The sequence below is a fragment of the Culex quinquefasciatus genome, chromosome 3 (genome assembly GCF_015732765.1).
Source record: "Culex quinquefasciatus strain JHB chromosome 3, VPISU_Cqui_1.0_pri_paternal, whole genome shotgun sequence".
NCBI classification, from domain to species: domain Eukaryota; kingdom Metazoa; phylum Arthropoda; class Insecta; order Diptera; family Culicidae; genus Culex; species Culex quinquefasciatus.
This window is the reverse complement of record NC_051863.1, coordinates 113698632-113834443: the sequence shown is the minus strand read 5'-3', so window position 1 is coordinate 113834443 and position 135812 is coordinate 113698632. Positions and strand designations below refer to the sequence as shown.

The 135812-nt window shown below is 39.2% G+C and overlaps 6 protein-coding genes and 1 pseudogene across 9 annotated transcripts; 3 read left to right on the top strand and 4 right to left on the bottom strand.

Moving 5' to 3' along the window:
• Positions 1-3492: 3492 nt before the first annotated feature.
• Positions 3493-13013, bottom strand: LOC6041979. The gene is made up of 6 exons (XM_038260743.1): positions 12834-13013; positions 10839-12747; positions 10586-10782; positions 10367-10504; positions 3616-5450; positions 3493-3574 (listed from the first exon to the last, which is right to left on the bottom strand). The coding sequence occupies exons 1-5, from the start codon at positions 12873-12875 to the stop codon at positions 3630-3632; spliced, it is 4107 nt and encodes a 1368-aa protein (XP_038116671.1). The 5' UTR covers positions 12876-13013; the 3' UTR covers positions 3493-3574; positions 3616-3629.
• An 11013-nt stretch (positions 13014-24026) lies between these two features.
• Positions 24027-25738, top strand: LOC119769204 (annotated as a pseudogene).
• Positions 25739-27972: 2234 nt separating this feature from the next.
• On the bottom strand, positions 27973-35746 carry LOC6041981 (opsin, ultraviolet-sensitive). The gene is made up of 4 exons (XM_001851105.2): positions 35345-35746; positions 35079-35288; positions 34878-35014; positions 27973-28708 (listed from the first exon to the last, which is right to left on the bottom strand). The coding sequence occupies exons 1-4, from the start codon at positions 35587-35589 to the stop codon at positions 28161-28163; spliced, it is 1140 nt and encodes a 379-aa protein (XP_001851157.1). The 5' UTR covers positions 35590-35746; the 3' UTR covers positions 27973-28160.
• On the top strand, positions 30080-31781 carry LOC6041983 (E3 ubiquitin-protein ligase sina). The gene has a single exon (XM_001851104.2). The coding sequence runs from the start codon at positions 30530-30532 to the stop codon at positions 31382-31384; it is 855 nt and encodes a 284-aa protein (XP_001851156.1). The 5' UTR covers positions 30080-30529; the 3' UTR covers positions 31385-31781.
• Positions 35747-40588: 4842 nt separating the features above from the next.
• LOC6041982 lies at positions 40589-41756 on the top strand. Its single transcript, XM_001851106.2, has 2 exons — positions 40589-41410; positions 41468-41756. The coding sequence occupies exons 1-2, from the start codon at positions 40720-40722 to the stop codon at positions 41620-41622; spliced, it is 846 nt and encodes a 281-aa protein (XP_001851158.2). The 5' UTR covers positions 40589-40719; the 3' UTR covers positions 41623-41756.
• LOC6041984 (tRNA (guanine(37)-N1)-methyltransferase) lies at positions 41674-43765 on the bottom strand. 4 transcript variants are annotated; one of them, XM_038258880.1, is made up of 4 exons: positions 43630-43764; positions 42227-43574; positions 41995-42143; positions 41674-41938 (listed from the first exon to the last, which is right to left on the bottom strand). In XM_038258880.1, exons 2-4 carry the CDS (start codon positions 43554-43556, stop codon positions 41765-41767), a joined length of 1653 nt encoding a protein of 550 aa, XP_038114808.1. In that variant the 5' UTR covers positions 43557-43574; positions 43630-43764; the 3' UTR covers positions 41674-41764. The 4 variants fall into 4 exon arrangements, with proteins under 4 accessions (XP_038114808.1, XP_038114805.1, XP_038114807.1 ...); XM_038258877.1 differs by lacking the exon at positions 41674-41938 and having other exon boundaries at positions 42025-42150; positions 42215-43574; positions 43630-43765; XM_038258879.1 differs by lacking the exon at positions 41674-41938 and having other exon boundaries at positions 42025-42150; positions 42215-43526; positions 43630-43761.
• A 6500-nt stretch (positions 43766-50265) lies between these two features.
• On the bottom strand, positions 50266-127232 carry LOC6041987 (potassium voltage-gated channel protein Shab). Its single transcript, XM_038261783.1, is given in 15 exon segments — positions 50266-55889; positions 55955-56133; positions 59053-59326; positions 60664-60860; positions 64302-64416; positions 64418-65155; positions 73616-73729; positions 74842-74868; positions 75186-75356; positions 75493-75638; positions 81788-81919; positions 88230-89073; positions 114312-114846; positions 126756-127154; positions 127156-127232. Coding segments are annotated over 14 exon segments (3945 nt in total). The 3' UTR covers positions 50266-55889; positions 55955-55957.
• Between the last annotated feature and the right edge of the window lie 8580 nt (positions 127233-135812).

The window sequence follows — 135812 nt, the reverse complement described above, 5'->3', positions numbered from 1 at the left end:
TGATACCCATATTGCCCCAAGTCGCATGGTTCGATAAATGTCCTCCCGGGAGAACCTCCCTGAGGGCACCGGCCGCTCCAGGTTGTGGCCAATCCTGTCAAAATGGCTATTTTCATTACCAGTTTCAAAAACCATGAATTTTGATACCCATATTGCCCCAAGTCGCATGGTTCGATAAAAGTCCCCGGTTGAACCTTCCCTCAGGGCAATGGCCACTCCGGGTGTGGCCAATCCTGCCAAAATGTCCATTTTCATTACCAGTATCAAAAACCATGAATTTGGATACCCATATTGCCCCAAGTCGCATGGTTCGATAAATGTCTTCCCGGAAGAACCTCCCTGAGGGCACCGGCCACTCCGGGTGTGGCCATTATCCTACCAGATTGGTCCCAACCCCATTGCCCTAAATCATTCTGGTTTTCGGGTGACCGTCCAACAATCTTTATTAGAACAGAATTCCTCCCAAGTTGGTTCACAACCTGTGTCTATCAATGTGTGGATGTGTGTGTCTGAGCAATAAAATTACCACCGTGGATCCGTCTTTGACGAAACCTCGTAAGGTACTGAAATTTTCTGAGGCTATCTGTTAGCTTAAATAGTTCGCATGAAATGTGGCAACCATGGTGCAACATTCTCGCGTGAAAGTTCCACGACAGCAAGAGAGAAGGCAAAATTTGCACCATGTTGCCACATTTCATGCGAACTATTTAAGCTAACAGATAGCCTCAGAAAATTTCAGTACCTTACGAGGTTTCGTCAAAGACGGATCCACGGTGGTAATTTTATTACTCAGACACACACATCCACACATTGATAGACACAGGTTGTGAACCAACTTGGGAGGAATTCTGTTCTAATAAAGATTGTTGGACGGTCACCCGAAAACCAGAATGATTTAGGGCAATGGGGTTGGGACCATTCTGGTAGGATAATGGCCACACCCGGAGTGGCCAGTGCTCTGGGGAAGGTTCTACCGGGGACTTTTATCGAACCATGCGACTTGGGGCAATATGGGTATCAAAATTCATGGTTTTTGAAACTGGTAATGAAAATGGCAATTCAGAACGGATTTTTCACACCCGGAGTGGCCAGTGCCCTGCGGAAGGTTCTACCGGGGGGGCATTAATCGAACCATGTGACTTGGGATAATATGGGTATCCAAATTCAAGGTTTTTGAAACTGGTAATGAGCTAGTCGTATAGTTCGGTAAATGTCCCCCGGCAGGACCTTCCTCCAAGGCAATGGCCACTCCGGTTGTGGTCAATCCGGTAAAAAAGGTCATTTTCATTACCAGTTTCAAAAACCATGAATTTTGATACCAATATTGCCCCATGTCGTATGGTTCGATTAATGTCCCCCCGGTAGAACCTTCCCCAGGGCACTGGCCACTCCGGGTGTGCCCAATATCCTACCATATTGGTCCCAACCACATTGCCCCAAATCATTCTTGTTGTCCGGTGACCGTCCTAACAATCTTCATTAGAACAGAATTCCTCCCAATGTAGTGCACAAACTGTGTCTTTCAATGTGTGCGTGTGTGTGCGTGTGTGTGTGAGCAATAAAATTACCACCGTGGATCCGTCTTTGATGAAACCACGGAAGGCACTGAAATTTTCTGAGGCTAAGTGCTAGCTTAAATAGTTCGCATGAAATGTGGCAACAGTGGTGCAACATTCTCGCGTGACAGTTCCACGAAAGCAGAAGGCAAGGCAAAATTTGTAATGTGCTCTCAGCCAATCAGCAGCCGGGATTTTTCCTGGATTCATTTTTTATTTTCATTTTAACTTTTGAATACTTTAACAAAGTTTTATCAACTTTGTGAGGTAGTCTACTTGCAATTTAAGACTTCCCCTTTCGTTTGGTGGATAAAGCATGCAGATTGCTTGAATTGGGTGGAAGATATAAGCGTTCAAACAATTACACAAATCGTTACACTTTCGCTTCGTGAAATTTTGGATTGACACCCGTAGACAGTGCCCTTAGGACAAAGTTCTTTGTCAAAACTTCTTTTAATGCATGCACATTAGGATGTAACAAATTTGTCGAATTTTGTGGGTGTACTCAGCCCGATTCCCAAATATGAGCTTGAATGTTTGGTTGCGGCAGGACCCGGCGCATTGACTTGAAAGTTTAAATGGGATTTAACTCATAAAATCGGGTTGGAAGTTGACTTGCTAATGTTTTAAAAAATGTGTGTGTGGTGTGTGGTGCCATTCTATAGCAGAAAATGTGAAGAACAAACAAAAAATGAAAAAGGGACTGTAAAAACGTGAAAAATTAGATACCTAGGCAAAATGTAATCATATCAGGTGGTATAATAGGCCAAATATAAGCGTTCAAAATGTCCCCTTTTTTAACGCTTAAAAGTGACGCTTTGGATCGAATTTCTGAACTGGCCCCCCAATATAGTAAGTAAAGACATAGTCCTATGTCAAAACAAACATAAACTTAACAGGATAAATGCAAATTAAAATTCTAAAAATAAAACAAGAAAAACATAAAACAAGAGAAGTGAAGTTTTTCGTAGAAACAAAGTTGCTCAAAATGACCTCCTGAACAAGCGAAAAATAAAAACTATCGAAAAAAAATTTGCGCAGCAGAGGGTTAATGATTTTCTAAACCTTATTTTAATTGATTTTATATAGGGGCAGAGGCAGAATTGGCCACCCTTGGTTTTGGGCTTTAGAATGGATTTAGATCAACTATAAGGCAAGGGGGTTTTATAAAGGACGTCAAATATCATCACCACACAAAAAGGCGTTTGAATTCATTGTATTTTTCGAATTTATGAGCAAAAATGTAAATTTATTGACAAAACTACGCAAAAGTTGTTTATTTCGAGGTCCTTAAATTAGCTTTCTTAAAACAAGATTGTTTAAAAAAGTTGGTTCAATGCTTATAATGTTACTAGATGGCACTGCCAAGGTAAACAAACAATAACGAACCTTCAAATAAGCTTTGTGGTGGAAGTGTTAAATTAAAATCCACTCGGGGGCAGAACGGACCACCCTTTTCCTGGCCTATAAAAACAATCAAAAATTACTAAACTTTAGCTAAATGGATTATTTCACTCCCGGTAGCTTCACAAATCACGTTTAATGTAACATTAGTTGATTTTTTAGTTGTTTTGATGTTTATTTGTAAAAAAGTGTCTTATTTCAACATACTAACACAAAAAAAAATGTTTTGGTAAGTAACACTTTTTTTTAAATAAAAGTGGTCGTCTAACTTCATGGAAACCATGTTAGAAAGGTCCCTTAAGAGGCTGTATTTGTAGATTTTGCTCGGTTGGCTCTAGAGGTCGTATCGAGGTGCTCCGATTGGGATGAAACTTTCAGCGTTTATTTTTATTCGAATTAAAAAAAATATATTGGGATTCCTCGGGAAATTTCTGAAAACGAGAATTGTTCTGAAAATGGACCCGAGCAGACATCATTTCTTTCAATTTTCTTTGATTTAAAATGCGTTTCTTTCTAATAAATCGAATGAACATTTACAAAATGTGTCTACATCTTTTATTACCAAACAAAGACACATAAAAGCTACCGAAGTGTCTTCTTCAATCTATGTACAAGAAAAACGATCAACCAATTTCCGACGCGCAGACCAACACAACACCCTCAACCCAATCAACTATTGGCCATCTTATTTTTCTTTCTCTTCCGATACAACTTACTCTTCAGAATGCCATGAATCCCCATCAGCGTGCGATAGTTCGCCTTGGACACGTTTCCCTCGCGCGTTTGCTCGTAAATCAGGTCGAACTTGGCCGTGATCGGCTTATTGTCCAGCACCTTCACCATCTGGCGGCAATCGTTCAGCAGAAACTCTACCTTGGACTGTTTGGACGACGGAGCCGCCGACGAACCTGCACCATTGACGGAGATCTCTTCCGCTGCCGCCGGAGGCGTTTCTTGTTTCTCTTCTTCTTCGCGTTTCGGTGGTTCAGCGTCGTCGATCAGTTGATCGGACGTGTTGAGGATCAGGTCGCTTGGGAGTGAGGAGTCGTCGAAGCTGAACTCTTTGGACACGTTGAACGACGAGTCGTCGGGATCGTCGGCTTCTTTGCTGTCTACGAAGGTGAGGAGGTTCAGCTTGGTGGGAAGGGTAAGGTTCAGATCTTCCGGCTTGACTTTGGACAGCTTTTGGGACTTTCGCAGCGCGTCGTACTCTTGCATAATGTCCTCGTAGTCGGCGTGGTCGTACGAGGTGAAGATGTACCGGATGTGCTGGTTGATTTTGTCTCGGGTTTCGAGCGAGACGATCGGGTTTGTGGTGTCCTTCAGCTCTTGGAGGTTGCTCTGCAACTGGTTGAGGTGATCGCGCCCTTGCCGCATGCCGAACTGACCAAACAGAATGATGTTGAGGTTGCGACGGACTTTGTCGCAGGTTTTCGGGTTGGTGCCCTGTTGTTCGCAGTGCTGGTAGCGCCGGAACATGCTTTTAACGTTTTCGTACGAACGCGTAAGCAGCTGCAGATGCTCGACGATGTAACGGATGGTCTTGTCCGTTCCCTTGGGGACGTTGTTGATCTGCTTGATCTGCTCGTTTTGGTGCGATGCGCTGTTGAGGAACTTGACCAGGTCGTTGTGGAAGTTGTCCTGATTTTGGGACAAACCGTTAGCCAGCAGGACGTTTCCAACCGGTTGGAACGCTATGCTGAGCTTGAGGGTGAACTTGGCGGACGCATCTTTCAGGAAGTTGGCCCCATGTGGACCGAGCAGAATTTTGGCGTGCGGTTTGGTGAGGAAAATTTTCGCCTCCGTGTTCTGCTCCACATTGGCTGGAACTGCGAACGCATGATTCGCACTTTCGTCCGGCGATGTCAGCGGGATGAAATCCGGCATCGGTTCGCTCGACAGGGCAGACTGCGGCTGCTGTTTGCCGGCCTTATCTTCGTAAAACTCTGAAAAACTATAATTCGAATCTTCATTCGCTACGGCAGTAGCTGCAGACTTGCTGCCAACACCAGCACCACCAACTTCCTCTTCAGCGATCTTGCCAACCGATTCCTCCTCGGGAACCATTTCAACGACATCCTCATCACCACCCGGCGCCTCCTTCTTACGGCGCTTCGCATCCCGCTTCATCTTCCGAGCCAACCGTTCCTCCTGCTTCTTCTTCTTCTCCAGCAGTCCCACCGACTTGGAGAACCGATGGTAGAAGCTGTTCTCATTCTTCGCGATCGAATCGTCGAAGTTCAGCTGAAAATCACCCACCTCACTAAACAAATTAAACCGCGGCCCCTGCTCGTCCCGATCCTGCTGCTGCCGTTCCGGATAGTACACCGGCTGGTAGTTGATGATCTCCGTCGTCGGAACGCACTGGCCAAAAATGCGCACCGCGGCGTGACACGCGTGCGCCTGGTGGCCCGGCCGGGCGCAAATACAGCAACTGCGCGCGTTCGGATTGCGCTCGTAGTCGCGCGTGAGTGGCCTATCGACTTCGATCTGAACGGTTTTGTCGAACCGAAACGAAGCCATTTTGGGGGATATTTGGAGGGAGGGAGCGGGGGTCAAGGAGGAAGGGAGGAAAACGAACATCCATAAACACGACAAGACAAGGCGGTTCCCCCCCGGGGGGGGAGGGCCCCACGACAAGCTGTAACCAACGAGAACGCAGGGTCAGATAACGTGTGCACGGGGCGCGTGACGGTCGTGCGTGATACTTACCCTTCGGGGTGGCCACTGTAAATTTATTTTGGAATAATTCACTCTGTTTGGTTTTCGAGTTTGCAGAAAATCTAATGAAAATCACAAAATAGTTTTGTCATTAGTCTAACTTGTACCAACGCATTTATTATTATATTTTTCAAACTATTTAAAAATTGAAATTCGCATCCAGAAAAATTTTCTTTTCAAAACCTGAAGCTCAACGAATAAACAAAAATCTCAAAAAACTAGCCTAACTTTGAAAAGGTCGTATGAAACTTTTTTTAAAAAATGCCGTTTTCACGGTGTCTGGACCAAAGCCAAAGAGCATATGTCTGAAAATGTTCAAAAATGGGAGTTCATTACCAGGATTCCGGCATTTGATTTTTTGAAAACACCTCGGTTTTCGACGCGCTGCGAACACAGAAAAATATTCGTTTCGTTTTCGTTTTACGGAGCAAGGTGGGGGACGCGGCCTCAAGTCAGTCCAAGTCCGGTTTCTTGTGGAAAAAAGGGTAGTGGCCGAACTAGTATTGCATACCAAATGAACACCACCGGAAGATATAGGGGATCGGGAGGGGGGAGGTGAAAGAAAATTAGTGTTGGTGTGAGTAGTAAGAACTTGGATGATTTGAGCAGTTACGGTAATCTAAGTTTAACACTGAATAAAGAAAATCTGAAATTGTGATTCAAAGTAAGAAGGCCCGGAATAAATTAAATTATTAGTTAATTAAATAAGAAAAAGTAACTAATCGGAGATCTATACAAAAGAAACCTATGATGTATTCCAAATTTAAAGGAAATAAAAAATACTAGAGAAAAAAAGATGAAAACTAACTGCCGACCTGTCACGTCCGTCAATAGTTTTGTCGTACATTACAACTAGAAACAGATCTGCCAATGAAATGTTACACTTCGTTCAAATCAACTAATCATTTAAGTCCAATTATTCATCTACGGAAAACTATCTAACTTTAATCAACAACCTAAACTAAACTGTCTGAAAGTAAATTTAATCTCAAATCCCCGAATGTTTTAATATAACGCCAAATAAGGTAAAGGATCTTGTTTTTAAACCAGTCTTGCCGCTTCCAAAAACCAATAAACATAAATGAACAGTTCATAAGTTGAACACTAGTAATTAAGACAACTATTTCATGCCATTCATTTCATTAGGGCATAGAGCTTTGCAAACAAGAGTGCATCTCTATTATACCTTATGTAAACTGTCATTTGAGTGAAGGAGACACACTCCTGTTCACAAAACCCATGCGCCCTTTTGAAATGTTAGGCTCCATTTGATCGTCAAGGCTCCAGTAGACCCTCGATTCGCAACAATGGTCGATACAACCATAATCCGAAAACCGTTAGTTCAACAGATTAACGAATTTTGTCCGATATCATCGCACTATTGATTGACCGAGACTCTATGGAAATTTTGACATATCAAAATGCTACGTAATAATATTTTTTTTTAAATAAATTTCAAAATCTATTCTATCCTACAATGCCTAGAAGAGGCCTCTGTTTCTGTTGTGAGTAAGCGCTGGTTTCAGAGTTCATTTTTCAATTTAAAAGGGGTGGGAGACGACTAATTTGCTTCATGAACTCCTACTCGGCCTTGGGACCACCTCTTAAGACACTGATGGCTCCTAGCTAGGAATTAAACCTAGACACAGCGTCGAGGCCCGCTTCGCATGGCAAAAATGTTGGCTGGGGGGAAGTGATATTATCACGAAATTTTATTTTAAAGCCAACATTGCTAACGGCGTCGAGGTCCTTACTCATGCCCAAGGCTGCGAACACAGAAAAATATTGAAAGAATTTCAAAAATTTTAAAAATTAAACTATAAGAAAACGAGAAAAAAAATAATACAAAAAAATAAAAAAATTAAAACTCCAAAATAAACAAAAAAAAAATTCTAAAATTCTAAAAAAAACATCTAAATTCTTAACGTAAAATAATCTTAAAATAAAAAAACTGCAAAAATAAAAAAAATCTGAATTTTTGTGATTTTGAATTGTTTTATTTTTAAACGAAGGGATTTTTGAATTTTGTTTTTTTTTTAATTTGGAAAGTTTTAATTTCTGAACTAGAGTTTAAAAAAATGTGTGATTTTTACATTTTGAATTTTCTAGCCTAATTTTTTTGGATATTTAATTTATTTTCCATTCAGTATCTCAAGCACACATGCTCAAAGCGAAATTTCAACTCTTGTGATGACAGTAACGGAAAGAATGCGCAACTTTTCTTGACCACGTTCCTTCCGAAGTCCGTACTTGTCTATAAAAAGATCAATCAAATTTGAGTATGAGTTTCTGACAATTTCGTAGGAGGTTCGTTTTTAAATACAGGGTTGTTACGGAAAAGTCGAGAAAAAATCTGCGCCAGATCGGCGCCGACCCCAAAACCCAATCCGCGCCATATAAAAAAAACGCGACAAACATAGAAGAGAGTAACAAAATTTGATCAGTTGTGGATTCATATCCCACCTGTACCAAATGGAACCTATTTTGCCATTTCTGAAACAATATTAGCATTTTTTTGCAACACTTTAAATATCGTTGCATTAAAAACAAATTCAAAAAAAAAATTAAATTCGAAAATTTAAAAAATTTAAAACCATAAAATAAATCACCAAATTATAAAATCTAGGGATTTAGTACTTGATAATTCTCGTCAAATCTTTACTCTGAAAAATCGAAACACGAAATTTCTATTATTTTCGTCTCTAAATTTCTCTAATCTAAAATATGACTCCGAAAATGATCCGAACTAATAAAAAGGCAAAAAAATAATATAATAATTTAAAAATTCATGGTTTAATAATTCAATAATTTGATAATTTAATAATTTAATCATTTAATAATTTAATAATTTAATAATTTAATAATTTAATAATTTAATAATTTAATAATTTGATAATTTATTAATTTAATAATTTAATAATTTAATGATTTAATAATTTAATAATTAAATAATTTAATAATTTATTAATTTGGTAATTTAATAATTTAATAATTAAATAATTTAATAAATTAATAATTCAATAATTTAATAATTTTATAATTTAAAAATTAGATAATTTAGTCATCTACTAATTATTTTAATAATTCAATAATCAAATAATTTACAAATTTAATACTTTAACAATTTGATAACTTAAGAACTTTCTTAAAAAAATAAAATTAACAAAAAAAATCAATTGTAATATTTTCGTAATTTTTCCATTTAATAATTCGTACTTTTTTACGTTTTTTAAGTCTGTGTGTTTTGACAATTTCAAATTATGAATTCTATTTGAATTGTTATGCAGATGTTTTAAAAATAATGAGTTGTAATGTTATGTTAAATTTATATAACAAATCTCAATACATTAAAAAAATCGCTCCTTGAAGATTATTTCAAAGTTTCGTATTGAGCAATTCCAGCTCAAATCAGGAATTTTTCTGTTACTTTTGTACCCGACCCTCTCCGATTTCAATGAAACTTTGTAAACATGTTATCCTAGGCCTATATAAGCCATTTTTGTGCATATGGAGCAAATAGTACTCGAGAATAACATTTGAGCAGGGCGTAAGATATTTAAATATTTTTGTATTCTGTAATTTAAAAATTACTGTATCTCGAAGCCGTTGCGTCGTATCAAAAAGTGGTCAAAGACAAACTTGTAGGAAATTGGACGGGCACACTGAAACAAAAATACACGCCACTTTTATATCATTTTTCAATTTTTAAGTTTAAAAATTAAATTAAATATTAAAATATTAAGAAAAAAAACAATCAATAATTTTTAAAGAAAATTTTCTTCATTAACAACTTCTTAGAAATTGATGTTTTCGCACTCAACGAAAAAGATTGAATTTATTTAATTCCTAATAATATTTTCCTTTGTAATTTGAAAGAAATTCTATCGTTCTCAATTATTTTGTTTACCAAAATTGCTATCCGCGCGAAATCCGCGCCTGAGCAAAATTAGCCAGCAAATCCGCGCCAGATCCGCGCCATCCGCGCGATCCGCGCCGTCCGTAACAACCCTATAAATATTAAAGACTATCATATTCATTCCTTTGTTTTTAGAATTTTCAAACTTTAGATTTTATAATTTTCTTTAAATATTTAGAAAACTGATTTTTATCGGCTTGAAAAAATATAATAAACCATTATTAATTTTTTTAGAGATCTTTGTTCCAAAAATTTAGATAGTCAATCTTAATATTTATATCGACGATTTAAATATTTCGATCGTAACATTTTGGACTACGCTCAAAATCAAACGATCTCTTGTAATAGTAAGGTTAGTAGCTATTCTTTATTTATCATTGTTTGAAAGCTGGTTAACTCTTTATATATAAAAAAAGATCACATTAATTCAGTGAAAAAAAGACATTTTGTAATAAATGGTAGAGTCAATTGTTTCAAGCAAAATGGTTGATCCAGAATAAGTTTCAAAGCTTTTTCCAGAGTTTGAAGCGTTTTATGATTTTCACATTTACAATCTCAAGTGGCCACCCTGTTCTACCATCGCCCGCGCTGCACGCCTACCGTCACCGCGTAAGTTATCCTCACGCCCTGTCGTTGCTATCGTCAGTCACAACCACGCGCCGGGATCCCGAAACCCACCCCCGGGGGACAATCAATCAATTCACAACAGAATCTAGGATTTTTTTTCTATCCAGTTTGAACGCGACCATCACGCAGTCAGCCAACTTACCGTGGAGTGGTAGCGGCGCCACTTGTCCGGGCAGTTCCGCTGAGCGTGTCCGCGGATTCCGCACAGGTGACACGTCATGTGCTGCTCGCGGGAACACGCGTGACATCCGCGCAGGAAGTTGTTCGTCTTTTCTCCACACTGTCCGAGATGAGTGGGGAGAGGGGGATTGGAAATTAATACAGAACTTTATGGGTTGGAGTGGCGAAGAAGTGGTCATACCCTAAGGCACAGCGTGTTGGGGCAGCGCGTCTCCTGGTGACCGGTAAGGCCGCACATGTAACAGGTCGGTGGTTTCGGCGGCCGGCGGCACTTGTACTTCATGTGGCCCGGTTGTTGGCAGTTGTTGCAGATGATCTCCTTTTTCGGCGGGTCCGGAAATTTGTCCTTGTGTACGATGGGCCAGTGTTTGGTTTGACCTGAGGGTAAGATAATTTACAATAAACGTTTTCAACTAGCTTGCAATGATACTCACGTGGCATGTTGAACAGCACGGTCGACACGTTAAAGTCTTCGCAGTTCCACGAATCATTGTAAAACTTTTTCATCTCTTCGTTCCAGCAGCACTCCGGATCGTCGTCGATGCGACGCAGCCCGGGAATGCGCTCGTATTCCGCTCTTTCCCCCGAAACGTCCCGCGTGTCTTCGTCGGCCAGATTGATCATTGGCGGTGGGGGCGGTTCAATGGCCACCACGTCGTTGCTGTCGTCCAGCTCTTCTGGCGAGGGAGCTTTGACAAAGTTTTCCCGCGGCTCAACCTGAGGTAGACTGATTGTGTTTGGTTCCTGGTCTTTGATTTCAAGGATGTCACTGTCTGTGATGTTCTCCACCGTTTCGGTGATTACTTCCGGCTCTACTGGTGGCTCATCTGGCTGCTCGTCGGAACTCTCGCCTTCGTTTTCCGAAATCGCCTGCACGATGTCGGTCAGAATCGACGCAAAGTCCTCATCGGAGTAGTGTTCGGAGTCCTTCTTGCGGCGTTTTTTGTTGCGCTGCTTTTTGGAACTTTTGGTGCTGCTTGCGTCCGAGTGGTAGGACTTGGACCGTTTGGAGCGCGACTCGCCGTCGTCACACTCGTCCGAAGAGTCGCCTCCGCTGCTGCTGCGCTTCTCGGCGGGCTTGGACTTTTTCGCGGACGTCGCCGAGTAGATGCTGTCATCTTCTGGCTGTTCGCGGGACTTTGCACTGGCCCTTCGGACGTGCAGCGTTTGCTTGGGCGTTGAGCAGAACGTGGGCTTGGCCGCACCGGTTTGCGACTTGTTGAGACGTTTGTCCTGGTCGGTCGTATCGCTGCTCGTAGCTACGGTGCCTTCGGAAGAAATAGAAGGGGCGCGATCCGCACGAGACGTAGGAGGGTGGTCACTTGCGAAGATTGCGCTTCCGGACGGAACGTCCTGGCATTCCAGTTCTAAATCGTTGGTGATTCCCTCGATGAAACTATCGTTCAGCCTGGTTCGATCGTTGTGGCCAATGAAATCATCCGACATTATGGAGCTGTTCGAAGGACTCAAGCAACGTGGCGAGTTGACCTTTTTGTTGGCCTTCTTCTTCTTCGACTTTGGATGGGTGAACTTATCTTTGGTTCCGTCTTCGTCGCTGCTATCGATGCACACCAGCGGAGGCGGGGCACTTGGCACCAGCACAACCTCGTCCGGGTCAGAATCCTCCAAATCTTGATGCTCAATTCCCTCCTGCTCCTGCTTGATCGGATCCGGCGAACAATCTTCTCCATCTTGATCATCCGAAGATTCCAGCTCGATTGTCGCCACCAAACGCTGCTGGCCAACCTGGGCCTTCTGGCGACTCTTGCTGGCTTTAGCCTTCTTGGCCTTAATCTTCTGCAGCTGTTCCATCTTTTTGCCCCGCAAACTGCTCGGATTCAGCACCTTCCTACCTTCCCCAACCTTTTTCTTCTTCTGCTTGCTTGGCATTCCTTCCATCAGCAAGAATTCCCCTCGCGGACTGCTGGACCCACTTCCACCTATCCCGGACGGTCCCAGAATCGACTGGTACGGAGTGAAGGTCGCCTTCTTCACAACGCTATCCTCTCCGTCTCCGCCCTCAACACGACTCGCTTCAACCGCCGGCGCGTTGTTGTTCCGTGGCCTGTTCGGCCGCCTAATCCCTGTATAGTTCTCCATTGAGCTCCAGTACCGCTTCATCTTGGACGCGTTCACGATGGCCTTGTCGGTGACGATGCGAACCGTCGATCCGGAACCCGGCGTAGGTTCCGAAGAGGTTGACTTGTCTGCTGCTGTTGCGGACAAACCGGGAGTGGCAGACGAGGGTTCCGCCGCAGCCGGACCAACGCCAGAATCGGCCGCATGGTGAATGCTGGAGTAAAGCCGTTCCTCCAGCTCCGCCAGCTCGTGCTCGTTCAAGTCCTGCAAAAAAGGTGAAATTTACCATTGTCAACACACTTTTCGAGGAGGCTGCAAAAAAAAAAACACATTTTTCAAGTTTAACTTACCATTTTTGGTTGCAATTTTTCGACTATTGCATCGGCTACCATGCAAACTTCAATTCTACCAACTTAACCGCATTTTGTAACGAAACAATCCAAATTTTAGCTTACAAAACCATCCGAAAACCACGAGGATTACCAAATTCTTCGGAAAATCATCATGCGCGAACAGAACGAAACGTCACGCACGCGAGAAAAGAAACGTCAAAAAGCACAGGGTGTACCCGCCTGAACGCCATACACGCTTACCAAAAAGAACCAAAAAAATGGTAATTATCATGATTTTTGAAGTTCAACTCGGATAACACTTTTTTTGGTAAAGTGGGTCGAACTGGCAAAATCATGATTTTCGTGATTTCGAGCCAAACATTTCATTAGGGCACAAAACCAAAACGTAAACATTCAGGATTATTCCACTATTCCATTCATTAGTACACTCCCTTCATGCCCTCCAAGAATCAGATTGATAACAAACAATTTCCTATTGAAAAAATCAAAAACACAAAAGGGCACATAACCATGTTCAGTGCAAACCAAAAAAAAAAGGTTCAAATGTGCCCTTTTATTTTTCGTTAGGTTCTCGTACTTGAGGAACTTTGTGTGTTATAAAATGAACTTTTCATACATTCTTAACACTAATTCACTTCAAAAAAAAGTTTGGTTTACTTTTCACCAAAGATTTCTGCAGAGAAAAACTTCGTCAAAAAACAATATTTAATACGGTCCCGCGGCTGCTGTTCAGTACACTTTTGAAGAATTTTTATGTTTCACATACCTTATCTACTCTATTCAGTCACAAAACTTCACCAATAATCAAATTTTCTACTGAATTCCTCATTATTTCTAACTAAACAAAAGGGCCCGTAAACATCATTCAAAACAACAATCCGGTGACAGCACTTTAGTGCCCTTTCAGCTCTCTTCGAAATTGCATTTAGAAAGGGCCCATTATGAACAACAGTTGGAAAGTTAAAAGGGCCCAATAACGATTTTTTTTAAATTATGAGTTTTATTGCGAAAATTAACAAAAATTAGGAAGCATTTAAGCAGAGTTGAAGATAATGATGTGTTTTATCGTATCATCAGTAAAAATACCATCAGTCAAACTTCTTTTTTAAATAGGAATTGAAACAAGTTGTCCACTTTTTGCAAGCGATTTTCTCAAATCGCGGTTTTTGGTTTTGTGCCCTAATGAAATGTTTGGCTCGATTTGTCGAGTTCGAGCGTGGGGAAATATTTCACCGGTTGAGAGGTTGCCTACTTAAGGGCGTTTTCAGGGGTTTTCTTTGAATTAGTAATTAAACTAATTGCAGTTAATAATTGATGAACAACCAAACGGCATTTTTATTGAATTATTTGATAAGAATTACAAAAATATAATGACAGGACATATTTTATAAAATAAAGCTTCGTGCAAGATAGTTTGTCACGGTATTCAATGTTGGTTCTTTGGGGAAAATGGTCACGATCTTTCCTGGTTCCGGCAGACTGCTTCGCGTTGGGTGGTGCAGCTATATCGAGGTCAAGGATTACGTTCCAGGACCAAAAGTTACACGGGCCGCAGGTCCATGACGTTGTTCACTTTTCTCCAGCTTCGTGTATTCATCGATCCGGTCAGACAGACCTACGTCTCGGAAAACTTGTGCAGCGACTAAGTGCTGGCCTCCTCGTCGTCGTAGAGCTGCAACTTGCACATAAGCGTGTCGTTGGACGCCGGCCGCCGGGAAGCCGGTGGAGAAGTTGATCGTTGCCGCCGCCGTCTGCCGAGATCGGTGACATTGATAGAACCCGTTTCTAACGAGTAGGATGGCCGTTCGTACCACATTTGCCTGCAGCTCGGTTCTTGCTTGGTTCTTGCTGGATTTCGTCGTTTCGTATAAGTTGGTTGTCTGAAAAAGGTCGAGTTAGAACAGATTTAGATGTTGTGCAATACTGATGGGACACACCTTCGTCACCTGATGGACAACGTCGAGTCGGACTGCCAGAAGAACGAGGAACGACTCAGCAACGGGTCATATCCGTCCGTGTCCAACATGATCGAGATTTGAATGTTCTCATCCTGTGGTCAAACGTGTAGAACAGAATCGAATTCAACACGAACGTGTCACAAGATGCAGCGAAGTCCCACCTGGGCTTTAGGCGCTAGCGGAAGACAGAAATCGCATTAAAACAGTTCAGAATCTGTTTGAGAAGATTAAGGACTCAAGACCTAGCTCAAGACACTTACCTGTGGCTGATTCACCGCACTCGTCGGCAGCATTCTGGCCCGGTTCTGGCCTTGTTGGTCATTGTTGGTATTCTTTTCTTGACAACCGTTACTCGCTGTCGGGACATGAACGGGTATGGTGATGGGTCGTATGGCTTTTGGTCGCCCAAGTTTAAAGATCGTGGTTGTTTTTCACTGTCCCCATTCGAACCGGTCGTCTTGGAAAATTTCGCTTTCTCAACCAAACCATTTCCCGCAGCATCCGATGCTCCTCGAAACCGACCGCCAGATTAGCGTCCCGATAATGTTTTGCAGACACTGGCCCCTAATTCCGGATCCCTTCCATTCCGGTTCCACACTGGACATGGCCACTTTGTTCTATGGTTCTGCCGGAAAAAGTAAACAAAATATTATAATTTCAAAACTGTCCATAGTTGGTCCGGTTCGTACTGCCAACTTTTGCAGACAATCCGTTATCCAGGGGACGGAACATTGTCAAGAAATTCGTCCACCGGTGGACCAAATCATTCATCAACTCTTGCAGGCAATCCGTCCTTCGGGGGACCGATTTTATTGCCAACTCTTGCAGGAAATCCGTCTTCCGGGGGACGGGAAATTGTCATAATCCGTCAAAATTGTCATAGAATCCGTCCACCGGTGGTCCGATTCTATTGCCAATCCTTCCTCCGGGAGACGGGAAATTGTCATAAAATCCGTCCACTGGTGGACAAAATCATTCACCAACTCTTGCAGGCAATCCGTCCCCCGGGGGACGAATTCCTGTTGCAAAAAATTGTCCACAAATCCGTCCACCGGTGGACCGATTCTTTTGCCAACTCTTGCAGGCAATCCGTCTTCCGGGGGACGAATTCCTTTTGCAAAATATTGCTCACAAATCCGTCCACCGGTGGACCGATTCTTTTGCCAACTCTTGCAGGCAATCCGTCCTCCGGGGACGAATTCCTTTGCAAAATATTGCTCACAAATCCGTCCACCGGTGGACCGATTCTTCTGCCAACTCTTGCAGGCAATCCGTCCTCCGGGGACGAATTCCTTTGCAAAATATTGCCCACAAATCCGTCCACCGGTGGACCGATTCTTCTGCCAACTCTTGCAGGCAATCCGTCCTCCGGGGGACGAATTCTTTTTGCAAAATATTGCTCACAAATCCGTCCACCGGTGGACCGATTCTTCTGCCAACTCTTGCAGGCAATCCGTCCTCCGGGGGACGAATTCCTGTTGCAAAAGATTGTCCACAAATCCGTCCACCGGTGGGCCGATTCTTCTGCCAACTCTTGCAGGCAATCCGTCCTCCGGGGACGAATTCCTTTTGCAAAATATTGCTTACAAATCCGTCCACCGGTGGACCGATTCTTCTGCCAACTCTTGCAGGCAATCCGTCCTCCGGGGGACGAATTCCTGTTGCAAATGATTGTCCACAAATCCGTCCACCGGTGGACCGACTCTTATGCCTACTTTCTACTTTTGCAGGCAATTCGTCCACCGGGGGACGGAACATTGCTCAGAAAAACGTTCACCGTGTGACCTAATCCTTTTGCCAATTTTGGCAAAATCCAAGGCAAAATCCGTCCAACGGTGGACCACTTTTTATTGACCCACTCCGGTTTCCTTACCAATCCTCCGGAGCACAAACTTAACTCCAACAAAACCAAACAACGAATGACAAAACTTTGGACGAAACGTTTCAACAAAATTTCAAAAATTTCGCTAAGTCCAAAATCACACTTTTGGGAGTTCGCTTAACTGAACTTGGTTTTTGGTGATTTTTACCATTTCTTGAGTTCGCGATTTCGCACTTTTTTGAGTTCGTTTAAGCGAACTGTCAAAAGTGCGATTTCTGAACTCTCAAAAGTGCGATTTTTAGTAACCGTGTATATGGAATCGGCGAGGAATGTCGACCTGGAAAAGAAGTCGACAAATCGACGGTAACATTTCAAAAGGCATCATGTACATTTTGACACTTTCTGGGTTATTGTATATTCTGAAAGTACTTCTAATAAGCTACCCAAAAATGAGCAAAAGTTATTCAGTAAAGTCTGTTTAATCATGATTTTAAATAAAGTAATATAAACAAAATCTCTGCCATCAGCAGTCCCTGTTTATATAGCCCTGTCAACCTGTCAAACAAAAGGCTACATAAACCTCGTGACGAAAAAAAGCAACATTAAAAAAGCGCCATGTACATTCGGCGAAGAAAAACGGGGGTGACCACTAAAATTCCATTTTCAAATTCCCGACTTTTTCCCGACTTTTTTCCAGACTTTTCAAACAAAAAACTTTCTATAAGAAAAGTCAATATTAACCACCAAAAAAAATCTCTATGAATTTAAAAAAAATGCAAATGAAGGCATTTTTTGTAAATACAGAAACTAAACAACAAATAAAGAAAACTTCAAAAATGTAATTTCATTATTATGATTCAGAGTAGAAACACAAACAATTAGTCTATGAAAAAATAATCGAAAGTTCAAAAATACTTATAACTTCCATGGTATTTTCTAAATTGACAAACGTAAAGTTTCTGATATTTTTGTTTAAGACTGTTTAAAACATAATTGCTGTTATTATTCATTCAAAGGATTTAAAAAAAAAGTTTCGGAATTCATAAAAGAAAATGTTTTTGCCAAGTTCCCTTTTTAATTTTGTAATTTTTGATATTGAATTTTTTAATCAATGTTAATTTACCTAGTGGTCAGTATTTAACTGTTCTTTTTATCAATGAAAATTCAGCTTTATATGATTTTATGTTTTCCCACTTATTTTAAGCAAAATGTTTGAAAGACAATTTAAAAAAAAAAATTGCAATAACTCAAAATTTCTTGGATTATTTTTTTTTGCAATTTCAATATTTTCTTTATGTTTTCAAAACGTAAAAAGGTTTTTCAATTTTGGATTTTATTCGATATTTAAGTTTTCCGCAAACTGAAAATCAAGCTTTATCTATAGTAGGTAATTTACCCATACTCACAAAAAAAAGTTCAAGGGCAACATTTGGAAAAAATAACATACTTAATGAATTTAGTTAAACAATTACAAATATTTACCAAAAAAAAAAAAAAACCATTGCCAAACTCAATTTCGAATCCTGTTTCAAATATTCAATTGTGTGACAAAATGAAATAGAATTGTAATTTTATTTTTATATTAGTTTTTCATTAAATTTACCTCTGGTTTTATGAACAAAAAATAATAGCGATCATTTGATTCATAAAAAATATTATGAAAATCATATTCATAAAGATTTTGAAGGTCTTAAACAGCTTTTCCATACTCAAATATATTGAAATAGTGAAAAGATCCTTAAATTTAAAGTAAGTTACTAAAGCAGAAATGAGTGAATTCAATTTGAAAATTGTACAAAATACTACAAAATAATTCATGAGTTAAAAAATAATTTTCAAACAAGTATGCTCAGAATTCCCGACTTTTTGACAAAAAATCATAAATTCCCGACTTTTTCCCGATTTGTGGCGGATATTGGCGAATTCCCAACTTTTTCCCGACATTCCCGATTTCCCGACTTTAGTGGCCACCCTGTAACAAAGCGCCCCCTCCCCCCCCCCAGTGACAGCAGGGTGATATCGACGTTGGTGATTTCAAAAGAAGTTATGTTTGTTTTTATCAAATAAAATTACGGAAATAATGTTTTATTGAATATGGATGATCAAGTATCAACAAAAGTAACGTTTTTCATCGTTTGTTATCATTAGAACATCTTATTTTGCTTTTATATAAAAATGGTAATTGAAAATGGATGCTCAACATTCAAATGCGTTTTTCTCAAAACGCATGGTTTGTACATGATGCTTTTTGAAATGTTGGCATCGAAATAAAAATGTTGCCAACTTCCATTTAAGTCCTAAAATCAAGCTTAGATTGCGGTTTTTATTTCACACAACCAACCAATGAAACAACAAACAAACAAACAAGCAATAAAGCTTAATTTTCTGAGCACAATGAAATTTTCAACTCAACTCAACCCCTGGTGGTTGGTCATTTTTTCGTTTGACCAAAAAGTCAAACTTAAAAGTGACGAACCATAGACTAATTCGAGGACTAATTATTATTAGTCTATCTACTTTTTCTCGGTTTTCATTCCGATAAGTTTTTGTTTCCTTCAACTTAATTCTACACAGAAAAAAAAAATCCGGTAAATTTACATCATTTATGATGTACCAAAAGTGCACGTCATTAATGATGCGAATTTACATCACTTTCAACTGAAATTTAAATGCCATCCAATGTAAACGTTCCGAACAAAAAGTGTCATGAAAACATGTAAATTTCCGATGAAATGCACGTAAATTTACTCAAGCCACAATTTTTTTTACCCCGTTGAATCTAGAATCTGATGTAATTTTCAACTACTTTTTTTGCGAATGGCAAAAAACGGTTGAAAATTTGTATCTGATTCTAAATTCAACGGAGTAACAAATTCGATGAAAAACACTGTGAGGCCACACATTTAGACTCACTTATGACTTTAGCTTGGCTCTAACTGGACTCACAACGGCGAACGACACGGCGTTTTGGTACTCTTTTGTGTCGCGGCGCGTCAAAAAAAATGTTGTCGGAATCACTGGCCCAGGAGTTGTTGCGCGAGGCGGAAAAGTTGATCGAGCAAAAACTGCAACCGCAGACGATCTTCTAGGGTTGTAGAGTGCCCAAGTCGGCCTCGATTGTCAAGGCACGAGACAACTCAAAGGATGCAGAAAAGTTGAATGAGCACCTGATAAACATCGCACTGGCTACGCTCAGCTCAAAGATTTTGTTCCAGCACAAGGCTAAGCTAGCAGTTGAAGCCGTACTGCAGCGTAAACTGACCGCGGTTTGCTGCTGGATAAGAATCCCGGAGTGCATGAGCCAAGTGTTGACCATTGTACATGTCGATTCCGATTTTATCGAACGGTTGGAGCTGGCCGCAGAAACCCTTGGTACGGAATTTAGGGCCATGCAGACCTTTGTCCAGCTACGAAAGCCGATAACGGGAGATCTCATCGGTGGACTCCTTTACCGGCAACTGGTCGAAGATGCGTAGACACAATCTGCCGTCAACCATTGCTTACTTGGTTGCCTTTTTGTTCTCCACCAAGAAAAACAGAAAAGCAACGCCGAATTACTGAAAAGATGCAACAGATTAGAACAATGTTACATATTTTGATATTAGCATAAACAGCATAATATTTTGATATCAGCATATACAGCAGTCGCTTCCTAATGCGCAGGTTATCCCCAATCGGTGGCACAATCACCCGAGCCGAAATATTCGTCAGCGTCGAAACCGATAGGAAGAACGCAACCTCGGTCTTGTTGAAATCCATACTGACGAGGAAAAACGGCGTCACCATTTTAAAGTTCATCTCCACATCGTAGAAAATCGACAGCCCTAACAGAATGTTCAGATAGAGCATGTCCCGCAGCAGACCCACGTCCATGAGCGCGGCGAAGCGCTGCAAGAGGACACATTCGGCTTGACCATCTCCAGCCCCAGCTCGGACTTGAAGGTTTCAATGCGTTTGGGCGTTTTCGGGATGCACACGAACAAGTTCATCGTCGAGACGCCCGCGTGGGTGTTCACCCGCTGGTTGATCTGTTAGTTAGTCTCCAAGCTCAAGCTAGCCGTGGAAATGATTCTCGGAAACGATGGCCACGTCCACATTCCAAACCCATCTCATTCTGAACGCTAACGCCAGTTGATACTCGGAGAGGTGGGCTTCATCGGCAACCCATTCGGCTGTGGCAACGGACAGTTTCCAATTCCTCCGCGGAAACAGCAACGTCTTAATCTACGGCAAACTGTCGTTTCCGCCGTCGTCTTCCTGCTCCAGAATAATTCCCATTGGGGGCACCTCCACCAGCTCGATGTCCACTTCCTCCTCCACCAAATGCCATATGAGCTGTAGCAGCGTTGCTCCGACGGCGGCATTCAACGCAAGCCCACTAATACGGCGCCCCGGAAGTCGTGGCCTGGGCCGGGCTGGAGAATTGTGATTGCTGCTGCTATTGCTGTGGACTCGATGAAATCGCGACACTTTCGATGTCCGTCCTGCTGTCGTGGGTGGAACTTTTTCCAAACAAACAAACACTACTCTGGAAAAATCAAAGCAAATATAAATAAATACACGTTGTGAGGGAAACAGGTGACTCCGAGCACGGTTACTCATTTTAAAAGGATAAACACCAAATTCAATGTCTCGTTTGTCATTAGAGTGTAGTTTTTTGGATTGTTTCTAGGAAATGACTGATCTCATAGCTACGTGCAAAGTTATTTTCCAATCATTTTGACAGATGAATTTGTTTTCAAAAATATTCTCAATGACAAAAAAAACAAGCGGCTGCTTGTAAACGAAAAGTTTATTTGGATTTCAATCGTGAAAAAAGTTCAATTTTCGTGACGATTCCAACCAAATATACGCATGTACATACTCGTAAAAATGCAACGGAACATCACGGAATCGAAAAAGGCTCTGCTCAAGTCGTGCAACACCCGGTTAAAGGAGGACGTCCGCAGCATGCTCGAGAATTGTCCGCCTGGCCAAGGGCGAAAACGAAACGCAACGCGGGTTTCCAACCTTGTTCGCGCCGGAGAATCGCTGATGATGATTAAATTTTGTACGGTTTGGAGGAGGAGTACTAAACCAACATGTACAAGTAAGACGGGGAGGTGTAATGGATTGGGTTATTTATCATTTAAAAAAAATCTACATTTTCTCAAAGATTAGTTTTTGAAATTCATTGAAAAATGCGGTCGCAGTCGCCATCGGTGCCTAATTTAGCTTGTGTACCATCGAGATTAAATTGAGAAAAGCCAGTTGAAAAACATATCATGATCGGACTAGAAAACGCTGAAAAGCGCTGTCCAATTCTTGTTTGCCGCCATCACCTAGGGTTGTGCGTACAAATCGAACAGCTTATGGTCCGTGATGTGACCATGTTCCGCTTGCAACCTCGACGTTCTTTGGAGATCCATAAGAAAAGGAACTAAAACCGAATGCCACAAACCGAAGCATCTTCAGGGATTACTATTCCCGCTGGAATGATTAAGCGTTGCGTTCCCCGGATAGCAGGAACTTATTCATCACTTAAGTCCAGCAGGTGCTTCCGTAAAATGTTCCTTCCTTGACAGCAGCAAAGGTAAACTGATTTAAGTTGGTGGTATTACGAAATCTGTTTGTTTGAGCGAGTAAACTTACCTGTTCTGTTTAATTTAACGTAATACAGCCGGAATGTTTTCGAAACATTTCTGGGAAACCTCCAAATCATCGGCAGTTTCGGTTTCCTGCATAGATTTCCCGCAAAAATGCAAAAACCCTGCAGCTGGTGTCATTAACCATCATTTTAAAACATTGAAGCGAATTTTCACATGTTGTTTACCTTTCAGCAGTCAAATTAATCATAAATATTAGCAAAACACTTCCGCTTCTCACCCGAGACACGACAATAATAATGAGCTGTCATTGACAACAACGAGCGTAATTGTAAATTGTAAATTTACGTGTCGCAATCTTTGTTATTTTACATCGTTTCAAAATTACATGTTTTTTATACTTTCAAATTTGAGAGCCGTCAACAAAATAATTTTCATTTACATGAGAATCAAGCGTTACGTGCTATTTCAATTTACACGAACCCTCTTTAAATGAAATACAACGATTTACATCGGTTTTCAAATTTACATCGAGCATGTTTACGTTTGAATCATGCATTCAGTGTCGTGTAAATTCACACTTTTTTTTTCTGTGTAAGATTACAGTGCAAACGAGCAATTTTCCCCGCACGGGAACCGGCCGCGGCCAATTGCGCTGAAGGAGACTGTCTTCTCCGAAGATCTTTCCGGAGAAACCGGACATCAGTGTGTGCCGATGACCGACGAGGCGGGGGAGGAAGTGGTATACAAACGTTAGTTAGAAACACAACATTGTTTCAAATATTGAAAGAAAATTAAAACAGGAATTTAACATTAGTAATACAAAATAAAAGTAAAAATCGAGGTAAAAATCATTATTATTAAAAAGCAAATGAGAAATATAAAAAAGAGTTATGAATTTTACACATACATACATATTATAAGTTGGTACATATACAAATCTGTGAGCATTGCATATCGAGAAATTAAAAGTGAGAGTGTGTGCGTGCAACATGGAGTTAAACTTTTCAAAGTACCATGGTAATCTTCACAGCAACTTCACAGAAAGTTTAACTCCATGTTGCACACACTCTCACTTTTAATTTCTCGATACCGTTCATGTGTCGTGCATACATTTTAGGTATATGCGTAAGCTTTCTTCAAGTTCGTATCCATGTATGTATAGTGTGCTCATACAGTTTATATGCAAGGCACACGCCGTTTATGAACAGAGGCATTCTGCAAAAATCTATATGTGAAACTAATAGCGACAATCACGATTTTTATTTCAGTGTAGAGCGAATGATTTGATTTGATTTTTTTTCAGAGGCATTAGGTACACGCAGAAAAATAAAGCATATTTGAATCAACAAAATGTTTTGTTGATTTGAAAATCATGATTTTTGTTAAATCAACCCGAAACGTCAAAGCAGCTTTTTCAAAACAACAAAAGATTTTTGTGGAATTGAGAAAATTCAAGCAAAACATTGTAAAAGGTCCTAAGTCGAAAATGTAAACAAATCGGATTATTGTATGAAATACATAAGAATAACTTACTTTACACATAAAAAATACAACATCCCTCAAAACTTCACAAAATTGGCATGATATTAAATTTTTTGATAAGGGCCAAATTCGTTGTTGGTTTGTTGTTGTTTATTACTCCGTGTTAGTCTTCCACCACAAGAGGCCGAAAACGTAAATAAACATCATCATTAGGTCAACTGAGTTAGGGCTTTGTGTTCTGAGGACCTATATGGAAAATGAAACGGCTGCTGTCAAAAAAGTTTTTTGCCTCGTGTTGTTAGCTCGCTGCCTTTTTTGTAGAAAAAAAATTGAAGTAAAACGTACAAAAATTTTTCGAACCAGTTAGCAATTTTGATTTATTACTAGGTAAGATTACCAACAGGTATGTTTCTGTCGGATAGCAGTCTAGTCTGTTACAAAAATCAAAAGAAACCGATCACCATAAAATGGAATGATAACTTAACCGATATTTTATGTTTTATTTCCAGAAGCAGCTCAAATGATGCTGGACGCTTCTGTAGCCACCGTCTGATCGGGAGCCGCAACTTGACCAACAGCTGCCGGGTGCGACACTTCACGGCGAAGGAACTGGTCAAGCCGGAGGCCAAGGACTGGTGCAATTTAGTGAAGGTTATTTGTACGCAGCCGTTCAATAGTCGGGTTCAGTACGGGGTTGCTTTTGTGATGCTGCACTTGGTTGGGGGCAAGAAGAAGGACAAACCGCTGGTTCCGGCCGCGTTTCAGAAGCAGATTCAGGAGAAGGTTCAGAAGAAGGAGCCTCCGAAGATGCTTCAACTTGGGATGTTTAAGCTCCGGGAGGAATTTCCCGGTTCGGTCGAGGGAAGCTCGGCGGGGTTATTTGCGCGCTGGAAAGCGTCGCGATCCGGTGCGGACTCGCAACTCGTCGCGAGTTAACCCAAAACGACTCCGGTCAGGGCAGCGACGTCTATGGCGGCACGATTCGGGACGCGTCGACACCGGCGGGCATCCGGAATACGTTGGCCTCTCCACAACCAGCCAAAATGATGACCAAAATCACGTAAAAGCCGAAGCCACGACTCTTTGACGACAATGGCGAGAAGGAAGAAGCCTCGGAACCGCAACCAGGACGCCCTGCTGTACGACAAGCCAAACGAAAAGCTGGAGCACAAGCTGGCCGAAGATTGTGTCCGGAAGCACCGTGAAAAGGACGCCATGGAGGAACGCGAGCAACGTCGGCGACCAAGTTCAAGAACATTTTCTTTGACGAACCGGACGTCGGAGAAGAACTCTGCCCGTCGGGACAGAACATCCGACATCAAGAAGCCAAAGTTGGACAAGGATCAAGATCGGGAAGAAGATGAAGAGCGGAAGCGAAAGCCGGTGACGTACAAGTCATTAAACAATTTGTTTGAAAAGGTGGTGCTCGTGATTAGCGGGATTCAAAATCCGGAACGGGCCAACCTGCGGAATCAGGCGCTGGCCATGGGAGCCAAGTACAAGTCCGATTGGGATTCAAGCTGTACCTACGAATTTGATTTGCGTCTTCAAAAATACCCACAAGTACAACCAGGTCTACGGCTACGGTAAGATCGTACGCAAGGGGTGAATCGAACGGTGCCACGCACTGCGCAAGCGCCTTTCGTGGCGCAAGTTCGCCCTAATGACCAATTAATGACCATTTCGAGGCAGACCTAGATCCGTTGGAAGAGTGTTGGTAGTAGGAAGGTTGATTATTGATCAAATGCGGTCCTAAATAAAGCTGTTTATATAGCAATAACAATAACTGTTTGTTTTTTATTCAGAAAAAGCTAGGAATCTCCGATTTACTGTCCCGGTTTACGGCTGTCCAGGTCGAAAACCTTAAGCAGACATTCCTGCTTGCTATCCGGCCGCATAACTGACGAATGCTACCCGTCGTTGTTCCGTAAGACATCTCTAAACTTCAACTCAAACGTGACCATCACCCACGAATCGACGAGCTTGTCTAAATATTTCAAGCACTCAGCAAAATCCATTTAGAATGGAACTAGATCCACTTCTGGTTCACTTGAGTCTACGGCCGGTTCCTGCTTCTTGCAAACACCCGTTCCCAAATGATGAATTAACAAAGATTTTCTCTAAATAAAAATTATTTCAGTATTTCTGGTAAATTCTAAATATTGATGAAAATGTTAATTAATTTATTAGGCAAACCATCACCATCTTAAATGCTCAGGTGCGATTCTCAGATATGCTATTTCGTGCCGTACTGTTCCGTCTCAACTATCTCGGTTACAATCCGCCCGTTGATTGAGCACTTCCGATCCGAAGGTACACTGGTCAATAATGTCCCCGCTTCTTCAACTATTTCACGGAGGAAAACCTGCGGCCGCACTCACCGGCGGACGTCTACCGCTAACCCGGCAGCAACAATGTAAATCAGGTGAACCAACCCCGCAAAGTTTAGCCCAGCCGATGATGTCCAAAACCACCAGGCAAAATGTCGAGTGCTGATGACGATTGCGGAAGTGGCCTGACAAGCAAGGTCGACTACACGAGTGGCAACACTTGTTTGCCTGAGCATCGATCCGGATAATTGATGATTTAGTTGTTTCAAAAGATCACAATTTATTTCATGTTATCCTCTAGAATAGATACAACGTTTGCCGCGAGGCCTTCTCGGATAGTACCGACTGTAGTCGGGGAAGTGGTCAACTCGTGTGTTTTCTCAATCCTCTTTGTCGGGCTCGTGTAACACTCTGACCATTTTTTGAAACGGCACAAACATCTGTCGGCACGTTGTTCGGAGCTGATTCCAAACTTTCTATTTCCTCTTCTGGACTCGTCGGACAATTCACCTTGACTGGTTCGTCCAGCTTGAGCCAAATGGACCTTTGCTTCGCTACAAGTGTCGTTTTGGTCTCCACCGAGATTTCGATTGTTTCTGAAACGCGATTTTTCAGCAAAGTTAAAACAGCATTCAGCAGGATATTAAATTCAACAAGACTTACCTTCAGTTGTTCCGACGGTTGCGAACCACTAATATTTCACCCATCTAAGGTGAAATCCAACACAAAAATCAGTCAAAAGACTGTTTAAAACGTTAAAAAAATAAGTTTACTGCAAAAGGCCAAAAAGGAGACTGAAATTTGTTTTGGTTTGGCCTGTTTTGCCACGGGCTGAAAAAACAAAGCATAAACAAAAACAATCTGAAATCGTGTTAGGCCAGGGGCCAAAATGGAAAGTGAAACTTCCACTGTTTTCAAAAGACCAAAAATGCAAAGGGCCAACTCTCTCTCCACGGTGCAAAATATTTTTGTCAGGGTCTATGTTGCTTTTATAGCCATTTTCTCGAATAAAATAAATTTTTTGATAATTCTAAGTACAAGACATTGTAGTCGTGATAGTTTTCCATCATTTTAGTGAATAATGTTTTATATAATCTTTATTCTCTTGAATTAGGATTTAAAATATGTTCGCCAAACTTCATCCTCAATTTTCTCAATGTTTTGAAAATGGACTTAGAACCTTTTACAATGTTTTGCTTGAATTAAGGTTTGTTTCAACGCAATGTTTTTGTTGATTATATTCAACAAAAAAATTGTTGACTCAAACCTCGTACAGGCTGATTCTACAAAACATTTCGTGCTTTTCATTTCATTAGGGCACAAAACTTTTGTAAACAAATGTGTATCCCTCTCACACCTTATGCAAACTATCATTTGAGTGAAAGGGATGCACTATTGTTAACAATAGTTTTGTGCCCTTTTGAAATGTTAGGCTCCATTTTTCAGTGTGTAGAAAAAGAGCAAAAGGACTTTTAAAAAGACGTCAATCTTAATCGAACTCTCAAAATCAAACCATCCACATTAACGACCCCCGGGTCTTTTGTGGTCTCTATTGCAAGTTGCTGCTCGAACCTAGGAGTCCGAAGGCTTGAATGGGGAGAACACCCAAACCTCTTTTACTCCAAGGAACCTTCCACCCCAGTGTTTGAACTGACGACCTTTGGATTGCGAGTCCAACCGCCGCCAGCGATTCCACCGGAGTAGGCTTGGTTTGGTGTGTTGTTTGTACTTCTGGCATGGATACGACTCCTACACGTGGATTGACTTAACGGCCTAACAACCAAGGCCGGGACCGACATTTTACTTCCTCATCCGATGGAAGGTTGCAGCAGATGGGAATCGAACCCAGAAACATCCGCTTACAAAGCGGACAGCGTAACCACTCTACTCTACTCTACGTGACCTAAAAAAAACCTTGATGTTTTGTGGCAGTGATAATGAATCAAAACATGATAATTTTCTTCATCAATTGCTTTATAATTATTCAATTAATTCCGGTTGTTCAACATTTTTTGTGAAAAACTAAAACAAAAACATTGGTGAGATTTCCTGTATCGAGTCCGGTATTTCGTAGCAATGGTTTTCATTGGATAGATTTATATTCCGTTTACTTTATCAATACTTATTAAGCTACAGATCAACACTTAGGACGATGCCGTGGCGTTCGTCGTGGTAGCTTCCGTCGTGGTAGATGCCGTATCCGACGGCAACGTTTCCGTAATGGCCAACCACGGTAGTCGCTTCTGCAGCTCCACCCTGTACCTGGGATGGCTGATGGCGTACACGTACGGGTCCAGACAGGCAACGAACTTGCATGCACACGCCGGAAACATGGTCACTCCCGGAGTCAGCAAGCTCTTGTCACCGAAGGCGCCAATCAGCGCCAGTACGGCGTACGGGGTCCACGAAGCCACAAACAGGAAACAGACGGTGATGGCTGCCTTTGCGATGCGCACCTCGACCGACGAGTTGGCCTGGTTCTGGTTCGAGCGCAGCGAATCAACGTTCATCTTTTTGGCCTGCTCGCGAAGTGCCTTCTCGTGGTTTACGACGTGGCTTACGATTTGGCTGTAATAGTAGATGATGAGGCTCATCGGGAGGACGTAGCTAAAGGTGAAGATGGTGCCCACAAACATGCGGTTGTCGAACGTGTTGGTCAGGTAGTCGAAGGTGCAGGACGTGAGGTAACCCTCTGGAAATAAAAGGGTTTTTTTTTTATATTAGGTCAATTCGTGCTTTCCATTTAATTAGGGCACAAAACTTTGATAACAAGAGTGTATCCCTCTCACACCTTATGCAAACTGTCATTCGAGTGAAAGGGATACACTATTGTTTACAAAAGTTTTGTGCCCTTTTGAAATGTTAGGCTCCAATTTTGGTTTCACACATTGATTCCGACCCTGTTGGACTGAAGTCCCGCGGTCGTGCGATTCGAAGCGTTATCTACTCGAAATCGATCTTGTCCTGCCATTTTCGAGCGTTTGTCCTGCGTTTAATCGGCGTATAGAAATTTAGCAGGCGGTGATAAAATTTATGACAGATCAACTTTGACTTTGGTTTTCATTCCGATAAGATTGATTTCCTTCAATTTAATTCTAAGATTACAGTGCGAACGAGTAATTCCCCCGCACGGGAACCGGCCGCGGCCAATTGCGCTAAAAGAGGCTGTCGTCGCCGAAGGAACCGGTCCGGAGGTCCGGAGGAACCGCGACGATACGTGGATTCGGATCTCCGATCAAGAGGACAACTGTCTGTGCCGATGACCATCAGGTCATCTGAGACGAGGCGGTGGAAGAAGTGGTAAATATGTTCAGATTACATTTGTTCGTTATGATAACATATGAAACATCCTTTCTTTTAGACGAAGGCAAACTGTACCTGCTACTATGTATCAACCATGGCAAGCAAAAGTAAGCCGAAGACGACAACAAAACTGTTAAGAACAGTATTTATCCTGAAAAAATAAAAAGTATGCTTGTTTGCAATTGAAATCTCTTGTATTTACATGTAATTAACCCAAAAATCCGAAATATAAGCGTCAAACAATGGCAGGACAATCTGAATAACAAAGTCGCCCGAAAACGGCCCGACATCGGCCCGTCAACGTCGATTTTCTCAAACGTCGATTTCGACGATCGTCGGACAAAGTGTTGCATATACGCACGAAAAGGGTCCGAATTCCGTCGGACAAACCGTCGGAATTCGGGCCGTTTTGTCGAGCCGTCGGACGGATTTCGGGCCGTTGTCGGCCCCGTCCGTCAGTCAGGGGAGAGATGCCTACAAAATGTCTTGTTGTTACTGATTACTGCACTTTACTGTTCTGAAATTTACTCACCATAATATTCAACTGAAATTTAACGGCAAATTTCAGCAAAAAAATCATGTCATGTCCATGTATCGATTATCCCACCACAGAGTAACTCTTACTCTGTGATCCCACTGTCCTTCCCGCTGGCAGCCCAGAGTCGACATAACGGAGAAACTTTTTTCTGCTCGGGTCGCTGCTCGCGAAGATGGCGAACGTTAGCGTTAGCGCAGGCGTTAGCCATCCTTCAAAGTGCGAGGAGAAAAAAAACAATTACACACAAAAGCATCAAAAACATCACTTTCGATCGTCGTCGTCGTGCGAGAGTGTGAAAATTCTGCGAATTTCGCGTGAAAATCCCGTTTTTTATTCTCGCGAGTGATCCCAGACCAGCAGCAGATTTTGCATCCGGCGGAAGTGATGGAAACGCGATAGGTTCCGCAGGCAGTGGGACAGACACAGTGACCAAAAAGGAGGAACCCATTTCGCCTTGCAGAGCAGAAAAGTGACAGCCAGCAAAAAAAGGGGGTGGTGGCGGAGCACCAGCAGCTGAAAAGTAATTAGCTTTTCTAATCAAAATCAATTTCGATTACGACGACGACTTCAACGGCGGAACTTTCCTGCGACGACGAGAGTCTGGTTGGTTTCGGGGAGACGACGACACGCACTGCCATTCGATCGCGGCCAGCGGAGCAGGAGGAGGAAAACATGTCCGGGAAAATCAACAATCCGAAACGGCGAGAGGTCACTGGTTCGTCGTCGTCAAATTCCTCCATCTCGTCGGTGGGCGCAGGGGACAATGGAATTTCGGCAGACCTGGCATCGCTGTTCGAGTGTCCCGTGTGTTTTGATTACGTGCTGCCGCCGATTCTGCAGTGCCAGAGTGGCCACTTGGTGTGCACCAGTTGCCGTTCGAAGCTGACCTGTTGTCCCACATGCCGCGGCTCGCTTGGCAACATCCGAAACCTGGCAATGGAGAAGGTGGCCTCGAACGTGAAATTTCCCTGTAAACATTCGAACCACGGCTGTACCGTTTCCCTGGTGTACACCGAAAAGGCCGAACACGAGGAGGCTTGCGAGTTCCGGCCGTATCTTTGTCCCTGCCCGGGTGCCTCCTGCAAGTGGCAGGGCTCACTTGACTACGTTATGCCGCATCTGATGATGTCCCACAAGAGCATAACTACACTCCAGGGCGAGGACATTGTCTTTCTCGCCACCGACATCAACCTGCCGGGGGCCGTCGATTGGGTCATGATGCAGTCCTGCTTCGGGCACCACTTTATGCTGGTGCTGGAAAAGCAGGAAAAGTACGACGGCCACCAGCAGTTCTACGCCATCGTCCAGCTGATCGGATCTCGCAAGGAGGCGGAAAACTTTGCCTACCGGCTCGAACTCAACGGGAACCGGCGTCGCCTCACCTGGGAAGCGATGCCCCGGTCCATCCACGAGGGCGTCGCCAGCGCCATCCTCAACTCGGACTGCCTCGTGTTCGATACCTCAATCGCACAGCTGTTTGCCGACAACGGGAACCTCGGAATCAACGTAACTATCTCCGTTGTTTAAATAGTGAGGACATCCCGACCCCATCTTCGTTGATTTTCATTACTATAATCTTAATACAAAACAAGAAAAAAAAACACTTTAAATTAATTTATCGTCATGTACATCACCCAAAACTAGCAAACACCATCGACATAAAGAAATGCATCAATTTAAAGGAAAAAGATTGTGCTGTTCCGTGATTGGATTATTCCCCATTTAACCATAATTAAACAAACAAACATGATAAACTACAATCAACTAATTATTGAAGCTGAATGAATTGGTAGGAGATGCAATTTTGCGGTGTTTTCGTCCCCTCCCTCAAAACACACCCACACATACACACAACATTTAGTCGGTAGTGATCAGGATGTATAAAATATTTCATTCAATAAACAAATTTTATTGAGAAAAAAAAGTGTTGAACGTGTTTGGCTTTACAAGTACCAATTTGTCCCGTTTGCAGAAAACCCGCAAATTTCAACTAATTTCTGGGGTCTTTGTTTAAAGAAACCAGATTTCTTGAAGTATTCGTTCCCTCCCAACACAAGCTATGGTAGTATTTATCAGGAAATGATGACAGATTCTGTGTACGAAAAATGTGTGATATTACATCAGGAATGGTGAATTTTTATCCGTTGTTGGTGAATATTTTTCAGGTTTGTTTTTAAGTAAAATAAACAAAAAATAGGTAATTAAATTTTGTGTCTGTGTAACATGTTTAAAAAATTATGCTTTATTACTATTTTTTTGTGGCAGGGTTGTCAGCTTCATTTTTTAAAATGATAATAGATCCATACAAAGTTTTCATCAAAATATTTGAGATATTTCCGGCCTCAAAAAGTGTATAATGGACATTTAAGTGCCTATAACTTTTGATAGATTTGGCAGATCTTCATTCTTTTGGACTCTTTGGAAAGGCTTTTTGAATACCTTTCCTATAAATTCCATTCACTAAGAGTTTAGTTTTAATTTTAAAAAATAATACATTCAAAAATTCAAAATACAAAAAAATGCTACCTTACTTCAAAGTATCGAGAAATTAAAAGTGAGTTAAGCTTAGATAAGCTAAAAAGAGAATCAGCCAAGGAATCAGCCAATTTTAATTGATCGAGAATTTAATCAGAACAAGCCTTTTTAATTATCAAACTTTAAAAAAATACTAAGCTGAAAACATTAGATGAGTACATGCCCCTTTTTCGTGATGAAATTAGGGACCTATACATAGGGAAATGAAATGTTCTAGGAGAAATTTCAAACACCCAAAGTCATTCAAATTTAAGGTTGAAAAACTTGTAGTTTTTCTTTGGTGTTGGCTCTTTTCTTGTACCGAACAAGCACAAACATAATAAAAACTAACTGATTATTATCAACAACAGTTTTACAATACTTGTAATTGTTATAAGTCACGTTTTTTGCCAAAATTATTTTAAATTGATTTCAACCTTGTTCTTGCATGATCTTTTTGCTCGATTGGAACCCCGATTTGACAGTTCGATTGGAACACTGAGAGTGACATTTCGCCTCTCCATATCCAGGATTTTAAGCGAAGATGGCGTTCGAATAGTGAACGTTCGAAATGTCAAAATCGCGCAGTGGCACCAACATTAGAAAAATAATGTGGCGGTCATGCACACTTTGTTCGCAATGTTGGTACCACTGTACGAATTTGACATTTCGGGCGTTCACCATTCGAACGCCATCTTCGCTTAAAAACCTGGATAGGCTCTCTAGATGAAATTATCTCAAAAATGGCAATTCGATTGGCCTGTGCGAGATTCATCAACAACACTAAAAACACAGAGTAACCCAGAGGGAGCACTGGCATTTAATTTATGGTTGCGTTACGCGGTACATCGTGGTACATCCCCCCTTTAGCAACACTTTTGATTGTCGTGAGCCTCAGAGTGAACTGACGTTTAAGTGTTACTTTTTTATCGAAGCAACCAGGTGCAATCTTTAGTTGTCAAAATTTTCCAAAAGCTCTAAATCAACAAAAGAAATTTACTGATGGCTATCGTGGATATTGTCCCCACATCCGGTACGTCCGAAGTTTGCTGGAAAAGTTGGAAAAAGGACTTGGAACCACCGCCTTTCAACGGGTGAGCCAATGCCCGCCAAAGAATTGTACCAGCTGTGGCTCGAACTGACCAGGTTTTCACTGGAGATGTGGCTTCGCGTAATTAGTTGCAAGTTGCAATTCTAACAGAATTCCAGTGATATTTTCAGAAAACTAAACTTTCTTCAAAGTGAAAATTTGTGCAAAATTGTTTGGGACAGTTTCCGTGGCCTTAACATTTGTGACCGAATGATTAGTCAGAACAATTTCTCTGGCCAGTTTTTGAGGGAACGACGAAACATACCACTAGAAAAATATGTTTAGCATATGGAATCTTATTGATTATATGTTTAATATTCATTTATAATCTTTATCCTAGTCTGATTTGATAAACAGACTTTTCGATTTTTTAATACCCTCTCTTTCCTTGACAATAGCTCACCACACATTTATTTGTATGGACCGTGGACAATCGCAAACTAGTAATAAAACCATAGTTGGACTTACTTCGTAAGATAGCGCTTATGGATCACCTGGACGTTAGGCAAACTGCCTTGGTTAGGCAAAAGATCTTGCCTAATCCACGGGCAGCAATTTTGACTCTGCAGCATATTCATTATCCATTTGAGAGCGAAACAAAAACCCGGAAGGAAGCAAACCTCAACGGATGCTTTTGTCCCACCGCCAAATCTAAGTATTTGGGTGGTCCTGGTGGACATTGCAGGCTTAGACTGGATTTTGCTGCTCCTCAAGGTCTTTTTCCCCCAAGGTCTTTTAAATTACAGATCTTGAACTGAGAGAAATACAAAATCGAAACCTTGATGGCTGGCACTTGTCAAAACAAACAAATCTTAAATATCCTAAGCTTACTATGATGAATAATTTTCTTCATCCAACCCGTAACGCTCAAAACATAACGTCGAGAGCCGCTACCTTCCCAAAGGGTATACTCGTAACGGAGCCACAAAATTTGCTGACAACTGTTCGGACTGTTCTCTCTGGATTACTCTGTGCTAAAAATCTACCTACTTTGCTGATGAGTGCTCATTGAGCACGAGAGCATGCGATGAGCTACCTGTTAAGTCCGCATGCTCATGAATCAGCAAACACGGCTTCTGGCTCGCTCGCTCATTCGCAACCCTGGTTTAAATATAGGTTTTGTTCCATGTTTGATTCATATTCATGTAATACTGACTGATGGGGATTTGTCCACGCTCAATATAAATAATGATTCTGAGTCGATATGTATACGTGAAGGTATATCTAGGAGGTGTTTTTAAGAAGTTCAATTTTCGAGTGATTTTATAGCCTTTCCTTGGTGAGGAAGGCAAAACGGAAGATGAAAGTAATAGTTTTTCAAATATTCTGTCGCTCGATTCTGATTGTGAAGTCGAGGAAAGGGACGAAAGAAGCGTGAGCATTGAACAATTTCTGCAAGCAAAGTATCTTACTTACCCGGTACAAAACGACCCCAAATCTCCATCAACGGCAGGAGGCCCCACGGAATGGTGTACGCCCAAACCAGACACGTGATGAAGATGGCCTTGGTGTGGGTCAGCTTTCCCTCGAATGGCCGCGCAATCGTATTATACCTGAGGAGACCAGGACCAGGAGCGTGAATTTTTCAAAATCAATCATTTCTTGCGAATTTCTCACCTGTCGTACGCAATGCAAGCATTGGTAGCACCGGCACCGATTCCCGACAGCGATCCGATAAAGGCAAAGATCTGGCAGCCCAGATATCCCGTGGTGAATCCCCTCGTGAACGAGTTGTAGATGAAAATGGGCGTTTTGACCATCATCAGGAAGTCGCAGATCGCCAGGTTAACGATGAACACGTTGGACGGCGTGCGTAACGATTTGGCGCTGTAATTGTGAGGTTAAAAGTTGATTCCAACGGACGCGGCACCGGCCACACTTACGAGGAGAATATCCAGATGACGAGTCCATTTCCGACAAGGGCGAAAATTGTGAACGCAATGTACAGCAAACCGAGCAGATAGTGCAGCGAAGCTTCCGGTTCCGGGTACTTGAGCCAATGTTCCGGAATGTGTGGGAGATCTTCGGGGGCCACGTTCCAGCCCAGGTAGCGAGTTTCGGCCGATAGTCGCGCCTCGGGCCGCAACACGGCCGTGTAGTTGTCGCTGAGATGCTCGAGGAAGGGCATTTTCTTTTTTTTTTTTGCTAAACTTAACGAAACTTAAAATCCTAGGAACTTTGCACTGCACTGCACTATCACACAAAACCAGCTTCCACGTTTTTGTTCCGAATCTGTGGGGGACACCGTCCTAGACACTTGGCTGTGCCTACTGACAAAATCGTGCCAGGTTCAACGGACTTTTATATCCGCGCTCCAAATTGTTTCCGATTTGCATGGCTCGAAGAATTAAACCAAATACAATTAGCTGCTTTGATAGCCAGATTAGTGTGTTCTTTTTAGAACTGATTTTTATTGAGTTTCGAGAGTGTATTTTAATTCAATTAAGGTGGATTTTCCACTCGGCGACGATCTATTGAACAACGCAACATATGTTGGGACAGGTCGTGATTGCTGCCCCATGGCCGATGTCCAGGTAGGACATCGCAATCGACTTCAATTGCGATGGGGAGTGTTTTATTGAAACGGAATCCTTAAAAGTGATCAATCCGCCGCAACATCCAGCACTTTTGCCTAGACCACGTGCGCTGTAGAATCGTCTTTCATGGGTAATAATAATGAATCGTGATTTTTCAATCCACGTATGAAGTTTGTCGATCCAAATCTAAAAATGTCCCTTATTAGTAGACTGGCATCGGGCTCAAAATGGTTAAACGCAGATGTTTCATGGGTCACATCTTGGTTGGTCCTCTCGAAATAAAAACATAAAAATTTACCATAAAATAGCGAATTTAATCGGGTGGGAGTAGAACTCGCACTTTAGGATCATTCTGGCGCTTGATGCTATGTTTAGGTGTACAATGACCTCGGAATTGATTGGAAGCAGCTGGTAAGCTGTTGATTATAAGATTAAGATTATTCGATCATAATTTATCAATCTACCATCAAATTTCCAAGATTTCCAAAATTCGCAATTCGCAATTTTCAGTGTAAGAACGGGCCTTGACCGATCTTATGAACCAGGTTCCCGACGAAAACGCACTGCCCTTACACCTACATCTCACCCTTGCTCTGAGTCAGTACGAGCAACACGCTAGAACACGCTTTGAGTGTTCGTGCCAGGCATGCACACCTTCTTTTCCGGTTACGCATTTCAACTCGGCCGGGGGTGGTACATTACGTAGGGTTTGATGTAAGTATAAGCGCCTAACCATTTGTAGTGTGCCTATCAATTTTCATTAAAGCAAGTACTGTTTTATTTTTAGTTTGAATTCAAAAACTAGTTGTTATTCTACTGTGTACTGTTTTCTCCTGAAATCTTCCCTAATGTTGAGTCGTGTTAATCTGTTTCTATTTCTTCTGTCGTAATATTTGTGTTAATCCTTTAATCATTCCATAAATTGAGTAAGGGCTCGAACCTCACTTGTTTGAAAAAAGGGTGAAGATTGAAAAAAAGACAGTAAAAATCAAGAATCAATAGTAAGAGAATGATGAGCGTATTTTAAAGAATAAAAATGAGAAGCTAGATGTATTAGATGTAAAATTAGACGATAGTTAATAAATAGAGATACAAAACAAGCTTAGATTATAGTAATGATAATTTATAGGACAGATAAAGAATTATTCAAATAAATAAATTCGCAATAAAATCAAAAACGATTAGGCAAATGATAAATAGACTTGATATTACTAGTACATTAGGGAAAAGTATATTTTTAAGGAAAAAAAAAACAAAACAAAGTTTGTTACAGCAGTATTAATTGGTAAAAAAAAGAGTGGAAAAGCTTTGAGAGATAAGAGAATCAAAAGTTAGTAAAATCAAAATCAAATGATGGATATTAAATAGAAGAATCAGTGAAGAATTGAGAATCAATAGAGCAAAATAAAAATAACAACAGTTTACTCAACATACTGCGAATCAAAACAATACCGTCTACAATCACAAATTACTTCTCTTTCCCACATTGTCGCGCCCCTTTCTTTTAGCCGTCTCGACTCTGACCCGCGGTGGTCAAAGGTTTACGATCCGTTTCCACAGGCCACCAGCTAGGTCATCATGAAAACCAAACCAACGTGGAGGTAAGAAAATAGGACACTCGCAAGGAGCCAGAGCTACACTGTTCTGATCAAGATAATTCGGATGATCTAACAGAGCTACGGATGTAGTTAGTTACGCTCCTTCCAGGATGTTCCTTACGTGGACGTCAACCGAAGAGCACGCAACAAGGTCAGTGCCATTGCATGCTCTTAGGTATCAATCCTTGGCCTGCGGAATCCAATCAGAATCGTATACAAATTCCGTTTCAAACGCAACAACCGGTTCAAACACGGAACCGGTTGTTGCGCTAGAAACGGGATTTGTATACGATTCTAATTAGATTCCGTTTCAGAATTCGGATTGATTTGACTGGGTTGCGGATGACACTGCATACTTGGCATCGGACAAGGACCCGATGATCGTCGTCACTCACCCCCAAGCGGTACAGAACAATCTCGAGGAGTTTCAGCGTAAGTGGCGCATCAAGCTGAACGCTGGGAAAACCCAGTCCATCTTCTTCACCAGGAGGCGTGCTGCTCGGCACCTTCCCCGCAGATCGATCAGCGCCAACGGCCTTCTTCTAACTTTGAAAAATATTTGCAACGGCCTAACGATCGTTATATCGGTTATATATGCACCAGGGTTGACGAATAGACACACACGAATTTTCTAAGTGTACTTTGATTTGGCTCTGCACATGACAAATTGCTGAGCAGTGCGCGTGCTTATGTTAAGCACGCAGTGCTTATGATTTCGCGTGCTTATATTTAAATTACAGTTTTAAACACAGCCACATCCTTTTTAATCAACGAACTCGATGAGAGTTGGTCCAAGCTCAAACTGGTGTGATAAAATGGCCTTATTAGTAAACGGTTCTCAAAACCCCAGTACTTCAAAAACATGAAATATGTTTTCGGTTAAATTTGTAGAGCGCAGATTATAAAAAAAAGCTATCGCTTTGCCATCGTTGGAACCAAGAGGTCAGTCACAGAGCATCCACCTTGCCACTGATTTGTCGGACTAAGTAGCATGAATCAGTAAAAGGACTACAATCCGTAGTTTAGTGGTCGACCACCCTCAGGCCTTACCTTCAAAGTAGGGTTACTCGCATAAGCAAGTGCTGGGGCCGCCACTGAGCTATGACGAATAGCCAAGACGCCTACCTGTTGGAACTAGCAAAGTCCGCTGGTCATCCATAAACCCGGAACCGGCATGAAGTTCAAAAACGAAACCATCCGCGCAAATCAGCGATGGAAACTGCATCCGGCAACTTAAGACAGGATTATCGCAACCAACAACAGGCCTCAGAACCGGCAAATAACACTCCCGGCTAGATTGTAAAGTCGATTTGATTTGCCGTCGAATTTTCCATTAATTTATGTGTTTTATTCTCAATCTAAAACATAAAAGAGCTTTTTAATGTTAAAAATTATTATTTTACAAACCTTATTTAATGTAGTTTCAAAAAAATCCGCTTGAAATAAGCACACGTGCAGTTATGTGCTTGTCAAGTGACGTGCTTACCAGAAAAGTAAGCACGAGAAAAGAAAAAAGTGACGTGCATCACCATAGGCACTGAAAAACATGCGTGCTTGGTGACGACTTGATACCCGTCTCCTATGATTCAAGCACGACACCGTGCATATCAATCAACCCTGATATGCACTGAAAGAAACCAGCATAGTAATCTCAAGTGAATTTTCACGTGAGAGTCTCAAAAAATCAACACGATAAATTCACGTGCTTTTCCCATGGCTCTCACATGTTTTACATTTTAAATGGATGTGAAAATAATTTAAAACCAGCTGATCGTTAGCGAGAAAACTTCCACTCTTTTTTCGCATGAATTTCACTACAGGTTCAAATGAATTTCACATCGATTGGCCCCATTCGACATTTCCTTTGATTTCGAAGTGAAAATCACGTTACAATGAAATGCTTTGGTTTTAGAATGTGTTTGGCGAAAAATTCTTCATTAGTAAGATGGCCACGGACGATGGTGGTTCAAAATTTGCGTTCGGTATTTAAAATTTTAATCAGGAATCAAATTTCCTGAGTTAGTTTAAGTATTGTGGTTTAAACTTGAGCTTTAACGCTGGTGGTAAGAAAAAAGAAAGGAAACAGTTAGGTTTTTCGAAATTAATGCAGGTTAAATTTTTTTTGCAGAAGAGCAAATTCCGGCTAGCGGTCATCTTTGGAATCTGCTCCTAATATGGAGCTACAAGGTTGCAAGTGGAGCTCGTTTACGATGGTGTTATACGGATCGACCACAAGTGGCGCAAGTTTTGGCCATACATTGTCATCGAGGCGCTCAAATATTATGCCCTGCTGGACCGGTGAACCACTACGGTCAAGTCGTTTCCAGAGGGCTCAACCTGACCGAGCAAAAATGATCCAAGATGATCAAATACTTCTCGATCCACCAGCAGGCTGATCCGTTGCCCGTCCTTCATGTTCATTTTGAATCTAGAGAAGCTCCTCTTTCAACCTTTTAATCGGGCCTAACGTTTAATTTCTTCCGTGGTATAATATCAGTGAAGCGAAATGTGTTCTGTTATGTGATACAAAAATTTAAAAAAATAAAATTGGTAATAAAAGTTGTATTTAAATGAATTCGTGAAATAATTTTATTTGAAGAAATTTCCTCTTATTTTTAAGACACCTAAAAACCCATACAAAACCATTTGTTTTCCACTACAAAATCATATCAAATTTATGAGAAAATCTTTCCAAATTCATGTGCGTCGTCACATGAAGCTAACGTGTTTTTCATTTGAATTTACCATTTGGTGCTATGAAAATTTTGTATGTGATTTACACATGACATTCACATGCGAAGTCGAATGGGGTGGATTCATGTGCAAAACATGTGATGTTACTATGTGCCTTTCTTTCAGTGTGGTTATATTTCGATCGAGAAATTTTGATCATGAGTCGAGAAATCACCAAGTTTCTCTTCGAGTAAATTATTTCCTTTGTTTGTCTAGTTGTTTGGAAGCGTGTACGGCACAGTTTGACCAGTTTGACAACTTCTAAAATGTGACATCTTTCGTTATCATCTTGTTTGCTAAACAAACATTTTTGAATTTTCTGTTGTCAAAGCCGTGAACTTAAACAAAGTTTCTTTATTTAAAACCTTGTTGCACACTTCATTCCAACAAATGGAGTCAATAGAAACTCTTCTAGCCAAACAAGCGGATGTAATCAATCGAATAGAGACATTCTTCGATTTGCAGGCAAGCCGATCCCAGGTCGTTGGGCAGCTGAACAGTCTGCAACACAATGCGCGCCAATGTTCCGACGCAGTCCAGCAAGCAAAAAACTGCCTCAGGCGGTTTTGTACCGATCTGGGCCCACGTTACGCGGAGGTCATCAGGAAGATGCGTCTGAATGAGCTGTTGATTCTGCACCTCTTGGAACAACTCGATCGGACCGATGGCGGCGGCGGCGACGGCAGGAAGGTTCTACAAGCGGTTCAGAACGGCAACGTTGGTGAACAGACTGTGAAGCAAGAACCCGTGTCCTCGTTGAAACCGGCAGCCTCGCTGGCAACGGATAGGAAAATGACCCTGCTGGATTATCAGAACTCGCCGTTTGTTTCGAAAATGAAGCCGCGGTGTTTGTCGTTTTTGGACTTTAACGTTGTCATCAGCCAGGAGGATTTCGAGCAGATTCCAAAGTACATGCGAGGGCGCGAAAGTGTGGATGAGCTGGTGACTTTCCTGCAGACGGTGGTGGTGGCGTGTTTTGAGGAGAAATACACCCTGCTGTACAAGAACAAAAAGGCCATCACGAATCAGCAGGATTTGGCACTGTGGAAGGCGTTCAATCTGCAGCAGGCCGCATTTCCCAGTAAGTTTTAGTGTAGAAGTGGCGAAAAGGTAAAATTTAATCCCGTTCTTATTGCAGATCACAAATTTGTCACGCAAGGGGACATCGCCCGGAAGATGGGACGGCTGATTGACAAAAAGGTCAACGGGAAAATTCAGATGCTGCGCCATTTGCACATTATGCAGGAAACTCGGCACGAAGGAACCGTTTACTACTTCTGGATTCGCGAATGAAAGCCGGCAGGGAAGTCATCGTTGACCCGCAAACCAACAAAACAGATCTGATTGTACTAAGAAGAAGCGAAACTTGTTCTTACCAGGAGAAGGGAGAAAATATACAGTTTTTTTGAAGATTGTCGCTAGTTGAAGTCCTGCGCTACATTTGCATCTTGTCCAGATCGGCCTCCATCTGCTTCGTGTTGGGTTGGGATTTGTTCTTCGCGGGAAGTGGCTTCGGTGTTGGCTTGTTGTTCTGCTTTTTCGACACAATTTGCGCGTGCAGGTCCTGGAAGTTCTTGTCGGCTTTCTCTCGTTTGGCGTTGACGTTGATCTGCAAGTTTGCTCAATTAGTTACTTCAGTTTTGAATGTATGTTAAGGTAATTTACCTTTTTCAACTTCGTCGACACTTCTTTTGCTTTTTTCGTGTTATTTTTCTTGCCTTGTGTAACGGCAAAGACATTTTTCGCCTTCTTAGCTACTTGTTTCACCTGTTGACGATTTTTTGTGCTCCTCTTGGCCATTTTGCGCAGTCTGGTCCAAACCTGAAACGAAGGAGACAAATAATACAATCAATTTCGACATTGAAATAGCAAAAATCTTATTTACATTGTCTTTTAGGTGAATGTTCGTTTTCTGCTTCACGATTACGTTTGAGTTCACGTTTGGAAAACAAAATTTCATTCGTCAAATAGAACGAAACTCGCATCATATCTTTGTTCGGAGAAACGTTTCGAACAAAGGCAATCTCTTTGAGATTTTCCCCGAGTTCGATTCCCATGTTGTCTTTCACCATCTGCCGGGCAATGTCCTTCTTATCCTCGACTCCTTTGGCGAAGCAATACACGTGAACCAGGGGAAAGTGTACAATCGTAACAGTTTCATTACTTAGCAGACCAACGAAATGCTCCAGATGTTCTACCGCCAACGCTGGCAGATTCATCGTGATGTTGATCGTTCCTTTGAAATCGTCTTTCTTGTTTATTTCCACAATAAACGTCTTTACCTCCTCTCGAATGAAATCGATCCCATTGCGATTGAAACATTTTACTCTGCCTTCGACTTTGTTCTTTTTGCAGTTGTGAACGAGTGCCTTGTACGACTCGGGGTTGAGATCATTCGCCAGCACGGAGCACCCCTTCTTCGCCACTGGAATACTAAACGGACCGACACCGGCGTAAATGTCCAGCAGGACATCTTCCTTGCGCAACATTTTGGCCACCTTCTCATGTTCCGTACTCAGCCTCGGATTCCAGTACACCTTCGAGAAGTCAAACTCGTAAACGGTTCCATTCTCTTTCACCGACACCTGATAGTCTTCTTCACCGGCCAGAAGCTCCATGGCAAAGTTCCGATAGGTGTTGTCGATCGTGTCCAGCTTGTTCACAACGGTTCGGCACGTGGCGATTTTGTCCTTGATGACTTCCCCAATCAGCGCTTTGTACGGCATCAGGTGATCTTTCAAGTTCAAATGAATTACGTGGCCAACCTTCGAAAAGGACGACAATCCTTCTTTGTCCTCCGGCAGCACGGCGCGGAAGATTTCGTCGTATCTCCAGTTGTCGAAACCGATTTGAATCTCTTCCCACCCCAAGCAGTCACTGTCCAGCCCATCCAGCTTCAACTCCTTCAGATCATCCCAACTATTTACCCCCGCCGGATGTAGTATTATTTTAGCTTCCTCCGTTCGAACCGGCTTGTAGCGTTCCATCTTCAGAAGCAATTTTTTAACCGCCATACAAACGGTATTGAAATTTAGCTCACCAGGAACCTTCAAGTAAGGAACCTTGGCTTGCTTGTTGAAGGCTTCCCTCTCCAGTACGGTCATGCCGCGCACTGCGGCCGGTGGTCTCAGATCCGGACAGTCCATGTTGCGAAAGTAATGCCGCCAGCGGCTAGGAATCGAAACTAATCGCGAGAACTTGTTGGTAAACAAATTGGGAATCCGCATCGGCGGTTAGATTAAGAACTAAAAATTGATTTTCGAAATATCACTATGGGTTAACGAAAAGCTTATTACTTACTTTAACAGTAAACAATATTATTAAAAAGCAGTTTCGATACTTTTAGAATTGTTTTTTGATGAATCTGCGACTGCGACAGTAAACCACGTTGGATTCGTTTTAGTTTATTTTGAAATGCTAGGCAACTGTCACTGTCATGCACACGATACACTTTTCACTGATTTCACTCACTTTTCTAGAAGGTTCAGTGTCATTCAGGGCGGCATGCACCACTAACAAATGTCTGCTTGCCATAGGGAAAAAGTACCCAAATTTGATTAAGCTCGTGATCGATATTATACCAGGCCTACCCTAAGATGACAGTTTTCGTGAGTTGCGCGTATCCACCGACAGTTGGTCATTGTTATCCGAGCATTCGTTAGTGAAGGTTGTCTGAATCAACATGACTCGTCGCGTCCCGGCGCAAAACGCCGGCAATATTGCCCTACCTGCGGCTCAAGCAGGCAAAAAAGTGGGAATTTCCAAAAGGAAGGTTGAGGCCTCAACTGATGGCCAAAAACCGGGATTTCCAAAAGGAAGGTGCTTTTGGAAGTGACATCGAACAGCAAAAAGACGAAAAAGAGCGACGGTACTGTACCGATGGATGAGGAGGAGGAGAACTCTTCGTCGCACGAGGAGCAGCTATTGAAGAACAACAAGTTTGCTGGACTGCCTGACGAGGACCAGGTAGCGGAAGCAAAGGAGAATGAAGTGAAACAGCGAAAGGAGAAACTGCCTCCTTTTTATGTGCGGCAATCAGCAGCAACGATCGACTTTCGAGCGGGGCTGGTTGAACTCATCAAGTCTGGGAAAGTCCTAGGCAACATTCGTCTGTGTCAGGACGGATTTAAGGTGCTGGTGCAATCCAGGCAGCACTATCAACTGGTCAAGGATTACTTGACCGAAAACGAGGCGGAGTACTTTACCCATGATGTCGTCATGGATAAGCCGTACAAAATCGTCGTCAGAGGTCTGTACGACATGCCAGTGGAGGAATTAGCTGCCGAGCTAAAAGTTTTGAAACTGGATGTGTTGGCCGTGCACAAAATGAGCCGACGCAACAAAGACATCAAGTACCGTGACCAGCTCTACCTGCTGCATTTGGCTAAGGGATCGACGACGCTTCCTGAGCTGAAGGCAATCCGAGCGGTTTTCAACATTATCGTGTCGTGGGAGCGATACCGACCAGTGCATCGTGACGTCACACAATGCTTCAACTGCCTGGGCTTCGGGCACGGAGGTAAGAACTGCCACCTGAAGCGTCGTTGCGCCAAATGTGGTACCGATGCGCACATCACATCCCAGTGCATCCAAGATTCGCTGGTGAAGTGCCTCAACTGCAACGGTGAGCACTCGTCAACCGACCGAAAGTGCCCCAAGAGAGCTGAGTTCGTGAAAATTCGGCAGCAAGCATCGACGAAGAATCAGCCTCAGCGTCGTAGAACTCCTCCAGCCCTGGTGGAGCAAAATTTTCCACCTCTTCAACCGCGACGCCAGGTCCCGAACTTGGCACCGTTGCCGTTGGATCCCAGGAAGAGAGCTGAGATGAATCATCCACGGCCGGGTTCCAGCCAGGAGCCGAGACCGCCACCACCGGGCTTCAGCCAGGAGCCAAGACCAACCCAAGAACCAGCAGTTGAGGAAAATGGTAATGATCTTTACACCTCAACCGAACTCCTCAATATTTTCAAACAGATGTCCGCTGCACTGCGTGGATGCAAAACCAAGACCCAGCAGATTGAAGTGCTGACCTCGTTCGTCATCCAGTATGGATCGTAGGTCCCTCAAGCTGCTGAATTGGAACGCTTGCTCCATTAGGAGGAAGAACTTAGAGCTGGTGGATTTTCTTCGCGAGAAGGAGATCGACGTAGCTGCCATCACGGAAACTCATCTGAAGCCCGGTGAAAAAGTTTATCTGCAAAACTACAAGATCGCGACGCAGCTCGATAGGACCACCTCTGGAGGAGGAGGTGTGCTTGTCGCTGTTCATCGTGATCTCAAGCCACGCCGGCTGCCACACTTCAAGCTGGACATCATCGAGGCCGTTGGAGTGGAAATTCCCACTTCGGTTGGCCCAGTACTCTTCATTGCTGCATACTGTCCACGTCAGGTGAATGCCAGAGATGGTTCAGCAGCAAAACTGAAGAGCGATATCCAGAAGCTGACACGGCGGAGCGCAAAGTACATCATCGCTGGTGACCTCAACGCGAAGCATGAAGTTTCAGGAGGAATCGGAACGGAGATTCTGAACGATCTGCGGAGGAGACGTAGGAGACGGAAGGTGATCAACGAACGCATCTGGGCAACAGAGGAATCTGAACGGACGATTCTGCACACGATCTGCAAAACGGATACTACAACGTTGTGAGTCCGGATCGTCCAACGAGGGTGGCTCGGTCTGGGAATCACTCAATCATCGACTTCTTCATTACCAATATGGCTGAGAACGTGGCTCATCCTGAGGTGTTTGAAGAGTTGAGTTCTGATCACTATCCGGTGGTTGTGGAGGTTGGAGCTTCCGTTACTCCGCAGCGGCAACCAACCCGGAAAGATTACCACAACGTTGACTGGCAGCAGTTTCAGCAAGTGGTCGACAGCAACATCGACTATGATCAACACCCGGAAACTTCTGCCGATATTGATCGTTCGCTGGAGGTGATCCAGCAGGCTATCAACCAAGCAGAGGCTGCCAACGTTCGGGAGGTTCCTGTTAATTTTAAGGTAACTGATATTGACGTAGATACTAAACACTTGATTAGACTTAGGAATGTTTATAGGAGACAATATCAACGGACTGGGGACTATGACAAAAGATTTCAGTGAACAATTTGAACAAAATCATACAAGACCGACTTGACAATATCAGAAATCAAGAATTTTCAAAACATGTAAGCCAGCTTGGGAATTATTCAAAACCATTTTGGAAACTTTCAAAAGTTCTTAAAAACAAACCAAAGCCTATTCCTCCTCTTATTGTTGAGGATTCTCCTTTGATTACATCCGAGGAAAAGGCAAATGCACTTGGGCTTCATTTTGTTAGTTCACATAATCTTGGCGCTTCCATGACCAGCCGTAAAGAAACATCAGTTGCCAATAGTATTTCAACAATCAATGACTCTACCTTTGAATTTCCTGCAGATTCCCATGTTTCTGGTGAGGAAGTCAAAGTTGCAGTTAAACAAATGAAAAATATGAAAGCTCCAGGCTTTGATAACATTTTAATCTGGTGTTGAAAAAACAGAGTGATCAGTTCTTTCAACATCTAGCCAATATTTTCAATAAATGTTTGCAACTTGGTTACTTCCCCACCAATTGGAAGCTGGGCAAAGTCATACCAATTTTGAAGCCTCAAAAGATCCAACATCGCCAACAAGTTATCGTCCCATTAGTCTTTTGAGTAGTCTGTCCAAACTCTTTGAGAAGGTCATCTATTCAAGGCTTTTGGATTTTACCAACGATAATAATATAATTTTGAACGAGCAGTTTGGCTTCCGAAAGGGACATAATACTGCTCATCAGCTTACGAGAGTAACTAAAATCATCAAGCAGAACAAGCTTGAGTCTAAATCAACTGCTATGGCTTTGTTGGATGTTGAGAAGGCTTTTGACAATGTTTGGCATGATGGTTTGATACATAAACTGTATTTATACGGTTTTCCAATGTATCTTATCAAAATTATCCAGCACTATCTTTCGGAGAGATCGTTCAAGGTTTTTCTGAATGGGATTGCTTCTGGATTATTCAACATTGATGCTGGGGTTCCTCAAGGAAGTATTCTTGGCCCACTTCTGTACAATATTTTTACATCTGATTTGCCTACTCTTCCTGGTAATGGTGTGTTGTCACTTTTGCTGATGACACTGCCGTTATTTATAAGGGTAAAATAACCAGATATTTAGTTGGCCGTCTTCAGAAGGGTCTTGACGTTCTTTCCGAATACTTTGGCGACTGGAAAATTCGCATAAATGCAGCCAAAACTCAAACCATCATTTTTCCACTTTCCAAATCGGCCAGATTTGTCCCAAAGGATGATGTTTTGATTAAAATGAATGATGTTTCGATACCCTGGTCAAAGGAAGTTGTCTATTTAGGTCTCATACTTGACTCGAAACTTTTGTTTCGGCAGCATGTAGATAAAATATTGAACAAGTGCAGCATTCTCATCAGGTGTTTGTATCCTTTAATTAACAGAAAATCAAAGCTATCTTTGAAAAATAAGTTAGCAGTTTACAAACAAATAATTTACCCCGTTATTGAGTATGCAGTACCTGTTTGGGAGTGTTGCGCTAGAACTCATAAATTGAAGCTCCAGCGTGTCCAAAACAAGGTACTCAAAATGGTTTTGAATGTTCCTGGCTGGACAAGATCAAGTGAGGTTCATGAATTAGCAGAAGTTAAAATGTTGGATCAGAAGATTCAAGAAAAATGTTTGAAATTCAGGGAAAAATGTGCTATATCTGAATACCCCTTGATTCAAGGATTGGTTTAGTTTATGGTAAGATTAAGTTAGTTTTAGGTTAGGTTATGTTTTCTTATCATTTTTTTTTTCCTCATTGTACCTAGTGTTACAAAAATGATAAATCATATACTTTTAAAGTTATAAAAATGAACAGTGTTTAAATCACGAAAAGCAAACTAAAGCTGAAGAGCCACAGCTGACCACTTATTATGTAAACCAAATGTAATTATTATAAGAAAGATTCAATAAAGTATATTTAATTCAAAAAAAAAAAAACCGACAGTTGGAAAGTGGGCCTCGTCGGAGATCGTCCGTTAAAAACGCAACTCAAAATTTGTATGGTCGCTTCGGTCGTTCCACTCGATGTACGAGAGCCCGCGTATCGGAAGTTGACTCTTCGGTAACCTGCCGGACCTCAGTTCACCGCCGCGGAACCGGTCAACGCACTGGTAATGTCCGTGATATCAAAAGAAATCGTAGGCCGCTTCTTCCTGGAGCACACCATTAGCAATCCGCACGAACTGGTCGTCAGCGACGATGGCGGCCAGGTTTACGTCGCCGAACTGAACCTTCGCAAGGTGCACAAGTTCAACTGGGAATCCCCCGCCGGATCCAAGGTATCCGTTGTACAAACCGGTGCTGTACACCGTGTCCGTGTGTTTGGACGGTTCCAGGTAGCGTCTTTGGCCAACGTTGCCACTTAATCCGTTCCGGAACCAAAATACCAGCAAAAAAAAAAAAAAAAAAAAACAACTTGAACAAAGCGACAAAAAGCCGTAGCGAAAATCACACAACAGAGCTAACATATGGCAACGTCAAAAGCAGAAGAGTTGCCCAATTTTACCATTTTTCCAAGGAAATATCAGTTTGGCCGGTTTAACGTTTCGAGTTCCAAAGGAACCGGAGGGGTAAGCCGATTTGGGGCCCACTTTTTGGAAGCGAGTGGCTTGTCGTGTCGTCGGTATGGTGCTAGCTTGCCCCTAAAAAGATACAGCGTGTTTTGTTTTATTCCGGGTTCAAATGGTTGAATAAAATCAAATTTTGTTCCCCGTTCTTAAACCGCGTGTTTATTTATTTTCAAACTTTCTGTTTTATGACAGTTCACTTTTCCCCTCGCGTTGGTATTGGTTTAGCACGTTAAATTCTGTTCAACCAGAATACCACACAGCGTGTTCAAGACTCGTCTAAAACGTGTTTTTTGCTCTAAAAAAAATGAATCGCTTTGCGCAAAGTGAGGACTAAACCAATTGTTCCCAAACTTTGGGGAGTTGTTTAGGACCCCAAAAGGAACTGAAAAAATGCTGTTCTAGAAAATCGATTTTGATATTACACCCTAATACCCCACGGTTCGATTCTTTAGGCAATAATAAGTAACTGTGCCAATTTTTAGCCAAATCGGTTAAGGTCAAAGGGTCGCTTTTTATCGTTAAAATTTATATGGGTAAAATTACGAAAATGTATCCAGGTTTTTAAGCGAAGATGGCGCTCGAATGGCGAACATCCGAAATGTCAAAATCGCGCAGTAGTATCAACATAAAAAAACAAATGTGGCTGTCATGCCATGGCACACCTTTTTCGGAATATTGGTACCACTGCGTGATTTTGACATTTCGGACGTTCACCATTCAAACGCCATCTTTCCTTAAAAACCAGGATGGGGAAAAACATCCCTTCAGAATTTTGGCGCAGGTCCCAAATTGGTTCAAATGTGAGATTCTTGTAGGAAATTTAATTTCCTACAACATTGTCGAAGGGAGCAAGAAGATCCGAGTTAATCCTGATGAGTTATTAGCAATACGTTGAAAAGAAATCGGCATATATACTTGAAAGTATATAAGGAGTATATAAGACGTACATAAGAAAATACTTTTTAATAAAAAATTTCCGAAAACCAGAATCAACTCGGATCGTTTTGCCCAATTTTGGGTGAGACCCGCGCCACCTGGGAGAAAAATACTGAAAGGATGTTTTTATGCATACATTTTTTGCGATTTTCCCCATATAAACTTCATCGATAAAAAGCGACCCTTAAACCTTAACCAATTTGGCTCAAAATTGGCACAGATACTTATTTTTGCCTAAGGAATCGAGTCAGAGGAAATCCCTGATGTCAATTTTTTTTTAATGTCGCCCTACTCTACAGCCTTGGGTTAGTTTCACAGTGTAAATAATTTCGGATCAAAAATTATAATTGCTATTTATTATCAATAAAAATGTTTTCTGTTTATTTTTCATCTAAATTTTGTATAGACTTTTCACAGTTTTCCCATTTGTTGTTTGTCGTTTAAAAATGGCGTTTGAATGAGAAAAATAACATATTACAAAACCATAAATGTAATTTTCTATTTTACAAATTGCATTTTAATTGTTTTGCTCGAAGGATAAATTGCAAATATTGTATTCCATTACTTGCATTCACTTTGTCTCAAACTGTAGCAGCTCTCATCCTGTTTGAATGCATCCTTTCCATGATTCGTGATTCCATGTAATTATCAAATTAATGTATTTTTGATTAAATATGAACAAAGTGACGTGTTTACAAACTAGATTTTCACATTTGGCGGGTGATAACGTGAATCTTATTTAATTGTCACTTGGTTTACTCTACACGGGTGGGGAAAATATTGTTTTTTTTAACTCCATAGCATCATTTGTGGACAAACAATCCAAATAACAATTCGAGTTTCCTTTTTAAAAATTACACTTAAAAGTAGTTGGAAATTCATGGTTTTTATTCAAATTATCTTTTGAATGATTTTTTTAAATGAAATTTTTTGAATGCTTCTATTATCTCGATAAGTGCATTAAAGACCTCGGGTATACTTTTAACTGAACATTTATCAAGACGAAACCGGAATTGTTATTTGGGAGGAACGTAGTTCTTAGGGTTATTTCTTCATATTTTCAAAATCGGCGAAATGCGTTTTGTTTTAACTATTTTTTACATTTAATTTGAATACGTATTGTAAAATTAGATGATGACTTTCACATTCTCTCTACACGATAACCATGCTTTTAAAAATAACTATCCGTTTTAATTCATATCAGAGTATAACAATTATTCTAAACCGTACATCTCACTTGCTCAATAAAAAATGCGCCTGTAATTAATAAGTTACTTGTTGCATAATAAAATACTCTCTTTTAGCTTTTTATGTGTTGTCGAAGCGAAAAAGCCAGAGATATCATTCGAGTAACCCATGCTCACAATCATTTCACATTTGCGTACAAAATATAAATTCCTTTGATAAAAAGTAAAAGTGCAAGATTCTGAAACGGAAATAACAAGGTACCACAGTAAACCAATTATTGCATTTTTACATACTGACGCGCTCGTTCAAAATTTTGTGTGTGTATAAACATTTGCCTAAATTGTATGGTTTGTTTGTTCAATACATGCCTTAGTTTAAATTTTCGTGTATTCGCTGAATTTTGATAAGTTTTTACTTTTTAGCATTCTTTTTGTGCTGAGAATTTTGTTCATTGATTATCTCGCCTAAATGTTTGCATTTTTGTAGAAATTAGGACGTTACTAAACCGCGCTCGTTTTTTGTTTGTTTTCAGTGGTTCCTAAATTTAGTGTTTAGTTGTACATGTAAAATTATCAGAACGCAAACGAAAATGCTTGAATTAGCAGACAACTTAAATAAAGTTTTTGCTCAGACAAAGGAGTTTTTAATGTAATGCAATCATTTTATCAATTTGAAAAACAGTATTGAAAATGACCACAAACTATTTTTTGATAGTGATTGATACATTATGTGTTCTGAATTATGAAAATTTAATCTTTTTAAAGTAGATTAAAACCACAAATGATTTATAAGTAAAAAATTACAAATGAAGGAAAAACTATCATGAAAAAAAAGTTAGAAAAAGGAAAACATATAAAAAAATGATTCAAGTGGCATTTATGAAACTCATTCTTTATTCATAATAATAAGTTTGACGTAAACCATTAACAAAAACATAACCCTACACATAAGCATGATAAATTTATTCTTAAAGTAATGACTAGAATAAGTTGCTCAACTTTCAGTAATGGTGACTAGCTCGTAACAGTCCTGGTGACCAGCTCATAACAAAAACAACGTGAACAAATAAACAAAGAAAACAAATTTAAAGGTCTTTTAGAAGTAAACTGCGTTGTAAAGTTTTGCTTAAAGTTATACTTTTGCGACTTAAATTGTGTGTACCTGGTTTGCTTAACCTAAATTTCTTATAATTATCATCATTCGCAGTTTTGCTTAGATTCAGTTATTTTTTACACATACATATATAGTTTCAATATAATGTATTTATATTCCTTTTGTTGGTTTAGTTTTCCTGGTTTGTTATAATCTAGACATTTTCGACTGTCTATTTTATTTATAGTTGTTCTTTCCCACAAGTGATTTTGTATATATAATGTCTTCATATCGAAAATATTTAAAAAGCACATGTTTTGTTTTACTTTAATGTTAACATAGTTTTAAATTTATTTGTAATATACACGGTTTTACTAACATTTTTTAACTTTTACTCTTTTTAATTAAATCACAGATAAAAGCCATCATTTTTATGTTCTTTTTCATTGTATTTATATCGTGTTGTTTTTCATCTATTTTTTTTTCTGTCAGCGGTCGCATTATTTGTAGTTTTGTGTTTTTTTTTTGTTATCGAGAGAAGAAGCTTACAATTCTCCATTGTTTTCCTTAATTCTAAACAACCCCGTTGCGAACCTTTTTATTTCTCTCTCTTTACTATTATGTGTTTTGCTTGTATGCTTGCCGTTTTAAACGCGTGTTTGTTTTTGTTAGCTTGCATGCTTGATTTAGTAGTCAACATTCAATTGAAAAGAGGTCAATTCTCCGCTTTGTAAGACTTTGGTTTGGGTTTGTTGCCTGTTAGGTATGATAGATAAGCAGTTTGTCTTTTTTTGTATTTTTCTTGGATGTGGACTTTGGAATTAAGCAGTGTTGGCTGTTTGCTGGGTGGAGTGTGGTATAAAGTGTATAAAAATTTCTCGTACGCAGAAATGAGATTTCAATTTACATTAGAGATTGTATTGCTTTCGATTAATGTAATTTCTTTTAGAGTCAATTAATCGTAATTCTATTCGTTTGCTGCAGCGATTTGATCATGATTTTTGCAGTAAGACAGTTACTCAATCTTATGCAAGAAGATTGATTGACAAAAAAAAGTGTGATTGTTTTTTTTAAACTTTTAAGTATAAGTGGTTATTGAAAAGATTTTTTTACAGTATAAAGTGGGTCAAAACTGCTGGTGAAGTTCGGTTGTTAGCCATTTTAATTTTTGTACAGCTGCTAAAATGGTTTGTTTACAGTCTGTTTCGATTTGATAGTACGTTGCTGTAAATAAATTGATTGTCTAGGACTGTTTTTTTTTCTGAGTGATTTCCAACGTTATAGAAAAAAGTGTAGGGAAAGATTTTTCGAAAAGTACATTGTATAGGTTTATTTTTAAAACAAAATTAAATAGACAGACATTGAAATTTGTCATATCTTTTCGAATTTTAGAGAAAATTTGATAAACTGTTCTGTTGAAGTTCATCTCAAAAATGCATATTATTTCAAAAATCTCTTTGTATATAGCAAAATAAATTCAATTAGCATTGAAAATGTCTTCAACCAACAGACAATTAAAAACAATTTTTAAAGGTAGTAAACTAAGCAATAAAATATACAAAAGAGTTTTCAAAGTTATGGGTTCAAAAATCATAATATTATGCTGAAAAAAATAGGATGCATTATCAACTCCTTATTGAAGATGTAGATAGAAAACATTATTTTTATCAGCCCGAATTCCAAATATGAGTTTGAATGGTTTAGATAGGACCTTGCGCGTTGACTTTGAAGTTTACTAAAATAGTTTTGAATTTATAAGGTTATGTAAAGTGACCTAAGTTTTTTTTCCATGTCGAATATATCAAAAACAATATTCAAAGTTTTTGTAAAAGCCTTTTAAAACGAACATTTAATAGTTTCAATCTTTCATATGAAAATATGGTATCTCGTTGCAAAAAAAAAAAGCATTGATAAATTAGCATTACAGTAAAATTTCATTTGTAAATCCCATTTTCTCGTTCATTTCATGTCCATTTCGGTTTATACACAGCTCGTTGATTTAAATTTTCAAACAAAGGCTTTAGTAATAAAAAAACATAAAATATGGATTCTTATTCAATCGTTTGTTCGAATTTCCTTTTCTCTAAATTCTCGTTTGCACAGGTATACTTTTCATCATTTTGTTTCGCATTTTTACGTAATAAAATTCGTATAATGTATATTTACAAGTAGCGTGTTTTTTTTTTGCAAAACTTTCAGCCCAGAGCGTGCGCATTTTTGTGGTTTTCAAAATATGGACAATTATCCCACCTCCTGGTTTTCCTAGTTTTTAAGAGATTGTTTTTCGAAAATTTTCCTGGACTTGGAAGAAACTTAAACGATTGTTTGTCTATACATATTAGCTTACATGATTTAGCTAAAATGAAACAATTAATTTGCCCTTTTGACAAACTTGATCTGATTCAGTTTTGTTAGAAATGTTTTTTGTTTTGCACTTTGAAGCGGATCTGTTTTTTTAAGTTCTTCATAAAAACTTTTTCAAATTCAAAGTCAAATATATTGATTAAGAAAATCCTAATATTTTCAGGAACAGCTTTAACATTCAATCAGACATTGCATGAGTAAAAAGTTGTCATAGAGGTTAATGGTACTTCCAGGAGAATAATGCCTTAGCACGCACTCCAACAAATAAATGCGTTTCTTTGTTTATTGAAACAGATAATATCCCATGAGTTTTCAGCTTATGACCTTTCGTACTTTCGACTTGGTCCTGGCTTTTATTGCAAGATTCCTACTCGACTAGGAGTTCGAAGCTAAGCTTGAATGGAGAGGCAATTCAAACCTTTTTTACAACCTGTCCCCCTTCCACTCCGGGATTCGAACAGACGACCTTCAGGTTGCATGTTCAACTGCCGACCATCGTTTAAATCATATTAAGATAGAGTTCTCAAGCAAGGACAAACAAACGCTGAAAGTTTATTTTAAATCGAGGTTTATCTTAAACAAAAACCATCTCTTAAGTACATTTCGGGGGGGTGGCGATTTTTGGACGAATTGCAAAGATTCGTTGCAGTCTCCGTGAGGAGTGTTTGTGTGTAGTACAAATATGTGTGATGCTTCGGTCAAGCTTCGCTGAAGCTAATAAGTGCGTGCAATGCTGCTGTTTGATCGTTGCATTTACTACAGAGCATGTTTTTTTTGTTTATTTCGGCGCGCGATCTTTTACGATGACAGATTGTGAGTTTTCGAGTCTTCTTTCGCTTTAAGCTATAATCTGTTTGTCTCTAGCCTAGAAGAGTGCGATTGACGATTTAATCGATGCATTTGAAGATTAGTATTGGCGACTAATATCATTTTATTTGTGAACATTAATGTTATTTGCTGTTGCTTGAAGTAATGAAATGGTTCTCTTTTGCTTCGTTTATGCTGCTGTATTGAATCATGTTTACCTAAATTTATTTTTTGTTTGCTCTACTCGACTGTCTTTAAAAGATTTTTGACCGGTTTTAAATAATGTACTCATTTGGTTTCTCTTTTTGGTTACTGTTTTTGTCGGCACATACTTTAATTGTTGATTGCATTTTAGAAGATCATCTCCTCGTTTCTAGGTTGCTCGCTTTGGTATAGGTTGTGGTTGTTGTTGTAGTGATTTGCTAGTTTCTTGTTCGCCTGAAGTTGATATATTGTTCCACGAACTTACAGTACTTTTACGTGACAACTAGGTTTAGTATTTTTCGTTGAGGTTTGGTTTTTGAAGCTTCTAAAACAAATAGGAACTATCAGAATATAAGAATATCAAACAAGTGCCACTGCCATAACTACCTGCTACGATGATGATGCTCCATAGCCGCTACTTCCGCCGTGGTTCTCCACTGAGTTTCCTCTGCTGGTGGTGGTCTTACTTTCATCGCTCGATGTCAAGCTGCTGCCAGCGAAAGACGCTTTGTCCTTATTACTATTATTACTAGCTGCAAGATATGTTGAGAATGCTGTTTCCGATTCTGGTATTAGAAAAAAATATATATCATAGCAAATGTGATATTAATTTAAAAGGTCCTTGATTATATGCTTCTATCGGATGGGGAAGTAAAACGTCGGGTCATTTGCGTAAAAGAGGTTTTGGGTGACTCACCACACATAACCTTCGGACGCCTAGAAATGAGCAAAAACTTGCAACAGAGCCCACAAAAGACCCGGGGGTAGTTAAAGTGGATTGCTTTACTTTTTTTTGATTATATGTGCAGTAAACATATTCAACCTCCAAAGTGTTCTATTTGGTAATATTTTTTATTTTTTCCAATTGGTAAGGTTTGTCTCAAGATAATCATTTAAAAAAATGTTGTGGGGTTGGCCAAACTATTTAAAAAAAAAGTTTTTTCAATTGTTCTTACCAATAAATGGGTAAATTTGGTCCATATCTCTTTGGCTTAACTTTGGCTTTCCACAAACATTGAATCCATGCAACATTTTAAAATTTGGTGTGATGCACCAGTGCTCCACCAGGGAGATAAGAAACTGTTTTTCTGTAGCGGTAAAAAATCTATCTTTACTAAAACAAAATTTCATGGTAAATATTTATGTTAAAATTTCTTACAATTTATGATTTGATAAACCTTTAGTAAAACTAGTTTAACGCCTTTCAATAAGGCCGATGCAAATATTTAAAAAAAGTTTTTGTCCCTCGGCCAAGGTCAAGGGGGGGGGGCAAAAAATATAAAATTTAAATAACAAGCCATAATCTTCACATTTAAATGAAAAAAGTGTTTTAAAATGCATTTTACACTAGTTCAGTTGTTTTGCAATCATTAGTTTTCAAAAAATCTAAGATCTCATAAAAACAAAAAATGTATCGAAAAAAAAGATTTTGCATCGAAAATTTTCCAAATATCTTGAGATTTTTTAATAAACCCAAACATGCTAAAAATGATTTTAAACGCAGGAGAATGTATTTTAATTTGATTTCAGCTGGTTGCACTTGAATTTTCATTGAAATTTTGAAGTTTATTGTAAAAATATTTTTTTTGCCCCCTGATTTTTCGGGCCAATTTTGAAGAGGGGGGGGGGGGGTGACAAAAACTTTTAAAAATATTTGTACCAGCCTAATTGAAATTTCCATACAGGTACAATAATAACTAAAATATTGAAAAAATATGTTATAAAAGGTTTATTGGTCGCATAAATTTCAATCAACTCGCTTTTCTATAGTTTTGACTGTTTCAAACTTGTTTGTCACAAAACTATTGATTTTACGGCACTTTAAAGATTCAACTTTCAAGAACTTTTGCTCTCCCCATGCCCAATGGTGCTTTTGTGTACCGTTTTGAAAATTTTAAAAAAGGGACGAATCTTTTCGCACTCTTCGGCAAAGTTGTTCCCTGGAACACGGGCTATGACAAAACTGACAAAAAGCAAAACGTACCGATTTTACGGGTTAAATCCCATTTAAACTTCAAGTCAAAGCGCCAGGTCCTGTCGCAACCAATCATGCTCATATTTGGGATTCGGGCTCAGTACCCCCAGCGAATCATGCCCTGTAATGCCAGCAAAAATGACCCGTTTTGTTACATCCTAGTACCCAAACATGTAGTCTAGAGTTTTTTTTGAAAAGGTCCAATAAACCAAATTTTTACAAAAACTGAAAATTTGATTTATTGGACCCCTTAAAAAACTCCAGAAGTCATCGTTGAAATTTTAAAGCTATCACAGTTTAAGTGAAAAAGTTGATTTTTCCTGTTTTCGTAATTTACTTGATTTTGCGCGCGGCACGTCGAAAAACACGGATTTAATTTTATTTTATGAACATCTCCAGCTTTTGAGTATGTTACGTAAAATTTTCCGAAGAAACCGATAAAAATATTTTCAGACATAGGCTCATTGGTCCAGACACGGTGAAAACACTATTTTGAGTTTTCATACGACTTTTCAAATGTTTGGCTAGTTTTTTCGGAATTTTTTTCGGTTTGTGCCCTTTTCAAATGGATATGCTTTCTAGGTAAAAATGGTAAAAAGTAAGTAGTTTGCCTGAAGTTTTTTAAAACTTGTTTTGTTTATAAAAATATCGATCTATATTGCATTTTTTCTATATTGCATATAAATTGGACAATTTTTCGAATTGTATTTCAAAACACATACAATTTATTATTCAGAATTCAATTTTATCTTCTCTAAATGAAAAATTGTCCAACGAAAAGCGTTTCGGTTTGAAAGGAGGGGGAGCGATATGAACGTGGAAAAATATTTTCAACGACCTAACTAACTTTTAAACACTTCTCTACCAAGCCCAATATGATTCTATACCATTAAAAAATGGTGCGAGTCGAAACACATGGGTTTTAAGGGGGACAGCTATTTTTGTTCAATATTTTGATTTTTTATGATCTAGGTTAGAAAAGATCCTGAACTCATAAATGTATACCGTAAGTTGGGGCGAATCGAGACTACAGTCTGAAAAGGGACAGCAGTTTTTAGAACTTCAAATTTGGAAATTGATGAATTAATTGTACTGCTCTGTATCTATTCTAACCATAACCTTTTAAAACAATGCGGTGATCGTTTCCCACTCGATTGCTTAGTTAAGGGAAGGTAGTGTATCGTCACAAGCTGGACCTTAGTAATACAACCTATGGAATGCTATCGTTTATATTAAAAATGTTAACATTAGTTTATTAATAAACTGTCACTAAATGCATCTTATTTGCCCCAGTTCGCTACAGAAGACGTTCATTGATATTTAATTATGTTTTATTTACAAATTATAACAAAAATATTCATTCAAAAATTACGTCAACGATAATGGGAAAGCTCGTGTTAAAGGAAAGGTGAGAGGAGCAGTTGGTTTATTTGCAATCCCGAAAATGTATGAACGTAATTTGTCAATGGGCTTTGGAATAATGAAGTGAACATTGACGTACTTGACTCACCTGTGCTACTTTCCCTAGTCCCTGTATCTAGCCGCCGGTCACCGGTAAGATGATCGACGTAGGCGCCGATGCCCACGCCCCGGGTCAGCTGCGGTTTGCCCTGGCGGGCCGCTTCCTCCTGCGAGAAGCGGGGCTGCTGAAACTTGGCCGGTGTTTTGCTGCCTAACGAGGCCGGTGTCGAACGCTGGTGTATCAGCCGATGTCGTTGTGCTATCGGGGTGATCGAGGTGGCGATCATTGTGCTTCCGGAGTAGTCAGTATTTGAGTCGCTCCCCTGTTGATCCGTGTCGTGTCGAGTCGTGTCCCAGGTGGGAAGAAATCGAGAACAATTAGCTCACCTTTTAGTGGGGGAGGGTAGGGGGAGGTCACGTGCACACGTGGCTTATATAGGACAACAACTCAACAAACAGCAAGTTTGCGGCACTAGTTACGGTTAGTAGGTCCACACACACAGCAGAGGTGTTAGTAAGGGGTGTTAGCCATCGAATTAGGATATTTGAAAACAGACAACAGCCGTGCAATGAAACAAGACATGGGGGCAGCTCGACAAAACACACAGATTGTGGGTGAAAGAAAAGACATTTAAGCGAAATAAACGGTTTGTAGCCAGTGGTAATTCTGAAACTGAAACATCAAGATATATAGTACAAAACTGTTGGAAAAGCAACGAGATTGCCTTTCCTCACGAAAACTATTCTGAGCTTCGAAAAAGTGCTAGATTAGGAATACGCAAAAACGTACAAACTTAGAAACTATGGCTGTCTAGAGACAACGGTATGCATCATCATTTGGGATGAGTAGTAAATTGAGTTTACTCAAAATCAATGCACATTTATATTTCCGATGAAAATTCTACAAAACTGATTTGATAGAACATCTACAGTGACTTTGCACCATGCGCCCCCATGAGTTCAACTTGGTCTTAACCATGGTCAGACATTTTGATGGAGACGCTTGGTTAATTAGTTTTCGAGTTCATATGGTAACAAGTACGTCGTGGGAATAGACATGTACCACTTTTGTTGACTAAGATCTCTATTCCCGGTTACACTCAAACCCCGATGGTTTGACACCAACTGTTGTCAAACGATCGGGATCGCTTTTTAGTTTGACACCCTCTTTACACAGAGGTCACACACACTACCAAACGTTTGTTTTAATAGTGTGCGTGAGCGCCGAGTAAAAAGTGAAGGTTCGTCACTTTTTAGTTTGACTTTGACCAACCATCGGGTAACAAACTTAAAAAGAGTCAAACGATAAAGTGACCAACCACCGGGGGTCGAGTGTATTTTGTTGACTCAGAATTTCTGAAAGTTGGTCACAGAGTTCATAGGGTAACTAAAAGGATGTGAAAACATTTCTGATTCTAAATCTTGGATGAAGTATGTAGTATCAAGCATATTCTGTAATGTTTGTTCTTATACAACCGATTTCAGTATGAGTTTTTACTCAATCCCAAGCAACGATGCATCTCGCCATAGATCTTAAAAATCAAAACTATCGTAAAAAGTGGCACACAGTTAAACAAAAGGGGTTTTGTTTTCAGTAACAAAAAAGTAAACGAAAAAGTAAGATATGCTCATTCAAACGACATTCAATAATCAAATTTACCATATTGGCACCATTGTCGGAGACTCCGGATCCAGACATATTGTCAGCCAATAGTCTTTCGCTTTCTGGATCGGACAAAAGTCTCGACGCTTCAGATTTATTTTTGAGGATCGATTTCGATCGTCGATGAGTTTCTAACTGAGGTGACGTTTCTATCGAATCTATGGATAGTGATAACTTTTTAGTATCGTCTTTACCTGCGTGGATGTGGTTTCGAATGAAATTTTGGAAGAAGGGCGATCGATTTGCAACGACGACGGGGTGAAACATTTTTTTCGATAGTTTGCGATTCGCGCGCAATGGTTTGATGGGAATAGAGTTGAATGTTTGCAAACGGGATTGATAGAACAAATTTTATCGATTGATTGATGATTTGGACGATTTTTTTGACGGGATGCGCAAAGAGAGAAAAAAAGTGAAAAGAGAGACAACACAAATGAAATGTTAATGAATTGATAGTTTAAACGTTTTTCTAGAAATATTGTTGACAAATATGGATTTTTGTTCTACAACTACTACTTGAGAAGCAATCTTCGAGATATAGCAGCTCATTTGAATTATTCTTATTGTGAATTTATTAACCGTGTTTATCATGTTTTGATAAGATAATCCAATTAAATAACAACTCTATTGTTTTATTTTTGTAATACTAATTCGACCTTTATGGAATTTGTGTAAAAATGTATTTCAGAGTGAGTCCACGAACAGGGCATACCTCTTTGTATGGGACATCGTTTGGACCTCACCAATCTGAAATTTTCAGGGATTGTTTGTACATATAAAACTAGCATCTGACCAAAATATGAGCACTCTAGGTCAACGAGAAGTGGTGCAAATCGGGACACAAAGTTTGAAGGTTCAAATACGTCAAAAATCTTAAAAAGTCTATTACTTAGGAAAAAAAAAAATCATTTAATTTCTATTGTGAAATTGTCTCAGGAACACGAATATCATAAAATTATCACCAGAAAATGGGATCTAAGGGGTCCCCCGAGCAAAAATTTACAAACAAAAAATTCACTTAAAGTACTTAAAAGTGTCTATTTAATAGACAAAACGTTCTCAGTCTCAGATGGTAGTCCCAAATGTCCCCTACAAGCTGCAGGTCGAACCGAGTTGATATCTGGATGGAACATTTTATTTGAGTTTCAAAATTATGCTATTTTTCCACTTAAATGCCAATCCCTAGTAACATTTTTAAACTTACAGGTTTTATCATGGTTCTGAAAACCCTGATACGGCCTAAATAGGCTTTTATGGCCTACTTAAAACCTAAAATGTTGCTTGGGAATAACTCCCTTTAGATTTAACCAATTAGGATGCTTCGCCCTGCATTTTGTTGCATTTTTTAATCCATTTCAGATGCATTTTGAATTTTGAAAGTAAATTGAATTTTACCTAAGTTATAGCTTTTTAAAGATTTTTGACGTATTTGAACCTTCAAACTTTGTTTGTCCCGATTTGCCCCACTTCCCGTTGACCTAGAGTGCTCATATTTTGGTCAGATGCTAGTTTTATATGTGAGCAATTCTCGCTGAAACCGTCCCACTAGATGCACATGTTCTCAAATCGTTACGGCAATGTACTCATTCGATTCAGCGCACCAAAAAACCATTAAAACAACCTTCGAACCAATGAAAATGTCAGCCGTTAGCCACCTGTAAATAAAAACTTGTATTGAACTATGATTTTTTTTCTAAAAAATGCCCTAATTTGGAGAAATGATATCTCCCAAAATACATTACCAAACATCAAAAAGTTATACATCGTTGAAAAGGTAATCGCGAGGGCTTTCTATCGCACTTTAAAAAACATTTCAAAAATTATTTTTTCAAGTGTAATTTTAAGGGTTTTTGAGAACCTTACTCTTAATTTTGAATTTTGACCGTGTGCGAACACGGTAAAAGGAACTAGTCCGATTTGGATGAAAATCGAGTTTTTTGCATGTTTTTAAGGTATCAACAGCCCCATACAATTTTAACTTGATCAAAAAATATTGATTTCAACTTTGCACTTTTTTGTGCACGATTGAGGTTATACAAATAAAGCAGATCTTCCCAAAACAAATTCTGTACATAAAATATTACTTCAGTGAAATGTGGCGAATCGAGACTACAGTCTAAGTAAGGACATTAGCTTTCAGAGTACTTAAAAGCTTAAAATTTAGAAACTTGTTTGTTTATGTATGTTTTTACATAAACAATTTAAAAATATGATCTGGTGAGTGAAAGTATAGTTGAAATAGGTGTCCCTATTCATCCTATATGTCCAGATTTGCCTCATATAACTGTACATTCGGCTCAAATACAATCCTGCTTTGTTTTGACTGTAAATTAGGCTCATTTCTGAAGTCTGAGCTTTGGTTATTTTTAACTGAAATTTTACCAATTTCTTTCATCCGTTCATAACTATACGAAAACTATTTCATTACACTACTTTTCTCAAGTTGATTTTATGCAAAATCTTCCAATCTTTCGAATGAAAATGGTTGCGTAATGATAAGTGGTTGCGAACACGGTCAAAATTCAAAATTAAGAGTAAGGTTCTCAAAAACCCTTAAAATTACACTTGAAAAAATAATTTTTGAAATGTTTTTCAAAGTGCGATAGAAAGCCCTCGCGATTACCTTTTCAACGATATATAACTTTTTGATGTTTGGTAATGTATTTTGGGAGATGTCATTTCTCCAAATTAGGGCATTTTTTAGAAAAAATCCATAGTTCAATACAAGTTTTTATTTACAGGTGGCTAACGGCTGACATTTTCATTGGTTCGAAGGTTGTTTTAATGGTTTTTTGTTGCGCTGAATCGAATGAGAAAATTGCCGTAACGATTTGAGAACATGTGCATCTAGTGGGACGGTTTCAGCGAGAATTGCTCATGTACAAACAATCCCTGAAAATTTCAGGCAGATTGCTGCTCGTGGACTCGCTCTTAATGTAAAAAAACTCAATTTATCAAATCCATCAGCACCAAAACTATAATTTCTCCTTATCATATCAAATTGTTTGTGTATATGAGTTTTTCAATCAGTCGACCAATCGAAAATCGAACATAAATCGGCGATGGGGCCGTTGAAATCGTGTTTAAATTATAACTAATGTGTGTAAATAAAGAGTTTCAGTGTTTGTAGATTAAGTTGATATGATAAAAAAAAACACCGCAAAACATTCAAACATATCACTGATGGTGTTGGTGTATGTTAAAACAGTGTCTGTGTGGCGTGTACATAACATAAACATTTCCGGTGGAATAGTAACAATGGTGACGACATATGGCGTGTGGAGAAAAGTACAAACATGTTCAAGTGTGTATGCGCGTGTGCGTGTGTGTTGATAATGATAGTATGACAGAGTTACAGTGTTAGGCATAAGTATGTGGTGTTGCAGTCAAGTGATGGAAACAATTTGATTGATTTTGGTTACACAGCAATAGCAGCTCAGCTCTGTTTGGAGTCTTTGAGTAATGCGTAATTTTGAGTGTGAATTCGTAGCCGAATTTTTGAATAAGGCGGTATTTTCCAATAATTTTCATAAATTTGAGTAATACTTTGGAAAAGAGAGAGTGTATGTGGAGTATGTTTTGAGGCGAACAATGGTGGTGATGCGTTCGTGGGCACAACGTGGCACAACACTTACCTTTTGGCGCCGGATTTTGGATGCCAAACAGGTGCTGGTTGATGAGCTTGGTCGCCGAGGCTATACTCCTACTGCCAGGCATGAAGGAAGATCTACGTGTCTTTTTTGCTCGTCCCACTACTGCTGCTCGCCGCCGCTTGGCCATTTCCAGCCGCCTCGTCGAGACTTTCGATGGACGATTTGAGGTTCTCGAAGCGGGTCTTAGGTCTCGCGGCTGCAGCGGCCATTGCGGCCGAGGCAGCACCCTGCTGGAACCGGGTCTTGCGATGCTTTGGCACCGGGGTCTCGTTCAAACTGACACGACTTCCTCGGTCCGACGTGTCGAACGACGTCTGGAACTGCTTGTACTCATCGTCCATCGGACTCATGCCCAAACTTCGCAGGCCAGTGTCTCCGGAAGCACTTTTCTTTACTTGGCCTCTACCTACGGAACGCTGCTGTTGAGTATCTTTCTCCAGTGGATTTATGTACAGATTGTTCGTATCTAGCGTGTCTAAGTCGAATGACATATCTACAATATCGGATGTTAGATCACCTTGTGACAGGAATGGATGCGTTTGACAACTAGCGTACGTATCGGAGCTATCGACACTAGCTAAATCACCATTGTTACTATTACTATTGTTATTACTAACGCTAGCGTTATTATTATTACAGTTATTAGAATGTTTGATTGGTGTATCCATATACGGATATGGATATGATATTGTACTTGGACCAAATTGTGCTGGTGGGGCTATACAATTATTATTCATATTATTCTTTAGCATACGCATCTCTAAGCAGACCGTCGTGTGGAAGTCGGAAGTTGGAAGTGGCATTAAACCTTCAGCATCGATGAACTCTTTGTACTCCTGGACGTTAGCGATACGGGTGCGGGGAAGAGAATAGATGATACAGACATTATCTACATTAGTAAACCAGTTTAAACTAGAACCAATTAAGGCATGCAACACATGATACTACTAAAATAAAGCTAAAAACATCTACTCTACTCTTTGAAATCTTACTTCACACTAGGTCAACGCTGAGTCAAAATTTGCGTAACTATAACATGTGACAAATGTTTAAAACAAGATCGAGGGATTAGGGACAGTATGGTTTTGTATGCTTTTTTGCAAAAATATTAAGCAACATACAACAAAACTACTACCCTTAATCACTCCAGTTTACTTAACGGTACAAATAAACAACATTTCTAAGCAACGAAAGACTATAGTTCTAGGTATAGGTTCTGTTTCAAGATTTTAAATTATTGAACTTTACTATTATACTAGCAGACACACAAGAGAATGTTTGAAAAAGTTACGTGAAAAAGGTAACTGACACACAACAGTGGAAAACTTGTAGCACTTTGGTAAAAGAAAATAATGTAGTTTATAATGAACTGAACAAACTTCAACTTAAAAAGCGTTGGCGGAATGGAAAGTTCCAACAAGGACTGGACAGAACTGTTTGGAAAGCGATTGATTTCTTAGAGGTATTTCCTCGTAAGCAGTGAAATTACGCAAACAAATTTGACGTAGAAGACAGACAAAGTATGCTATAACCAGAAGATATTAATTAAATATAGGTTTTGAAAGGTTATTGAAGGGCTTGAACATTTTTCATTTTTGTTATAAACCTTTATTTTCCCTAACATTTCAGCGCTTGAGTTGAAAATGATAAGAAATAGTGGCAGAAAAGGCCATTTATGACCAAACCAAACTGAGAGGTTTGACCGGGATATTCCAGTGGATCACGGAGTTGAATCGAGTTAACAGTTTTAAATTTTGGAATCCCACATTATTTTTTATAAGACAATCTATGTTTTTAATATGATGAACGTTTTTTTAGCTACAAACAGCTATAATCCTGAATTTGACGGTACAGGTTCAGGTGAAGAAATGTGTTTTAATAAAAAAAAACCCTTTTATAAACTTCAACAGTTTAGCAAATTTAAAAAAATCGAATTGGCTTACTCGAGACAATGATTTGAAAATTATAACGATTGTAATTCATTTGCAACATGTCAATTTATTCATAAACATAGTTTTTTTTTCCTGAAATTGTATTTCCGATTTGTGGTCCCAAAATTCATCATTTGTACTCTCTAATGCTAACTTTATAGGAAAATCAACAAATTTAGTACAAAGAGAACAGATGCATTGATTTATAAAAAAGCAATGAAATGTATGTGTTTACATTCAATTGAACAAGTTTTACAAACAAAATTAATATTTTAAGAAATAGATGCACTCTGATTTTTTGGGATTTTTTTTTAAACTTTTAGATACAATTTGCATTTGCCTAACTCAAAATTGGCTCCAACGACGATGTCGATGGGTGTAAAATTGATTAAAGTTTAAAAGATCAACTTTTTTTTTCTTAGAATATGTATTACAGTGATTCCACGTCAATCAAAATCCAAAGGGCTCCGATTTGGCTCAGATTAGGCCTGGAAGGTCCTTGGCCAAAATAATTAGACCTGAATTGTTTGTTTGGTGTTTAAAGTAGCCAAATAATGGCGTTTTTAATGATTTCGCAAAAACTTTTTTTTTTCAAAATTATGTTTTGGATTTCAGCAGTATAGATATATCTTTTCAGTACTTTTTGATGGAGACGCTTTGTGCTTTAAGTTCAAGCGTTGTAGTTGTTAATTCATTTATTTCTGGCAGCTTTTACCTTCTTGATAATTCGCTGTCCTCAAGCTACATCAGTTAAACCCATGTCCATGTCCCAAGTCATTTTTTGACGATTTTGACTTTTTGTCATTTTTAATCTAGTTTGACGTATACTTTCAGTAAAACACATAAAATTTGGTACTTTGTTCGGAAATTCTTCAATAACAACACCAAGTCTCTTTGTCCCATCGTTGCAATTCTGCGCATAATTGTCCCACCAAGTATTTTCTATCACGGAATGCATAGTTTTACGAATCATTATGTCATGTTTACCAGTTGTTTAGCAAGAAAATTACAAATAAGGGTGATAAACTGCTAACTGGGCGATTAGGGACAATGAAAAGGGATCCCTGGAACAATTATGCGTAGAAACCAGCCGCCCCCTAACATGACAGTTTTCGTGAGTTGCGCGTATCCACCGACAGATGGCATGTGGACCTCGTCGGAGTCCGCCCATTAATAACGCAACTCAAAATTTGCATGGGAAACTTTTTTTTCGTGACGGCTTTCGCGGCACGCTCCCTCCAACTGTTCGAGACTAATATTTTAACGTGGCGTATCTTAAAACAAGTTTTTCAAGAAAATGATTCCAAAATGCTTATTTTGCCGTTTTAAACCGAAACAAGAAAAAAACTATATTAATTTAAACTATTCGCCATTTTTAAATGTTTGGCTAGATGATAGCAAAGGCCGCCATCTTAGGCCCACTGGGCCCACAAAAAGGGGTACGCTCAGTTTGTATGGGAGCTGTCAACATGCTCCCGGGCTGGTAGAAACACAGAAATCGGTTGAAAAATTTCAATCGCGCTTTTTTCAGTTGCACTTTTTCGAACATTGGACAATTATGCGTAAAACGGCTGTAAATCCCAATGAGCTCCCAGGCCAAATTTGAGCCAAATCAGAGCATTTAGGATGATTTTGATCAATATATATTTTCGATTTATTTGAGTGTGTTAATTACACACAATCGTTTTTTTTTCAAATTATTCGTAAGGGATCTAATTTTAAGATTTTTCTGTAAATTTCTAAAAATGTGTTGCAATCATTCCACATGTTTGAAACATCCACAAATTGGAACACTTTTGTGGAATGCCTAAGGCAACTCCTATTTTTACCGTACTATTTTTACTTTTTCCATAACTTTGGTACCTCCCACAATTACAAGATATCTCAAATGAACAGAATATTTCATAAAATAATATGAGATGGTTTACAAAACCATAATTAAGCTTTTGAAGTATTTATTTTGGCAAAATATGCATTTCCGTATAGAATCCAGAATTAGTTACACCTATTACGAAAGTGTTCCCAGCCAGTGGATTTCAGTAGTCAATGTTTTTATTAAAGAAATTCACATAAAACTTTAGAATTCAAGAGGATTAGGTGTATTAAACTTGTTAATTTATAGATTTTATATGATTTAATGAACACTGGCCGATCAGAAAACGGTTCCAGATTTGCGGGATGATTGTATTTTAAAAATTGACATGGTTAGTCGCAACGTTAAGAGCATTGCAATGGATTGGTTAGTAAAAGCGAAGAAAAACGAAATAACATTAATTTTAGTGGACGTCTCAAAATGAACTGTCACACTGAAACACACATACGCACACACACACACAAACAAGAAAAGGAAAGTGAGCCACGGAGGGAAGCAGTTTTTTTTTTGTAATTTACAGATTAGCGTGAATAAAATTAAGGTTTCATAGAAGATGAAATTTCAGAGCGAGCCAATTCTGGTACAGCGCTGGTCAGGGAGCAGCAGAAAGGTGTGCCCCTTAACCTTGAGGACCCTTCTCTTGTGAGTGGGGTTTTGTGGGTGGAAGAGGGGGGGGGGGGGGTGTGGTTTGTTTCTCCGTTCAACGCTCGTAGACTCACCTTCACGTGCAAAACCGAAGCCGACATCGCTGCTCAGAGTAGCAAGCAAAAAGTTTGTTCATCTTGTTTTCGATTTTGGTTGTTGTCGTTTTGTTGTGGTTTCTCAAAGGTACGGTCAAAAGTGTGTGCCAACAGAAACAGAGCGCAATGTTACCCCACAGTACGGTTCTCCAAGTAAAACAACCAATTCGCAGTCCTCTGCACTTAACGCTAATGATATGTATTTAATGCGTGTTCGTTCCAAGCTTTTCATTCTTTTCCTTCTTGTTCGATAATTAGCCTTGGTGTGACTAGCACTGTATAAAATTACAGGTTGAAAAATTCACTTTCTTCTTGTTCGTTTTCCTCTCGCCCCACGTGGTCACAATGGCCATGGCCATGATCCTGGGGCAGCCGCCGCCGGTCGATCGGAACGGCTTCAGCAGGTGTCATACACTTTTGGACCGCAACGGAATACATTCATCGTTCGAGTCCTGCTCCGGCTGAGGTGGAGTCTGCAAAAAGGTAATGTTCGTGTTCGGCTGGTCTCTCGGGAAGGGAAAAGTCTGTGGGGCCGATCGAAAGGGGCTGGAAAATTTGTTCTGTGGACAGACGAGTAATACAACAGACGAAGGGCGTGTTTGAGTTTGGTGTGGTGGTGTGTGAACGTGAGAGTGGAGTGGTGTGAATATTTGGTGAAATAATGTGTTGGTGGAGTGTGGGTGGAAAACGTTGGAAAATAAAAATTAAAAGTGTTGACAATAGCAGTTCTCACACAGGCAACAGAAAGGTGTTAGAAACACTCACACTTTAGTTATGCATGTACATGATGATGTAGTTAGAAAAATATTGGCTGTCTGTGTACATCACTGGAAACTCTTCTATTACTATGACTTTTCCTTTTTTCAAATGTCAATTCCATGCAATCAGAATACACCTGAAGGTGAAGATTACAAGACGTGTACGTGACGACTTCCATCCTTGATATGATTTTTCGTTCAAAAATATAATTTTTTCATCCCTGCCGTTATTCTGACAAAATTCCTTCTACAAGTTGTTTAGAATAAACCTTAACGGTACACATCAACCATAGCTTTTGCACCCAGATTTATGTTACAGACATTTTAGTATTTAGTAATTTTTGATTCATTCCCTAAATTACTGTCTTCGTAGTTATTTACAACAAAGTTTGACTATTTTTACAATCAGATTCTTGCAGGATTGGGTCCGTAAGTTTGACAATTTTGGAATAAGAAGACAACAACTTCCTTGGTTGCTATGCTCCCTTAAACGTTGATGATGGCTTTACTTTAATCTGTTTCAGGATTTTATAGAATTCCAATATTAGTTGGAAAAAACATATCTGATCTAAAATCTCCAAATGTTAGATGCTTAAATTAAATACACAAAATTATAGCAAGTCGCTGCAACATCGAACAACGATAATTTTTGCTATTTTGGTGTTACTGACCAAAGAGGCTATTTCGTTGCAACGTCACGGAGTGATCGATGTGGCAAATGAAAAATTCAAATTAACATTTGTTTTCCATAATAACTACTTGTGGAAAATTTAATTTACGAATCTGTAATAATATTTTAGTTTTGGACAGGTTTTGAAATCACACAAGAATTATTTCGAGAAAAGTCAAAAATTTCGTGACGTTGCAAAGTCGGAATGTGTCATCCACACTTTTTTTCTGTGAAAATTTTAAAAATGATAATTTCTAGAGTTTTTTTTTAGAAAAGGTCCTATATGCTATTGAGCTATCCTCTACGAAATCGTTTTTTTTTTAATTTTTTGTATTTTTCAATCCGGCTGAAAATTTTTTGGTGCCTTCGGTATGCCCAAAGAAGCCATTTTGCATCATAAGTTTGTCCATATAATTTTCCATACTTGGCAGCTGTCCATACAAAAATGATATATGAAAATTAAAAAATCTGTATCTTTCAATGGAATTTTTTGATCGATTTGATTTCTTCGGCAAAGTTGTAATTACAACTTTGCCGAAGACATCAAATCGATCAAAAAAAATCCATACTTAAGTATGGATAAGGACTCAAGCGAAAAAAGTGATACACGGTAAAATTTTTTTTGATGATTTTTTATTTCACTTTTTGTCACTAGAACTTTATATGGACAAACTAATGATGAAAAATTGCTTCTTTGGGCATACCAAAGGCACCAAAAAAGTTTCAGCCGGATTGAAAAATATTTAAAAAATCGAATGACCGAAATCTCAGAGAATTGCTCTTTTGTGTTTCATATGTTTCTAGGACCTTTTCTAATAAATATAGATTTTCGGACTTTTTTTTAAGAGTGTAACTATTCTGCTTGATTTTATCTCATATACCTACAATTTTGTCGAAGACACCGAATCGACCAGAAAAGCCGTTCTTATGAGATCGAGTATTAGGGTTCGTATAGAAGAACTGATGTTTCTTTTGGTACTCACAAAGTTTCAGCCAAATAATAAGTATAAATACAGCAATTCCATTTGAAAAGAAGCTAAACCGAAAAAAGTTCTCCGATCGGGCTAAAAATTTTTCTGGGGGTTCCTTGGCCAAAATAATTAGACCCGTATTTTTTTGTTTGGCCATTAGGGTGAGCTACATCGTGCTTTCGTCATTTTTCGCAAACACCACTTTTTCAAAAAAAAAAAAATCGTATCACCGTGTCATTTTATCCGATTTTAGCTGTCTTCGACGCAAAAGTAAGGGTGTTAGTTTGGCTATTTCGGAAAAATAGAAAGAAGTTTCAAAAATCCTGCTTAACATTTGAAAAAGTCTTATGAAAACTTTAAATGGCGTTTTGATCGTGTCTGGACCAAAGAGCCTATGTCTGAAAATATTTTTATCGGATTCCTCTCAAAATTTCACATATAATACCAAAAAAATGGCAGTGTGGGTCTCGTGGCGCAGGGGTAGCGGCTTCGGCTGCCGATCCCGATGATGCTATGAGACGCGGGTTCGATTCCCGCCTTATCCACTGAGCTTCTATCGGATGGTGAAGTAAAACGTCGGTCCCGGTTTCTCCTGTCTCGTCAGAGGCGCTGGAGCAGAAATCCCACGTTAGAGGAAGGCCATGCCCCGGGGGGCGTAGTGCCAATAGTTTCGCTTTTTTTTACCAAAAAAATGGCGATGTCGAACCGTATGTTTCCGAGATAAGATTTTTTGAAACTGAGTTTTTTGACGCGCCACGCGCAAAGACAGAAAAATGAAGAAATCGGCAAAAAACAACTTTTTTCACTAAAACTACGATACCGTAATCTGGGGCGAATCGGGACTTCAGTCTGAATAGGGACAGCAGTTTTTAGAACACTTAAAGCTTTTAAATTTGGAAATGGATGTACACATTTTGTTAGTCTGATTCTGTTCTAACCGAAACCAACCAGAAAAATCAAAATATTTTGCTCCAACATGGTTAGAACTGCTGTCCCAATTCGCCCCATGTGTCCCGATTGACCCCAGTTTACGGTAACTTAAAAATTTCAGCGATGGCCTATACATGTTTGGGTACCATTTTTTTGTAATTAAAATACGCAACTTTTGGTACTCGAGCTACGGAAATTGCTTTCCGCATAATTGATCGACGCAACCAACATCATCAGCACAGCTGACAACAGTTATCCAAACTGCGAACAAAGCTAAACTTCGTTTAACTCGCCGCGATTAAAGTAAGTGTTTTGGCCAAGGAACCCCCAGAAACATTTTGAGCCCGATCGGAGAACTTTTTTTTCGGTTTAGGCTCTTTTCAAATGGAATTGCTGTATAAGAAATTGATAATTCTTGAGAGAATTGCCCTTTATGCCTTTATGTTAGTTTGAATGAAAATGAGTTGGATAAATATCGACATGTCTGAAAATATGTGATGAATGGTAAATTGTTTTTTGTGTGTCTTTTGTTTTTAAACATGTGCTTTTTGTTGATGTTAGGAAAATGCTGTTTGGAGCCTAACATTTCAAAAGGGCACATAACTTTTGTAAACAAGAGTGCGTCCCTTTCACTCAAATGACAGTTTATAAAGTGTGAGAGAATGAAATAGATGGCACGATTTTGATCACGCATAAGTCGCAAACACACCCACTCATAAAACAACCATACACAAAGAGTTAAATCCTAGTTGTCTCGCTTTCAAAGTTTTCAATAAAATTATGGACTTCAAGACTTGCATTTGGACTTGAAATCATTGTGGTATTTTAATAAATTTATTCCTATGGGATGGATTCAGAAAATATCGTGAAATATATGGTAAAAATCTATTTAATAATAGATTATTGCTTTTAAAAACTGCGTTCTATGGAAGTTAATGATAACCATGCCTCAAATAAACAAAAATCTGCTACAAATTTTCCTTGTGTGCTGTCTGTATATCATCAAAAGATTTGTTGCAATACTTCAGAATAGTTCTTTACAAAAAAAAAAAAAATAATTTGATGTCATTTCATAAGTATTTCATTGTGTCGTCTTCAACGCTAACTTATTTGGTTTAACATTGAGGTGCGTCATCTAAACCAATTGCTAAACTTATTAATATAGATAAGTTAGTAAATCCATACAAAATATATAAATTGAAAACTAGCACATTCCTTACGCAGATGCTATTCGCTACCAACAACAAAATTATATTAAATTATATCGATTTACAACTTTGAATATGCAACAGTAGTAAGATACATCTCAAATGTACAGCAAATACAGCAAGTTCAAAGTATATGTAGGAGATAATAGTGGGCTAGAGAGTACTAATAACGAGCCGACAACAGCGAGCTAGGAGTCAATGATTGAAAACTGTACCTTCGACGTGCAAAAACAACACTCAAACTCGGATGGCAGTTCAGTATCGGACTTGTCCCGTTTACTGGTGGAAGATGTTTCTAAAGCAACTTGTCGTCGAAGTTCTTCTACTTCCTAGAACGAGTGGGTGGTTATTTTGAAAAAAAGGAAGGACAATAGAACGGAGCAGGGACAACGAAGAGAGAAAGAGAGAGGGAGAGAGAGAGAGAGAGAGAGAACGAGATCAAAACAAAAAAGGGAGGAACAGTGAACCGAGTTAGAAGGTGTGATGGGGGAGGAGATCGGAGGTTTCGTACGAAGGCATCGGTGGAAAGCAGAAAAACAGAGCAAATAGGTTGACAACAAGTAGAACGAAGTAAGTAAGTAGAATGTGGATGAAGAGGGTGAGACTAATGAATTAGTGAAGGTTTGAAACGTGCAGAGTAGGTGAACAGTTTAAAGGAAAATGTCAAATTTAGTCTACATTGTGTTTATGATGATGTTCCAGAAACTTTCGGATTGATTACTCTTTTCTTACTACACAACTCTGAATGGCTGGATCTTGAATGAAGAAATTGTACAAAATTTATATGTTTATCATTGAAATCTTATCTTTATTGTGATAATTATATTTTGCTTAGTAATGCGTAGTGCATAGGTTAGATAAATCATGCAGTTTCTGGAACATCAATGAGGTCAAAGAAAGTTTATATTGAAGTTTAATGTCAGTGAAAATGTCATCATTCTTGAAAAATGGTCTTTCAAAATGACCACTTTGATATTTAAAAAAATATTTATCTACTGTTTTTGAGAAAATTTTATACTGGTTTTGTTTGTTTTAAAAATAAACTGCACGTGATTCGATGAATACTCAAAATTTAAACTGCAAGTGTTTTGCAATCAAAAAGCTGCGATTAGACAAAAATCTGTGATACGCACATTTGGTATTTCTTATACGTGATTAAAAGTCGTTCAGTGTCCAATTTCAACGCTAGTACAATTTTCAGAAAACTTCTTTTAATCATTTTGCTGAGCTTAAAAAAGTTGGCAAAAAAAAGATCGCATCACAGAGTGGCAAAAAAGCAAAAAACATACGTAATTTGAAAGCATTTTTTGGGAGGTGTTTGAAAAAAAAAGGGAACAAATTTTCCAACTTGGATTGCTTTCAGGTTGTTTGGGAATTAAGAACCAACCAAGTACGCGCATTTTTGCTGTTAAGTTAGTAAAGGTAAGAAGTTGGGAAATACCTCGGTGCTCCATTGATTGTTGTAGTACTATAGAGAGTTGGTTTAGGGAAATTCAATGTATACGTTATATTTACAATTACTGTTCGGTAATTAGTTTGGAAATGCATGTGATTGAAAATTAGAGTCGTTGAAAATGTGTTACTTTAGAGGGCAAGCTTTGAGAGGTCAGATTAGGAGTTTTGGTCGAGTTCTACATGTACGCCGATTAGATGGTTAGATAGATTAGGACAATAGCAGGCAAAACCAATTTAGAATGAGTATGAGATTGAGTATAGTTGTGTGTTGAAACAAAAAGGTCATAAAAATGGTAACATGAGGAAGGTGGCTATTCTATCGATACATACCGCCCTCGAACATGACATTGGTTCGTGCTGCGGCGTGTCTTGCATGATGAGTTGCTGATCCTCGGTTGCGTCCATGTCGATCATCATGTTGTGGTGTTGCATCGACGGACTGTACGGTGGAGCCGCCTCAGCATCCATTGGCCCCGTTGAGTTTTGTGGGTAATTTTCGGACTAAGTTGGCACGGGATGAAAGTCAACGAAAAATGTTATTAGAATATTAACAAGTAAGAAATCAAACACAAATCACAGTACAACAAATGTTCAGAGTCCCTTCACCTACTGGTTGAGAACCATCGCTAAAGTATACCTGTGAATTGATACTCTTCCTCAATCCAGCAGCGGAATGTTTGTAGTTTTTATAACACCCGATTCCGGTCATGGCAGGATTACGGCCACCACCAACCGAATCGCCCTCCTCCGTACTGTTGCCGTCCCCGGTTGAGAGATTGTGTCCTAGGTCAGAATAAATGAATAATCAAATTGAAAATAAACTGTCAAATTGAACAAGTTGCTGGCCTGGTACTAAGAAAGCACACTCAAACACGTTGGTTATTCTAGAGAGCAAACCGATTACAATTGAAACCAAAATTTATTGGTTTGAATTTGCCAAAAAGTTTGAATTTGATCAAATATGGCATAAACTACCGCAGTTATGTTTGACCAGGTCATCTTTACCATATGGGTGATGCAAATTTGAAAATTACCATCTCCGATTCTGCTCAAATTTGGCAGAGCTGTTGAGGCTATCAAAACATGTAAAAATCCCGAATTTCATCCAAATCGGACCACCCCCTCCTTTTTTGTACCCTCCCAAAAATCGACTTTTTGGCGATTTTTGAGCGAAACCCCTATTTTCAAACGACGATGACTCAGGAACCACACATCTTAGAGGGTCGGTCTTGGACTCAATTTTGAAGGAAATTGAACGTAGAATCCATTTCCGTGATCAAAATTGAAATTAAGATAAGTTTTCTACCTGTATTGCGCAATTGAAAACTTTAAATGGCCGTATCTCAAAACAGCCCTATTAATTTTTCAAATTTGACCTCACCATCGTATTCCCCGGCCAATTTTACATAAGAATCACCTATCGACAGAAAGGAATATGTTTCGTTCCAGAGATATCGAATTTTAAAGTTTTAGGTATTTGAGATTACCTAAATTACCTTTATTCGCCACATCTGCTAGAAGCACTCGGGCGCGCTGATCAATAACTGCTACCTGGTTATTTATTGAAATAAGATTTCATCCCAAATAATCATTAGCAAATTAGGCAAAAATTTAATGTACACCACTGTAGGAAACTGCTGTATAATCCTAAATTTGAAAAATAGTATACGGTGAACTTGTGTGCTAGCCCACAGGACAGAGCAAGAACGACACGCAATACAGGGCAGAATGGAATTCCCGCAGATCTAGCAGGAAATTGCAATTGATCTGGTAGGTTATACTTAAGAAAAAGTGTAGGATACATTATCGTGTTAAAAATTAAGAATTAACATAAATAAAACTCTCGTTAAGCATGATTAAGGGGTTACATACATGTAGAAAATCACCAAATTTCAAAATTCAGCAAATTTATTGGATCCACTAAATAGATGATTTTCAATCACTCCTGAAAGTTTCATGAAGTTATTACATGATTAACTGAGTTAGAGACGATTTTAGGCTCAAAATTTTGCAGTACGCAAAGCGGACTGTCAAACTTTGTGAGCGTTTTTCTCAGAACACCGAGTTGATTTACGGGTGCCACGATATCTCGAGATGGGATGGACCAAATTGGCTGAAATTTGGGGTGAAGACTCCCAAGGCATATCCCGTGTGCATGACGAAGCCCGATTTTGAAATTTTGCTTTTAAAAAATACAAAAATCAAATACTGAGGTTTTTATATGAAAAACCATAAAAGTATTTTTATCTCTTTTGAAAATTAAGTTTTTGAAAATCAGCCTTCGTCATGCACACAGGACCGGTTTAACGAGTCTTCACCAAAATTTTGAGCTGATTTGGTCAAAGCAGTGTTGAGATATCGTGGTACCCGTTTTTTGAAACTGCTAACTTAAAATAGCTATATCTCGGCAATGGTACATCCAAATGTCTTCATATTTATTTTGTTAATAGATGAAAATGTACAATTAAATGCCCTGCAAAAAAATCATAAAAAAGTTTGAATGTGTGGTCACACCAACCTCTGACATTTTTGACGATTTACATGTATGTAACCCCTTAAGGAGGAGGATTTCTGGAATGTATAAAACTGAAAAATGTAAGAAAATCGCAAAGAATAATCTGATTTACAATATAAAAAATCGGTTTAATATGATCAATCTTTCATACCGTACGGCAGATTTTGGGGTTTTTGCTGAATGACACTATTTCGCTACCACACATGGCAAAAGCTCTAGAACCCATGAAAATTATTTCATCTACTACAGCCAGCTTCAATTAAAAAATAAAAAATAAAAATAATTTGATAAAATGGGATGAAATGAGGAATTAGGAAAAATATAAAAATAATAGAAAAATAATGATAAATTTTTGAAAATTGTATTGTAAAAACTCTATAGCATTTGCAAATAAATATTAAAAGTTCAAATATTACTTAGGGGAAATTCTCGTATGTTTGGCAGGTTAAGACCTCGCTCCTAACTCCATCCAATTTGCTGATTTTCACTATTTAAACAACAAATTTTGCAAAACTTTTGATAAAAACTTGCTTGCTCACTTCTTATTGAGCTATTTATCACTTGATTTTAGTTGAAAACGCTTTCAATAAGCTTTAATTGAATGTCAAAGTTCTGACCTGCCAACATTAGAGGCACGCTGGAATTAGATGCTGTTCCCCTAATATGGTTCAATGACACTGAGATCAGGCAAAACAGCACATTAAAAATCACCCAATAAATATTCCTTAAACAAAAATTAGATTATTCAAGGTATTGATTATCTTAAAATCGTATAAAATTTTAAAAATAATTCATCTTACAGAACACCAGGTAGTAATTATTGATCAGCACGACTGAGTGCTTCTAGCAGATGCGGCGAGTGTAGCTAATTTAGGTAATCTCAAATACTCAAAACTTTAAAATTCGATATCTCTGGAACGAAACATATTCCTTTCTGTCGATAGGTGATTCTTATGTAAAATTGGACGGGGAATACGATGGTGAGGTAAAATTTAAAAAAATAATAGGGATGTTTTGAGATACGCTCATTTAAAGTTTTCAATTGCGCAATACAGGTAGAAAAAATATTTTGATCTAAATTTTGATCACGGAAATGGATTCTACGTTCAATTTCCTTCAAAATTGAGTCCAAGACCGACCCTCAAAGATGTGTGGTTCCTGAGTTATCGTCGTTTGAAAATAGGGGTTTCGCTCAAAAATCGCCAAAAAGTCGATTTTTTGGGAGGGTCCAAAAATGGAGGGGGTGGTCCGATTTGGATGAAATTCGGGATTTTTGCATGTTTTGATAGTCTCAACAGCTCTGCCAAATTTGAGCAGAATCGGAGATTCTGTAATTTTCAAATGCTGTTCCGCTTCAGGTGGAATGACCCATATTTGCAAAACTCTAGCGACAATCTAACTGGGATTACCACTTTGGTGTTGGCTAGCTCTAGAATTTATCACTCCGCTCATTGATCTATGTAGCTAAAAATCGTGTTCAAAATTGTAATGCTAAATTGTAGCTAGAAGACTGACAATGTTTTATACTATTTTGTAGTTCGTATGTATGCACTTTGCCTCATTTCACAAGCTATTTTCTTAACACTAGTAGAATAAACAAGTCAACAGTTAACGAAAAACAAAACACACGCAAAGTTCAAAAACTAAAGGAAGTAAGTAAGAAGGAACGATAAAGTTGTGGACAGCAGTTTAGATTCGAAAGGTAACAGATAAGTTAAAAAGCTACAGAATCAATCACATAAACTCAGAACGCAAAGGTGGTTGAACGGAAAGCGAAAAACACAAATCAATTCGAATGCAATAATTTTTGTTTGTTTGAATTTCGCTATTTCTCTAGTAGAGGGATCAAAGAAAACATCCAAGTGCCAACTGAAAATAACACCGAAACAGTTTGTTTTGTCCAAAAATGTATCTCATTTATTTTGAAGGCCCAAGCCTCTCTAATCAGCTAATTAAACATAACGAGTGGTACAATAATATCATAATTTAAATACCGGTAGAATTTTTAGATTTTATGAGTTTCATTGTTTCTCATTCGCTTTTTCTGGTTAAATTAGGAGTTATATATTGAAAGCAGTATGCTAGATTGACATGAATGTAAAGCTCAGATTGGTTGCATTTCTGTACGATAAATACTAGTTGTAGTGGTTTGTGTTGCCCTAGAGCTAATTACTGTTTTGTTGAAAGTTTTGTTTTATCTTGTACAGTATTTTAAAAGCAGTCGCAAGCATTATGATAAATGTACTGGTCTTTTAAAAGTGTGTTTAAATTTTTTTGTAGGTATGTGCGTAGAAAGTTCGTTAGAAGAATCGCGAGAGTTCAATAGTGGTTGAAAAGTGTCAGAAGCCGTTTGATCTGTAAATGTCAGCAATTATCTGTTTTTGTTCTACTTGTTTCGCTTTAGATTTTTCCCTAATCTATGCTTTTCTACTTACGATGTTATTTAGAATGGTTTTAGTTTTAAACTCGTGGACGGCAATTGTCATCGATGCAATCGTTTGATGATTTATTAAAATTTCAAGTTTTCAATGTGGAAGTAGCTAGTAAAGTTGTTACAATTGTGGAAAAATGTTTAAAAATATTAAAGATAATAGAATATTTCCCAAAGATATTTTTTTGCCTTATCAGTCTTTATTGCAAGATTACGAAAATATGGAAATCAGACGTTTCTTATCACTTTTGAAAACACATTCAAATTCATTCGAAAAAGAGTTTATTGAAATATTGTAACATGATGGATTTAAAGGCAATCCCAAAAATTTAAACTGTCTTGATCGCAGTTTATCATAGATGGAAAAATCAAATTAACTTTTCGAAGAGCTTTAGATGTGACGAAAAAATCACAAACAAACGTTAGTCGAATGTACAGAGAGTGATACTTTTAATTGAAGCGCATTACAATTTAATCAGTATTGCATTCATTACCCTGAATTGTTCCAGGCGTTTTTAACGAACTTCTAAAAATAAAAATGGGGAGAGTTGATTCCTTTGATGTTTTAAAAAGATGTGCGAAATTAAACGGAATTTACTGCACAAAACAAATGAACATAATCTAAAAATATGTGTAGATAGGTACCTAAACATATTAACAATAGATAACACCGACCAACAAATTTTCTGCGCAGACTCAACTCGAGGTGAAAGCATTAAGTTTGGGGTCCCCAGAAACACGTGCACTTTGAATTTTTTAAAAATATTTGGACACGGCCGGATGGCTTTTCTCCAGTGTTTGTATGGAGAATTAGTGCTGTTCGCTACTCCCACATATTGCATGCAATTTTTTGGTTGTATGCAAGAGTAACGAACCGCCCTAATTCTCCATACAAACTTTGGAGAAAAACCATTCGGCCCTGTCCAAATATTTTTGAAAAATCCAAGGTGCACGTGTTTCTGGGGACCCCAAACTTCATGTTTCGTCTCGAGTTGAGCCTGCGCATTCATTTTTGTCATTTTTTGTTGGTCAGTGTAAGTAGTCTAAAACAGTGAATTTGGAGGGACTTGAGATTTTGGCAGTCTCGAAACTCCATTGAGGATTTTAATAATGGATTTTAAACAATTGGCATAGCGAATAAATCATTTTATTCAAAAATGCTTTTTAGACGTAGTAATTAGATGAATTAAGCTCCCATATCCCAAATGATGCATACAATTCAAAGTTTTCTTGGGAGAGATCTGAGTGAAAATACGGCAATCAAGTCTCCCCACTCTTACGAAATGAAAGGATCAAATGTTGACCAAAATTAGTAAACCAAACCAACTCTGATTATTCAGTAAAGTCTTGCAGCTGCATGGTAGCGATTGATAGATTAAGTGCCGTATTGAATATTGACGATCTATAAGACGATGCTATTGCTGTTGTTAGCGTTGAAAATGTAGAGTTGAAATCGTAGGTCTCCACTTGGTCGCGTCTTCTCGCTTTCTGCTCTGGGTTATTTAAACCCGATGGTTGCAATTTGTTTTTAGATCCATTTAACTTTTATTTTAGTCCTCGGATATTTGCGTCTCTAAAACGAGTCCTAACTATCCTGGAGCCTGTTGCTCGAGATATCATCTTGTACATAATAGGTAAGTTTTTAGCTTAATAAGGACGACATTTTTTTTCTTCTAATTTACAGCCTTCCGGTATGGTTGGTTTTGGGTGTGCAAGCTTGTAGCCTACAACAGAGTTGATATGAGTGCGTACAACAAAGTGTAATTTATGTGACAATTCGGAATAGTTTACACATATACATTAACGAGTACAGAACGGGTACAGTTCACTTGACTAGTGGTGTGTCTACTCAGGGTAGTGTAATGAAATTGGGGTTTATGCAGCTCGGCAACCAACACCAGGTAACGGTGCCGGAAGTTACTTTGCTCATCGGATTGGCATAAATAATTAGCTATCTAATGTAATCACTTAAATTATTGCTCATACTCGGTGATTCGGCACGCAGTTCTTCGTTCAACTCGGCCAGTCGGGAGGATAGCGGCGGCTGCCTTCGTCTGGGGGCCAGCGGCGTGGCCAGAATCGATTCTTCCGGCGATTCCATCAGATCACTTTGTTCACCTGGACGGGACGGGAGGTATCAATTTGTTGCAGCAAGGGTTAACCGGATTTGCAATAGCTTTCGATAATTTTCTAAGTACAACGCATGAAAAGTCTAAATTCGTGTGAAACACTTCTAAATATCTGGACTTGGCATAAATCCAGTCATGAACAACGACCAGCAATATTTTTCTCTGCTCAAAAGTGCTTGCGATACCAATTTTGTTTGCTGATGGAGAAAAGTTGCTAAATTTGTAAACAAATATTAACGGCCATGTTTTGTGCTCCCAAATGTCGGAAATATATTGCTAATCATTTTGGATGCAAGGGAAGCGGGTCCTTGACGGACAATTTAGATACTGTGCAATGGTTCTGAAGAGTCTTGAAATGCTACAAATGTTTAATGTGACAACTTATCTTACATGGATGCAGCAGCTAATGGAACCGTAGAACGTGTTCTGAACGGTTGTTTTTTGTTTGATGAATGCTACTCATTCTAGTTAAAATATTTCTAAAATAAGGTTTGAAACTAAGCTTTGCTAAACTTTGGTCGGGAGATTGCATGTTCAAAAAGGTGAAATTTAATTTTAAAATGAAATGAACTAAAATAAATCAAACAATACTTAGAAAATATTGCTGGTGTTTTTTTCTGGCTTAGCATAATCTACATAAACTTGGTGTTTTTTTATTGGGCATGTTATGTGAAGTGTATGTAGTATTTAGTATATCATCTTCATCATCTACCACAATTTCATCTACTTTATCGTTAGAAACTTACAGACTACCCTTAAATTAAACTTCAGCTTCCATTGAACCATACATCTGGTTGAATTGTAAGTTTTTGTGCACGTGTTCGAGAAGGCGATTGATTGTTGCCACATCGCTCCTGCCGCAGTCATAAACCAACCCGACCCACTAACCAGTTCGATATGAGGAAAACCATGCAAGCTTAAATTATTCAGGCAACTTTTTGTTGTTTCTGTCGTTGGTTTTGGTACTAGTGTGCCAGCTGGACATTGCCTGAACATAGCTTCGAACTTGGTCTAAGTGAAGCAGCAGCAGCATGAAGTAGCTTTTTCTTGGCTTTTAGGGGTGGTAAGAACTTGAGCAGAGCAGCATCATCGTGCAGCAGCTCGTTGACGATGGTGTCAGATTTTCGTGGGCGGAGGAGCTGCAACAGATGTTGGTGGCATAAAATTGCTGATTCTTCCTGTACCAATAACTATAAATGTCGAGTAAAATTGGTCTTCACTAGCAAAAGGTTAAGATGGGTGCCATTTACTGGATATACAAGTGTTGATACATCGGGTTCTGAAGTAGTTTGCTTTTTTATTAACAAATTATTAATGTGGGCACTATCTGGAGAATAAGTCTACAAACTTCTCAAATGTATCATCAGAGAGACCTCGGAAGATTTACAAATTTTGATGCGGTTGTGAAAAACCTTGCTCAACTTATTCCTACACAACCAATTGCCAAGCCATTATTGAATAGTTTGAATTTTCATTCAAAATTAAAATCAAAAACTTCACTACAGTTATGCATTTTTTTTTTTGCGAAAGTTTACATGTTATAAAGGGTTGTTTTTGAAAGGAATCATATCATGTTGTAAATTTTCAACGATATTGATGAGCTATTAATTTTGAAGATCTGACAGCCCTATAAAAGTATCAGTTTTTGAAGTTAAATTTATAATATAATTTAGAACCTTTAACTAAATTGGAAAATAAAAATATGTAAGGCAACCACCTGAAGTTGGATTAAGATGATGGTTTGTTATTTTTATTACACAGAAAAAAATCGATTCTCGTAATCGTGAATTAAGTTCACGAATGTGAGAACCACGACGGAATTTGCTCATAAGTATGCATAAGTATGCATTTGCACTATAAACGTGAATATATTCCTTCGTGGTTCTCGCATTCGTGAATTTAATTCACGATTTTGAGAATTGATTTTTTCCGTTTAATAGGCCTTTCAGCTATAAACCTTATTTCGGCTCGGACTGGGTTAAGATCAAGTGAGTTTTATGTTTTAATTTATATTCAAAAGTATACTTTTTATGGGAAAGATCTCAAGAATTTGCTTAATTATAGTTTAGGTAATTAATTTGAAATTTGTTTAACAATAAGGCCGTTGCAAATATTTTGAAAGTTTATGTCGCACCCTCCCCTTAAAATTTTTTTCCGAATAATCAGGGGGCAAAAAAATATTTGTTCAAAAAACTTCAACATTTTAGTGAAAATAGAAGTTAAATCAACTGAAAACAATCCGAAATGCTTTTTTTGCATTGATAATCATATTTAGGATGTTTGGGCTGGATTAAAAAAAAATCGTCAATGCTTGGAAACTAATGTTTGCAAAACAACTGGACAGCTGTTTAATGCATTTTAACACACTTTTTTCATTCGAGTGTTGAAACCATGGCTCGTAAATTCAATTTTTAAACTTTTTTTTATTTTTTTGCCCCCTCCCCCTCGACGAACATCCTGACGGTTAACTTTAGGCAGTTGGCTTCACCAGTGATTGAATCATGTAGTACAACATCGAATCTTTTCCGTCGTTTTCTTTTCTTGGCATGATAAAGATCGTACAACAACAAAGTTTACATCAATCGGAGTTAGGTTTGAAAAACTTTGTCGATGTTACTACAAAAGAGCTGAAATTATTCACATGGCATTACCAATTTAACAATGAAGGGTGAAGGTGTGCCAAAAAACTGCTCAGGATTTGCCACTCCATTCGAATAAGCCATAAACTGTCTGCTCGAAAACTTTTCATTACTTGCAAGTTATGAATTCGTACCACGTCCGATTCTCTCTACCAAACAAGGCCAGGCCAGGGCAGGAGTATTAGCATATGCTGGAATTAGCCATAATTTACTCCTGATACACGTGTGGACCCAGCTATAGGTCAGTTCATATATGTAGATTGGGGGAGTGCCAGCAGCAGCAGTGGCCGACTTCTGTCTGGTTGGTATTTGGCACAGTTTAGCTGCGGTTGTTGACGTTCCGAATCAGGATGCACTCTCTAACTAGAGCCCGGCTAGTAGTACTAGAACGTGACTGCCGGCTGTAAAATGTGAGGACATATTTCAGCTGTAAATGCAAATTGCCTGTTGAAATTAACAGCATGTCCCCGTCGCCCTCGTCGTTTGTCGCCATCGCGGGACGGCCCATTGGGCCGAGTGGAACGAACGCGCCGGAAGTGGACCGCATTGTGGACTTTGAAGCAGGTCCCCACGGCGATGGAGACAATAACTCAGCCCACGTGGGTTGCATGTTCCGATTAAGCGCAAACCCTTTTCGAAATAAATCAACCCCACGGGGGTGTTTTTTGGTACCGGTCGTCGTCGCCGCAAGGGGACGCAAATGAAAAGGTCATTCGTGGGGAAGATTTGTGCCAGTTTTCAACGCAATGTAACCCACATGCTCGGTCGGTCAGATTTCGTTTGCGAGCTGTGAATTATGTGTATGGGTATTTTTTGCTTGAAGAATATGTCACTGGAAAGCCTTGTTTTAATTTAAATTGATTGTAGCAATAGATAACCGTCTTCATTATTCTTTCAGGCTTATTATTTTGTAATAATATTTGCGATCGATAATTATTATGAGTAGCCTTTGCGAAAAAATTTCAGTTTATTACACGGAAGTCATGTACAATAGAATTACGTTTTTGAATCAAAAACATGAACGATTTGAAACATGTAAGTTTACATCCAAGTTTTACAAAGTGCAAGCTAGACGAGCTAACACAACGAAGCTGGTTTGATAGGTTTAATACATTGAGTATGCCATCAAATATGCATTCGATTCTTGCTTTGCTGCGCTAAGTGATGCTGTATGGCAGTACAATGATGCAGGTGTTGATTTATGCTTTCAATGCATAACGGCGCATAATATATTTATGACATGCGAATAATTTTTTAGCGCATTCGAAACATGCACTTCCTCAACGCTGTTACGTTGACGAGCTTTTTTGGGTTACAAATGTTGCAACCAATATTAAATTTTGATTATTTTTTAAAGCAGGAACTAGTCAATGTTGTTGCCCTTCTTTATTAAGGATGCTTGATCGAAATCTTTGTTATTGTTCACCAAATTTCTTGAAATAGCGCAGGCCCGAGAAGAACTGAGACAACTTGACTCTTATCGGCATTGTCCAACAGAGGTACAATTATGGTAATGGATCCTTTCTTATTGGAAGATAAAAAAGACAAAAGGAGAGGTGAAATCTGGAGCAATATTTGTAAGGGGCGGTACGACATTGCTCTCACGGCTTTCATTACACGCGCTTAAATTAGAGAGCCTGGAGCTTATTATAGAACTGTCATCTCAAACCAAAAGTACCAATCGAAGCACGAGAACTGTCAAACGGAGGTACCAATCGAGCAAAATCCTTTGTCTTAAGCCCAATTGGTACCTCCGTTTGACAGTTCTCGTGCTTCGATTGGTACTTTTGGTTTGAGATGACAGTTCTCTAATAAGCTCCAGGCTCTCTAGTTTAAATGGGACGAAAGGCCGTAAGAGCAATGTCGCACCGCCCCTTTCAAATGTTGCTCCAGAAATATAGCAACGTGGATTCAGCATTCACGAACTTATCATTGTTAATGTTACTCTAAATATATTTAAACTAATGAGCCAAGAAATGATAACGATTTTTTTTTGATTATTTTGGAGCTGGTTAAAAAAATTGTTGTACCAGTTTCTTCGATGAAACTGGCAATTGTCGTCATTTATGTTTCTCTGTTTAGGAAGATTTGTTTTGATTCGATGGAAATTAGATTGATTTTGAAATTAATCCCGGCTTTAGGTGGGCTTTGGTTGTTGAGGGAAAATCTTACAGAGGTTTTTTCTTACAGAATACTCAATGTTTTTTTTTTTATTGTTGACCAAGTTAATGAGAAAACAGTTAGCTGAAGCATTTTTTTTGTGCGTGTCCAACATTTCTCCAACAATTTTTGGTTGCATTATACTAGCAAATTAATCAATATATAAAAATCAATTATTGCATATAAGAATAGTTATAATTTGACAGACTATGAGCGTGTTTGAATGGAAACTCGAGCAACTCAAACCATGCACATTTTCTATGCCTTTTTATGGCGAGGTCACTTTTCACGTATAGAAATTTTTGAGCACATGAACTAATTTTGCGATGATTGTCAACGTTTATTCATATGATAAAGTGATGATTTTTTTTGTTTTTCTCGTGACTTTCTACAGAAAAAATCGTAAACAAAATGTACTTGGTTTGGGATGCTGGGGTTTGCATCCAATTGAACTCATATTTAGGATTAAAGCTCAGTGCACCCTAGGGCGACAAAAATTTGTTTTTTTTTTGAAAATCTTAAGAGATACCTTCTGGTTTGATTTTTAGGTTAAAATAAGTAACTGTGCTTATTTTGAGCCAATTCGGCTAATGTTTAAGGGTCACTACACATATTGCACATTATTGCTTATTTCTTCTGGTGTAGAAGAAATAAGAAATAATGTGCAATATGTGTAGCGACCCTTAAACATTAGCCGAATTGGCTCAAAATAAGCACAGTTACTTATTTTAACCTACAAAATCAAGCGAGAGAGTAAGGTGAGGGAAAGGTGTTTTCGGTTTCAGTAAGAGTTTGTGTTTTGTGTAACACCCTTGAAGTTGAGTTTTTTGAGTAACTGTTTTTAGCTTCACCTAATGTTCACCTAATCGATGTTTATTCTTATTGTTAATGTTGCCTATAGCTAATCAACGCTGATTGATTGTTAGGTTTATGAACGTATGCGTATTGTAATGTTCACTTAAGTTTTCGCACTCTATCTTATTGTACAATTATTGTTTTTACTTGAAGCTGAAAAAAGTGTTTGTATTTTTGCATTTGCTCGAACAAAACAAGATTTCTTACAATAGACAAAAACGTCAACAGCGAGGGTACAACGGAAAAAAATGCTGAAAATAAACACACGTGTGAAGTTTTACACCAGCAACAAAATATAACATAAATTAAAAATCAATTGAACTTTACATTTAAAGAAGGAAAGCATTGAACTACACCGTGCATCACAGTTGTTGTGAAACATTCCAAACTCTTGAGGTATGCGTTTGGAGTGCTTACAAACATTGTCTCATCGAGATGGGCGGTGATATGTTATCTTTTTGGATAATATATAGTAGGATAGTAGTATTTGAAGGAAAGCTACATTATGAAAGTGCACTTCGATGAAGTGATTAGTGAAAGAAGGAAACATGCATTCAGGTCACTTTGTCACAGCACAAAATACGGGAAGAAAAAGAGTTGGAGGTAAAAAAGGTAGGAACTGGGCACAGCTCTCGAGGTACTCACCAGTGTCGACGATGACGTCGATGAGGTCCATGCTCTTGGCGAAGGCATCGCGTAAGTTGATATGGTGAAAGCTGACGATGCTTCCTTCGCGCTTGGCACGATCGAGTGCCTCGCGCCGCTTGAGGGCCTTCTCACGCCGCATCTGATTCTTGTAAAACTCAGCGAAATTGTTAACGATGATAGGAATGGGCAATGCGATTACCAGTACGCCGCATATGCAACACACGGTACCAATCACTTTTCCAAGCGGAGTAGTGGGGTAGATGTCCCCGTAGCCAACCGTGGTCATGGTGATTCCCGCCCACCAAAATGTTTCGGGTATAGATATAAACTTGGTCTGAGGCTCGTCTTTTTCAGCAAAATATGCCAGGGACGAAAAGATGAGAACGCCCATTGCCAGGAACAACATTAGCAGACCCAGCTCCTTGTAGGAATTTCTCAGTGTGAAGCCTAGCGACTGCAGGCCCGTTGAATGTCGGGCCAGCTTAAGGATTCGCAGGATGCGCATGATGCGGAAGACTTGCACCACCCGGCGCACATCCTGGAACTGGTCCGTGGCGTTCTTGTTGGTCTCCAACAGGAACAGGGACACAAAATAGGGCAAAATTGCAAACAGATCGATAATATTGAGGCCGCCTTTGAAAAATTTCCACTTGTCCGGCGATGCGCTAAAACGCAGGACGTACTCGAGCGTGAACCAGGTGATGCACACCGCTTCAACCATCGCTAGCTCGGGATTGTCCTGGGAGGTGCCATTATGTTCGGATTGCAGGGACGGTAATGTATTGAGTGTCAAAGCTATCGTTGATAATACTATGAAGAGAATAGATATCACGGCAATTACCTGCAATTAAAGATAGGCAACAAGAACGGAAAAACTAGAGAGAGCGGTTCGACTTTTTCTTCTTTTTTTGGGTATTTTTTTTTTTAAATAACGATCATCAATTGGATAATTTGCTTACTTCTTTCGAGGATGTTTTAATTTTATAAAATTAGCTTGACGCTTTTAGTTCTGGTTAAATATCGAAAACGATAATAAAACAATGAAATTATAATGACATTTGGGGTAGCGGAATTGCATCGGTTTTATTATCATTCGGGGTCAGTTTAGATTTGCCAATTTTTAGTTCAACCAAAACCTTCAGTCGGTCAGTGTTGGTCATCATGTATGTATTGGATATCAACAGTTTTAATTTCATTTTTATATCGAATGAATTTCGACTCAATTGCATTAATGATCTAAACATCTAAACGATTGGAATTTTGAGTTCAATAATATTTGCTCTTTTCAAATTTGAACTGAGGTTATCTTGAAGAAAAAGGTAGCAAATGGCATTTTTTTGTTAATCTTGGTATCTATCTCGCTGAACATCACGAAGCGAACGATGTCTTTCAGATACAGGTTTTGTTGAGTATGTTTTCGGGAAAAAGAATTAAGATAACTTGAAACGCCTATTTATTTCTTTGTCAAAACACAGTTTGCGTGAAAGTGCTCAGCAATAAACGCAAAATAACGTGATAAGTAGGTGTATCGTCTCATATTTTATCTATATCAGACAGCATGCTTTAAAAATCAACCTGTATTTTAACGGATTGCTTCGCGATGTACTGCGATGTTGTTATCCAAAACTGAAACCTTTCACAGCGTTGAACTTGGAAATTTGGCTCGACATATTTTGTCAAAGTTTTTGTAACAGGTTAAATAGATAGTATATATTAATAAAACTAATATGTTTTCTTTATATGTTGATAAAAAATATTTGTTATTTTTGAAGGGGACCATCCATAAACCACGTGGACACTTTTTTGGGATTCTGTTACCCCCCCCCCCTCGTGGACAATTGTCCATACAAAAATAAACTTTTTTGTATGGATCGTGGACAATCACCATACCCCCTCCCTTAAGTGTCCACGTGGTTTATGGATGGTCCCAAGACTTGAATGTTCCATAAACTTTGACAAAAATAAGTAATAAAAACAAACATTTCAAAAGACATTAACCATGGATGTGAATAAACAGTTTACCCCGCTCTCTCTAGTGATTTTAAATATCGAGTGTGAGTGGGATGAGATGAATGTTTACATCCTTGGATAGGTCCTATTGAACGGTTATTATAGATTTTTCACAATCGACCAACAAATTTTACTCGAGCTGACAAAAAGTTTTGGTTGAAAAAAGATACAATGTTTTGTAAAATCAAACACATTGTATTCAAAATTCCCGATAATATGCAAACGCTGTTCTAGCCCAGTACTTTTGGAATTAGACCGTATGGGAACAAAATCCAAGCGCCCGGACTTTGAAGCTGAAATCGGACATCGGTTTCGATTGTACAAGAGCCTTGCAGCTCCTCCGATAAGAACAAAAAAAAAACTAACAATTTGTTATGTTTCTAGTTTGGACGAACGAGAAACATTCCGATTTCGAGCGGCGGCCCGGAGTTTGCTCCCAAACGAGTCCGACCCAAAACTTCAGTGATTTGTATTAATACAGGAGAAAAGCAGTGATAACTGTGCTCAGATTCATATTATTATATTGCGGGGAAATACCAAGGAAACGTTGAGCGTGACAAAGATCCCAACCAAACGGAGAATAACTATCCACATGGAGATGAATGAAGAATGCACAGTGGATGTGTCGATCCAGTCTGACCAACCCGGGGAAGGAACCTAGGTAGGGTCAACACGTACGCAGGAGTTCGTTCTCTGCACCATCGTCCGGAGAGGGTTTTTTTTGGTAGATTTTCGGTTCCAAGTGGTTTCCATGTGTTGGACGCAGAGTCATTCGGCTCTGCTTCAAACGCACCATTGTGTTCCAGGCTTTAGAGTTAGTTTGAATCCATGAAATGTTCCATCGTCGTAACTACGATTTACGAGTTTCGATTTTGCGACTTTCCTGTATTTTTTTTTATAATTCACTCAGTTATTTCAGATTGGTTTCATGACTAAAACAGATTTTACTTAGGAATGAGTTTTGGTATTTACTTATTTTTTGGTGAACTTCTTTCAAATTTGGGAGAATTTTACTAGAGTCTTTTAATGTTACATACGCAAATTTAAATTATCATCCAAATTTGAATGAAATTAACCCATACTGAATTGAAAAGAATGTTTTTAAAATTCGTTCCTGAGTAATTGAAATAACTCAAAAGTGAGTTTTTATTTTCATATCCAGATATGCACGTTTTTGTTGTTTTGCTTGATTTTAAATTAATTTGATCAAATAAATAAAATGAATAATATAAATTTGCAATAATCTACAGATTTGCTCAGATAAAGAATTTTAGAAATCGATTGATAAAAAAATTTATCAAAAATTCATCAAATTTGGTCGGATTTGCAATATGGTTCACATATATTGTCAAAAATACTTCAATACAGACAAGAGTCGTATTGTTATTTAACCATTTGATGGACTTTGATGAAATGTTTCATCAATCATTTTTGACAACACCGACAGAAATTTGCGAAAACTTTCCGACAGTCGCCATACGTTTGACCGATATGGACTGTCAATGTTGATTGATGGAAATCAAATAAAATTTTCAATTTAACCTAGCGTCTCCATTGAATCTCCATCTCTTAGAAAGAATTCAAGGTGGTGCCTGTTTTTGAAAATGATTCCAAAACATTTATACCCGATATGTGTTATGTCTAGTACTGTCCTGAATTCGCTTTAAAAAAATCTAGAAATGTATTTTTGTCAATTTCTACAGAACGTGGCTAGAAAGAAATTTTTGGGGTATGTATTTAGAGGCAAAACGAAGGCAGATTTTGGAATGACGTGGGTTTAAATTAAGTAGTGTAATCTTTTACATGAAAAATCACCAAAACGTTTCGAATATGGTTTGTGTAAAAATGTAAATTTCTTGAAATGTTTCTACTGCAAGCTGTCACATGCTAAGTCGGTAAAATGTTTTGAGAGATATCGACTTTGTTGTGTCAAATATTAGGCTGTCAGTCCATAATTTTTATAGTCAAAATAGCCAGATGAAACGTTTCATGGAAATTCGTCAAAATTGTTGGATTCACAGTTCGACTTTGATTTTTGGTAAAAAAGAGGAAGTGGTGAGGTCACATGGAACCCACTGGAACCGATCGGCTCGGTTCAAGGCAGAGAACGACTTCCCGAGTAGTCGTCGACGCGCTGGAAAATAACTTTATAAAATTAAAACGTGCGAACGTGGTAGTGGAGGTAGTGGGGTTGGGGTGGAGATGATACGGAGGTCGTCGAGGTTCGCGCCCCTTCGAAAGAAGAAATTAAATTTTCCAATCGGGCGCGCTGTCAGTTTCAAATAATTTCCCATCATTTCGGGCTTGGTGTGTGTGTGTGTGCGAGCGTGCGGGTTTGTGTGATTTTCACACGCACACTCGCACACACACAATCTCTCTCTGTGCCTGACTTTGCACACGTCGCCTAGCGAGGCCAGGGGACGAAGTTTTTCCTGTTTTGGTGCGCTCTTGCAGGGGGGTCAGAAGAAGTAGAAGAAGAAGAAGAAGGAGGAAAATTTGGTGGCAGCGGAAGTGTGAGTTTGATGGGGGCAAAAGGGGGAGGGGGTTGGGGGACGAGATGAAGACTAAGAAAAAGAGGATAAAAAGAAGAATGATAGACGGCGAGAGAGCGACGGATTAGCGATAGAGCTTTTTTTATCCCTGTCTTCTTTCTGTTTTTTGTTTTACACGCATCGCGCGCACACAGCAAACTCACACAGACACACACATCAGTTTGTTAGAAAGGTTTCGATGTGGAGGTGTGTTGAGTGAAAAAAGAGAGAGAGCATTGTCATTGTTAGTAACGGAAGTGGAGAGAGTGAAAGTAGTAGTATTTCCAGAGTGTGTTTGGAAGCTTTTGATGGTTCGGGAACGGTTGTTGTCTACATTGAGGCGCCGGAAGGAGGAAAAAACAACAGAGGGAGCTACTTTGGGGCATTCGGAAGGCGCCAAATTGGTTCTCCTGTTGGTTAGGCGTTACGTAGCAGTTTTAGGGAGAGGGAAAGATTAGGAAATGGGAAATGAAAGCACACACTGATTTCCGGTTCTTGGAAAGGACGACGACGAGGGCAACATTTGAATTATTTGCTCACATTGATTTATTACGATGGGCCATTTATTGTAGACAAAAAAAGGGGACAAGTCGTGGAAGTAGAAATACAACGAGCTGCTCTTCGGCGGGGTTACATTATAAATTAGGATTGTGTTATTACTAAATGGATCTAGTTGTCAACCGTCAAGAATTTGTTTTTTTACCACTGGGGTCTGCAGTCGTGCTTATCGAATTAACGGGTTTATGAAAACGAAAAGTTTATCATCTTCTTATCGATTGCATAAATGTTATTATTTTTGTATGCGAATGTGGTTGTGGTTTACAGTTAGTTGCAAATGATGTAGCGGTTTTTCCCTTTCATTTAGAGGTGGGGATTGGCGCGCATAGATATGCTCACAGACACAGTTACAAAAATAATAGACACACATGGAACAGAAAGATGCAAACACGTTCACTTGGCATGGATTTATTTATGTTAGTTGTTTTTTTGGCTTGGGTTACGCAGATTCTGCATAGTTGCTGTTTGCAGACAATGGACGTCACAAGAGAGAGAAGAGGATTATTTGCGGTTCGAATTAACTTTAAATCTTATGTGCAAAACTCAAAACTCTTGGAAGAGTATCAAACCAAAAGTAATACAAAACGAAACAACCAAAATGACCAAAGGAGTAAAAAGTAATATCGAAATTTGCGTTATACGAGAGCAGTTGAATCTAAATTAACGTGTGTTTTCTATTAAACTAAAACTACTTTATAGCAAATAAAGTGTTTTTATTTAACTAAAAATCTAGAAAACCTATAAAAATCGTAGCCCAAAAAAATTACAAGGCAACAAATAAGTAAACTTTAGTAGAATAAATTTCCTCCAATCATTATTTATGTGTATGTGAATATTTTTTAATTGCGTTGACATTATTTTTTACACAATGAGTATTAACATCAATCCCTTAATTTATTTTCTCTCTTTCCGTTTTCTGTTGTAAAAAGAAAAAAACTAATAATTGAAATTTAAGGTTTTGTTGAAGTCTTACAATGCTGTTTATTGTTTTTTTTTGTGATTTGGATTGTGTTGTGTGACTTTTTAGAATGTTTCAAAATTCAGATACATTGCTTTAAAGGCGTTAATTACGAATCTCAGTTATTTTGAATCAATTAAAAAAGTCCAAAATTTAATTTAGTGTAAGTAAAATACTATGGACATTTCAATCAATTTTGTTCAAAACATTTTTAAATACAAACACGAAAAAAACTTTGTTTTGCAACTTGATCAAAATTATTCATAGATTATACATTCAAGGTTTTAAACGTATTTTTCTCTTGCCTTCAGTTGTTTTTTTTTTCGTAAAAAATATTTAATAATGTTTTCAATTTTAATTTTTAATTTGTAAAACGATTCTAGTCCAAAATTGGATATTTATTGATATTTTTCATCGCTGGTTTTATATGGTAACGTCACCATCGATTGTGGAATTTTATGAATGTAAAAATGATTTGATTAAAAACTGATGTTGCTAGTGATTCTTAATAATTTTGATCAAAATTTAACTTAGGCACCGAATCAAAAAAATAAAAATAAAATATGAATAAGTTCTCAACAATACATACAATCATTTAATACAAATATATTGAGCATACGGGCAATCTGACAAACGACTTCCATCAAAATTGTTCATTTTTTTGGAATACCACGCGTCTCCATCAAACATCTCAAATTTTTATTGCTGTTTGGAGATGGGATAGGGGGTAGGGTGAACTGTCATTTATGTATCAATGTAACATTTCTTGGAAAAAGATTATTTCAGCAGTCCAAAATATTTATTATTTTACCGCAGTCATGTAAAAACTATAAAACGCGTTTATTTTTTCGAAATACCTACTTGATATGGCTAAAATAGCTTATTTTTCATTATGTACTACAACACATCTTGATGATATTTTTGAACTTATGTTTTTACAGAACTCTAAAGGTTGAAAAAACAAAAACCGTATGGATTATCTTCAACAATATTATTGAACCATAGAAGCCAGTTAAATCAAATGATCAGTGAAGTTGACCGATCAACTTTTTTTTTTTAATTTAATTTAGTATTTTGAATAATTTAAGAAATTTATAAAAGTGAGGAAAATGGTTGGTAAGAGCCATGATTCTAAAGAATCGTTTTAACAGTTTCTAATAAAGCTAGAAGGATCGCCGATTCAAATGTGATGGATCGCATGTTTGATTCATGCCAAAGTAGTTAATTCATTCTTAAAAGCCACTCAACACAAACCACAGAGCTCACGTGTCACCGTAGTATGTCGCACTTGGTGTTGTGGAACGTTAAAAAGGTTCCTCCGTTCAGCACGAGTAAAAGGTGGAGAGAGAGTTTGAAACTGCTCGCTACGCGAAAGGATCATAATAAAGAAAATTTATTCGTTTGTGGCATAAACTAAGAGAGAGGCAGAGAGAGAGAGAGAGAGCCAACAGAAACAGATGTGTACAGTTAAACCTCGTATAAGAGCACCTCGCATATGCAACTTTGCATATACGAGTCATTCCACCTGATTCGGTTTTGTCGCATGAGTTGCATATGCGAGGTACAGGGCTTATGGGATTTTGGCTATATGGGAGACATGGGCTATATTTTTATAAAAAATCAACTAAACTATACAAATTTATAGTGTTTTGGAATCGTTATGAAGTCAGCTATACAGCTACACCAAATTTACATGGTTTACGATGTTCTAGATCATCCGAAACTTCGTCAAGTTAAGGCCTATGTGTTCAACGCCGTACAAGTATGAGGTAGGCGATTTGACTGTGGTTTTTGATCACAGATCATATCCGGATAGCCTCAGGGAGGTTCAGGGACTAGTCTACCGATATGTATTGATGTTCTGGGTCTTCTGTAGAGTCCCGGGAGGTACGTCCGATGGGTCTACCGCCCTAACACGGCAGAGGTCGGTAGTTTTAGAACTCAGATCATATCCGGATAGCCTCAGGGAGGTTGAGGGACTAGTCTACTGGTATGTGGTGATGTTCTGGGTCTTCTGTAGAGTCCCGGGAGGTACGACCGATGGGTCTACCGCCGTAACACGGCAGAGGTCGGTGTTTTTTGACCTCAGATCATATCCAGATAGCCTCAGGGAGGTTCAGGGACTAGTCTACCGATATGTGGAAATGTTCTGGGTCTTCTGTGGAGTCCCGAGAGCTACGCCTGAAGGGTCTACCGCCGTAATAAGGCAGAGGTCGATGGTTTTTGGCCTTAGATTATATCCAGATAGACTCAGGGAGGTTCAGGGACAAGTCTACCGATATGTGGAGATGTTCTGGGTCTTCTATAGAGTCCCGGGAGTTACGACCGACGGGTCTACTGCCGTAACAAAGCAGAGGTCGATGGTTCTTGACCTTAGATAATATCCAGATAGCCTCAGGGAGGTTCAGGGACTAGTCTACCGGTATGTGGTGATGTTCTGAGTCTTCTGTAGAGTCCCGGGAGGTACGACCGATGGGTCTACCGCCGTAACACGGCAGAGGTCGGTGTTTTTTGACCTCAGATCATATCCAGATAGCTTCAGGGAGGTTCAGGGACTAGTCTACCGATATGTGGAAATGTTCTGGGTCTTCTGTGGAGTCCCGAGAGCTACGCCTGAAGGGTCTACCGCCGTAATAAGGCAGAGGTCGATGGTTTTTGGCCTTAGATTATATTCAGATAGACTCAGGGAGGTTCAGGGACTAGTCTACCGATATGTGGAGATGTTCTGGGTCTTCTATAGAGTCCCGGGAGTTACGACCGACGGGTCTACCGCCGTAACAAAGCAGAGGTCGATGGTTTTTGACCTTAGATAATATCCAGATAGACTTTGGGAGGTTCAGGGACTAGTCTACCGATATGTGGAGATGTTCTGGGTCTTCTATAGAGTCCCGGGAGTTACGACCGACGAGTTTACCGCCGTAACAAAGCAGAGGTCGATGGTTTTTGACCTTAGATAATATCCAGATAGCCTCAGGGAGGTTCAGGGACTAGTCTACCGGTATGTGGTGATGTTCTGGGTCTCCTGTAGAGTCCCGGGAGGTACGACCGATAGGTCTACCGCCGTAATACGGCAGAGGTCGGTGTTTTTTGGCCTTAGATTTTATCCAGATAGACTCAGGGAGGTTCAGGGACTAGTCTACCGATGTTTGGTATTATTCTGGGTCTTCTGTAGAGTCCCGGGAGTAACGGTCAATGGGTCTACAGCCGTAACTAGTCTACCGATATGTGGTGATGTTCTGGGTGTTTTGTAAAATTTCGGGAGCTACGGCCGTTGGGTCTACCACCGTAACAAGATAGAGGTCGGAGGTTTTTGACCTCAGATCATATCCGGAACGCCTCAGGAAGTTATACCGAAAGGTGGTCCCGGGGGGACAAGGGCACGGCGTTCAAGGACTGGTTTAGTGGGTCGGGAAAACTCTTTATTGTTTTCCCAACCCCACACTACCTGAGAAATGAATTCTCAGGTGTCTGGTAGTAGATTCCGACCTTGTAAAAAAAAGGAGGTTCTGGGGCTAGTCTACCGATATGATAGGTCTTTTGCAAGATCCCGGGAGTTACGGCCGATGGGTCTACCGCCGTAACAAGATATAGGTTTGTGGTTTTTGATCTCAGATCGCATCCGAATAGCCTCAGGGCCGTTTCTTCCGGGACTCTACAGAAGACCCAGAAGATCATAACACATCGGTAGACTAGTCCCTGAACCGTCCTGAGGCTATCCGGATATGATCTAAGATCAAAATCCAGTGACCTCTGCCTTATTTCGGCGGTAAACCCATTGACCGTAACTCCTGGGACTCTACAGAAGACCCAGAACATCACCACACATCTGTAGACTAGTCCCTTAATCTCCCTGAGGCTATCTGGATATGATCTTAGGTCAAAATCCACCGACCTCTGCCATGCTACGGCGGTAGACCCATTGACCGTAATTCCCGGGACTCTACAGAAGACCCAGAACATCACCACATATCGGTAGACTAGTCCATGAACCTTCCTGAGGCTATCCGGATATGATCTGAGGTCAAAAACCTCCGAGGCTATCCGGATATGATCTAAGATCAAAATCCAGTGACCTCTGCCTTATTTCGGCGGTAAACCCATTGACCGTAACTCCTGGGACTCTACAGAAGACCCAGAACATCACCACACATCTGTAGACTAGTCCCCTAATCTCCCTGAGGCTATCTGGATATGATCTTAGGTCAAAATCCACCGACTTCTGCCTTGTTACGGCGGTAGACCCATTGACCGTAGCTCCCAGGACTTTACAGAAGACCCAGCACATTACCAGAAGTCGGTAGACTAGTCCCTGAACCACCCTGAGGTTATCTGGATATGATCTGGAGTCAAAAACCTCCGACCTCTGCCTTGTTACGGCAGTAGATCCATTGACCGTAGCTCTAGGGACTTTACAGAAGACCCAGCACATTACCAGAAATCGGTAGACTAGTCCCTGAACCTCCTTTTTTTTCGGCTATCCGGATATGAACTGAGGTCGAAAACCTCCGACCTCTATCTTGTTGCGGTGGTAGAGCCATCGGCCGTTACTCCTGGGACTCTACAGAAGACCCAAAAAATGACCACACATCGGTAGACTAGTCCCTGAACCACCCTGAGGCTATCCGAATATGATCTGAGGTCAAAAACTTCTGACCTGTATCTTGTTACGGTGGTAGACCCATCGGTCGTTACTCCGGGACTCTACAGGAGACCCAGAACATCACCACATATCGGTAGACTAGTCCTTGAACCTCCTGAGGCTATCCGGATATGATCTGAGGTCAAAAACCACCGACCTCTGCCGTGTTACGTCAGTAGACCCATCGGACACAGCTCCCGGGACTCTACAGAAGACCCAGAACATCACCACATATCGGTAGACTAGTCCCTGAACCTCCTTGAGGCTATCTGGATATTATCTAAGGTCAAAAACCATCGACCTCTGCTTTGTTACGGCGGTAGACCCGTCGGTCGTAACTCCCGGGGCTCTATAGAAGACCCAGAACATCTCCACATATCGGTAGACTAGTCCCTGAACCTCCCTGAGTCTATCTGGATATAATCTAAGGTCAAAAACCATCGACCTCTGCCTTTTTACGGCGGTAGACACTTCAGGCGTAGCTCCCGGGACTCCACAGAAGACCCAGAACATTTCCAAATTTCGGTAGACTAGTCCCTGAACCTCCCTGAGGCTATCTGGATATAATCTGAGGTCAAAAACATCTGACCTCTATCTTCTTACGGTGGTAGACCCATCGGCCGTAACTCCCGGGACTCTACAGAAGACCCAGAACATCACCCTATATCGGTAGACTAGTCCCTGAACCTCCCTGAGGCTATCCGGATATGATCTGAGGTAAAAAACCACCGACCTCTACCGTGTTTCGGCAGTAGACCCTTCAGAGTACCTCCCGGGACTCTACAGACGACCCAGAACATCACCACATACCGGTAGACTAGTCCCCGAACCTCCCTGAGGCTATCCGGATATGATCTGAGGTCTAAAACTACCGACCTCTGCCGTGTTACGGCGGTAGACCCATCGGTCGTAACTACCGGGACTCTACAGAAGACCCAGAACATCACCACATATCGGTAGACTAGTCCCTGAACCTCCCTGAGGTTATCCGGATATGACCTGTGGTCAAAAACCACAGTCAAATCGCCTACCTCATACTTGTACTGCGTTGAACACATAGGCCTTAACTTGACGAAGTTTCGGATGACCTAGAACATCGTAAACCATGTCAATTTGGTGTAGCTGTAAAGCTGACTTCATAACGATTCCAAAACACTATAAATTTGTATAGTTTAGTTGATTTTTTATAAAAATATAGCCCATGTCTCCCATATAGCCAAAATCCCATAAGCCCTGTACCTCGCATATGCGTGCTTCGCATAAGAAACCCCCATATGAGGTGCATATGCGAGGTTTAACTGTATATAAATCTGAATATATATGAAAATAATGTGAAAATAAAACAAAGTCATAAGCTTGCCTGGAAAATTAGCAGCCAGTATTTTTCACTATAGTTTTCAGAGTTCATTCTATCACGACTACGGGTGCAGAGAAATAAAAAATAAAGAAAAAAAAACGAGCACAAGGCCGCTAGTAGTATACTAAACCGAGCTTAGGATGAATTTAAAATTTGATTTCTAATTCACTAATTAACCTACAAAACAAAACACAAAACTGAAAATATGCATAACGCGGGGCGCGCGCGCTCGGCAACGAGGGAATATGAAGCAAAGTTCAGAAGACAACACTCGTTTTTGAGTGCCTGGCTGGCAGGCTTGAGAGAAAATTTCAGGAAAAATGTGGGAGGGGGTTGGATGCTAATGCAACTGTATGCAAATCAGAGGGTTGAAGTAAATGGGTTTGGTTAACGGGACTTGAGAGAAAACGAAACAGACTGAGGGGGGCTGTTTTGAGGAAAAGCTTTTGGAAGAAGGGGCACTAATTGGGTTACTGCTTTTAAAGTGGCTCTATCAGCACTGCTGTCAACTGGTTGAAAATAATCTACTCAATCACGAAAGAGAATGGCTGGAGAGGTTGTATCTGTTGGATCAATAGCAGACGGCTTAGCAGGAGCAGCAAGTTATTGGGATTAACCCGTTGAACCTTAAACGTTCTACCTCGGGCTAAAGAGAGACTTTTGTGAGGAGGAAAAATAAATGCAATGTACTGCAGTTGAGATGTGAGTTGTTTGTGAAAATTCAATTAAACTTTGGCTGTTTTGAGGCAGCTACAAACTTGAGCCAATATTATCGGGTATTGTGTGAAAAGCAGTTTTCCAGACAGTCTGAAGGTTCGATAGGGAAGGAAGCCCGCTAGACAGGTGTAAAGTGGGGGTTTCAGGTACGCTTGATTCAAAAATGATTGATTGAAAGTTTGAAACATGCAAACGAGTTCAGAATCAAATTATTTAGAAGTTCACTTTTAAGTTTAGCTGGATATAATTTGTTTGTGTACTGAGGTGTATTGTGTTTGTATTTCAATCATTATTTTATGTTTCGATTTAATTACAGTCTAGAGCAATTCTCTGAGATTTCGGTCATTCGATTATTTCTGTATTTTTTAATCCGGCTGAAACTTTTTTGGTGCCTTCGGTATGCCCAAAGAAGTCATTTTGCATCATTAGTTTGTCCATATAATTTTCCATACAAATTTGGCAGCTGTCCATACAAAAATGATATGTGAAAATTCAAAAATCTGTATCTTTTGAAGGAATTTTTTGATCGATTTGGTGTCTTCGGCAAAGTTGGAGGTATGGATATGGACTACACTGAAAAAAAATTATACACGGTAAAAAAAAATTTGGTGATTTTTAATTTAACTTTTTGTCACTAAAACTTGATTTGCAAAAAAACACTATTTTTAATTTTTTTTATTTTTTGATATGTTTTAGAGGACATAAAATGCCAACTTTTCAGAAATTTCCAGAATGGGCAAAAAATCTTTGACCGAGTTATGATTTTTTGAATCAATACAGATTTTTTCAAAAAATCGAAATATTGATCGCAAAAATTTTTCAACTTCAATATTCGATGTAAAATTGAATTTGGAATCATAAAGTACTTTAGTGAATTTTTTATAAAGTGCACCGTTTTCAAGTTATAACCAATTTTAGGTAACTTTTTTTAGTCGCAGTCAGTTTTTAAATTTGTGCCCATGTTTGCCCATCTTTGAAAAAATATTTTGAAAAGCTGAGAAAATTCTCTATATTTTGCTTTATTGAACTTTGTTGATACGACCCATATTTGCTGAGATATTGCCATGCAAAGGTTAAAAAACAGGAAAATTGATGTTTTCTAAGTCTCACCCAAATAACCCACCATTTTCTAATGTCGATATCTAAGCAACTATAGGTCCGATTTACAATGTTAATATATGAAACATTCGTGAAATTTTCCGATCTTTTCGAAAAAAATATTTTCAAAAATTTTAAATCAAGACTAACATTTCAAACGGGCCAAACATTCAATATAACGCCCATTTGAATTGTTAGTCGTGATTTTAAATTTTCGAAAAGATCGGAAAATTTCACGAATGTTTCATATATTAACATTGTAAATCGGACCTATAGTTGCTGAGATATCGACATTAGAAAATGGTGGGTTATTTGGGTGAGACTTAGAAAACATCAATTTTCCTGTTTTTTAACCTTTGCATGGCAATATCTCAGCAAATATGGGTCGTATCAACAAAGTTCAATAAAGCAAAATATAGAGAATTTTCTCAGCTTTTCAAAAATATTTTTTTCAAAGATGGGCAAACATGGGCACTAATTTTAAAAAATGAAAAACTGCGACTATTTTCAAAAAAGTTACCTAAAATTGGTTATAACTTGAAACAGTGCACTTTATCAAAAATTCACTGAAGAACTTTTTGATTGCAAATTCAATTTTACATCGAAAAATGACGTTGAAAAATTTTTGCGATCAATATTTCGATTTTTTGAAAAAAAAACTGTATTGATTCAAAAAATTATAACTCGGTCAAAGATTTTTTGCCCATTCTGGAAATTTCGGAAAAGTTGGCATTTTATGTCCTCTAAAACATATAAAAAAATAAAAAAAATTAAAAATAGTGTTTTTTGCAAATCAAGTTTTAGTGACAAAAAGTTAAATTAAAAATCACCAAATTTTTTTTTACCGTGTATAATTTTTTTTCAGTGTAGTCCATATCCATACCTACAACTTTGCCGAAGACACCAAATCGATCAAAAAATTCCTTCAAAAGATACTGATTTTTGAATTTTCACATATCATTTTTGTATGGACAGCTGCCAAATTTGTATGGAAAATTATATGGACAAACTAATGATGCAAAATGACTTCTTTGGGCATACCGAAGGCACCAAAAAAGTTTCGGCCGGATTAAAAAATACAAAAATTAAAATTAAAGAAAAAAGACCGATTCCGTAGAGAACTGCTCTCTACTCGAATAACTGAACATTTGAACAAAGGCCAATACCAACAAAAAATCCCAACAAATTTTGAGCTCTCATGTCTCGCATCAAAATATAAAATATAATGCTTTTCTTGTGGATTTTTTCTCAAAAAGTCATTGAACAGCTGTCAACCTTATCTGATTCCGTTTTATTTAAGTGCATTTATAAATTCCCTCAAAAATTTTGCCGCTCAACGATTCTTTGCAATCAATATTCTTCGTTCACGTCGAAATAATATTTATTTGCCAAATGTTAGTTTATTCTCCGTATCATACCACAGGTGTCGACGTTCGCTGAATTATCAATAAACAATCCACTTAATAGATCACATCCAGTTTTACGCACAGGCCTCCTGTATTAAGATCCACTCGGAGCAGCACGATCGTACCATATCGTTTCCGATTTCCTCGAGCTTGAATTGTCCATTTCTAAACAAAGATTGTTAGCCCTCGACTAAAATTATTTTTTCTGTTAAATTTTATGTTTTTCTTTTACTTTTTTGTTTAAGTAGAACTAAAACCCATAAAAAAGATTGATAGATAAAAATTGAAATTATTTAATGATATGAAACCTACAATAATTGAAAATTAGATTTCCAAAAATTTTAAAAATAATTGACAGCAGAGGGTTAACGGAATTTGTTCAGCAAAAAACCGAAAGAAATTAAACCGCTTGAGAATGGCTCAGCTAGGGATCGATTTGTGTTGGCCGCGCCACCGCCCTGGGGGCCGTTAGTGTCGGCAGATAAAATAAATAATTATTGTTGTCCGTGATGGCGGGGGAGCAGAAAGGAACCCGCTAATGGGTCGATGAAATTGTTTACAAATACTGGCGGACTGGAAGTGTTTCAATGTCTTCCAAATGGTGCTAGATTGCGGGATGGGGCGAGGATTGTTTGTTTACGCGCATTTTGCTGAAAAAAAAGTTTGGTTTGTTGATATTTGGAACGAGCTGAAGATTGTGCCGCTAACAATTCGCTCAATTGATTGCTAATTAAAGTAAATTACATTGTAATCGGATATCAAAACTAAAAGTGCAATTAAATTTCTATAACCTATTTTTAACTGGTGCGAAAAAAAGATCCTAACGAGCACAACAAGAGTATAAAAATACGACAAACAATTCTTTTCATTCCTGAGAATTGCATTGCTTGTACTTAAGCAAGCATGTCGTTCTAAGTTACAGTCGTTGTGCGGCTTCCTGTGGTTTCCAAGTTGTCACCTTAATGCTCTTTTAACGCAATTGTTATTGGGTAATTCTCTACCAACCTGAAACGGTCTGAAACGGTGCTGAGATAGAAGTTTGGTGTCAAAGGGACTTTTATAAACAATTTGATGGCGTACTCAGAATTCCGAAAAAAGTATTTTTCATCGAAATAAACACTAAAAAAGTTTTAAAAATTCTCCCATTTTCCGTTACTAGACTATAAAAATTTTTGGAACATTTCATTTTATGGGAAATTTAATGTTCTTTTCGAATCTCTATTGACCCAGAAGGGTCATTTTTTTCATGTAGAACAAAATTTTTTATTTTAAAATTTCGTGATTTTTCTAACTTTGCAGGGTTATGTTTTAGAGTGTGACAATGTTCTACAAAGTTGTAGAGCAGACAATTACAATAATTTTGATGTATAGACATAAGGGGTTTGCATAAAAACATCACGAGTTATTGCGATTATACGAAAAAAAGTTTTGAAAAAGTTACTTTTTTCGTTTCTCTTTGTTTCGTCGTCCGTGTCTGGTGTCTGACGACCAAATTTTTCAAATCTTTTTTTCGTAAAATCGCAATAACTCGTGATGTTTATTAGCAAACCCCTTTTGTTTGTATATCAAAATTTTTGTAATTGTCTGCTCTACAATTTTGTAGAACATTGTTACACTCTAAAAAATAACCCTGCAAAGTTACAAAAAACACGAAATTTTAAAATGAAAAATTTTGTTCTAAATGAAAAAATGACCCTTCTGGATCAATGAAGATTCGAAAAGAACATTAAATTTCCCATAAAATGACATGTTCCAAAAATTTTTACAGTAAAGTAACGGAAACTGGGAGAATTTTTTAAACATTTTTAGTGTTTTTTTCGATGAAAAATACGTTTTTTCGGAATTCTGAGTATGCCATCAAATCGGGCGTCTAATTTTACATAAAAGTCCCTTTGACTCCAAATTTCTATCTCATCACCGTTTCAGGCTGCAAATTATTGAAAAACACCTCTTTTTTCGCATGTTCAAAAATGGAAGGGGTCGTACCGCCCCTCCGTCTCGAGATATCAAAAAACGAACCTCGGATTCGTGATCAGGGACAAAAGTTACCCCTTAGGACAAAGTTTCACGCAAATCGAAAAGGGGTCGGGGCAACTGCTGTGTGAGTTGGCGGAGAATTACCCTATTCATAATATTTTTTAAAAACTAACTTAATCCACCTATGTGGTTGGTGCCTTCCTCACTCTTTTCCAACAATGGGTGATATGTGATATGATGGGTTTGGACACAAATTTCGTCTAATTTCGTTAAGTTCCGGAATACAAAAAAACACACATATCACTCAAGGGCTCATAAGTTGCATCATAAGTGGTCATAGCTTGAGGCAGGGTTGCCAGATTTTCAATGTTTTAGGCTCGTTGGAAAGGTCTTTTGACTACCTAACCAACGATGGGTCGGATGATGGATCCGGACATTGTTTACATACATTTAAGTGAGATCCGGCTACAAAAAAAGTGCATAAATATCACTTAAGTGGTCAGAACTCGAGACAGGGTTGCCAGATCTTCAATGTTTTAGGCTCGTTGGAAAGGTCTTTTGACTACCTAACCAACGATGGGTCGGATGATGGATCCGGACATTGTTTACATACATTTAAGTGAGATCCGGCTACAAAAAAAGTGCATAAATATCACTTAAGTGGTCAGAACTCGAGACAGGGTTGCCAGATCTTCAATGTTTTATACTCGTTGGAAAGGTCTTTTGATTACCTAACCAACGATGGGTTGGATGATGGATCCGGACATTGTTTACATACATTTAAGCGAGATCCGGCTACAAAAATAGTGCATAAATATCACTTAAGTGGTCAGAACTCGAGACAGGGTTGCCAGATCTTCAATGTTTTAGGCTCGTTGGAAAGGTCTTTCGATTACCCAACCAACGATGGGTCGGATGACGGATCCGGACATTGTTTACATACATTGTTTACATACATTTAAGTGAGATCCGGCTACAAAAAAGTACATAAATATCACTAATGTGGTCAGAACTCGAGACAGGGTTGCCAGATCTTCAATATTTTAGACTCGTTGGAAAGGTCTTTCGATTAACTAACCAACGATGGGTTGGATGATGGATCCGGACATTGTTTACATACATTTAAGTGAGATCCGGCTACAAAAAAGTACATAAATATCACTAAAGTGGTCAGAACTCGAGACAGGGTTGCCAGATCTTCAATGTTTTAGACTCGTTGGAAAGGTCTTTCGATTACCTAACCAACGCTGGGTCGGATGATGGATCCGGACATAGTTTACATACATTTAAGTGAGATCCGGCTACAAAAAAGTACATAAATATCACTAAAGTGGTCAGAACTCGAGACAGGGTTGCCAGATCTTCAATGTTTTAGACTCGTTGGAAAGGTCTTGCGATAACCTAACCAACGATGGGTTGGATGATGGATCCGGACATTGTTTACATACATTTAAGTGAGATCCGGTTACAAAAAAGTACATAAATATCACTTAAGTGGTCAGAACTCGAGACAGGGTTGCCAGATCTTCAATGTTTTAGACTCGTTGGAAAGGTCTTTCGATTACCTAACCAACGATGGGTCGGATGATAGATCCGGACATTGTTTACATACATTTAAGTGAGATCCGGCTACAAAAAAGTACATAAATATCACTAAAGTGGTCAGAACTCGAGACAGGGTTGCCAGATCTTCAATGTTTTGGATTCGTTGGAAAGGTCTTTCAATTACCTATTCAACGATGTATATAATGATGATGTTTGGTTCAGTTTACTGCCATTTATTCAACTTCCAAAAATATGCGAAAACACATTTTTATACATAACTTTTGAACTACTTATCGAAACTTCAAACAATACAATAGCACCGTATGGGACCCTAAACCAAGTCGAATGCAACTGGTTTGGTCAAAATCGGTTCAGCCAGTGCTGAGAAAACTGCGTGACATTATTGGTCACATACACACACACATACACACACACATACACACACACATACACACACACATACACACACACATACACACACACATACACACACACATACACACACACATACACACAGACATTTGTTCAGTTTTCGATTCTGAGTCGATATGTATACATCATGGTGGGTTTTCGAGCTTTAAATAAAAAGTTCAATTTTAGAGCAGGATTATAGCCTTACCTCAGTGAGGAAGGCAAAACACAGTTTGAATAACATATCTTGTCTCCAATTCAAGTTCATTTTTAATTTACTGTTAGAAGAACGATCCAGCGATCCTAAAATAAATCAATTTGGTAGATTTTTTTGTAAAGAGTTCCGATAGCATAACGTTGACGAGCTATGTTTTTGATGTACGCTGTGACACACGAAAGTGGTTCTCAACATCGTGTTTCAGGTATGTAGTGAACACGGCTAGTTAATTTCTGAGTACGCATGCCTACTTCAAAATGTAAATGGTAACTTCAATGCATAACTCATTGTAGCGTTAAAAATAACTTGTGACATGATTTAAAGATTTTCGTTTTCTTTTCAAGTCTTTCTGTAGTTTGGGGAAGCCTTTGAAAACATCTTCAAGTTTAATTAAAGCGTATTGTGAAACAAAATGTTTAACTTTTGCTACATTTTTACCTGAAATCCTTTTACTAAGTTGCAGTTTCTTTGTAATATGATATGGGAATAGGATATCAAAGCACTGCTGTTGGCAAAAAAAAACGTGACCAGACCAAGCTTTGAAAACACCACATGGGCGTCAATTTAATTAGTGAGCTCAGACGAGCCTAGCGGGACCCATATAGGACCAATTTCCTTGACATTTTTAATAACCAATAAAAAAAAAGTCGAGTCATTACTTGGCAGGGACGTAAAACTTTGCGTGACCAATTAGCACCTGTTGAACTACCTGGTTGCAAATATGTTGACATGCAAATTATACAATTAACTCTAGTGCTGTAAAAGTGAAAACTTCAATAACTTGTTTGGGAAATGCTGCTTTAATCCGTTGTTTGTAAGTGAATGAAATAATTCGTTTTAAATAATTCCTTTACTTAAGCTAGGCAGCAGGCCTGGCCGAATGGTTAAGCTACCCGCTTAGTAAGCGGAAGATCATGGGTTCCATTCCCATCTGCTCCACCCTTCCATCGGATTGGAAAGTAAAACGTTGGTCCCGGTGGAATCGCTTGGAGTTAACATTAGGTTTGTGTGCTCTCCCCATTCAAGCATTTGGACCTTTAGGTGCGAGCAGAAACTTGCAATAGAGACCACAACAGACCTGGGGGTCGTTTATGTGGATGGTTTGATTTTTGATTGAAGCTAGTTTAATTTTTTTCAACTTTGTGGGTTAATTCACTATTTTTGAGTGTTCATGTATAAATAACACGTATGAAATATGCAAATCTGTCTTGTGAATTGTTTCAAATTGATTAGACAAATCGTTCTCAAAATATAGGAAAGCTGTCAAAGTGGTACGTAGACTTTTCTGGTTGAAACAATAGTCCAACATGTATTCGTGAGTCACAAGAAACGTACATAAAACGTTATGACCAATCAAATTAAAATCTTAGCATGTGATTTTTTCTGATTTCTTGAATAAAACATAATGAAAACTGATATTTACTCGCCGTTAAGCTGAATTAATAATTTAGAAAACGTTTTAAATATGAGGATCCACTGTATTTTTTATACTTTTTTGAAGAAGAAATCTATGTGTTATTGATTTTTTTTCAAGCTTATTAGATATTTTTCGAATTGGTGGATTTGCACTCAATTTGAATCAAATTTCGATTTGGTTGTTTCGTTTTGTTAAAACATATATCCCATAATTGTTTGAGTGTCATCGGGTATTTGTTATTGTTGAGTGTTGGTTTTATAGTTGATTTTATTGGAGCACGATACAGCAAGCAAACGGAAAAGCGAATAAGAGCACACTAAGACACATAGATAAGCAAGCACAATTATACACATCGACCAAAGCGTTGGGAACACTTAACGAAAAGGCACAGCTAATTGCGAGAATGGAAATGGATTTTACAAGGCGATTTGCTGGAAAAGCTCTGTATGTACAGTGTTGTGAAGTTGTTCTAAAAATAAATAAAATATGTACAACGTAAAGCTAAACTTTGAACATGTGTAAGGATTGGTGAGGCAAAGAAAATCAAAATCTTTAATTAATTTTTTTTTCTTCAGATTATTAATTTAGCTTTCCCGAATGTTGTCAACTATGTGAAAAAATCAATTATTTCTATTGATGGCAACAGTCGAGTTTTTGAATTCATGAGCTTCCCTGTGCGAGAGATGTATCTGCAGCAGGGAATTGCAAGAGGGGCCTCAACCTTAAGTTATACCTACACGAAACGAGAGCCCTCGCGAGGGGGAGGGGACTATCTCGTCAACAAACTATAGAACATATCGGGGGGGAGGTGTTTATTTTTTAAGGGAAGGCTTTTCAGCACTTTTGTCGTCTACTGCGAGTGAATTTTGATTTTTCTTTGGTGTCTTGCGAGATTTGTCTGATGAGGTATTGAAAAGTTTTTTTTTGTAAACTCTTAGAACTCATCATACTGAATCTCGCTTTTAATGAGTTTATGTGTGTAATTGATGTGTTGGAACGTATTAGCCACAGGGAAAATGTACGATTTGTCTTAACGACAGCTAGGGTACATTTTTACTTGGTTTCTACGTTTGCAAGTGGAATCTATGAAAATCAACAAGAAACGAAAAGGGAGAGAATAGTTTCTTATCTTTTTTTTTGGAAAAAAGTTTTTGAAATTTTTGTAACATCACATCAAACACAAAGAAATGAACTTTCCAATGAACACACACAGTGGTATTGGTTGCACTAGGTAATGTATATCTAATATAGTTTCTGAGAAAAAAGGGTTACCAATCATACAAACAAGGAATGCCAAAATGTGAATGTTTGTGAAACAATTCAACACACCAAAACATGAAACAATGAAACATACCAATGAGAGAGAAGGATGCAGTTTTGTTTTGCTAGGGCACAAATGTAAGAAACGCATGTAGTACAGTTCTAGTGTGTAGCTACTTTGGAAAGAAATTAAAAAAAAAAAAAATCATACAAAAACCAAGGAATGTCCCTGATTGGGTAAGCTTTATGAACGTAATAATTTTGGGCGACAAACATAAAACAGAACGAAATTTACCGAAACAATGGGTTGACAAAAGAGTTAAACAAAACTTGTTTTTAAAAAAGACAAAATTTTGTTATCAGTGCACAAGAACGTTGGTGGGTTCATTATGAAGAGATGGTTCCTTTCGACGGTAGACGATTTATCGAGGAAAGAAACTTTCAGAGAAACTTTGAGGGAACGTGACAAGATCCGATGCCGCCGGGACGGAGAAAGAGAGATGTACCCCGCAGCTTTGCGGGAAACCGAGCTCGGGGAACTCAGCTGCCCGTGGGCCGTGGGTACTTCTCCCCGGATCTCAGGGTCGGTTTACTTTGAGAGTGATTTTTTTCATATCGAGGATTCTACAGCACGCCTGCCGCCTGGTTATATCGCATTTGCCCATTCCGACATAAACACTTAAATTTGGTATATATCTATCTTACAGTTTATTGCAAAGATTGGTATAAATTAGTTGTGATATTCGGTTGATGCGTTGTTAGTGGGTGGGTGAGTACACGTTTGAAAATGTAAAAGAAAGGCGCAATAGTACATTCAACATTTCAGCTGAACAACATTTGAGTGTGATGGTGTTGATGAAAAACGATAAAAACGATAAAGAACCAAAACGCGCGCGGCATGATTGATATCGAGAGCAAAATCCGTGTCCTCGTTGGATCTTGTAGGAAGCAGTTAATGTCCAACAACTGTACACGAATGTAGAGGCAGCAGCAGCATTTAGAGCTATGTTACCACTCATCACGACATCGCTGCTCGCTTCTTATTTTTTAAAGAATATATGTACGAAAAAAAACGATATGTGTACAAGAAACGACACGTATCTCAACACTTTGACGACATCAACCACCGAGAAGAGGACGATGAATGCTGGGTATGTGTGTGAAAGTAAGGGATTTCCCGAAGACCATAGACAAACGCTTTGGAGAGGTGTAGAATTTCCTAGGGTACAATTACAGACAAATAGACGTAAATCTTTGAACATGTTTATCGAAAATCCATCAATCACTCACCACTGATGTCACGCAACAGTCAAAGAGCTGAGGTGAATACAACATTATCGTGGTGAGTTGCCAATCATTAACTGGGACCGTTAGATTTTGAATTGATGGATTAAAAAGACACGTCTGTTTGTCTGTGGTAAAATGGTCTGTGGTAAGATGGAAATTCCACAACTCTCAACCGGTTGGTTTGTCGATCGTTTTCGACGAATGTATTGTTTGTGGTAATGTTAGTTGAAAAGTACGATAATTAGCAACAATGTTTACATTAAAATGTACTGTAAGTTGATCACCCAAAATAAAAGGGATGAGCCGAAAAACGAAGTTGTAAATAAATAAACGATTAATGTGGTTAACAATAAAAACAACAGATGGTACAACATAAAAGGAAAGTGGAATCAGCCGAAATAAAGCATGTCTGGTTGTGGAATTTAATTAGGGCAATTAATTCGGGAATCGTTCGTTCTGTGTCATATGAATTGGATTAGGTTGGTCAGGGTTAGGGTCGAACGTAAATGGTTGTAAAACAAAAAACAAGAGTCAAAACCGAAAAGACGCTTGAAACACAATCGAGAGAGCAAATCAAAATAATCCGAAGGGAAGAAACACGCTGAGGGGCTGAGGCAGAGTTTCGAGTAGTTTTTGGGGGTGGTGGAGGGGGGAGGACGTTTTGAAGAATATGAAGCGCTGACAGATCGGGAATATCAAAATCAAAACATAATAATTATCGCCGTAGCTTTTCTGGAGAGTGTTTTTGGGTGGGGGTAGGAACAGGGGATTGGAATATTGGGTATTGTGTAGGTGTGAACTTAAATGGCATAATTTTAAATAATAGGGACTTTCGTTGCAGTCTCCACGTAGTTGTCCAAGTCGGTGGGAAAAAGTACTGGTTCATTTGCGAGTTTTAAAAATAACAACTTAATAATGTGTAGCTTGGAGGTATGTGTGTATGTGTTCCATTTAGATACCTTGATTATATGTTTTGTAAGCTATTGGACCGTTACAATCATAATTCAAAAAATGATAAAAGGTGCACTGAGAACCAAGCGTCTCCATGGAGATATCTATGCTCAGATGTTAACTTTGTCTAACTTGAAATTTCAGAATAATTTCGAGTCAATAATAATTATTTGTGTTAATTTGTATAATTATTTATTTTAATTCTCGTTAAAATAGTAGCCACCAATCAATATTTTCGTGTTTGATTTTAACATATAAATTAAGCCACTGAATTGCGTGGCTGTTAAGAAAATAAATTGTAGCTTTGAGTAAAATGTATATTTGTTTGCTTTTTTTGCAGGGCCACAAAAGCTTAGCAGGGATTGGAACGATTTCAGAAATTGCGGTGGATTCGCTGGCAGTTTAAGGAAAAACACATTGGGCTAAACAAGCGATCATTGCGATTAAGAAAAGGGTCACAATTTGAAGAAACTAGCGGGAATTGTACACGGTTCTTGCTTCCTTGTAGAGGTGTTGTGTTGAAGTAACAGTGCAAAAGTGTTTGAACTTCTCAGGTGTTTTGTGTTGCTGTGTCTGATATCTTTTAAACTAAACAATGTGGCAAATTTCTTTGGAAGGTTACTTATAATTGATTGCAACATTGTTTATCTGTGCATTAATTTTACACAAAGTGTTGTGAAATTACCTTCTGAAGTATTGTGTGTAGTGTGCTTTGAAGTAAGTTTTTCTTTAACCAGTCTTTATAATGAAACTGAAGCTAATAACAACAATATTGTGTAAACCTCAGTGTTGTCACATTTTGCTACGCGATTTGAAAATTTTAACACTTGAATGTCACTCTGGCAGCGTGTGCCAAAATGCTACTGCACTTAATGCATAGCGAGTGCCAATTTGGGCTAAACAGCGAGAAAGGATTAAATCGTGCATCCTCAATCACCAATAATGGGGAGGAGGCCACCCAGGTTTATGTGCAATTCATGCAAATCACTTCACCAGAGTGCGTCCACTCTCCAATCGACAAAGTGATTCCCGAAGGGAGGGGGGGGGAAGGTGGGGGTTCACATTATCGAAATTAAGCTGATGCTGCGTGTTTTGCTGCACGAGCCCAAATATCAGGGTGAAAATATTTAATTTCGATAATCCTTATTAAATTACATCGAGTTCGGGTTCTAGTTCGGGTCTTGTTCGAGCGTCGAAATTGAAATTTCCTATCTGTTCAACAAGACCGGGCCTAGGAGCAGTGTTGCCAGCGGCAGCTATTCCGCTTTCTAAATGATTGCTTCTGGATCGTTGCCAGAGCTGAACACCAACTCTAATGGGCTGGCCGAGTTTTGTCCGGAAGACGACAGCAGCATGTGCTAGTCATCGTGCCCCCCTTTTCCCTCCTTGGGCCTGCCCCCGGGGGAAATAACAACTTTGGCAAAATGTGACAGATTGATTGTTTTCCTGCTGTAGTGTTTTTGTGTTATATGAGTGTGCCTCAAGAGTGAAGGAGAGTGAATCACAAAAATATACCGAAGAAAAAAAGGCCGGCTGGGCTGGGAAGGAGAAAGATTAATGAAACTGAAGGTTTGCTCAAAACGAAAATGAGAACTGAATGCGATAATCGATGATGTATGATTCCTGGAAGAAACTACTTAAAATCGTTATAGGGGTAAAAGAGATTGATTAATCTTATATGCGGAAACCGCATCACACCATGTTACACCGCGTTCATCAACGCGCAATCGTCACACTTACCCTAGCGGCAAAGCTAGTGTTTGGCTTCTCCAGCAGCTCCCAGAGCCACTTCTGGTACTGGGCGCACTTTCCGTCGCCAAACTCTTCCTCCTCCCGTTGGCGCAGACTTTCCGCTTCCTTGCGCATTTCCTCGTGAACGTGCTCCTTGCGTTGGTGGTACTTGTGCTGACAGCACGACTCCAGGTACAGTTCGTCCACGCCCCAGTACTCGAGGTCGTCGCTAAAGGCCAGCACGCACATCTCGTCCACCAGGTGGAGCTTGCCGGTGCGGTAGAAATTAAGTATCGAACTGAAACTCTTCGGGTGTCTATCGAAAAAGTATTCGTTGTCTATGAGTGAGTAGTCGTCGCATAGCTCGGATATTGCTTCGTGCGTGTTACACTCGCGCAGCCGCCCGAGCCGGGTGTGCGGTAACCGTTCGAGCGTTCGCCACAGGACTTCGTGCTTGACGCCGCCCACGTTGATCAGCACCCGGCGGTTGAGCGCCTTCGAGCGCATTATCATGAACGGCTCCGGTGGTATTGATGACATTGATCTAGAGCGGGGCGATACGAAATAGTCAGGGAGAGGAGAAGAAGAAATTGATGCCAAGTTTTAATCACAACTCCACATCCAGATAAACACACTTAGTTATGCTGTACTATCCTTTGAAACTAAATGATCAAAACTTTTGATTGATTTGAGAGAAGCATCGAAAATTAAATTTCATCCTCAATAAATAAATAATCAGCCGGCCCAGAAAAAGCCCATGTTTCATAAGCGTAAAACTGTTTATCTGGGTTATTAAGGCTTCAGTGTTAAATTTGAGCGAATTGGGTGAAATCTATGGATACAGAAAAATAATTATCATACCAAATTTACATTTTAAAATCGCTCATAACCATTGAAATTTTACAGTAATTAATGGTAAAGATGTGCAAAACATGGTTAAATACGACATAAGTTACGGGTTATTTACAAATTTAAAAAAATGTACTTGAGCTACCATGCGCCTCCTCCCATGGTATTTTACATGGAAAACACACTTTTTTTCTAACAAATGCAATTTTCATCGATAGAATATTTTGAATCGTACACATTCTTTATCAGGAAGACGAAACACAACTTTTAGCGTATAAATCTTTTCATTTGTCATCTCTATTTCTTGGGTTTGTTTTAAAAAGGTTTTAAGCGCAATTTGTTAACAAAGCCGTTTTTAATATAAGAATTATCAAATTCAAAAATTGTTTAAATTATTTTCTGCACATTCTTTAAATCAAGAGTTTTTTTAAAGGTCCAATAAACAACATTTTTAATGTTTGCTTTTTGGGTGGTTTTGAAGCAACCTTGAGTTGCTGGACCTTTAAAAAACTCTAGAAATAATCTTTACTGAAAACACAATGAAATGAGATTAGCTTAAAAAACTAACTTAATCCACCTATGTGGTTGGTGCCTTCCTCACTCTTTTCCAACAATGGGTGATATGTGATATGATGGGTTTGGACACAAATTTCGTCTAATTTCGTTAAGTTCCGGAATACAAAAAAACACACATATCACTCAAGGGCTCATAAGTTGCATCATAAGTGGTCATAGCTTGAGGCAGGGTTGCCAGATTTTCAATGTTTTAGGCTCGTTGGAAAGGTCTTTTGACTACCTAACCAACGATGGGTCGGATGATGGATCCGGACATTGTTTACATACATTTAAGTGAGATCCGGCTACAAAAAAAAGTGCATAAATATCACTTAAGTGGTCAGAACTCGAGACAGGGTTGCCAGATCTTCAATGATTTAGGCTCGTTGGAAAGGTCTTTTGACTACCTAACCAATGATGGGTCGGATGATGGATCCGGACATTGTTTACATACATTTAAGTGAGATCCGGCTACAAAAAAAAGTGCATAAATATCACTTAAGTGGTCAGAACTCGAGACAGGGTTGCCAGATCTTCAATGTTTTGTACTCGTTGGAAAGGTCTTTTGATTACCTAACCAACGATGGGTTGGATGATGGATCCGGACATTGTTTACATACATTTAAGCGAGATCCGGCTACAAAAATAGTGCATAAATATCACTTAAGTGGTCAGAACTCGAGACAGGGTTGCCAGATCTTCAATGTTTTAGGCTCGTTGGAAAGGTCTTTCGATTACCCAACCAACGATGGGTCGGATGACGGATCCGGACATTGTTTACATACATTGTTTACATACATTTAAGTGAGATCCGGCTACAAAAAAGTACATAAATATCACTAATGTGGTCAGAACTCGAGACAGGGTTGCCAGATCTTCAATATTTTAGACTCGTTGGAAAGGTCTTTCGATTAACTAACCAACGATGGGTTGGATGATGGATCCGGACATTGTTTACATACATTTAAGTGAGATCCGGCTACAAAAAAGTACATAAATATCACTAAAGTGGTCAGAACTCGAGACAGGGTTGCCAGATCTTCAATGTTTTAGACTCGTTGGAAAGGTCTTTCGATTACCTAACCAACGCTGGGTCGGATGATGGATCCGGACATAGTTTACATACATTTAAGTGAGATCCGGCTACAAAAAAGTACATAAATATCACTAAAGTGGTCAGAACTCGAGACAGGGTTGCCAGATCTTCAATGTTTTAGACTCGTTGGAAAGGTCTTGCGATAACCTAACCAACGATGGGTTGGATGATGGATCCGGACATTGTTTACATACATTTAAGTGAGATCCGGTTACAAAAAAGTACATAAATATCACTTAAGTGGTCAGAACTCGAGACAGGGTTGCCAGATCTTCAATGTTTTAGACTCGTTGGAAAGGTCTTTCGATTACCTAACCAACGATGGGTCGGATGATAGATCCGGACATTGTTTACATACATTTAAGTGAGATCCGGCTACAAAAAAGTACATAAATATCACTAAAGTGGTCAGAACTCGAGACAGGGTTGCCAGATCTTCAATGTTTTGGATTCGTTGGAAAGGTCTTTCAATTACCTATTCAACGATGTATATAATGATGATGTTTGGTTCAGTTTACTGCCATTTATTCAACTTCCAAAAATATGCGAAAACACATTTTTATACATAACTTTTGAACTACTTATCGAAACTTCAAACAATACAATAGCACCGTATGGGACCCTAAACCAAGTCGAATGCAACTGGTTTGGTCAAAATCGGTTCAGCCAGTGCTGAGAAAACTGCGTGACATTATTGGTCACATACACACACACATACACACACACATACACACACACATACACACACACACATACACACACACATACACACACACATACACACAGACATTTGTTCAGTTTTCGATTCTGAGTCGATATGTATACATCATGGTGGGTTTTCGAGCTTTAAATAAAAAGTTCAATTTTAGAGCAGGATTATAGCCTTACCTCAGTGAGGAAGGCAAAAATAATAAAAAATGTGAAATTTGTAATATTTGGCTTCAGCCATACTGTGTTGCCACCTGCTGACAAACTTGTTAATAATCTGGAGTTTTTTTTAAAAGGTCCTACAAGCTATTGTTTTTCATATGTTTATAGGATCCATTCAAAAAAAAGTCTAGAAATGTTTATTCACATTTATTTTTTCTTGTTTAATGTTAACCAATATGCAAATGGGGGATATAACTTGAAATAAAATTCGCAGTGCCTTATCAATCCCTAATCTCTCAATCTCGAGAAAAAGGGACAGTTTCGGTATAATATCCCCTTTTTCTCGAGCATGGAAGTTTAGGTAAGAAAAAAAAACATTTTTCTTTTAGATTTGGGAAAAAATCACGTTAGTCCGCTGTCAAAAAAGCTTATTTTTTATTGCCTCAGAGGTTTTAGTATACCATTGCCATTAGTGGTGACAAAATGTACAAGACACATTCTCCGGCAATGTACACCTTAGGATGAAATTTTGAAAAGCGTGTATGATCTATTTGGATATTTTTCCTCAATTCTAGACTACTTGAAGCTTCAAAAATCATGGTTTTCATTAATTGATCATTTGAATATCATTTTGTACAAGTTGGTTAGGTTATGCATCAATTCGTGATAAAATCATCGTTTTAAAACATTTTTCTGAAAACTCCTGGTTTTCAGCGAAATAAAATCCAAAAAATATTCTTTTGATTGCATTTTGTAGGTTTTTAGTTGTACTAAACGGAAATGTCATGGGTTTGCAGTTTATCTTAAGTTAAGTATTTTTTCAAACTAGTGTAAGTTTACCATTTTATTGCGTTGCAACGTCACGAAAAAGGGACATTTCGTTATGTCAACAAAAAACTAAACATTCAATAATTTTGATATTTCGGATGCTCTTTGTACTTGGAAAGAGCTTTCAAATGCAATCTAGAGCTACTTAATTGGTTGTCTAGATCAAAAGTTACAACAGGTTTAAGTTTGCGTTGCAACGTCACGAAATTTTAAATCATATTGGTCACATGGCAAAAAAGGTGTATGCGTAGTTGGTTGTTGAACATAAAAGGGTACTAAATATTATAAATTTGTTATATAATGTTTCCGAGCATATTTACTGAAGAATTCTTCATGGGTCATTCACAAATTACGTCATTTAAGTTTGATGAAGATCGAAAAAAAAGTATTTTATGAAACTTGTTGAACAAATCAAAATAGACCGATGTTCACAAGGGGGAAAAATTCTAAAACTTTCAAAAAAGTAATCACGTGGTTACTGGATGGCCCCTTTATGATAAACTGATTTACGTGAGGGTTCATTCTAATACAACGCAATAATTTGTTTTATCCCACACCACAGTGGTTCAAAAGGCTGTTTTGACGAACTTAATTGATTAGAGCAAAAAGTAAGCATTTTCGTGCTTTGACATGTTCTACAACTTTGTTCAGCGTTGTCATGGCCTACTTTTGATGAAATTTGTTTTTCAAAATACTCATCACAGTAGGCTATGGAATTTCTAACTTTTGGCTGTTAAAAGATAGAGCTTTGGTGTCTTCGGCAAAGTTGTAGGGCTGAAAATTTCCACAAACTTTGTCCAAGACGCCAAAGCTCTATATTTGCGTTGAATACCAGTTTTGGAACCTTTTTCATAAATCCCTGCCGAAAACCAGTTTTTTTACTAAAACTATGTTGAACTTTGATTTTGACGATTACAATGTTCAGAAGAGTTGTCAGTAATATCAAAACAAACAACTTTGTCGAAGACGCCAAATTGATAGGAGCTATGTGTGATGAGTTATATCAAGATTTGGTGATAATTTAGCTAGTTTTCGAGATCGGTATACAAAGCCTCGGGCAAATTTGGGCAAAAACCCATACAATGGGCTTCAAGTATGACTATTCCACTACAAAATGTCGGGTGAATCATTCGTCCGAAGGTTTACGGTAATAGATTTCCGAGCATTTTAATTTATTTTATTTTTGATGACTATTTATATGCATTTAGGACACTTTTAACCCTTTCAGGCCTGAATTTTTCTGAGCTGTGTTAATCTACAATTTTGGTACCAGTAGTTCATTTTTTCCATGAGTAAACAGAAACAGGCAAAAAAAGTTACATTTCATTATTGGACGTTCTGGGTCCTCCAAAGTGTCCTGGAATATAGATCTTGGAGTCTACCGCCGTAACAACACGATTCTACCAAGTTTCCGATTATGGTTCATATTCAGTGATGTCCCTGGGACCCTTTGGCAACACTATGAGCTATGTGGATCACTTTTGGGATGTTCTGGGTCCTCCAAAGTGTCCTGGAATACAGATCATGGAGTCTACCGCCGTAACAACACGATTCTACCAAGTTTCCGATCATGGTTCATATTCAGTGATGTCCCTGGGACCCTTTGGCAACACTATGAGCTATGTGGATCACTTTTGGGATGTTCTGGGTCCTCCAAAGTGTCCTAGAATACAGATCTTGGAGTCTACCGCCGTAACAACACGATTCTACCAAGTTTCTGATTATGGTTCATAATCAGTGATGTCCCTGGGACCCTTTGGCAACACTATGAGCTATGTGGATCACTTTTGGGATGATCTGGGTCATCCAAAATGTCTTGGAATACAGATCTTGGAGTCTACCGCCGTAACAATACGATTCTACCAAGTTTCCGAATATGGTTCATATTCAGTGATGTCCCTGGGACCCTTTGGCAACACTATGAGCTATGTGGATCACTTTTGGGATGTTCTGGGTCCTCCAAAGTGTCCTAGAATACATATCTTGGAGTCTACCGCCGTAACAACACGATTCTACCAAGTTTCCGATCATGGTTCATATTCAGTGATGTCCCTGGGACCCTTTGGCAACACTATGAGCTATGTGGACCACTTTTGGGATGTTTTGGGTCATCCAAAGTGTCCTGGAATACAGATCTTGGAGTCTACCGCCGTAACAACACGATTCTACCAAGTTTCCGATCATGGTTCATATTCAGTGATGTCCCTGGGACCCTTTGGCAACACTATGAGCTATGTGGATCACTTTTGGGATGATCTGGGTCCTCCAAAGTGTCCTGGAATACAGATCTTGGAGTCTACCGCCGTAACAACACGATTCTACCAAGTTTCCGATCATGGTTCATATTCAGTGATGTCCCTGGGACCCTTTGGCAACACTATGAGCTATGTGGATCACTTTTGGGATAATCTGGGTCCTCCAAAGTGTCCTGGAATACAGATCTTGGAGTCTACCGCCGTAACAACACGATTCTACCAAGTTTCCGATCATGGTTCATATTCAGTGATGTCCCTGGGACCCTTTGGCAACACTATGAGCTATGTTGATCACTTTTGGGATGTTCTGGGTCCTCCAAAGTGTCCTGGAATACAGATCTTGGAGTCTTCCGCCGTAACAACACGATTCTACCAAGTTTCCGATCATGGTTCATATTCAGTGATGTCCCTGGGACCCTTTGGCAACACTATGAGCTATGTGGATCACTTTTGGGATGATCTGGGTCCTCCAAAGTGTCCTAGAATACAGATCTTGGAGTCTACCGCCGTAACAAAACGATTCTACAAAGTTTCCAATTATGGTTCATATTCAGTGATGTCCCTGGGATCCTTTGGCAACACTATGAGCTATGTGGATCACTTTTGGGATGTTCTGGGTCCTCCAAAGTGTCCTAGAATAAAGATCTTGGAGTCTACCGCCGTAACAACACGATTCTACCAAGTTTCCGATCATGGTTCATATTCAGTGATGTCCCTGGGACCCTTTGGCAACACTATGAGCTATGTTGATCACTTTTGGGATGTTCTGGGTCCTCCAAAGTGTCCTGGAATACAGATCTTGGAGTCTACCGCCGTAACAACACGATTCTACCAAGTTTCCGATCATGGTTCATATTCAGTGATGTCCCTGGGACCCTTTGGCAACACTATGAGCTATGTTGATCACTTCTGGGATGTTCTGGGTCCTCCAAAGTGTCCTGGAATACAGATCTTGGAGTCTTCCGCCGTAACAACACGATTCTACCAAGTTTCCGATCATGGTTCATATTCAGTGATGTCCCTGGGACCCTTTGGCAACACTATGAGCTATGTGGATCACTTTTGGGATGTTCTGGGTCCTCCAAAGTGTCCTAGAATAAAGATCTTGGAGTCTACCGCCGTAACAACACGATTCTACCAAGTTTCCAATTATGGTTCATATTCAGTGATGTCCTTGGGATCCTTCGGCAACACTATGAGCTATGTGGATCACTTTGGGATGATCTCCTCCAAAGTGTCCTGGAATACAGATCTTGGAGTCTACCGCCGTAACAACACGATTCTACCAAGTTTCCGATCATGGTTCATATTCAGTGATGTCCCTGGGACCCTTTGGCAACACTATGAACTATGTGGATCACTTTTGGGATGTTCTGGGTCCTCCAAAGTGTCCTAGAATACAGATCTTGGAGTCTACCGCCGTAACAACACAATTCTACCAAGTTTCCGATCATGGTTCATATTCAGTGATGTCCCTGGGACCCTTTGGCAACACTATGAGCTATGTGGATCACTTTTGGGATGTTCTGGGTCCTCCAAAGTGTCCTAGATACAGATCTAGGAGCCGTCTCTACCAACCAATTTACCAAGTTTCCGATCATGGTTCATATTCAGTGATGTCCTTGAGACCCTTTGGCAACACTATAAGCTATGTGGATCACTTTTGGGGACTGGGATCTGGTTCTGGAACGATTCTACCAAGTTTTCATGGATTCAGTGACCCTTTGGCAACACTATGAGCTATGTGGATCACTTTGGGATGTTCTGGGTCCTCCAAAGTGTCCTGAATTCAGATCTTGAGTATACCTAACAACACGATTACCAAGTTTCCGATCATGGTTCATATTCAGTGATGTCCTTAGAACCCTTTGAAACACTCTGAGCTATGTGGATCACTTTTGGGATGTTCTGGGTCCTCCAAAGTGTCCTGGAATACAGATCTTGGAGTCTACCGCCGTAACAACACGATTCTACCAAGTTTCCAATTATAGTTCATATTCAGTGATGTCCCTGGGACCCATTGAAACACTATGAGCTATGTGGATCACTTTTGGGATGATCTGGGTCCTCCAGTGTCTGGAATACAGAGAGTCTTAACAACACGATTTTACCAAGTTTCCGATTATGGTTCATAATCATAATCGGAAACTTGGTACAATCGTGTTGTTACGGAGGTATACTCCAAGATCTGTATTCCAAGACACTTTGGAGGACCCAGAACATCCCAAAAATGATCCACATAGCTCATAGTGTTTCCAACGGGTCCCAGGGACATTACTGAATATGAACCTAATCGGAAACTTGGTAGAATCTTGTTGTTACGGCGGTAGACTTCAAGATCTGTATTCCAGGACACTTTGGAGGACCCAGATCATCCCAAAAGTGATCCACATAGCTCAGAAGGTTGCCAAAAGGTTCCAGGGACATCACTGAATATGAACCATAATCGGAAACTTGGTAGAATCGTGTTGTTACGGCGGTAGACTCCAAGATCTGTATTCCTGGACACTTTGGATGACCCAGAACATCCCAAAAGTAATCCACATAGCTCATAGTGTTGCCAAAGGGTCCCAGGGACATCACTGAATATGAACCATAATCGGAAACTTGGTAGAATCGTGTTGTTACGGCGGTAGACTCCAAGATCTGTATTCCAGGACACTTTGGAGGACCCAGATCATCCCAAAAGTGATCCACATAGCTCATAGTGTTGCCAAAGGGTCCCAGGGACATCACTGAATATGAACCATAATCGGAAACTTGGTAGAATCGTGTTGTTACGGCGGCAGACTCCAAGATCTGTATTCCTGGACACTTTGGATGACCCAGAACATCCCAAAAGTGATCTACATAGCTCATAGTGTTGCCATGGGTCCCAGGGACATCACTGAATATGAACCATAATCGGAAACTTGATAGAATCGTGTTGTTACGGCGGTAGACTCCAAGATCTGTATTCTAGGACACTTTGGAGGACCCAGAACATCCCAAAAGTGATCCACATAGCTCATAGTGTTGCCAAAGGGTCCCAGGGACATCACTGAATATGAACCATGATCGGAAACTTGGTAGAATCGTGTTGTTACGGCGGTAGACTCCAAGATCTGTATTCCAGGACACTTTGGAGGACCCAGAACATCCCAAAAGTGATCCACATAGCTCATAGTGTTGCCAAAGGGTCCCAGGGACATCACTGAATATGAACTATAATCGGAAACTTGGTAGAATCGTGTTGTTACGGCGGTAGACTCCAAGATCTGTATTCCAGGACACTTTGGAGGACCTAGATCATCCCAAAAGAGATCCAAAGGGATCGAAGTGGTCCCAAATGGTCGTGAGGATGTGACTGGTAATAACTAAACTTCATTTGCCTTGAAAAATCGTTGTAAACCTGAATTATCTTCAACATTTTCTGAAGTTTCCAAATTTCAGGTTTTCAGGATGTTCTAGGTCGTCAAAATGGCCATTAACAACCACTCAAACATTTTTTCCTAGGTAGAGAAACTCATAAATTACAACTTTGCTGAACAATGTTATATGTTTTGAGCACTGTGTGATTTTATACAACCGAATTTCGGTATGGGTCATATATGACCCATCAGGCCTGAAAGGGTTAAGGCACATAAGCAATTTTTGTGATTTATTCGGACACACGAGGCTTGTAGGCCAGATTCTTGTGAAAATTTTGATGTATTGGAAGTCTATTTTTGAGGTTATCCAGTGTATTTTTGTGAACATCTTTGAAAAAAAAAAATTCCTTCCAAAAGAGTTAATCGGCGAATTTAGACATCTAGACAACGTAATAACGTTGGTGTTGCAAAGACAGTAAATTATTTCAAACATTCATATTATTTACTAGCCAATAGGTTCCAAAGATAGACTTCCAATACATCACAAGAGTCTGGCCTACACGCCTCGTGTGTCCGAAAAAATCGCAAAAATGGCTTTTGTGCCTTAAAAGTGTCCTAAATGCATTTAAATAGTCATCAAAAATAAAATAAATTGAAATGCTCAGAAATCTATGACCGTAAACCTTTGGACGAATGATTCACCTGACATTTTGTAGTGGAATAGTCATACTTGAAGCCTATTGTATGGGTTTTTGCCCAAATTTGCCCGAGGCTTTGTATACCGATCTCGAAAACTAGCTAAATTATCACGAAATCTTGCTATAACTCATCACATATAGCTCCTATCAATTTGGCGTCTTCGACAAAGTTGTTTGTTTTGATATTACTGACAACTCTTCTGAACATTGTAATCGTCAAAAATCAAAGTTCAACATAGTTTTAGTAAAAAAACTGGTTTTCGGCAGGGATTTATGAAAAAGGTTCCAAAACTGGTATTCAACGCAAATATAGAGCTTTGGCGTCTTGGACAAAGTTTGTGGAAATTTTCAGCCCTACAACTTTGCCGAAGACACCAAAGCTCTAGAAATTCCATAGCCTACTGTGATGAGTATTTTGAAAAACAAATTTCATCAAAAGTAGGCCATGACAACGCTGAACAAAGTTGTAGAACATGTCGATGCACAAAAATGCTTACTTTTTGCTCTAATCAATTAAGTTCGTCAAAACAGCCTTTTGAACCACTGTGCAAACCCTTATGTAAGTCAAATTACAGTGAAATTCATTAAACAATAAAAATCACGTGATTCGATTGTTTTTTTTCACAAACTTTTGTCACTCTGTTGTTGGACGAACCCTTACTTAAATAAGTTGTATGCAACGTTTTGTTGTTCACAATTAAAAATGTTATGTTGCGCAGTTAAACAGTTATATTATTTCCTCAAATTTAATTTAAAAAGCACAAAAGTCAACAAAATAAGTTACGTTGTTTGCAGATCACCCCTTAGGGGCCATGAACAAACAATATGGGCACTTTATTTATAAATTCAAAATAAGCCCTCCTGAAAACTTGAAGCTCCTCACCTCCCTTCTAAAACTTCCACGTGTTTTGTAAGTTGCCCAAAACCATTAAAATACTAAGGGAGCGTTCTTGCATTACGTAACAAAACATTTATATTTTTAGACCCCCTGGAAATACATTTCCGATACACTTTTTTTGTATAAATCCTCGAACCCTCCTCCCTCCCCCTTGATGTTACGTAATGCACGGACGTCCCGTTACATGGATAGAGGATGGGAGAGGGGGGAGGGGGTTTCCTTCGTGATAATGGAATAATACAAAAAAAAAATATTTTGAAAACCTTTTGGAAAACTTTGGAAAACTAATAGGGGGAGGGGGGGTCTAACATCGGCAGGCCAATCAATTCACATGTCCTTGTACTGTCTATTAATGTCTTATAATCAAATCTTAACCTACAGTTGTTCAGCCTAACAAAAACTATGATTTATTTTGAAACTATAATTTCGTGACGTTGCAACGCAACGAAAAACCCTGTTTTCAAAAACAGAGCGTTGCAACGTCACGAAATGTAAGCGGTCTTCAAAAATCGAGGTTTAATTTTTTCGAGAAACTAATGATTGCATTCGATTTGTTGGCCAATTTTACACTAAAAATGGAAGAAGAACTCCAAATTTGCCGTTTAACAGAGCAGAGTTAATGGCGAAACATGAATTGGGTCAGGATTGAGAAAAATCACGCGTTGCAACGTCACGCTACATATCCCCCTCTCAAAAAATAGAATATTCGCTTAAAATAATGTTTCAACATTGTTTCTTATAGGAAATTTAATGTACTTTCTGAATCTGTAATAACATATGTACCTTTTCAATGTAATTTTTGAGTTACAGCCGAAATACTGAAAAAAGAAAAGTCAAAGCGTTGCAACGTCACGGCGGAATGTGTCACAAATTTGTGCAGACCCAATCTCACCCCCAAGACCCAATGCACTCCTGATGACGGTACGTACATACCAAACAATAGGTGGTGATTTGAAGTTAGTTATTTCTGTAGAAGAACAAGAGTGACTTATCTGAACGTGGAGTGGGATGTTTTGAACCTTCTGGTTGATCTAGAAACTACGTTCACGCTTACCTGGAATGTGCCCTTTGCAGCGGTGCCTGGGACATTTGCATATAGTTGGCCGTCGTCCCGGGCAGGGACGGAGACTGAACCGACGGGAAGGGCGCATAGCGGACCTCCTTCGCACTTCCACCTGCGCCGCCGCCACCGCCGCCACCCGAAGTGCTACCAGTACCTCCTGTTCCAGTTCCGCCACCACCCGGTAGGCCAATTCCACCGAGGCCGCCAGTGCTGCCGCCACCGGCTCCTGGTCCGCCCATGCTGCCGCCGCCGCCGATATTCGTTGTTGTCGTGGTGGTGAACTGCCCATCGTCAAAGCTACCGCCCTGCAGTGGACCACCCGGCGCTGCTGCTGGACCGCTGCACATCGCGGCGGTTGTTCCCGGTCCACCATTATTAAACGGGGTGGCGTAGTTTCCCCAGTTCCCAGCGCACCGCTTCACGCTCTCGGTCGCGATCGCCCACCATAGGGCCACTGGATACGCACATATACGAAGGCAGACGCGTGAGGGTGTATGAGAGAGAGATGGGGCGGGGGGAAGGATGCAAGAGATATATGTTTAGAGATCACTTAGGTAGTTGAACAGAACTATCACTTTGCATCTGATTACACGGCATGTCATTTCACGATCGTCGTGTTACAAGACAAAATTATGCGTTATATTTCCGTTCGTTTTTTTTTGTTAAAAGAAATAAAACTGTTCCTTCACACTACTAGTCGGAAGGACAGCTGGCATGCCCTACAACACCAAAGAACAACAAATATAGAGAAAATAGGAGGAGAGGAGATGAAGATAGAGGATATTATCTAGTCTAGAAGAATTGCTCTATAAGGAGAAACTCACCGCTACATGAATCCAGACATCTTCTCTATTCAACTCATAAAACTAGTTTGCCTATTGCCATCCTTAGTCGCTATGCTTACGAGACAGTAACTGGATACTAGTACGAGTAACACGTAAACGCTAACGAACTTGAGACAAACGGAAATTGGGCCTAACTCTAGCGGTGGTAGTCGGTTGGGCGCGGCCCGGCCACTCCTGAACCACAACAGGTCACCACTTTGCACAAACAGGAGTGACAATGACACCGACAGCGAGATCGATGACACTGAAGGTGATGACACTGGCGATGACGACGCTGAGCTGACTGTGCTGTATGACGACAAACTTTTCAGCGATGGTTTCGTTGTGGACATGGCCTACAGATTTTTGCAATTTGTTTAACTCTTCTTGTAGTCGCGAACACACTTAACTGCGCGCGCGCACTTGCTTGATTTTTGCGTTTTGCGCTGAAGGTATCTTCTTTTCACCACACCAACAATACTAACCACTATTTTATTCAAAAAAGCACACTTTTTGAGACGGATTCATGAAGGCTAGCTGGCCAAACTTGGCTTGACCATTGTACGACGATCTGGAAAGAAACAGAAACAGCAAAAAAAAGAGCAAACATTAAAATTATGCCTTTTCACGATCGAAAATCAATTAGTCGATAATGGACGCCCCGCGGAAACAGAGCATTAAAGTTAAAATTTGATTAAGTAATGAATCATCGTAAAACTAATCAGCGACGGGGCGATTGGCCCCGCGAGAGCCGAGTGTGGTGAATGGCCGCGTGGCCGTATTATTAAATTCCCAGAACACGACCTGCTCCACCCCCTTCCGGAAGTTACTCGTGATCGCCGGCGAACGAACGAACGAGGGGCACACATACAGCGGAATGTGCACACATACAGACCACTACTAGCTAGTATGTGGTCTACCTAGTAGATAGTGGTTCGCGTGGAAATCAGGAAAGTCCATAAATTTTCAATTAGTATTTATCGATTTTTCATCACGTTGTTCGTGGAAATCCACTGTGCGCCGGTATTGGTTTCGATTTACAAGTTCATTGATTTCCAACTGATCAAATTATGCGTTTAGGTTTAGCTTGTAGATTTAAGAAAATATTCCAATTCTTTTCAAAAGATTTATCTTGAAAATACTATTATTTTGGATTTGCCAATTCTATGAGATATTAAAAAATACACTGACCTACACAAATTTACATAATTTACTCAAGAAAGGCATGAAGTCTGAAGTCCGTTGGAATACGTAAACCTTTAAATTTTCAAAAACATTTAGACGCTTGATTTTTTCTCCAAAGTTTGTATGGAGAATTCTTTTGGCTACTCCCACATATCGGGCATGTCTGAAATGTTTTGAAATTTGAAGTAAACTTTTTTTCTGGGGACCACAAACTATATGCTTCCCCTCGAATTGAGCCTGCGTAGAAATATTTTTGGCCCGGCTCTAACTTTAAGCTTTCACACTCGTTTGGAATGTCTTTTGATTACACTGACCAACAAAAAAAGCATGCAGTTTGGAGTCCCCAGAAACACGTGTATTTTGAATTTCTCAATAGTATTCAGACTGGACCGTATGGTTTTTCTCCTAATTTTGTATGGAGAATTAGGGCAGTTCGTCACTGCTGCATACAATAAAAAAAGTTCAAGATGGTATGTCAGAGACATAACCGAAAGACATAGGACCAAACAATTTGAATGTGTTTTTGGATTGCTAGTGAAATCTGAAATAAGATTATTTTATTTTGTTTCATAGATTTGTCGGCAAAATTGTCATAAATGTTCTCCCAAGGTGAACCTTCCATGAGGGCACCGGCAACTCCAGGTTGTGGCCACTACGGTCGAAATGTCAATTTTCATGTTCAGTATCAAAAACCATGAATTTTGATATCCATATTGTCACAACTCGTATGGTTCTGTTAAAGACCCTCCGGGCCCCGGGGAAACCTGCTTTGAGATCACCGGTCACTCAAGGTAGTGGCCACTACTGTCGGAATGTCAATTTTCATGTACAGTATCAAAAACCAAGAATTTTGATACCCATATTGCAACAACTCGTATGGTTCTGTAAATGTCCCCCCAGGCCTCGGGGGACCTTCTTTGAGGGCATCGGCCACTCCAGGTTGTGGTCTCTACTGTCGAAATGGCCATTATTATGTTCAGTATCAAAAACCATGAATTTTGATACCCATATTGCTACAACTCGTATGTTTCTGTGAATGTCCCCCCACGCCCCGAGGGAACCTTCTTTGAGGGCACCGGCCACTCCAGGTTGTGGCCACTACTGTCGAAATGGTTATTATTATGCTCAGTATCAAAAACCATGAATTTTGATACCCATATTGCCACAACTCGTATGTTTCTGTAAATGTCCCCCCAGGCCCCGGGGGAACCTTTTTCGAGTGGCCAGCTTTTTTGTCACCACTGTCGAATTGGCCATTTTTCATGAGAACCGCCGCATCATAGCGACTTCCACGCCGTCCGCTTCGCTCGAATTTCCTCCTTCTGCTGCCCGTGGTTCTTCCTTCTGATTGCTGGTCCTCTTCTTCTATTGGCCGCTGCTGCTGCTGCTCCGCGCCGGCCCGACGTGCACAGTTCGAGTGCTCGTTCCAATGTGACTTGCTTTTGCGAAATTTTCTGCTTAAATAGCGGCACAAAAGGGGCGCGGTCTCGAATGCATACGCTTGCTCTGATTGGTCATCTGTCCGATTTGTACTGAAAAATTACTCATTTTGATTGCATGTTTTAAGTGCTTTAACTATGTTTAGTCAGACTATCTATGTAGTTAAACAATAGCTGAAGTCTTCCTCTTTCGATTGGTGGTCCAACCATCTGGATTGATTCACAGGGAAAAAAGATATAAGCGTTCAAAATGTCCCCTTTTTTAACGCTTAAAAGTGACGCTTTGGATCGAATTTCTGAACTGGCCCCCAATATAGTAAGTAGAGACATAGTCCTATGTCGAAAATTGTATGCAATATGTGGGAGCAGCGAACAGCACTAATTCTTCATACAAACTTTGGAGAAAAACCGGCCCAGATTAAATATTTCCCCTCAACTTCAGCCTGCGCAGAAATTTTGTTGGTCGATGTTATTATCTATCTGGATCGATTGTTTATTGTATTTGAGACGATTTTCGGTCGTTTATTTGATAACCATATTCAAGCAAACTTGAAACAATTTCAATCAAGCTTTCTGTGTTTTGCCTTCCTCACTGAGGTAAGGCTATAATCCTGCTCTAAAAATGAACTTTGTATACAAACGTCGTAGACCCACTTTCATGTATACATATCGACTCAGAATCGAAAACTGAACAAATGTCTGTGTGTATGTGTGTGTATGTATGTATGTGACCAACAAACTAGCTCATGTTTCTCGGCACTGGCTGAACCGATTTGACCCGAACCAGTTGCATTCGACTTGGTTTAGGGTCCCATAGATCGAGTTTTATACAGATTGAAGTTTCGATAAGTAGTTCAAAAGTTATGTATAAAAATGTGTTTTCACATATATCCGGATCTCACTTAAATGTATGTAAACTATGTTCGGGTCCATCATCCGACCCATCGTTGGTTAGGTCATCAAAAGACCTTTCCAACGAGCCTAAAACAATGAAGATCTGGCAACCCTGTCTCGAGATATACCCACTTAAGTGATATTTATGTACTTTTTGGAAGCCGGATCTCACTTAAATGTATGTAAACTATGTCCGGATCCATCATTCGATCCATCGTTGGTAAGGTAATCGAAATACCTTTCCAACGAGTCTAAAACATTGGAGATCTGGCAACCATGTCTCAAGCTATGACCACTTAAGTGACATTAATGTACTTTTTTGTAGCCGGATCTCACTTAAATGTATGTAAACTAGGTCCGGATCCACCATCTGATCCATCGTTGGTTAGGTTATCAAAAGACCTTTCCAATGAGTCCAAAACATTGAAAATCTGGCAACCCTGTCTCGAGATATGCCCAGTTAAGTGATATTCATGCACTTTTTTGAAGCCGGATCTCACTTAAATGTATGTAAACTAGGTCCGGATCCAATATCTGACCCATCGTTGGTTAGGTTATCAAAAGATCTTTCCAACGAGTCCAAAACATTGAAAATCTGACAACCCTGTCTCGAGATATGCTCACTTAAGTGATATTGATGTTCTTTTTGGAAGCCGGATCTCACTTAAATGTATGTAAATTAGATGAAATGTTTGTACAATTCCATCACATCAGGCATTGTTGGAAATAAGTGAGGAAGGCTCCAACCACGTAGGTGGATTAAGTAAGTTTTTGTTTTGAAGGTCGGTGCTATCTACAAATACAAAAACGTTGCATTATAAAATTATTGCTATACTCTCAAGTGTCAAAATTTTCATTATAAAATTAATAGAAACCGACAGACAGTATTTTCGGACTCTCCGGACAATGTTTTACAAGGACTAAATAAATTGATTTCTAAATTAGAAATTCAGTAATGAAGTGTATAAAATTTTAAATGTAATTCAGTAGCAGTAGCGAGTTGCTTTGAGTTCTGTGTGCTTGCCGTCATCATTTGTCATATTCACAAGCAGTACCAAAATGATTGCAATTAGGCTCCATAAATCAACCCAAAATAGCCGTTTACCCACTGGACCAGGATATTGTACAGGAAAGCGATATTTCCAGGAATTCACAAAGCAGTACAAATTGGTCTCCCGCCATATCTGATTCTCCATCATGCATTACGGACAATTGATCTCATTAGATTGCATTTTGTTGCCATCAGTGTTAGTGCCTTATCAGCGACCAAGTGGAGCAGCAACCGAACAAATTTAGTACCCACGACCAAGTGGAAATACGATTCAATTATTCATCAGTGTTTTCCTCCCGTGACTGCCCTCATCGAAAAAAAAAACCACCAGAGAAAGCTCATTACCGATAAGCAGAGAGCCTTACTACGAGTATAGTCGTCCTTCTGGGGTAATTCACTGTTTGACGTCGACCAGCAGTGGATACAATCCACTTGTACCAACTCGGTCCTACTACTCAAGCCGGGTGCTCTTTTTATGTATAGCTTTGTAAAACGATGGTTTGGCGGGGAACAAAGCCTCACCACCCCATGATCTCCAAGACTTGAAGCCATAAACTGATGGGTGGAAGCAGAAAGAGCAAAGCAAAGTATGAGAAGAAAAGCAAACATCAGAAAACAATTTATCTGATGCTCATCTTGTGTTTACTTGCTTTCACTCTGCGTTTTCGAGGTTGTTTGCATTGTAGCTGCTTGTACGGGATAGTTTGCCTTGTGATGTCTTCGCCCTCTTCCTTGGAACGGTTTACCCAACTTGCTGTTTTGGGCCATTTCTTCGTGACGCAATTTCGCTGGATATTGTTGAATTTCGATTTGTATGGAAAAAGTGCTTTAAAGTGTGGAAGCACTATCTCCGAAAGCTGTTCTCTTTAACACTTCTTCTTCATTAATCAATTTTAATATAAAACAATATTGGTTTCTTCTAATGAATTTTAATTTGCTTGAATTCACTTTTGAGCCTGCACATTTTTTTCAATTTTCGATAAGAGCTCTGTGTTGGGCTGTTTTTTAATCGATATGATATTGGTTAAACAGGGGCTCGTTGCTGACATTTTGGCTGCTTTTTGGGATTTTTCCTTTAAAAAATATTAACTAAAAATCTTTTTTTTACCGATTTCTTGGCAAAATTGTCGGTTAAAATAAATTAAAGGCTTATTAAAGTTGGCACACGACTAAAAAACTGCTGTTTGTATTTTTCTTTATTTTTTCAGATGTTTGACATTGGTACAAATTTGGTTCAAGCTAAAAAGTGTCAAACTAAAAAGTGATCAGCCATCGGGGGATGAGTGTACCCATTTTTTTAAATAACCGTATTTCATTAAAAATACTCAAATTTTCATAACGTGTATTCAACTATTCATTCATGAGCAAATTAAAAAAAACAAAAATTTGTTAATAAGAAACTGCTAAAATTCTGCAAAACGATCTATTCGGTTGCAAATCTCTAAAGTTATTTTTTTTACAATTATAAATCTAAGATAATTGGCAACACATTGGAGTTTTTTTTGCTTGTATTAGGATTGAAATGGTTTGAACTAATGAATAAACAAGGCTGTAACTTATTTCATTGAATCTTGGCTGCCATCCCCAGAAAAAGTAAATTGTTCTTAATAAGAATGTCTCGCCACATAATGATATAAGTGTAATTTTTCGTGAAATGACACAATTATTTGAAACGACAACTTATCTGTCCCTCCTGCTTGCAACATCAATCGATCATTTGAAAGTGGGAGGAATTGCTTGGCAGAGCCAGCGTAATAAAAAACCCAACAAATTTACATATTTTAAAGGGTACTGGAGTTTGCTCAATTTGTGTCCCACCACCATGGCTGGCACCACTCCGATGTGGAAGAAGTTCAGCCGTTGCAAAGTCACGCGATGCCAAATTTGAGGCAAATAAAGAACAGTTCTATCATTGTAGCACGACGAGCAGCCAGTGCACCATATCGCGTGGAATGATTTGGGTATACATTTCAATTACCAGCGCTGTGGTGAACATTACGTTCTTCAAATCCCAAAGGGCCTTTGAATTTGGCCGTCCTGGTGGCGTGCATCGCGTCCGTCCAAATGAATGAATGAAACAAATCATCAAGGAGAGCAGTGTACAAAGTATCAAATGTACACTTGACCTAGGTTCAACCTGTACCTATACAGTATATTTCACTATAACCAGACATGGCAGCAATTTTAAAATCGCGTTTTTTTCGTGTTTTTATACCTTTTTTATTACGTTCATGGGGGAGCATTCCGTGTGAATTCCTACCCTTGAGTGCCTTCACGAAAACCAGTTGAATGTTTTTTGATGAAGTAAGTGTTATATGGTGAAAGTGCCTTCTTGGGCCTAACTTGAAGTTCGCCTTCACTATTGCTGAAGGTATGTTGGCTTCATCCCTAACCTCAGTGAAAGCACATTGCATGCTGCGAAGAAAATTTATAACGACGCCATTTGATGTGCCCTGAACTTGCTGCTGGGTGATGGATGGCGCGAACTCGCTAATAATAGGAATGTTACAGTCCTTTACTACATGAAAGAAGGTGAAATGTTTCATGTATGTCATTTCGAAAGAGGAGTCAAATTGAAAGTGGGTTGAAATAAATGGATGACTTGTACTACCCTATGTGACAAGATAAATTTAAGCATCCAAAATTAAAATATTGCTCTCAATTGCAAAATTGTTTTACTCTTCTATCTCATGCAATGGGAAAGAGATCCTTTTAAAGGTAGAACAAATATACCAACTGCTTTTTCCACACGACTTTGTCGTCTTTTCTATCATCAGCACGAACCTAATCAACTATGGCATCATATTAATTATGAAAAGGTTGATTATGGCCCTGTTGATGGCATAACAGCAGCAGTTCAGCACATTGTCTTCTCCTGTCTGTGCACACTGTGGGGTTACCTTTAGCGGCGTTTCTTAAAAGCAGTAGAATTTTTACAGAATCCTGTGAGGTAAACTTGAATTAACAAAAAGAATACTGAATGTAGCAAATCAACTTGACTTGTTGTTTACAATTAGATTATACTTCTGTAATAAGACTTTGAAAAATATGAAAAGTTATGAAAGAACAAGATGGTCGAGAACATTTTGCTGTAACTTGTGCTCAAACACTTTAATCTCTAAAAAAATGTCGATAACCGGAATCGATCTCGATACTTTTAATGCATTTGACCGATTCTTCGGCTCCTTTTCAAAAAATCCCAAGTTTTTTTTCAGCGTTTTGGCTGTAGTGGCACAATTAAAGAAGAAACCCCCCAATGTTATTACATATTTGAAAAGATAATTGATTTTCCAACATAGAAATGACATGCATAATGAACAATATTATACTAATGTTATGTATCGTGACGGGACAACATCGTAAAACTGGAATTTTAAAAGGCACACCAGAAAAATCGACACAGTTTTGCCAGATTGATTTTATAAAACTTTTGCTCTTCTGCACATTATCACAAATTGAAAAACGAATCTTTTGCTTCTTGAACTGAAAGATTTGGTTGAGATTTGAGTTTTTGCCAGCCATTTCTTTTCGTGACGGGACAACGAAAGGAGCAGATTTCATATAAAAAATCACATTGAAAATTGCAAAAAGTGACATTTTGGTGTAGCTTCGCTAAGAATCGGTCATTTGTGCAATAATTGGTTGTTTACTCCAC

Coding starts and splice junctions, on each gene's coding strand:
- LOC6041979 (XM_038260743.1), bottom strand. CDS start 12,875: ATGGTAGCCGATGCAATAGTCGAAAAATTGCAACCAAAAATG. Junction 10,783..10,838: donor CGTGCTGTTCAACATGCCAC/GTGAGTATCATT, acceptor TCTTACCCTCAG/GTCAAACCAAACACTGGCCC. Junction 5,451..10,366: donor GGCGCCGCTACCACTCCACG/GTAAGTTGGCTG, acceptor AAAACCGTTCAG/ATCGAAGTCGATAGGCCACT.
- LOC6041983 (XM_001851104.2), top strand. CDS start 30,530: ATGTCCGGGAAAATCAACAATCCGAAACGGCGAGAGGTCACTGGTTCG.
- LOC6041981 (XM_001851105.2), bottom strand. CDS start 35,589: ATGCCCTTCCTCGAGCATCTCAGCGACAACTACACGGCCGTGTTGCGG. Junction 35,015..35,078: donor GCTTGCATTGCGTACGACAG/GTGAGAAATTCG, acceptor TGGTCTCCTCAG/GTATAATACGATTGCGCGGC. Junction 28,709..34,877: donor TTGGGGTCGTTTTGTACCGG/GTAAGTAAGATA, acceptor TTTTATTTCCAG/AGGGTTACCTCACGTCCTGC.
- LOC6041982 (XM_001851106.2), top strand. CDS start 40,720: ATGGAGTCAATAGAAACTCTTCTAGCCAAACAAGCGGATGTAATCAAT. Junction 41,411..41,467: donor GCAGCAGGCCGCATTTCCCA/GTAAGTTTTAGT, acceptor TTCTTATTGCAG/ATCACAAATTTGTCACGCAA.
- LOC6041984 (XM_038258880.1), bottom strand. CDS start 43,556: ATGCGGATTCCCAATTTGTTTACCAACAAGTTCTCGCGATTAGTTTCG. Junction 42,144..42,226: donor AGCAGAAAACGAACATTCAC/CTAAAAGACAAT, acceptor TTCAGGTTTGGA/CCAGACTGCGCAAAATGGCC. Junction 41,939..41,994: donor TGTCGACGAAGTTGAAAAAG/GTAAATTACCTT, acceptor GCAAACTTGCAG/ATCAACGTCAACGCCAAACG.